The sequence below is a fragment of the Trachinotus anak genome, unplaced genomic scaffold, assembly GCF_046630095.1.
Source record: "Trachinotus anak isolate AG129_WGS33_773 ecotype Australia unplaced genomic scaffold, CSIRO_AGI_Tana_v1 ptg000003l, whole genome shotgun sequence".
Taxonomy (NCBI): domain Eukaryota; kingdom Metazoa; phylum Chordata; class Actinopteri; order Carangiformes; family Carangidae; genus Trachinotus; species Trachinotus anak.
Window position 1 is genome coordinate 23205486 of NW_027273854.1, and position 133163 is coordinate 23338648.

The 133163-nt window shown below is 40.7% G+C and overlaps 9 protein-coding genes and 2 long non-coding RNA genes across 23 annotated transcripts; 6 read left to right on the forward strand and 5 right to left on the reverse strand.

The window, feature by feature from the left end:
* Window positions 1–3824: 3824 nt before the first annotated feature.
* LOC139618605 (uncharacterized) lies at window positions 3825–6264 on the reverse strand. The gene has a single exon (XM_071474689.1). It carries the CDS (start codon window positions 6247–6249, stop codon window positions 4903–4905), a length of 1347 nt encoding a protein of 448 aa, XP_071330790.1. The 5' UTR covers window positions 6250–6264; the 3' UTR covers window positions 3825–4902.
* A 554-nt stretch (window positions 6265–6818) lies between these two features.
* Window positions 6819–37500, reverse strand: LOC139618612 (uncharacterized). The gene is made up of 3 exons (XR_011689758.1): window positions 37375–37500; window positions 36864–36975; window positions 6819–7372 (listed from the first exon to the last, which is right to left on the reverse strand). It is a non-coding gene; the product is annotated as an uncharacterized lncRNA (long non-coding RNA).
* LOC139618608 (CD276 antigen-like) lies at window positions 7653–64008 on the forward strand. 3 transcript variants are annotated; one of them, XR_011689755.1, is made up of 11 exons: window positions 7654–7863; window positions 9631–9972; window positions 10056–10175; window positions 11129–11230; window positions 12178–12276; window positions 14418–14465; window positions 14637–14738; window positions 17922–18260; window positions 18640–18735; window positions 20574–20966; window positions 61704–64008. XR_011689755.1 is itself a non-coding variant. In XM_071474696.1 (10 exons), exons 1-9 carry the CDS (start codon window positions 7827–7829, stop codon window positions 18732–18734), a joined length of 1284 nt encoding a protein of 427 aa, XP_071330797.1. In that variant the 5' UTR covers window positions 7654–7826; the 3' UTR covers window position 18735; window positions 20574–21661. The 3 variants fall into 3 exon arrangements, 2 of the variants coding, with proteins under 2 accessions (XP_071330798.1, XP_071330797.1); XM_071474696.1 differs by lacking the exon at window positions 61704–64008 and having other exon boundaries at window positions 20574–21661; XM_071474697.1 differs by lacking the exons at window positions 11129–11230; window positions 61704–64008 and having other exon boundaries at window positions 7653–7863; window positions 20574–21661.
* On the forward strand, window positions 33002–34301 carry LOC139608998 (uncharacterized). The gene is made up of 2 exons (XM_071463191.1): window positions 33002–33449; window positions 33709–34301. The coding sequence occupies exons 1-2, from the start codon at window positions 33002–33004 to the stop codon at window positions 34035–34037; spliced, it is 777 nt and encodes a 258-aa protein (XP_071319292.1). The 3' UTR covers window positions 34038–34301.
* Window positions 37470–63817, forward strand: LOC139618601 (uncharacterized). Of its 10 annotated transcripts, none has more exons than XM_071474674.1 (12): window positions 37470–37610; window positions 38707–39048; window positions 39135–39254; window positions 40468–40569; window positions 41009–41107; window positions 46284–46340; window positions 46540–46641; window positions 57021–57359; window positions 57834–57949; window positions 59928–60246; window positions 60863–61186; window positions 61288–63817. In XM_071474674.1, exons 1-12 carry the CDS (start codon window positions 37574–37576, stop codon window positions 61353–61355), a joined length of 2025 nt encoding a protein of 674 aa, XP_071330775.1. In that variant the 5' UTR covers window positions 37470–37573; the 3' UTR covers window positions 61356–63817. The 10 variants fall into 10 exon arrangements, with proteins under 10 accessions (XP_071330775.1, XP_071330777.1, XP_071330773.1 ...); XM_071474676.1 differs by having other exon boundaries at window positions 57834–57941; window positions 59914–60246; window positions 60863–61190; window positions 61290–63817; XM_071474672.1 differs by having other exon boundaries at window positions 57834–57941; window positions 59914–60246.
* A 1446-nt stretch (window positions 64009–65454) lies between the features above and the next one.
* LOC139618610 (uncharacterized) lies at window positions 65455–76888 on the reverse strand. Its single transcript, XR_011689756.1, has 5 exons — window positions 75057–76888; window positions 67254–68763; window positions 67105–67175; window positions 66958–67028; window positions 65455–66629 (listed from the first exon to the last, which is right to left on the reverse strand). It is a non-coding gene; the product is annotated as an uncharacterized lncRNA (long non-coding RNA).
* A 28-nt stretch (window positions 76889–76916) lies between these two features.
* On the reverse strand, window positions 76917–83295 carry LOC139618603 (uncharacterized). Its single transcript, XM_071474687.1, has 3 exons — window positions 83158–83295; window positions 82344–82447; window positions 76917–80319 (listed from the first exon to the last, which is right to left on the reverse strand). Coding segments are annotated over exons 2-3 (1617 nt in total). The 5' UTR covers window positions 82346–82447; window positions 83158–83295; the 3' UTR covers window positions 76917–78704.
* An 11864-nt stretch (window positions 83296–95159) lies between these two features.
* Window positions 95160–105310, forward strand: dnase1 (deoxyribonuclease I). 2 transcript variants are annotated; one of them, XM_071474700.1, is made up of 9 exons: window positions 95160–95370; window positions 98973–99111; window positions 99883–99971; window positions 100135–100221; window positions 100659–100774; window positions 103537–103649; window positions 103783–103937; window positions 104022–104115; window positions 105127–105310. In XM_071474700.1, the coding sequence occupies exons 2-9, from the start codon at window positions 98974–98976 to the stop codon at window positions 105181–105183; spliced, it is 849 nt and encodes a 282-aa protein (XP_071330801.1). In that variant the 5' UTR covers window positions 95160–95370; window position 98973; the 3' UTR covers window positions 105184–105310. The 2 variants fall into 2 exon arrangements, with proteins under 2 accessions (XP_071330801.1, XP_071330800.1); XM_071474699.1 differs by lacking the exon at window positions 95160–95370 and adding an exon at window positions 96456–96590.
* A 591-nt stretch (window positions 105311–105901) lies between these two features.
* Window positions 105902–111541, reverse strand: eci1 (enoyl-CoA delta isomerase 1). The gene is made up of 7 exons (XM_071474698.1): window positions 111387–111541; window positions 110618–110740; window positions 109351–109478; window positions 109055–109201; window positions 108812–108933; window positions 108501–108679; window positions 105902–107047 (listed from the first exon to the last, which is right to left on the reverse strand). The coding sequence occupies exons 1-7, from the start codon at window positions 111511–111513 to the stop codon at window positions 106881–106883; spliced, it is 993 nt and encodes a 330-aa protein (XP_071330799.1). The 5' UTR covers window positions 111514–111541; the 3' UTR covers window positions 105902–106880.
* A 1674-nt stretch (window positions 111542–113215) lies between these two features.
* LOC139618617 (uncharacterized) lies at window positions 113216–119196 on the forward strand. The gene is made up of 4 exons (XM_071474703.1): window positions 113216–113626; window positions 114485–114660; window positions 116290–117124; window positions 117974–119196. The coding sequence occupies exons 1-4, from the start codon at window positions 113491–113493 to the stop codon at window positions 118885–118887; spliced, it is 2061 nt and encodes a 686-aa protein (XP_071330804.1). The 5' UTR covers window positions 113216–113490; the 3' UTR covers window positions 118888–119196.
* Window positions 119197–125248: 6052 nt separating this feature from the next.
* On the forward strand, window positions 125249–131612 carry LOC139618616 (NACHT, LRR and PYD domains-containing protein 3-like). Its single transcript, XM_071474701.1, has 9 exons — window positions 125249–125626; window positions 125722–125790; window positions 126436–128305; window positions 128392–128565; window positions 128667–128840; window positions 129992–130165; window positions 130277–130450; window positions 130588–130634; window positions 130805–131612. Exons 1-9 carry the CDS (start codon window positions 125311–125313, stop codon window positions 131362–131364), a joined length of 3558 nt encoding a protein of 1185 aa, XP_071330802.1. The 5' UTR covers window positions 125249–125310; the 3' UTR covers window positions 131365–131612.
* The last annotated feature ends 1551 nt before the right edge of the window (window positions 131613–133163 follow it).

The window sequence follows — 133163 nt, forward strand, 5'->3', positions numbered from 1 at the left end:
TTTTCAAGTGAGGTACAGACATTTGAAAATATGATTAAGTGCAGTACTCAAGTAAATGTACTCTGTTACTGTCCACCCCTGTTAGTTATTAGGATTGAGATATTTTGTGTCTGAAACTGTATTTGGACATGCTGGGCCTCCTGATGCTTATTGAGGTGTCCCATTTTCACCCACAGCTATTATTCTTTTTTGAATGGTACTTTATTCTGATTAGTGTGAAATGAATAAATGAAATGAAAAAAAACTCTATGAATGTAGGGAGATGAAACTCTGCAGATTTACTGTACTTATGTGGAAGACATCAGTGAAACATTAAGTTGTTAATCTGAGAAGCTACAACAAACCACAGTTTATCTGAACAGACTTCTAACACACAAACACCTGATCTACTGTTTATTTAACATCCTGTCAAATCCAAACCTCTTACTGCAGGTTAGTAAAGTTTTCTCAGAGCATGTGTATCCTGACAATTTCTTCATATCTGTCAGCTGGTTCTCTGATTGTGGTTATTCAGAACTGTGCTGCTAGACTTTAAATGAAGGAAGAGAGAGCGTATTACCCTGGTTTTAGCAACACTCCACTGGCTCTGAGTTTCTTTTAGAATAGATTTTAGGGTCCTTTTACTTGTTTTTAAAGCTCTTGGTGGTTTGGGACCAGCCTATATTGCAGATTCTCAGTTGTTTTATAATCCCTTTCTTTTTCTTTTTTAAAGTTATTATTTGGACCTTTTTAGCCTTTATTGTGATAGTTGCAGTGGGAGAGAGCGAGATGGGAAAGTTAGGGAGAGAGAGAGAGGGGATGACATGCAGCAAAGGACGGCTGTGGATAGGACCGGGTTTTTGAGGTCGTGCTATACCAGATGAACCACTGGGGAGCCCCCTCCTTCACAAGCTTCTACTGCCAGGCTTTTAAATACAAACAATTTTATGCACAAGAAAATAGGCAGAGCAGCTGATTTTAACTGCGCTCCGAAACTATGGGAAACCCTACCAAGAGCTTCTTCTTCTTTTTCCTCTTCTTCTTGTTCTCCTTGTTCTTGTTCTTCTTCTTTTATTAGGGCCTGAGCACCAGAAGCAGTCCGAGGACCCTATTGTAACTGTAGTGTTTTTTAGTATTCTTTTTTATTATTTTTACGAATAGTAAATTGGCTTTTTGGGACCTTTCCCATGCTCAAAAATTTTGCACATGCATCAGGCCTGGCGTGAATTTTGATATTTTAGTGGTCTTGCTCATGGGTGTGGTAAATTGGCTCGACAGCGCCACCTAGAAAATTTGAAAAATTTAGCGCCTCGTGTGTGTTTCATCTACATGCATGAGAATTAGTAGGCATATGTAGCATGCCAAGATGCACAAAAAAGTGTCATGGACCCGTGCTCTAAGACCAACAGGAAGTCTGCCATTTTGAATTGAATATGCAGTTTGCCCTGTTTTTGTGATTTGAGGGTTTTATATTTGAGCGAACTCCTCCTAGAGAACTGATCGGATCGACCTCTCCATTGGTGTGTGTCATCTAAAGACCATTGCCGCGTGAAATTGCTGGAGTTTTTGAGTTTTTATCACAGAACCCGCCCACGGGGCTGTAGCAAATTTTGATGATTCGCCATGAAAAATCAACTCCCTCTAGCTCTGGTATGCATTGTCCAATCAGCCTCAAAGTTTCTGTGTTTGATAAGAGTCCCGGCCTAAACAGATCTATATGGTCATATTCAGTCGTACTCATAGCGTTACCTAGCGGTGACAGGAAGTGTCATGCGTGATATTTTGATGTGCACCTCCTAGCAGGATGATCACAAAGACATTAAACCAGGTCACAGTCATGCTTAAGAAGTTGATGAAGCTCATCAAAGACAGCTTTTGAGTTTTCATCAGAGGACCCGCCCTCATTGACATGGCGAATTTCGATGTTTTGCCATGAAAATTAAACTCGATCTAGCTCTGGCATACATTGTTGAAAATGCCTCACAGTTTCTAGGTTTGATAAGAGTCTCGGCACGAACAGATCTATATGCTCATATTCAGTCATACTCATAGCATTCCCTAGTGGCAACAGGAAGTGTCACGCTTGACATTTTATTGTGCTTCTCCTGGCAGGTTGATTAGAAACCTCTTCAAATGTGATGAAAAAATACATCAGATCTTGGCAATGCTTGATTGAGTTTTCGTTTAAGGGCGTGGCTGAGATGGCGTGGCAAATCTGCAACAGGAAGTGACCTCCTGCTCCAACAGACTTTGTGTAATCGTCGCCACCAAAGGTGAGATGATGCTTCACACCTTGAAGAAGCTTCACTGTGAAACTTAGGAGTCTGTGTTGAACGGTACATCCGTGGCCAAGTGCTGCGTTTTTTAAGTGATGCCATCAAACAGAAAGCTATTTTCATAAACTTATGTCTGATCAGTTCTGTAGGATTACCTTTTGTGACTCTCATCTTAAGGCCTTTACGATGTGAAATTGTGAACATTTTCAGATTTATTGGAACCAATTGCCTGTGATGGCGTGCCACATGGAGAAACAGGAAGTTGCCTGTGTGCCCATATAGATCGTCCAATCTGCCCCACAGTTGCTGAGGTGATGCTTTACACCTTGATGAATTGTCCCAGTGAAAATTTTGAGTCTCTGTCTAATGCCATTGCTGCACTGCGACATGACATTTTCACTGTGTGCCCTATGTCAGAGATAATGGAGCAGGTTCTTCAGTTCTCGTCCTCTGTGTCTCCAGTTGCATGGTCTCTGGCTCCATCTATGGACACATTTAAGAACTGTGTGGAAAAATGTATTGCCCTCTCTGTCTTGAACTTTACTCTGTATTGTCCAATCTTCCTCAAATGTCACATGTTTAATGGCAGCCTGACACTGATGACATCTGCCCACTAGTATGAAGTCATAATCACAGCGCTGCCAAGTGAAAACAGGAAGAATCTGGAGTGACAATCACTATTTGATCTACATCAGCTTTTCATTGTGTGTTCTACACCTGATACACACACACATAACATGTTGTTGTCTTTTCTTCAAACTGAAACAGACAAAAGAGTATTGCACTTAATAAAAGCTATTGCTCTTACAATAAAATAATATTCAAAAGCAATAGAATATTGCTTTACTGAGTTATAGTTTACAGGGTATATTAAAATGTAGTGAAAATTAAAATAGAGTGATAATTTAAAGAGGTCAACAGATGACTATCAACAGGTCTTGTCTCCTTCTATTTCTGTGAAGCAACTGCAAAACAAGAGATGTATGACTTACCCTTGTGGCACAGGCAATGTGATAACATGAACACTGACATGAAAACCAAGACATTACGCAGCCACCACACACAAGCACCGCATTCAGTGTGTCTCTGGCTGTACTGCAGCGAGTCAACACGAACGGCAACAAACTAATGTTACTGAAAAGACATTTTACTGTGTAAAATCACTGTATAAATGTGTTGTCTGATAAAAGTGCAAAGTCAGTTAAAATGCACTCTGTGTTTACATGTTTAATTTGTCGTCTGATTATGAAATCTTCTCTTACTATTACGTTAAAGAGCCTCCTTGGCTACCAGGTGTATCGTTTCCCAGATGAGGACAGCACCAAAATCCACTACAGTCGGCTAAAACTGATGTAGTCTAATACAATGTAGTCCTGCAGTCAACTATCCTGCAGGAAGGTTATAGTAAGTTGGTAATAAACGTGTTTCAGACAGTTTTTGAATGGACTCAGACACATAATGTCTGCTTGTTGCGTGGTGTCTGTCTCTAAGCAGTGGCACGATTAAGAACGCAAATAAACAGGCGACGCATCCTGGAGGCCGCCATGCAGTAAATGTAGGGAAACTGTTTCAACTGTGCTATTTAATATTTTTCATTCAAATTTATTTGTATAGCATCAAATCACAACATACATTATCTCAAGGCACTTTGCAGAGTATAAGGTCAAGAACTAACATTATAGAGAGAAACCAATAAGCTCCCACAATGAGCAGCACTTGGCAACATTGGGGAGGAAAAAGTCCCTTTTAATAGAAGAAGAAGAAACCTCCAAGAGAACCAGAGTCAGGATGAGCAGCCATTTGCTCAGCTCTATAAACTGTTGTATTCAAGTACTGTCAGACTGCTGGTTATAAATGTTATAATGAAAATGATAATAAGAATACTGATAGGTATAATAGAATACTAGAATACTAGAAATGCTGAAAAAACTTCAGTCAAAATGATATCAGGTTAGATGTACAGTCTGTGTCACAAACATCAGCATCAGGCAGGTGTATTCTCAGAGTTCCCACCAAGACAAGAGTCTGTGCACCTTAAAGAACCAAGAGGCGAGGACCTCATGTCCTCTCCTGGACTGTCCTGTCAGAGAAACAGTCCACCAGTCTCAACTACATTCAGTGTGGCTCACTTTCTACCTAAACTGAAACTTCTTATAAAATCTTTATTGACAGAGGACCTCACCTTTACTGTCACTGCAGGAATCAGTTTCCAGTTTCAGTTACTTCAAACTTTGAAACTGTTGTCACAGTGCAATGTTTTTCTTTGTCGAAGAGAATTTAATCAGGAAAATCCATGTTTCATGTACTTCACATGTTTCTCTGGTCACTAACTTTTATGCAACTTATTATGAAACATGAATTCCACATTGTTCAGCTGTGAGTGTCAAACTGTCAGAGGTAGTCAGTGGTGCCAGCAGGATTATATTTTTTTTTACATTTTATGTTACTTTATACTTGTATGCTGCTTTGTTCTCCAGTACATTTATCTGACAGTTTTAGTTAATAGTGAATTTAACATAACACATAATGAACTTGAAAACAGTAATAATAATACAGAAATAATAATACAGAAATATGATATATATTATATAGTGTTGACAACTTCAGAATGATGTTGTTCACCTACTTCATTACTTCTTGAACTGCTTTACCAACCTGCTGTTATTTTACCAAACATGTATCTCAGTCCTGCTTTGGTTCCTTCATCCACTCGACTTCTCATCTTGTCCAGTTTCTGGACTTTCTCTGTGTCTCCTTTCTTCTCCAGCTTCTCAATCAGGGAGTCCAAGTGGACATGAGTGGACAGTGAGTTCACATTCAGGGCAATCTCCTCCAGTCTGACAACATGTTGGTAGGCCTCTTCAACCAACTGATTCATCTGTGCTGTCAGGTCTTTCATCTCCTTCTCTAGATTTTCCAAAAGGCTTGATTTCTTCTCACTTTCAGCTTTATTCTTTTCAAATTCCTCTTTCATTTCTGTTGCAGTCCTCTGAACTTTCCATGTCTTGTTCACAAACCTCCAGGTTTCCTTCACATGATCTGATGCAGGACACTTATTGGTACAGACAATACAGTGACCTCTCTTCATGACCTCACAGCCTTCAGGACTCCAGGCCACTGTGCATCCAGGATAGTGACAGTTCTCTTGGCAGACAGTACAGACAACAGCTCCTTCAAAAAAAAACAACCCCCACCTCCCACCAGCAATAGTTTCTTTATCTTTGTAGACCTCATCCACTTCTACAGTGAACCCCTCATTCTTCCTCATCTCCTCTTCATGTTTCTTCAGACCTTCTCGAGTCTGTTGGATTTCTGTCTGTTTTAGTTCAATCAACGTGATTCTCTCTTGCAGGTTTTGGATGCAGGCTGCCAGTCTTACACGTGTCTTCAGCACTTTCACTGTTGTCTTGAGCTTTTGAGGTGAAGATCTCTCCAGGAAGGCAGTAAACTGACTCATTCCCTTCTTTGTTACCCTCCATGCGTTCACCAGTTCAGTACTGGTTTCCTCTGATTTCTGTGTCTTCTGGCAGTTATCAAACAGGAAGTGAACCGGCTGCTGCTTCTCATTTTTGGTACATTTAATGTTTGCAGCTTCAAGAGCTTGTAGAACATTTGTAGGTGTTCCTCCAGTTGAGTGTGTGATGAGAGCTACAATCTTGTTCTCAATGTCTTTTCCAAACAGAGACACCACTGAATCAAAGATGTACTTTAGTCGGTCACTCAGTCGACATTCAGTCGCCCTCAACACCAGACCCACGGCATTAATTTCATGAACTCCATGGTCTGTACTGAACAATTCCAATAATTCTTTACTGACAATGTCATCATGTTCAATCCCTTTGGTGCTTCCATATCCAGGAGTGTCGATGATGGTCAGAGAGTAGGACAGAGTTTTATCTTCAAAGCCAAAAATCTCGTACACAATCACATCTGACGTTTGACTTTCAAACTGGATGCAGAGAGACTCCAAGTGATTCAAAACTCTAATGGACATTGTTCTCAATCAGTGTTGGCAGAGGGATGTACATAAATGTCTGTGCTTCAAGTAAAGTGCAGCTACGTTTCACACAGATGTACGTTATGACTATTTGTGATTATTTCTAAAATTATATATATATATATATATATGTTCATTGATCAGTCAGATCAACTGCAGACCTTGAGACCTTCCAGAAGCATATTCTGATGTATGCCAACAATCACTTTGCTGTCAGTCCCCCAGTTTATGACGTAAGAGTTCTGTTTGCTGCTCTGGACTACAACTTCTCAGGAATCTCTTAGAATTTCTTTCTAACCCTACTTCTCAGGAATGAGCACAGAATGAAAGAGCTGGAGCACAACGATACACTCACAGCTTTCAGTGTTCAAACACACGAATGTGTCAACTGCTTATTATTATATGTTTATATGTATAGAAATGACAATAAATAGAGCATGAATATCTGATGATCATTTTTTATTTATTATTTGCACTTAGAATTCAAACATCAATGAAAAATGGAAGTAATACTGAATATAAACATATAAATAAAAAAATGAAGCAATTGCACAACACATTAAAAAATAAAAACACATATAATTACAGAACATAGTTTGAAGAACAGTAATAAATTAACAATAAAAGTAGAACAAGTAAAACTTGGTTTGATGCCCTGATGATGATACACGTGCAGGTTTGTGAGTACTTGTGGTGCTGTATTTCCATTCCAGAGGGACAGGAAGGAAACTTAGATGCCAGGTATGAAACCTGTGTAATGTGCTTGGGGATCAGGGGCCTTGTCCCTGATGCGCCAAACGCAGCAACTGGGGATGACAAGTCAGTTTCTGAAGAACCATGCTGCCAAAAAATATAATGCCTATAAGCAGCATAACGGTTCTCCTGACTGTCATCCCCAGGCTCCCTCACTTGGGCTCGTACTGTCACGTCCTCCTGGTACTGCCTGTGAAGACGAAAAAACCTTATTTACTAAAGCAGCATTGGGAGAAGTGAGGTAGTCAGTTTACACAGTTCACTGGTTCCTGGCCACAGCATTTCCTCTCTTGGTCCATAGACATCTCCCTACAGTTACCACAAGTTCACCATGGTCCCCCTGACAGTCCAGCAGGAGCTGGAGCACCTTGTGTTTTACCCTCCTTGTTTCCACTCATTGATTGATACAGTTCTGAAAACAGGTGAGTAAACTCTCAGCCTTATTTCAAAGAGGTTGATGAACTGAGTTTACTTGGGTTTACCCCCGACTACATCCCTGTATATAGTTTTTATACAATCACTCAGTAGCGTCTCTGGTGTTTGACAGGTAACAGTGACTCACCTGACACTGCGCTATTCTGTTGGTTGCAATCTGCCTTCTCACCGCTAGATGCCACTAAATCCTTCACACTGGTCCTTTAATGGATCAACCCAGAGCCCTGGACAGAGGGACCGGGATCAACCTGTGGGATCAGCTGATACGTTCCTGGGTGTGTGTCTGCAGACTTCCTGCTGAAAATGAAAGTGAACTTTAGTGGTTGCGTCAGAGGAGATAAAGTCCGACCAGTCCGTGAGAAACCGTCATTCGGTTTTTAAAGAAAATGAAGATGTTTGTGGTGATTGTGATCCTCCTGTACGGTAAGACACACACACACACACACACACACTGAACGACCCGCTCTACTCTCTGGGCCACAGCCGCTCAGTGTGAGCAGCTGCTCGGTCTCTGTTCTGCCTCTGAATTACTTGTGGATTTATTTTCTAAACAAAGTGAAGTTTCCTAAAGTTAGAGAGAAAAGTTTTCATCACAGAAGCTGTCTGGGTAATGAGGTCTATATTTGGGGAAGACTGTAATAACACAAATAATTCAGCAAACACTTGAAGCCTCGAGTTTGTAATTTCTCTTTTGCCATCTTGGTTTTTTGAAACCAGAAGAAATTATATTTGGAGGAGAAGGTGGAGCTGAGGAGGAGTGAGGGGTGGATCTGTCAATCACACGGTAGTCCCGCCCTAATCCATACCCTGCTTTATAATCTATTTTAACGTTTACTGAGGTAAAACATCCAGTAAGACATAGGGTCATTTTCCCACAGACGTCAATACAATGTGACTTCTTTTTACAACCAGTGGAGTCGTCCCCTGATGCTCATTAGACAGCACATCTGCATCGGCTTCACTTTTCAAACAGTCTATGATCTATGGTAATATTCTTTAAAAAGTGAATTATTTATCAGCACCACATCAGTCAGCTTTAGTTTCTACAGGAGGATGAAGTTGTGGTCCTCCTCTGATGTGACTGATCCATCACTGCAGCATTTCATTTCTCTTTAACTGGTCCATGACCAGAGGCGGACGAAGTACACAACTTCCTTACTTGAGTCAAAGTACAGATACTGTGTGTTCAATTTTACTCCAATACAAGTGAAAGTTCTACAGTCAAATTTTTACTTAAGTTAAAGTACTGAAGTACTTGTTTTTAAAAATACTTAAGTATTAAAAGTAAAAGTAAATTTTCTAAATATCGATTATTATTAGCACAATATCCTCACCTATAGAAACCTGCTGGATGGAGTTTTTGTAGAATTTTTTATGTAAATACCTTTGAAGAATGTAACAAAAATGAAACAACTTAATTGAAAAAAGAGGTAAGTCATTTTCATATTTTAAATGTTACTTTATTTAACATGTTTCCTCAGGTGACTTATCCATGTTACACGATTAGCTGAACTCCGTTTTTACATGCTAATCAACGTCAGTCTACAAACAGCAATCTGAAGTTTGCGGGCAGGGAAACCCTGTGGATTTAGTGTTACACTTTAGTGTAACACTTTAGTGTTACACTTTTTTATTAGAAAAAGTAACAAGTACTCGGCTTATGGATAGAAATGTAGTGGAGTGAAAAGTACAAATTTTGCCTTTCAAATGTAGTGAAGTAAAAGTCATAAGTCTCCCCCAAACATGATACTTGAGTAAAGTACAGATCCCTGAAAAATGTACTTAAGTACAGTACTCAAGTAAATGTACTCCAGTACTGTCCGCCTTTGTCCATGACCATGTTTCCTACAAACAAGTGACTGCTGAGCAGATGAGAACATGTTGAAGGCAGCACGTGTTTGTTGGATCATGAATCATGGATGTAGAGGACTCCACAGTCAGACTGTCCTCAGCATTAAGGTCCCGCAGCTGCTTCACTTTCCTACAGCTGATTTTACAGTCGTCATGACGATGCTTTGCTGTGGTGTTTGCTCCAGCAGCAGCAGATGTGGATGTAAACGTTCAGCTTCTTTCAGACAGATGTGTAGTTGAGCTGCACTTGCTACAGGGTCCAGTCACAAACTAGACCAGACTGGTCTCTGGCTCATCTGAGGATGGAGGAGTGATGAGACATTGTGTCTGTGTCCTCAGTTTCCCAGCATGCCTCAGCTGTGGAGCTGTATGACGGGAGAGACTCTGTCCTGCTGGCCTGTCAGTTTCCCACCTTTAACCTGTTGGAGCCCTCAGTGGTGTGGAGCCGCTCCGACCTCCGTCCTTCAACCGTCCACCAGCGTCAGCTGGAAGGTGACCAACTGAAAGACCAGAACCAGCGTTACAGCGGCCGGACGTCGATGAGGACTGGCGCTCTGCGGACTGGAGACCTCAGCCTCACTCTGAGAGAACCCACCATCAGGGACAGCAGCACCTACACCTGCAGCGTCAGAGAGGGGGGGCGAGAAGTGAGCCGTAGAGAAGTACTACTGCAGGTCAAAGGTCAGTAGATACATTATTATTATTATTTATTTATTTTTATTTATTGTAACATTTTAGTCTCATGTTGTTTGTGTTGACTACAGAACCTCCAGACTGGCACTGGATTCTCTTAGCTGTCCTGGATCTTCTGGTTCTTCTGGTTCTCCTGGCTGTTGTTATTGTTCTCTGTGTCATCCTGTATAAAGAGAAGAAGTACAGAAAAGGTATGGTGTATGTGTGTGTGTGTGTGTGTGTGTGTGTGTGTGTGTATGTGTGTGTGAACCCTCCACAGAGAGATGTGAGGAACTTTGACTGACTGATATTAAACTGGTGGAGATCCTGAACACATGGAGGCTGATGTTTCCTCCTGTCCTCCATCAGCATGAACACACCTCAGTCAGACCGGGTATGGGGGGCTCAGGTCTACACCTCTTGTTACTTACAGTCTACTGAGCTGCTCTGGTTTCCAGCTGCTCTGAAGCTGCAGGGAATAAGAAGAGCTTCAATACACTGAGCCTCACCTCCATTACACTCTGTTACAGTAAATAAACTACTGTGAGGCAGAGGAAGAACTGAACACAAGACACACCAAAGAGAGAGAGAGAGAGTGAGAGAGAGAGAGAGAGAGAAAGAGAAACAGAGAGCCTGTAGCACTTTGCTGTGTGTCGTCCTCCCCAGTCCTCTCTGCCCTTCACTGACGTCCTGTGAGTTGTAGATCTGAAGTGAAGCTCTGACAGCTTTTAAAGCCTCCAGTGGTCTGGCTCCTGCCTACATCTACCATCTGATCACTCCTCCTGTTCGCTGCCTGATCTCCTCTGGCAGGGCCCCAGAAATCCTGACTTGTCCCCAAATGTGATCAGGCCTTTGCTGTGTGGGCCCCTTAGCTGGAGGTCTGGAGACCTGGAGGCTCAGACAGGCAAAGTCTGTGTCCTCCTTTAACCCCCTGTTGTGTTGAATAGGGTTTACACCTGTGATGTTTGGCTTCAATAACAAGCTCTGAGAAACACTGATGATCATCCATACTGACCTCATGTCATCACAGGTTGGACTTCCTGTAGAGGTCAGAGGTCAGTGCAGAAGTGGATTCAGTTTGTTGTGAATTGTTGTTTTAAAGTTTCATTTAGTTGTGTTTATTTTGGTTTATTTATTGTCATGTTGTTGTTTGTGTCGACTACAGATCTTTCATTCTGGCCCTGGACTCTTGCTGCCGTCCTGCTTCTCCCGGCTGCTGTAATTGTCTTTGGTGTCAGTGTGTATAAAGGGATGAAGAACACAGAAGGTATTGTTGTGGCAACTTCTGTTAAATAAAGAACAGAATCATCTCTTGTCTTTCTGTAGGTTTAATCCAGGCGTTTGCAAACAGTCTCACACCAAATGAGCAACATGATGAGATGATGTAGGTTTTCATACAGCTTGTGTGAATCACTTTATCTGTCATAGTTACACTCTGTCCTGCCTCCTGTATGTGGACAGAAACAGCATCTTAAAAGGATAACATACAGTGGTTTGGGCCCTCTTATGAGGTGAGGGGCCCTCACATGTCAGCAGACTGAGAGTGAGGCTCCTATAATCTGCCTGTTTGCTAACGTGGTGTTTCATAATACACAATATAATATGATCTTAGAGAACAGTGCTGCTCATGAGAATTTCCATTACAGTATGTTTTATGTGTGTGTGTGTGTGTGTGTATATGTGTGTGTGTGTGTGTAGCAGAGACATCTGCATTCATCATTTTACATCAACCACTGAACCTTCATCAGTTCAGAAACTTCAGAAAACACAACAGTCAGACTGAACCTGAACTAATGTCTGCAGCTGCATCGTCTGCAGTTTGACTGATGTGGTCAGAGCAGTGGACTGAGGTCAGAGGTCAGAGCAGTAGACTGAGGTCAGAGGTCAGAGCAGTAAACTGAGGTCAGAGGTCAGAGCAGTAGACTGAGGTCAGGGTCAGAGCAGTAAACTGAGGTCAGAGGTCAGAGTAATAGACTGAGGTCAGAGGTCAGGGCAGTAGACTGAGGTCAGAGGTCAGAGGAATAGACTGAGGTCAGAGGTCAGGGCAGTAGACTGAGGTCAGAGATCAGAGCAGTAAACTGAGGTCAGAGGTCAGAGCAGTAGACTGAGGTCAGAGGTCAGGGCAGTAGACTGAGGTCAGAGGTCAGAGCAGTAGACTGAGATCAGAGGTCAGAGCAGTAGACTTGACTCTCTTGTTGTTTGTGTCGACTACAGATCTTCCTCCTCTCTGGCCCTGGATTCTCGCTGCCGTCCTGCTTCTCCTGGCTGCTGTTACTGTTGTCACTGTCAGTGTGTATAAACTGATGAAACATGGTACGTATTGTGTGTGTCTTAGTTTGCATGTGTGTGTACATGTTACTCTGTTTTTGTGAGGACATTCTGACTGATCCTTAAAACTTCAAAGGGCTGTTGGAGAGTTAAGACCTGGTTTTAGGGTCAAAATTAGAGTCAGGTTTAGGTTAGTGTTTGGGGCTAGAGAGGCAACATGTCAACGAGTGTCCTCAGAGCAAACACAGGATAAGAATGTGTGTGTGGGGTCAAAGGTCAGAGTATTCATGACTGATAATCACAACAAGACTGAAACACAATGAAATAGAAAAAATAATTTTAATTTTCATTCAGCTTCATGTCATGAATATTATTCAGTTCATTAAATTTTAGAATAGAATAGAATAGAATAACTTTATTGTCATTGTTCAAAAGATACAATGAAATTTGCTGTGCAACAAATAAACATACACACATACACAATCATCCCAAATCAAAGGCAGATAAATAAATAAAACAGATCAAATAAATAAATAGAAACCAGCATTCAAACAGGTTATTGTTCAATTCAGTGATTTGTTCAATTCAGTGATAGCTCTTGGATAAAAACTGTTCTTCAGTCTGGAGGTGTGAGCTTTGAGTGCTCTGTAGCGCCTCCCAGAGGGTAACAGAGAGAACAGGTGATGACAGTGGTGGGTCGCGTCTTTTACAATGTTGTTAACTCTGTGGAGGCAGCGAGTCCTAAAGATGTCCTCTAAGGAGGGCAGGGTAAGACCAGTTCTTTTTCCTGAGGTGTTAATGACCCTCTGGAGACTTCCTCTATCTGCCTCTGTTTGCATACCAAACTGTTAAACAGTTTGTCAGAACACTTTCAATGGTGCAGTGGTGAAAGGCTCTGAGCAGCTCCACAGACAGCTTGTTCTTTTTCAGTGTCTGCAGGAAGTAGAGCTGTTGAGCATTTTTAACCAGGGCAGATAAGCTGAGTGTCCATGAGAGGCCCTCAGTGATATAAGTCCCCAGGAACTTAAAACTGGTGGCTCTCTCCACCTCCTCCCCTCTGATGGTTATGGGAGCATGGTGCTCCCGATGTCTCCTAAAATCAATAATGAGTTCTTTTGTCTTTTCGATGTTTAATGTGAGGTTATTGTCCATGCACCACACTGTCAACCTCTCAACTTCCTCTCTGTGTTGTGTTTTGTTATTGTTTGAGATTAGTCCCACCAACTGTTGTGTCATCTGCAAATGTGATTATTGTGTTTGTGGGGTGTATGGAAATGCAATCATATGTATACAGTGAATACAGCGTGGGAGTCAGAACACAACCCTGTGGCGCCTTGGTGCTGAGGGTCAGACTGGGGGAGAGGTGTGTGCCAATTCTGACCGTCTGTGGGTGGTTGGAGAGGAAGTCTTTAATCCACATGCACAGGGTGCTATTGAGACCCAGGCCCAGTAGTTTGGAGACAAGTCTGTTTGGTAAGATGGTGTTGAATGCTGAGCTGTAGTCTATAAAAAGCATTCTCACGTGTCCCCTGTTGGTCAAGGTGTGTGAGTGCTATGTGAAGGATTCACTGTCAGGGTTCTTTATTATCCCAGAGGGACAAACAGTAGCACAGCCAGCAGTAAAAAATACCATAAACACAGTGAACATACACTCAAACAGTTTACACAAGGAACAAGGAGTCACCTAAGACTATTTAAAAACCAATGGTAGCAGGGACCAGTGTCAGCAAGTTACTCAGGAAGAGTAATAGGTTACTTCTTTACTACTTATTACTCCTTTAAATGTAATCAGATTACTTAGCTTATTACATTATATCAAAAGTAATTAGTTACATTACTCATGATATTACTACTTTACTTTTGCTTTACAAAAATATTAAGCATTGCACATTCATGAAATAATGATTCTTGATTATTAAAGATTCTATATGACAGCAGCTTCTCAAACCTCTGATCAGACCTCCTGAACTAAAAAGCGGCTCCTCAGGTGAGCTGGGTCACCACCAGGTCAGCCAGGACTGACTGAGCCTTTTTATGGCTGTGGCTTTGTACGGTACAGAGAGTTCAGAGGTCAGAGCAGTAGACTGAGGTCAAAGGTCAGAGCAGTAAATCAGACTGAGGAAATTTGTAAAAAAAAAAAAATCAGTAAAATTTTAATCTCAGGTTGTTGTTTGTGTCGACAACAGATCAAACGAGCCACAAGACGCTCCTGTCTCTCTTATGGACCTCAAGAGGTATGTGGTGTGTGTCTTTGTGTGTGTTTGTGTGTTTGTGTGTGTGTGTGTGTGTGTATGTGAGGTCAGAGGTCAGAGTAGAACGGGACTCAGTTTATTGTGAATTGATCAGAAATGTGTTGTTTTAAAGTTTCATTAATATTTGAATCTCATTGTTTGTGTCGACTTCAGATCCTTTCTCAGTTGCAGTCAAGGTTCTCGCAGCTGTCCTGGTTCTTCTGGTGGTTGTTGTTGTCAGTGTCACCATGTACAACGGGATTAAGAACAATGAAGGTATGTAGTGTGTGTGTGAACTGAGATGTGAGGAACTTTGACTGACTGATATTGAACTGGTGGAGATCCTGAACACATGGAGGCTGATGTTTCCTCCTGTCCTCCATCAACATGAACACACCTCAGTCAGATCTCTGTCAGCTCTGGACCCCACTGTGGAGCTTCCACACTGCACTCAGGCAGAAGACTGGAGCTTAGTGGATATATAGAGACATCTTGCCTGACAGCAAGATGGTTCTTGGTTTGAACCCCCGGCCTGGCGTCTTTCTGTGTGGAGTTTAAATGTTGTCCCTGTATCTCTGTGGGTTCCCTCCAGGTACTCCAGCTTCCTCCCACAGTCCAAATTAGGTTAATTGCCTGTAGGTGTGAATATGAGCGTGAATGGTTGTTTGTCTCGATGTGTCAGCCCTGTGACAGACTGGCGACCTGTCCAGGGTGTACCCCGCCCTCACCCAGTGTCAGCTGGGATTGGCTCCAGTAAGTAAGAAAGACAAAACAATTAGCTTTGTGTTATTCTGATCATCCATTAAAGTTCTTGAAAATAAGAAGATATTGTTGATCAAAAATTCATTCCAGCTTGAGGTAGTTAAAATAGACATTGGTAAACTAATAATGTCAAAATTAATTTGTTTCCAAAGGGGAATTATTTAAATTCAAAGTGAGTGGTGTGGTGGTGTGTGGCTCCTTTAAGAGTGGCTGTGTGTGCAGGTGTTGTGTGTGTGTCCAGTTACTATAGTAATCAATATGATTTTGTCGGCAATCAACAACTGCATTTTTGGATTCTCTTAACAATATCATCCAAATTACTCAAGACGGCAGGAAGCTGTGTGATGGAAATGTGACCACAGAAGAAGTCACTTATGTAAGTGAACATCTGAAAACTAACAAATCTCCTGGTGTCGGTGGCTTTTTTCAGGATTTTGCCTACTTGAAGTTTTCTTAGACACTATTAAAAAAGAAACTCTCCCACTTCACTGACACTGGACTTGATTTTTTTTATTCCATCTGGGTCACAGGGGGGCTGGAGCCAATCCCAGCTGACAATGGGTGAAGGCAGGGTACACCCTGGACAGGTCGTCAGTCCATCGCAGGGCTGACATACAGAGACAAACCACACACACACTCACTCACACACCTATATGCAATTTAGAGTCACCAATCAACCTAACACGCATGTCTTTGGATTGTGGGAGGAAGCTGGCGTACCCAGAGGGAACCCACACAGAAAGGCCCCAAGCCTGGGGTTCAAACCCGGAATCTTTTTGTTGTGAGGCGACAGCACTAACCACTGCACTGCCTATTTCTGTCATTCTAAAAAAAAAAAAAAAACATTTGTTTTTATTGATAATTGGCAGCCTGTTTCCTTTTTGAAGAGTTACCACAAAATCTTTGCCTCAGTAATTGTGAAACAAATTTATTCAGCTTTTATGAGAAAAGGCTCATTTCCAATAACATCAGACTTGTTTTAGATGTAACTGATGATTCACTTTTATGCTGTGCTGTTTTATTTTTTCTGAACTTCTATAAAGCCTTGGACACAGTAGAACACAATTTTATATTTCGCTCCATGGAGAATTTTGGATGTGGTGACTTTGTCTGTAGAGCTGTTAAAACAATGTCAGCCGTGGTCATAGCTCCGTCAGAGTGAAAAACAGTACATCACCAAGGTTTGACTTCAAATGTGGCCTCAGCCAGGGCTGCCCAGCTTCCCCATATTTATTCCTTCTTTAGTCCTTTATCTTAAAAAGGATGAGTGTTACTGTTGAAGGCTGGAGGTTTATCCCGTCTCACACCGGCAGCACTCTCTCTGTTTGTCTACAGAAGAGCTCATAATACAGTTGATCAATGACTCTTTGGATAAATCAGTCTCTAAATAAACCAGCATCTATCTGGAGTTTTATACCTACCTACCTTGGATTTGTACTGTTTTTATAATAAAATGGGGAAACTTCTCTTTACCTTAATTCCACGGACAAATGCTTTTAGCTTGGTCATTAATATACAATCACAGTTTTTATTTTGAATGATTCAATTCATTATTCAATTTTAATGGACAGTTATTGAACTATTCTGAAGTTCTGGATACGTCTTGACTTCCTGTTGAAGGAGTTCACCACAGTTATGGATGCTGTTCCTGCCGTCACTGTGATACTAATGTGGAACATGGAGTTTATGTGTGTGTATGCATGGTCTGAGATGTGTTTACATTTACACACATCCTAAAGTATAAGTACACATTGATGAATCCCACACTTTGCCCAGAAATGATGACACAACGTGGTTCACAGACATTTCTGTTGATACTCAGCTCTGAAAAATTAGGGTCCAAAGAGGAACAAGGCAGAACGTGAGGGATGAGATCTTCCTCTGGATGATACTGGTCACCTTGAAGCATCAATAAAGCAATGACATGAGGTGGCTGACACAGATCAGCTGATGTGAGGACGACCTCAGTGCTCTGCATGAACATCAGTGAAGTTTCTAGTTTGACTCTTCTAATGGCAGAAAACACAGATTACACATCAATAAAACCTGCAGGTGGAAGGCCAGACTCCTGGGTGAATACACCAGGTGGTAGGAGAGACTGCACCAGTGGCCATAGGAGCACTGTGGCCCTGAGAGCTCAATACGCTGCAACTTAGAAAACACAAGCAAATAGTCACAAATCAGTGAACAACAACTGTGTCCCAGCAGGTTCATCACTTTTTAAAGTGATTTATACTGACAGCCACAGGAAAGTCAGTGAGAGAGAGGAGGACCTGCAGCAAAGAGACACGGGTTGGACTCGAACCTGTGGCTGCTGCGGTTTGGACCACGCCTTCATGGTACACATTCTACCAAATAAGGCACAGGGACACTGCATCACTTTTTTGTTGTCCACTGGAAACACTTCTGTTGTGTTGTAGTGTTTGTAGTGCTCTGAATGGGTTTGTGTTTTGTCTGTTTGCAGGTGTTTACTTCAGTTGCAGCAGCTCAGTACTTATCGGACCGTTCTCACTGTCTGGTCCGTGACCTGACCTCCAGCTGCTCCAGCCTCTTGCACTGGAACAAACCACTTTTAAATCAGTCCAACTTCTTCACAACGAGACGTCTGTTGTCCCCGGGGGTCATGTGACCTGCAGTTCACACTGTGGACACCAGGATGTCACTGATTACTGTTTGTTACTGTCTCTGTGTCCTCAGTTTCTCAGCATGGAGACACTGTGGAGGTCTACGGGGGGAGGGAGTCGGTCCTGCTGCCCTGTGAGGACTCTCCTGTACCTCAGAGGCCCACAGTGACGTGGAGCCGCAACGATCTCAGTCCATCAACAGTCCACCAGCGACACCAGGAAGGTGACGACCTCAGAGACCAGAACCAGATTTACAGCAGCCGAACATCGATGAAGACTGACGCTCTGACGACTGGAGACCTCAGCCTCACTCTGAGTAAACTCCGCCTCTCTGACAGCGGCAACTACACCTGCACCATCACAGCGTTTGGAAATGAGCGAAGACTGAGAGACATACAGCTGCAGGTCAAAGGTCAGCAACAAACTCTAACACCCACAGTGAGTACAGGTCAGAGGTCAGAGGTGTAGATACAGGTCAGAGGTCAGAGGTCAATCATTTTAGACTTTTTCATGATTCAACAGCTTTTTAAAGAACAAACCTACTGAGCTAATAAAACATTAAACCTTAATAAAACAATAAGAACAAGAACAAGCCCTGATTACACTGGCTCCTGTATGTTGGTTTGCTGTACTATTTACATAAATTGATTGTTTGATTGATTGATTGATTGATTGATCATTCGACTGATTGCTTGATTAATTAAATATAAGATAAAACTTCGATGGGGGGGGGGGGGGGGGGTTGTATTTCTCTCCAACCATGTTGTTGTTGATGTTTTTCTTGTCCACAGAACCGAACTCTGGCCTGGTTGAATTCTGGGTTCTCCTGGTTCTGCTGATTGTTTCATGTGGTATCATTATGGGTCTTGGAGGACTTACTCCTTGAGGTATGTTGAGTGTGTGTGTGTGTGTGTGTGTGTGTGTGTTTGTATGTCTGTCTGTCTGTGTGTGTGTGTGTGTGTGTATGTGTTCTACATAAAAGTAGCCATACAGCACTGACAGTAAAGTCAAATCACAACCCCCTTTCCAAAAAAGTTGGGACACTTTGTAAAATGTAAATTAAAAAAATAAAACTAGAACGTGAAGATGTGCAAATCATGTAAACCCATATTTATCTGAGAATAGATGTTGAAATGCTGAAACTTCATAATTTTATAAAAAATATTTGCTCAATTTGAATTTGATGCCAGCAAGACATTTCAAAAAAGTTGGGACAGGGGTTGGGACTCCTCAGAGCTCAGTGCAGACCTTTCAGACTGAAGCATGTTACCTTTCAGAAGTGGGCAGAGCCTTGGTGAAGACTCTGGTTGATCCTGTTACTGTGTCACATGGACCTGAAGGTGTAGTCTACGTGATACACAGATATACGCCATATTCCCACTGAGAAAGCTCCAGAATTCCTGTATAACTACTTAAAAATGCCCAAGGAAACATGACAACAAAGTTTGTGACAGTCACTCTTCCTCGGGCACTCTGAGGAAGAGTGACTGATTTTTTTTTAGGCTTCACTGCAGGCGGTTGTGGGCAGATGGTGTGGAGCTGAGATAATGCTCTGATTAACTTTAGACAGGCCTAACTGTAGAGAGACTGGTGCTGATCACCGACTCTAAAACTGTCAACAATCTTTATAAACTGACAATTTCAAAGGTTATAAAAATATTCTGAGGCCCTTCTACTGCTTGGTTCACTTGGTTTTGACTTGGCCTATAAAAATAAAAGATCACACATGTAGACTAAGAAAAGTTACTTTGACCATGTGGCAGAAGAAAGAACAAAGAACACACAGAGAAAATTATAAAGGAGAAGTTCAGTTCAAATGCTGGACTGACATGGAGCCAAAAAGGAAGAGTGAGGAGTCCATAACGCCACATGTCCTCACTGTGAACTTCTGAATGACTTGTGACTAATGCCAGACCAGGCTGATTCCTTCTGCTGACTCCAAACCAGGTCCTGATGACACTGATCATCAATGAGACATGTGATTTTTAAACATATCTGCTACAGATATTAGAAAATTGACCTCAAGCATCACTCACTGCCAGAGCACCTGAGACCAGACAAACAGAGCTTTTACTGTGAAAATCTTGAGCCACACCTCAACCTTTAAAAAAAAAGGAAAAAGGGACAAGATGATGTCAAAGACAAAATTCAACTTTATTAAGTAAAAATTTTATTTAAATTATTGGGTGAATTATAATTATACAGTAAATAAAAGCAAAAATATAGGTTTAAGTTGTTTGGGTTTTTTTTCCTGTTTTAAAGTAAAAATTAGAAAATGAAGATGTTTTTTTTTCCTGATGTCTTATCTTGAAATAGATTTGAGTTGAACTGGATGTTCACAAATTATTTAAGATTTTCTTCCATTTCAGGATCTTAAATTTCATGTTTCATCTTCAACATCCAACTAACATTAGAAATGGTCAGATAATCTGAAGAACCAAAATATCATAATTTACATGGTTCAGTTTCATTTTATTTGTATAGCACCAAATCATAAGAGTCATAATCTGAAGGCTCTTTCCAGAGTCAGGTCCAGACCTGACAGACAGAAACCATCAGCTCCACCATGAGCAGCAGAGACAGCAGCTTCAACAGTCTGCTCTCAGTCTGTCTGCTGTGTGTCCTGTTCACAGTGAGGACTTTCTGTCCAGCACTCAAACATTCAGCTTGTTACACTGAAGACTGTCCCCTGTTCCTTCTGGTCTGATCTGGTTCTGTCCTTCAGGTTTCTCTACAACTTTGTGATCCTTCATTGATACGATCTGACTTTGGACCAGGGAGAAAATAGAAGTGAAGGAGCTGATGGATGATGGAAGAAGACAGGAGGACACTCTGAGTCCTGCTGACTTGGTCACAGTCTGCAGACTCACTATTGATCAGTTTTGTTTAGTATTGATCAGTGTTCTGCCACATATTGATCAAACATGTTGTTGTAGTTGTTTGGAGACTCTCAGGTCCAGATGTTCTCAGGTGTTTGTGCTGCATCTATCAGTCACTGTTTGTGTGTCTGCAGTGTGCGTCTCACTCCTCGTTGTGTTGACATTTAATCACAGATAATAGATGAGCTGTGTTAACAGAGGATGATGATGATGATGATGATGACAAGGATGATGATGATGTTTTGTACCGAATTTACTATAATATATATATATATATATATATATATATATATGTGTGTGTGTGTGTGTATATACAGTTTATAAATAACTATATATATATACACCACCAACACCACCTCCACCTGCTCCATCTCTTCCTCTGTCTGCAGCACTGTGTGGACCTTGTGTTTATTTTGCGCTTCTGTGATTTGTCTCATTCTCATTCATTGTTATTTTTGCATATTTCCTCTTTTTTTGTAATTTTCTATTTTATTGACATTCAGCATCAATCAGATATTTCCATGCAATATGTAACAATGTGTAGATTTTAAACTGAATGTATATGATATATTCATGTTTGTCACAGATCTCAAAATGCTTATATACATATAGAAAAGAAAGAAAAAAATGAAAGCGAGAATGATGAAAAAGAACCATGAACAAATGGGAAGTGATCTTTTCTTTTGAACTGAATTAGTGATTTGTGAAAATAAAATCAGTCTTTGTAGTGTTACATACTTAATTCATTTTTCCCAGTGTGCTATAAATTGCTCCAATTTATGACAAAAGCTGTTATCTTGTCCATTTTATAAATGTCCATTTTAATTTCCACTCATGCATTTAAAGTTGGGCTCTCCTGTGATAACCATTTCCTGGTGAGATTCTTTTTACCAGCCACCAGCAGGATATTCATTAAATATCTGTCTCTTTTTGATCAGTCTTGAGATATTTGTCCAAAGTAAATAGTCTTAATGTCCAGACACATTTAAAAATGTCTTGCAGGGTCTCATGTATCTCTCTCCAACAGTCTCTGATGACAGGGCAGTCCCAGAAAACATGGTAATGCTTTGCATTTTGATTTCCACAGTTTCTCCAGCAGACAGGAAGACTATTATATATTATATTAAAAAGCTTGAGAAGATGCTATGATGCAAGCCTCAAAGACTGAGCAGGTCCAGCAGCCTAAGCAGGATGTTAGCAGGGGCCTTGAGAACATCAATCAATCCATGATCCTTGGTGAACTAAAACTTTGGTGCCATAGTTTGGCCTGCTACCCCAACTGATGTGGCCACTAACTGTAACTGACATTCCCCTAACAAGAGTTGAGAACTTGGATAAAATAATCACTTTCTAGGTGAGAAAATCGTTAGGAGTCCCAAAATGTCTGTGTAACATCGGCTTGTATGGACACGGCATCCTCAAGCTGCCTATCTCAAGTCTTGTAGAGGAGTTTAAAAGCGCCAAGACAAGGCTAGAGATGACCCTCTCAGAGTGCTGAGATACAACTGTTTGGGCTGTTGGACCATCCCTAACAACTGGACAGAAATGGACACCAAAAGAAGCAATCCAACAGGCAAAGGGAGCACTCCAGCATGCTGACAATGTGGGCCAAGTTTAACGAGGAAGAGGAGGTTTGCGGTGATTCAGAGTAGAGTCTTGTGAAACAAGGCAATCCTACCAGAGTGATAAAAGTTGATAGCCCTGTAAGACTGGCATCAGAGTGAGGCAGCAAGATGTGCTAAGTCTGTCACACAAGGAAGACAGGTTCAGTGGATGAAATGGGGAGAGCAGAGACAAAAGGAGGTTCAGCTGGAAGGACTTGTGGGAGACAGAGGAAAGCAGAATCAGCTTCCTGCTTAGAGCGACCTATAACATCCTTCCTTCATGAAGAACCATCCTGCTCTCTATGCTCAACTCCAGCTACCCCCAGACACATCCTCACTGGGTGTAAAGTGAGTCTCTCCAATGGCAGGTACACATAGAGGCACAACCCAGTACTGAAATACCTTCTAGCAACAACTAAAGCTAAGAGGCGTACACCTTTGGCATGGAAAGTAAAATATAATAAGGACCTCAGACATTAAATTTTGTCTTTTCAACTCAACAGCAGATGGTCAGGTCTGTGCAGTGCTGTTTAAGTGTCTGTAAAAACTGAGCTTATATTTATATTATTTATAATATTTGTTCAGTATGGTCAGTCCACACACCATCATCTCTGAGTAAGTAAGCAAGATTAGAAATGTAGTCTTAACTCACGGTAGTGGTCACTACAGAAATCATCAGTAACAAAGTTTATCACATATTCTTGATGATACTTTGAGTGTCAGTTGTAATGGTGTTTTCTCTGTTGACCTGCTGCTCAGAATAAAGTGAGACTGGTTCAATAACAACGAGAAACAGACTGAAAAAGCAGCTGATGATCCATTTAAGACTCAATTTTATTCATGATTCATAGAAAACTGCACCAATCAGGACATGATTTAATGTAACATAACAAATCATATTGAATTCACAGACATGAATTGTTCCTTGGCCTGTGTCATCTGAAATATCTGAACTAGTCATTTCAAGCATGAAGACGCATGAAGAAACCAAAGTCAAAATCAAACTGAAGGACATTAGATTTCATGACTCCACTCTTCAAAAAATGTGAAAGTTTAATTCTGCTCCAACAGCAGAATAGTTTTACATTCTGTCTGAGTTCAGCATCTGTTACATTGTCTGTACAAAGTGATTATAATGAGAAAAAAAACATGTTCCAACATGAGAGCAACACCAGAATAAACCACAGCCTTGTATGGACTGAAAACATTGGAAAAACATCCAACTAACACTCAGAAAACAAATAGTAACCAATGTACAACACAGTCCAACTTTGTACTGAACATTGAACACCAGGGGGCGTCCTCACTCCATTTAAAAGCAGAGCTGTTAGCTGGGTCTCTGTTGCATTTAACACAGCACAGGCTACACTTATACACAGCAGCTTTACTGTTAGATACTAGTTGTACTTTTAGATACCAGCTTTACTTTATGGTTCATCCTTCACCCCAGAAAGAGCAGCTGACAAAAACAAGGTCAACTTCAAGTCCACTTATCCCCTTGTTCTGGAGCCTTTAAGCAGACTGTCGTTACAGCACATGGATGTTGAAAGATTAATCAGCTGGATCCATGTGTACTAAACATTTACATGTTAAACTCAGACACTGGCATTAGGCTGCTGTGAGATTCTGATGTTATGAGACAGTGATCTGTGTGTCCATCAGTCAGTGTGTTTACATGATCTTAGAAAACCATGTTTGTTTTACATGAAGCAGATCAGTGATCAGATTTCTACCTTATCCCTGATCTTATTCTGGGAACATAATTTTCTAAAATATAAGCCCTGGAAACTGACTTATTCAGACTTGTTGATGCAATTTTACATAAGTTTCATTTTTAGTCTGATTTTGGATTTAAATTGGGATTGCCCTGTGTAATCTTTCTGTGTTTGAAATCTTTGTCCTGCGCGTGTGTCCATGTTAAAAGCTTATTATAAAGGTAATTGTCCTTATATTTATAGTAAACCTTGTTCTGCAAGAGAAATGTAGCTGGGAAAGCAGGTTCCTCATTTACATGTTAACTAACAAATCAGATTACGCAACAGAAAGCCAACTGTAACCAGATTACTGAGGTTCATGTAAACACACTGATGGAACAGCAACAGTCATTATAAAGAGGAGAAGTTTCACAGACTTACACATTTGAAATTTATAAGCTGATCACATTTTCAGTAGAGGACAGAACCTAAGTACATTTACTGAAGTACAAATTGTAGGTACGTTTTACATTTCATGCTACTTTATACTTGTATGCTGCTTTGTTCTCCACTACATTTATCTGACGGCTTTAGTTACTAGAAAATTTAACATAACACATAATGAACTTATAAAATATGATGCATTTTCTGTTACTTAACTGTATAAAATAGTTCAGATCAGTTCCATCTCAACCAGCTACAACAGTAAAATGCTGCTTACACATGAGGAAAACAGTAATAATAATACAGAAATATGATATATATTATATAGTGTTGACAACTTCAGAGTGATGATGTTCACCTACTTCATTACTTCTTGAACTGCTTTACCAACCTGCTGTTACTTTACCAAACATGTATCTCAGTCCTGCTTTGGTTCCTTCATCCACTCGACTTCTCATCTTGTCCAGTTTCTGGACTTTCTCTGTGTCTCCTTTCTTCTCCATCTTCTCAATCAGGGAGTCCAAGTGGACATGAGTGGACAGTGAGTTCACATTCAGGGCAATCTCGTCCAGTCTGACAACATGTTGGTAGGCCTCTTCAACCAACTGATTCATCTGTGCTGTCAGGTATTTCATTTCCTTCTCTAGATTTTCTAAAAGGCTTGATTTCTTCTCACTTTCAGCTTTATTCTTTTCAAATTCCTCTTTCATTTCTGTTGCAGTCCTCTGAACTTTCCTTGTCTTGTTCACAAACCTCCAGGTTTCCTTCACATGATCTGATGCAGGACACTTATTGGTACAGACAATACAGTGACCTCTCTTCATGACCTCACAGTCTTCAGGACTCCAGGCCACTGTGCATCCAGGATAGTGACAGTTCTCTTGGCAGACAGTACAGACAACAGCTCCTTCAAAAAAAACAACCCCCACCTCCCACCAGCAATAGTTTCTTTATCTTTGTAGACCTCATCCACTTCTACAGTGAACCCCTCATTCTTCCTCATCTCCTCTTCATGTTTCTTCAGACCTTCTCGAGTCTCTCTTACAGGTTTTGGAGGAGTATCGATGATGGTCAGAGAGTAGGGCAGAGTTTTATCTACAAAGCCAAAAATCTCGTACACAATCACATCTGACGTTTGACTTTCGCTTTCAGTCCCCCAGTTTATGAGGCAGGAGTTCTGCTTGCTGCTCTGGACTACAACTTCCACCAGAACCAACCAACAATGAAAACAGCAGATGGCAAAGAGATGTGAGTTTAATATTTGAAATATTCCTCCTTAGAGCAGAGGCAGAGACATGTTTTCACAATCAATGTTTTGTATACAAGTGATCATGTTTCTTCTGTGTGCTCTCAGTCTCTTGGTGAAATAGCATTATTTTGACCAAACTCTATAAAACAATAAAAATAATATACTAACTAAATGTGTAATGACACTGTTTTCAACATGACATGCACTGTAAAAAATGTCTGTAAAATTAACAGTAACGTTCTGTAAAAGCATGACATAAAAAAAACTGTAAATGGAAAAACAGTGCAGCAGTGTGTGATTTACATTAATATTTTGTAAAATGCTGAATCAAATACAACTGTTGATTTTAAAGTAGGAATATGTCAAAAGAATCGTATTTCTTTGTATTTACAAATGACTGTAATTTAAACACATAAAAACTGTAATAGGAAAAGCAATATACAGTTAGGCCCAGAAATATTTCATGTGTGGCGTTTGCATTTGGAAGCTGTTGCTGTGAACACACAACATGCGGTCAAAGAAGCTCTCAATGGAGGTGAAACAGACCATCCTGAGGCTGAAATAAGAAGAAATCCATCAGAGAGATAGCAGAAATGTTAGGAGTGGCCAAATCAACAGTTTGGTACATTCTGAGAAAAAAGAGTGCACTGGTGAGCTTGGGAACTCAAAAAGGCCTGGACGTCCACAGAAGACAACAGTGGTGGATAATCGCAGAATCCTTTCCATGGTGAAGAAAAACCCCTTCACAACATCCACTCAAGTGAAGAACACTCTCCAGGAAGTAGGTGTATCAGTATCTAAGTCTACCATAAAGAGAAGACTTCATGAGAGTAAATACAAAGGATTCACCACAAGGTGCAAACCATTAATCAGCCTCAAAAATAGAAAGGCCAGAATTGACTTTGCCGCTTCACAGTACAGATGGACAATGATCCAAAACATACTGCAAAAGCAATCCAGGAGTTTTTTAAAGCAAAGAAGTGGAATATTCTGCAATGGCCGAGTCAATCACCGGATCTCAACCCAATCGAGCATGCATTTCACTTGCTCAAGACAAAACTTAAGGCAGAAAGACCCACAAACAAGCAACAACTGAAGACAGCTGCAGTAAAGGCCTGGCTGAGCATCACAAAGGAGGAAACCCAGCGTTTGGTGATGTCCATGGGTTCCAGACTTCAGGCAGTCATTGCCTGCAAAGGATTCTCAACAAAATATTGAAAAGTAACATTTTACTAGGGTTATGTTTATTTGTCCAATTACTTTTGAGCCCCTGAAATGAGGAGCGTTTGTATAAAAATAGCTACAATTCCTACATGTTTAATCATATATTTTGTTCAACCCCTTGAATTAAACCTTAAAGTCTGCACTTCAATTCCGTTGTAGTTGTTTCATTTCAAATCCAATGTGGTGGCATGCTGAGCCCAAATCATGAAGATTGTGTCACCGTCCAAATATTTCTGGGCCTAACTGTATTACAGTTAAAATTACAACATAACAGTGGTACATGTCAGGTACATGTTGTTTATACAGAAAGAAAGTGTATTACATTTTACAAATTCATATGCTATATTTTACCAACAAGAAAATGTACAAATACAGTAAAATTATGTTAATATGAAGGGTTAAAAACATGTCTGTTTAGAGTTGAGTAGGTCTATATTTAACAATATATCAGTGGACTAGTAGTTAAATGTATTACCTATTTTATAGACTAAATCATGCAGTTTCTTTACAGTAACTTCTGGGTAGAAAACCACTCCTTCACTTTGGGCCACAACTCATGAATTCATATACATGCCGAATAGGATAAAATGATGATGATTAAATGTGATAATGATTTAAGCATTGTACTAAGTGTCATGAAAAAAGTTAAACTTATTCTACAACCCCAATCCATGAACATGAATTTGTAATTCAAGGGCACAGATTATGAATCCGGAGCACAGTTTAGAAATTGTACACAAAGATTTCTAAACCAATAGCACAGATTTACCCTAACCCCCCTTTTTTGCCCAGAAGTGTAAACATGGAGTATTTTTTTGTGGACAGATGCATGACAGATTTATAGTTATGTTCATAAATATTAGACAAAAAGGCTTCATCTGCCTGTAACAGCATATTGGAATTGATAGAAAACCCATTATTATAATTTTCTAATGTGTTGCCTCGATTTTCAAATTTCAATTGTAATTTGAGGGTAATTCCACATAAGGTGACAGGTAATTTAAGTGCAGCTATCTGTTCCATAACTATTCATCAGATCTTTATTTTGAATAAACACTATTAATCAGTTGTAAATAATTAAATGTGAAGTTTTAGTTTCTCCTTTTCCTGCTCTATTACAGAAATTTTACATTCCCGTGAAAATGACTGTTTGAATTTTGAACTTGATGAGCTCAAGCCTCCTCCACTCACTGAGCAGCAGAGTTTGTTTCTGTTCTTTAATTGGCCAACTCTATATTCATTCGTAACACTTAACGCTGCAACCAGCAGCTCTACATATAGCTTTCTCTGTCGGTTGGTTTGGTCAATCCACAAAAAATGTCTCCTCGCTTTGATAGCCACAGCTGTCGACCGGAGGGACTGAAATTTGAGATAAGGTTGAAGTGTGTGCACATAGTAGCCGCAACTTTGAATTCGTGCCTGTTTATTGCTGTTGTTAAGCTGTGTTTGTTCTACTTATGCAGCTTTTAAAGCTCATTTCTATCGTGTTCACAATGTGCCTAAACCCTGTGTTACTTCCGGAGCAGATTTTAAGTGTGCCATTTCTCTGTGTGGGCGTCAGTTTCACACAGTGAAAGATCTTATATCCCACTTAAAAGAGCATTTAGTGGAGGGTCGACCTGTGGCATGTCCAGTAACAGGTTGTAAAAATACGTTCACTGTGAAATCATCATTTAGTGCTCATATGTCTAGGAAACACAGAGCATGTTGGGTGGATGTTCAGAGAAACTGTTTCTCAGCCTTCTGCTGTCAATGCATGTGAAGATGCTCCCCAGAGCACAAATGATGCAACAACAAATGAAAGCCATGAATTTCCACAGGATTACAGTCAGACTTTTCTTAGGAATGTATGTTTATTCTACTTAAAACTGCAAGGGCAGCTTCTGCTTCCAGCTTCAACAATACAGATAACTGTCAAAGAGATGCAAAATATGCATGAGTTGGGACAGGATTACACTATAAGTAAACTATGTTCACTTTTAAAAAATGACCTGTGTCTAACAGATGATGCTTGCTAAAATCTGTGATTGTGTGAGGGATTCAGATCTGTTCTCTGTCTGTCACCAGGGACCACTGAGAACAACATATTTGAGAACTCAGACTTTCAAAAGGATGTTCAAATACATACAGCCTAAAAAAGTGAAATTAGGAAATAATGAAAATATGGCACAAAGGTTTGCTTACTATATACCTGTAAAACAAACTGTGATTAGCTTACTCGAATCAGATTTATGGAAGAAGTCTATGTCACAGCAGTCTTACAAAACACTCTCAGATGATTTTTGTGACATAAGTGATGGTCAAAACTTTAAGTCCAACTAGTTCTTCATTGACAATCCAGGATGCCTGAAGTTAATTCTGTATCAAGATGCTTTCGAAATTGTCAATCCCCTTGGCTCTGCTAAGAAAAAGCAAAAGTCTATTTTTCTGTGGCAAATTTGCCTGCTCATGTGCGGTTCAATACTTATCACATGTCCCTTGTTTTATTGTGTGGAGAAAATGACCTAAAATAATTTGAAATGGAATAACTTGGTTGAAGATGGTGAAACAATTAAAGGGGCTCTGTATTGTATTGCTGGTGATAATTTGGGGTCACCCAGCATTGGTGGGTTTACTGAAAACTTTAGTCATTCTGAGTACTTTTGCAGATACTGTGAAATCACATGAAGTGAGTTTCAGAGTGATGATCCAAATGAATGTGGTCCACAGCGCACCCCTGAAAGGTATGATTCTGCTATGAATCTGTGGTCTCTCACCTTGCTTAGGCCATGACATATTTGAGGGTGTGTTATCATATGATGATGCACTGTACTTGAAGTATTTCATTAAGAAAGAAAAAAGGTTGACATATTCACTTTTGAACTAGCGCATTAAGCAGTTTAAGTACAAAGGAGCTGTTGCTCTCACAAAGCCATGTGCTGTCAACTCTGAGGGGTTCAAGCTTTCGGGTCAAGCGCTTAAGGCTGCTGTCTGTATTAATTGGTGACAAAGTGCAAAATCCAGAAGATGATGTGTGGCAGTTAACTCTGCAGCTTAAAGATATTGTTGATATGATTTGTGCGCAAAAGATTTCGTTGTCCCAGGTAGCCTATCTTGACATTATAATCCAAGAATATTTGGAATCCAGAAGGTGTTTATTTCCTGAGACTCCACTAAAATCAAAACACCATTTCATGCGGCACTACCCAGCATTAATTTTGAAATTTGGACCCTTAATCAGAGTATGGACAATGTGTTTTGAAGGTAAACACAGCTACTTCAAGAGATGTGCTAGGCATTTGAAAAACTTTAAAAACATCTGCCTAACTTTATATGAAAGACATCAGATGTTTCAGGCATATCTCTCAGCTGACCCAGGCTGCAGTCAGCTTCTGCAAGTCAAAGACAGTTGTGCTTTTTACCCCAACCTTTACAGTGACACAATTAAACATGCAGTGAGAGGGTTTGGCTTTTCAGAACACAATACTAGTGTTTCCACAGACATACAGTTTAAAGGTACCTCATATAAAAAAGGGCATTTCCTTGTGTCAAAAAATGATGAGTCCATGGAGTTTGGAGAACTTCTCATGATTTTAATTCAGAATGATGCAGCTGTGTATTTTGTGATGGATGTACATAAAGCTGACTGTCATTCTGAATACCATCTGTACTCAGTGATCAGAATCAGAATCAGAATCAGAATCAGTTTTATTGCCAAGTATGTTTTCACATACAAGGAATTTTTTCTGGTGATTGGTGCAATTGATCAGCAACAGTGGGGCTCTCTAGCCTTGTTGATGAGGCTAATAGCAGATGGGAAGAAGCTATTTTTGTGGCGAGAGGTTTTGGTCCTGAAGGACCGCAGCCTCCTGCCAGAGGGGAGTGTCACAAAGAGTTTGTGTCCAGGGTGGGAGGAGTCAGCTGCAATCTTCCCTGCACGCCTCAGAGTCATTGAGGTGTACAGGTCCTGGAGGGACGGAAGATTGCAGCCAATCACCTTCTCAGCAGAGTGGATGATACGCTGCAGTCTGTTATTGTCCCTCTCCGTGGCAGCAGCATACCAGATGGTGATGGAGGAGGTGAGGATGGACTCAATGATGGAGGTGTAGAAGTTCACCATCATAGTCCTTGGCAGGTTGAACTTCTTCAATTGCCTCAGGAAATACATCCTCTGCTGAGCTTTTTTGATGAGGGAGCTGATGTTTAGCTCCCATTTGAGATCCTGTGTGATGGTGGTTCCCAAGAAGCGGAAATGCTCCACGGTAGCCACGGGGGAGTCACACAGGGTGATGGGGGTGGGTGGGGCTGGGCTCTTCCTGAAGTCCACTATCATTTCCACTGTCTTCAGAGCATTTAGCTCTAGGTTGTTCTGCCTGCACCAGGTCACCAGACGGTCAGTCTCCCACCTGTAGGCAGACTCATCGCCATCAGAGATGAGTCCAATGAGAGTGGTGTCGTCTGCAAACTTCAGGAGCTTGACAGACTGATGGCTGGAGGTGCAGGTGTTGGTGTACAGGGAGAAGAGCAGAGGAGAAAGAACGCAGCCTTGCGGGGATCCAGTGCTGATGGTCTGGGAGTCAGACACGTGCTTTCCTAGCTTCACGTGCTGCCTCCTGTCAGACAGGAAGTCGGTGATCCACCTGCAGGTGGAGTCAGGCACGCTCAGCTGGGAGAGCTTGTCCTGCAGCAGAGCCGGGATGATGGTGTTGAAGGCAGAGCTGAAGTCCACAAACAGGATCCTGGCATAGGTCCCTGAGGAGTCCAGGTGCTGGAGGATGAAGTGGAGAGCCATGTTGACGGCGTCATCTACAGACCTGTTGGCTCTGTAGGCGAACTGCAGGGGGTCCAGGAGTGGGTCAGTGATGGATTTGAGGTGGGACAGGACAAGGCGCTCAAATGATGACGAAAACATGAAAAGATGAAACAGAGTACAAGGTTGCAGTGTCTTAGCATTAACGACTTGGTAGATTTTTATCCGTTTCCATCATACATTGTTAACGGGCACCAAGTCATTCCACTGAAACACAGTGTGTTGTCAAAATAAACATGATCTTGGCCTTTTGTGGATTAAAAAAATGAAAACTACACAAAAAATGCAAATGTATGCATAGTAAAAGATAAAATACTATTTGAAGAATATGACAGTGACAGCAGTTTTTCCCTTTTAAATGTACAGGAATAAAAAGTATAAATCCTCACTGACATTATATATTCAATCTGTAACAATATATTGTCCAAATAAAGGTGATCTTGGTCACTGGTAGAGAAAGTATACTAAAATGCACATGTATAATTAGTAAAAATGCAAATATTTTATTTGAGAAATATAAAAGGAACAGTTTTTTCTTTACAAGTACAGAAATAAAGTGTTAATCTTTTCTCAATTATATACTATAGAATATATAGAATTGGTTCTTATCTCTTATCTGTATATTTACATTGTTGCTTGGCTAAGAGTCTCATTACTTCTTGCTTCTTGAAAACAAATGTCATTCTTCCTAAATTCCAGAAAGTACTGACATGGAGCAAACATTTCTACAGACCGCCATCACTGAGGTTTTGCCTAACCTTCCAGAGATGGCAAAGGATATTCTAGAAGAGCATATAATGTCCCTTGGGGTTGAGACATATGATGATTTTCAGTTTATTGAAGAGGCGGATCTGCTGTCAGTGTTGATGCCAATTCAAACCTGTAAAGTCATTGCTGCTTGGAGATGCAAGTCAAGTTTTGCAGTACAGAATGCAACCAGTGCCCAAAGTAGCATGCATAAAAGATCAATTGGAAATATAGAAGTGTTCATATTGTGGTCCTGATAACACTGTGTGTGGTGTTTATTTGTTTATTTGTTTGCAGGCCAGACTCCGGAAACCATGAACTCATCTGTTGTTGATTCACCAGGACCTCCAGCATCTTTGGAGTCTATTTCACACAGAAGTTCATCTTCAGTCTCTTCCAACAGCCACCAAAGTCCTGATGTAGACTGGGTGGACACCTTTATGATACCATGGGATAAGTTCCCAAAAGAACTGATGCAGTCATTGGAGAGAGGAAATGGCCAAGTCCACAAATGAGAAGGGAGATGGTCTATATCGTTGTGTATGAGATGATGCGAAAAAGTTCTTGCCTAAGTAAAAGGGACTCCACTGAAGTTGCCAAAAAGATGGTGGCAAAATATCCAAAATCTCTCCAAGACATAATAGAGGGGGACGTGATTGGGCCCGGGTATCACTCTCTAGTCAAACACCTGCAAAATAGGGTAGAGAATGTGAGGCAATCTACAACCCCAAAAATAAGAAAACGAAAGCATTGCACTGATGAGTCTGATACAGACGAAGTCCCTCCAGAACAGAGAGCAGCAATCCAGGACACCTATGGGTGCATTAACTGGGATTTAAAAGTCCTGCCCCTTGGAGAAACCCCAGAGAGCCAGGAGGAAAAGAAAGAAAAACTGAAGATGATGAATCAGCAAACTGAAGCAAATCCAGAGGAGGTCAAACTTCTAATGAAATTGACTTTCTACACACAGCGTAAACAAGTCAACCAGGGGGAAAATATTAAATACCTTCTGGAAGAGTGGCCGTTTTTGTTTGACAAGCTTGGCATGGCAGTCCACTTCAAGGAACTTACTTGAATTGGGCTCAAACAAACTTTCACACAGAATGTGGATCTAAAGGGGAAATGGCTCCTTAACTACATGAACACTGTTTGTGTGAACAAGAGCAGAAAGTTCCTACAGTGTAACAAAGTTGTAAGTGATGAGGGGAGAGCTGAGTGGTGTCTCTGAAGATGTCAAAGAGATGGTGCTGCTTCTGCTGTCCTACTTTGACGAGAAGGAAGAGGCGATGTTCTGTTATGTGGAGGACACATGCCTGGCTGGGGAAGTACAGATGGACCAAGTTCACTTGACTCCCACCATTGTTGTGTGTGGTAAGTTAACATTTTTGTCTTGGTCTTTCTTTCATTCTCTCTGTATTTCTCTATTCCTTTTCTTTCTTTCTTCTGTGTATTTGGACACAATTCAGGTTGTGGAATGTTTTTTGTTACTGTATGCTCTTGAGGTCATTTCTCTCCCAACCTGCAAATACACTTTTCTCTGTTTTGACGTTAGGCAATGAAACTTTAAACAACATACTGCTGAAATAGTTTGTGAAATGTTTCAGGAACTCAAGTCTTGTTTTAAATTTGTTTGAATTATGTTTGGTTGTTTGTGTTGTCCCACACCCACAATTCTTTTTTTTAGGACGATCCTGCTGTTCTGCAGGGCGGTTCATGCTGAGTGTGGATGGAAACATTGTACAGGAAAACATCCTCTCCTTCATTTGTGCCTGTGTATGATGTTTGGGAGCTACCATTGCTTCAACATCCATTACCCATCACAGCTGGCATCAACCCTAGAGTTTCTGTAGAGGTGTGTCTATTTGGCTTTGATTGGCTTTATCCAACGTTTTCACTTTATTGAACTCAAACAAATCAAAAGTAGCTGCTGCAGTGACTTGGGGATTAGGGGCCTTATCATTTTACCCTTTTCTCTTTTAAGTGCCTTTACAGCTTGAAGAAAAAATGATTGATGTGAATCTTTTTGTCGTTAATGAAGCCATCATTATTAATACAGTGGTCTGTTTTTCATCTATCTCCACAGGTGTTTTTTCTCCATCAACCCGGAGAAGGGCACTAAAGTGGAGAAGACAAATACATCCCGCCTTCACGTGAACCCGAGAGTCCTTGCCCTGATTCAGGAACTTTCCGATCATGAGTGGCGAGATGTCTGAATATGGACTTAACTCAGTAAGCGTCATGGCTCAGCTCATTATCAGCTCAGTTCTTTAAGCATAACAAGCATCAGTTTCTGATAAAATTGTTAGTTTGTATTCAGTAGTTAGTGAGTTTTATTGTATTTGTTTCTTTCATGTAAAACCCAAAGGTCACACACATATTGGTTGTGGTATGTCTTGTTCTGTTTTGTACTGAGCAGTTCATTTTACACTCTGTCTACATGAACATACTGTGAGTCAGTGGTTTTTTGCAAAAAAGGGGGAAAAAGCTATGAAAGATTTTTGTTGGTACTTTATATTTTTGGTTAAAGTTATGCACTTGCAGTTGCACAAAATGCCATCACACATACATACATGATGGGAAAGTAAGCAGCTGCACATAAAGGTGCAGAGAAATCACACACACACTCTTTTAGCAGAGAGTTAGGATTATGGAGGGCCTGGGGTTCTCAGCCCTGTCACTCCTTTTCAGAGGAGAGAGGCTGTTACTAAATCGTGTTTTCTATTTGAATGTTTGTAAAGTACATATGAGTAAAATGTATGTTGGAAATGACAGAGGTTTTTGTTCACTGCTGTTAGGTTAATACATTCTTGGAAAGGAAAGTTATTGGATTTTAAAAAAAGTTTTAGTAAAGTTGTTCTTGAGATATCAAGCTTTGCTTTTCAATTTTTAAACGCTTAATCTGTGTACACTGGGTTACTTTTTTCACATTTTTGGTAAAAGTCAAACATCTATAAGAAGGCAGTGCAGTTTAAATGAAATCTAATCATCCAATAGTCTTACAGTATTGTAGAGAAACAATTTCTATTTTTCACAGAGTAATAATCCTAGCAGCTGATTAAAATACATTTTTACAGTTAAATTTTAGATTAATATTAGATAGGAGTCATTGAACAGGGTTTTATGCCTTTAAATTGTAATTTACATTTTACAGAAAATTAAATGTTAGTATTTAGATGTAAAAACTGTAAAAACTTGTAATTAATTCTGCAAAATCTGTTGTTTTTATGGAAAGAAACTGGCAGCTGTGGTTGCCAGAATAATTTTTTTTTAAATATGGTAAAAATGTAAACACCTTTACAAAACAACTTGTAAATTTTACATCTTAAAACTGTAGTAATTCACAAAAAATACATTATAAATTTGTAGATTTAACAGCCCCTTTCTACTAATTTAACAGTATCATGCTGCTTTTATACTAATTATTTCAGGAAAATGTACATGCAGTTATCGCTTATTGTACATTGAATCCCAGTAAAATTTACAAGTTGTTCTGTAGAGTTGTTTACAATTGTACTGTATTTTTAACAGAATGAATCTGGCAACCACAGCTGCCAGTTTTTTTCAGTAAAAACAACGGGATTTTTTTACATGATGTTTTCACAGCAGCTGCTGATTTGGAATGAGCCAGACAGGAATTCACCATCCTTATTCCAAAGCTGAACCATTGTACTTCTCAGGAACGAGCACAGAATGAAAGAGCTGGAGCACAACAATACACTCACAGCTTTCAGCGTTCAAATACACGAATGTGTCAACTGCTTATTATTATATGTTCATATGTATAGAAATTACAATAAATACGAATAGCACGAATATCTGATGATCATTTTTTATTTATTATTTGCAGAATTCAAACTTCAATGAAAAATGGAAGTAATACTGAATATAAGAATAAAAATAGAACAAGTAAAACTTGGTTTGATGCCCTGATGATGATGCACGTGCAGGTTTGTGAGTACTTGTGGTGCTGTATTTCCATTCCAGAGGGCCAGGAAGGAAACTTAGATGCCAGGTATGAAACCTGTGTAATGCGCTTGGGGATCAGGGGCCTTGTCCCTGATGCGCCAAACGAAGCAACTGGGGATGACAAGTCAGTTTCCCTGCTCTAAAGAACCATGCTGCCAAAAAATATAATGTCTATAAGCAGCATAACGGTTCTCCCGACTGTCATCCCCAGGCTCCCTAACTTGGCCTCGTACTGTCACGTCCTCCTGGTACTGCCTGTGAAGACGAAAAAACCTTCTTCAAGGCAGCATTGGGAGAAGTGAGGTAGTCAGCTTACATAGTTCACTGGTTCCTGACCACAGCATTTCCTCTCCTGGTCCATAGACATCTCCCTACAGTTACCACAAGTTCACCATGTCCAGCAGACAGAGCTGGAGCACCTTGCCTGCGCTGATGCATCATCAAGTCTTCAAAAAGTAGCCCTGGCTGCCTCTCCAGGAGCTGGGAGGTGAGCTCCCTGTGCTCCTCCACAGTCATCTCTTGAAGAAGTCTCTAAAGAAACAACAAACAAGGAAAGTACAGGTTAGGCTTTGTAAACTGCAGGATATTATGTTGGCAATATGATAATACCACTGCAGATTATAGTTTGTAGGTTGTTCAGCGTTTCCTAAACTTGTCTAAAACAACAACATGTGCATATATTGCATGATACTGTTCCTTGGGCTGTAGTGGTAAAGGTGGGTCAACTGTGGGAAAAGTGTGTTTTACCCTCCTTGTTTCCACTCATCGATTGATACAGTTCTGAAAACAGGTGAGTAAACTCTCAGCCTCATTTCAAAGAGGTTGATGAACTGAGTTCACTTGGGTTTACCCCCGACTACATCCCTGTATATAGTTTTTATACAATCACTCAGTAGCGTCTCTGGTGTTTGACAGGTGACAGTGACTCACCTGACACTGCGCTGTTCTGTTGGTTGCAATCTGCCTTCTCACCGCTAGATGCTGTGGGATCAACCTGTGGGATCAGCTGATACGTTCCTGGGTGTGTGTCTGCAGACTTCCTGCTGAAAATGAAAGTGAACTTTAGTGCAGATAAAGTCCGACCAGTCCGTGAGAAACCGCCATTCGGTCGTTGTAGTTTTTAAAGAAGATGAAAATGTTTGTGATGATTGTGATCCTCCTGTACGGTAAGACACACACACACACACACACACACACACACACACACACACACACACACACACACACACACACTGAACGACCCGCTCTACTCTCTGGGCCACAGCCGCTCAGTGTGAGCAGCTGCTCGGTCTCTGTTCTGCCTCTGAATTACTTGTGGATTTAGTTTCTAAACAAAGTGAAGTTTCCTAAAGTTAGAGAGAAAAGTTTTCATCACAGAAGCTGTCTGGGTAATGAGGTCTATATTTGGGGAAGACTGTAATAACACAAATAATTCAGCAAACACTTGAAGCCTCGAGTTTGTAATTTCTCTTTTGCCATCTTGGTTTTTTGAAACCAGAAGAAATTATATTTGGAGGAGAAGGTGGAGCTGAGGAGGAGTGAGGGGTGGACCTGTCAATCACACGGTAGTCCCGCCCTAATCCATACCCTACTTTATCATCTATTTTAACGTTTACTGAGGTAAAACATCCAGTAAGACATAGGGTCATTTTCCCACAGACTTCAATACAATCTGACTTCTTTTTACAACCAGTGGAGTCGTCCCCTGATGCTCATTAGGCAGCACATCTGCATCGGCTTCACTTTTCAAACAGTCTATGATCTATGGTAATATTCTTTAAAAAGTGAATTATTTATCAGCACCACATCAGTCAGCTTTAGTTTCTACAGGAGGATGAAGTTGTGGTCCTCCTCTGATGTGACTGATCCATCACTGCAGCATTTCATTTCTCTTTAACTGGTCCATGACCATGTTTCCTACAAACAAGTGACTGCTGAGCAGATGAGAACATGTTGAAGGCAGCACGTGTTTGTTGGACCATGAATCATGGATGTAGAGGACTCCACAGTCAGACTGTCCTCAGCATTAAGGTCCTGCAGCTGCTTCACTTTCCTACAGCTGATTTTACAGTCGTCATGACGATGCCTTGCTGTGGTGTTTGCTCCAGCAGCAGCAGATGTGGATGTAAACGTTCAGCTTCTTTCAGACAGATGTGTAGTTGAGCTGCACTTGCTACAGGGTCCAGTCACAAACTGGACCAGACTGGTCTCTGGCTCATCTGAGGATGGAGGAGTGATGACACATTGTGTCTGTGTCCTCAGTTTCCCAGCATGCCTCAGCTGTGGAGCTGTATGAGGGGAGAGACTTTGTCCTGCTCGCCTGTCAGTTTTCCACCTTTAACCTGTTGGAGCCCTCAGTGGTGTGGAGCCGCTCCGACCTCCGTCCTTCAACCGTCCACCAGCATCAGCTGGAAGGTGACCAACTCAAAGAGCAGAACCAGCGTTACAGCGGCCGGACGTCGATGAGGACTGACGCTCTGCGGACTGGAGACCTCAGCCTCACTCTGAGAGAACCCACCATCAGGGACAGCAGCACCTACACCTGCAGCGTCAGAGAGGGGGGGCGAGAAGTGAGCCGTAGAGAAGTACTACTGCAGGTCAAAGGTCAGTAGATACATTATTATTATTATTTATTAATTTTTATTTATTGTAACATTTTAGTCTCATGTTGTTGTTTGTGTTGACTATAGAATATTCAGACTGGCGCTGGATTCTCTTCGCTGTCCTGGATCTTCTGGTTCTTCTGGTTCTCCTGGCTGTTGTTAGTGTTGTTTGTGTCTTCCTGTATAAAGAGAAGAAGTATAGAAAAGGTATGGTGTATGCGTCTGTGTCTGTGTCTGTGTGTGTGTGTGTGTGTGTGTGTGTGTGTGTGTGTGTGAACCCTCCACAGAGAGATATGAGGAACTTTGACTGACTGATATTAAACTGGTGGAGATCCTGAACACATGGAGGCTGATGTTTCCTCCTGTCCTCCATCAGCATGAACACACCTCAGTCAGATCTCTGTCAGCTCTGGACCCCACTGTGGAGCTTCCACACTGCACTCCCACTGGGTTTTTAACAGCTGCTTTTCAGTCCTGGTCCTGATATTTCACCCAGAGTTCACTGCTCTCTGTGTGTCTGGTGTTTTCCCTCCATCTGGGGCTGGACCACAACAACAAGGTCAGCCCTGTAACCTGGAACGTCCCTGACTCACTGATCATATTTCCATCATTGGTCAGGTTCTATCAGGGGCCTTGTATTGATCCCGACCAGGGGCTCAGGTCTACACCTCTTGTTACTGACAGTCTACTGAACCACTCTGGTTTCCAGCTCTTCTGAAGCTGCAGGGAATAAGAAGAGCTTCAATACACTGAGCCTCACCTCCATTACACTCTGTTACAGTAAATAAACTACTGTGAGGCAGAGGAAGAACTGAACACAAGGCAGAGACAGAGAGAGAGAGAGAGAGACACAGAGAGAGAGAGAGAGAGAGAGGGAGAGAGAGAGTCTGTAGCACTTTGCTGTGTGTAATCCTCCCCAGCCCTCTCTGCCCTTCACTGACGTCCTGTGAGTTGTAGATCTGAAGTGAAGCTCTGACAGCTTTTAAAGCCTCCAGTGGTCTGGCTCCTGCCTACATCTACCATCTGATCACTCCTCCTGTTCGCTGCCTGAGCTCCTCTGGCAGGGCCCCAGAAATCCTGACTTGTCCCCAAATGTGATCAGGCCTTTGCTGTGTGGGCCCCTAAGCTGGAGGTCTGGAGACCTGGAGGCTCAGACAGGCAAAGTCTGTGTCCTCCTTTAACCCCCCTGTTGTGTTGAATAGGGTTTACACCTGTGATGTTTGGCTTCAATAACAAGCTCTGAGAAACACTGATTATCATTTATACTGACCTCATGTCATCACAGGCTGGACTTCCTGTAGAGGTCAGAGGTCAGAGCAGAAGTGGATTCAGTTTGTTGTGAATTGTTGTTTTAAAGTTTCATTTAGTTGTGTTTATTTTGGTTTATTTATTGTCATGTTGTTGTTTGTGTCGACTACAGATCTTTCACTCTGGCCCTGGACTCTTGCTGCCGTCCTGCTTCTCCCGGCTGCTGTAATTGTCTTTGGTGTCAGTGTGTATAAAGGGATGAAGAACACAGAAGGTATTGTTGTGGCAACTTCTGTTAAATAAAGAACAGAATCAGCTCTTGTCTTTCTGTAGGTTTAATCCAGGCGTTTGCAAACAGTCTCACACCAAATGAGCAACATGATGAGATGATGTAGGTTTTCATACAGCTTGTGTGAATCACTTTATCTGTCATAGTTACACTCTGTCCTGCCTCCTGTATGTGGACAGAAACAGCATCTTAAAAGGATAACATGCAGTGGTTTGGGCCCTCTTATGAGGTGAGGGGCCCACACATGTCAGCAGACTGAGAGTGAGGCTCCTATAATCTGCCTGTTTGCTAACGTGGTGTTTCATAATACACAATATAATATGATCTTAGAGAACAGTGCTGCTCATGAGAATTTCCATTACAGTATTGGGGTCAAGGGTCAGAGCAGTAGACTTGACTCTCTTGTTGTTTGTGTCGACTACAGATCTTCCTCCTCTCTGGCCCTGGATTCTCACTACCGTCCTGCTTCTCCTGGCTGCTGTAATTGTCTTTGGTGTCAGTGTGAATAAACGGATTAAACATGGTACGTATTGTGTGTCTTAGTTTGCATGTGTGTGTACATGTCTTTCTGTTGTTGTGAGGACATTCCAGCTGATCCAAAAACTTCAAAGGGCTCTTTGAGAGTTAAGACCTGGTTTTAGGGTCAAAGTTAGAGTCAGGTTTAGGTTAATGTTTGGGGGTAGAGGCAACATGTCAACGAGTGTCCTCAGAGCAAACACAGGATAAGAATGTGTGTGTGGGGTCAAAGGTCAGAGTAGTCCAGACTGATAATCACAACAAAAGACTGAAACACAATGAAATACAAAAGGAATTTTAATTTTAATTCATCTTCATGTCATGAATAGTATTCAGTTCATCACATTTTAGAATAGAATAGAATAGAATAGAATAACTTTATTGTCATTGCACAAAATTTGCTGTGCAACAAATGAACATACACACATACACAGTCATCCCAAATCAAAGGCAGATAAATAAATAAAACAGATCAAATAAATGAATAGAAACCAGCATTCAAACAGGTTATTGTTCAATTCAGTGATTTGTTCAATTCAGTGATAGCTCTTGGATAAAAACTGTTCTTCAGTCTGGAGGTGTGAGCTTTGAGAGCTCCCCCAGAGGGTAACAGAGAGAACAGGTGATGACAGTGGTGGGTCGGGTCTTTTACAATGTTGTTAACTCTGTGGAGGCAGCGAGTCCTAAAGATGTCCTCTAAGGAGGGCAGGGTAAGACTAGTTCTTTTAAGCTGTAGTCTATGAAAAGCGTTCTCACATATGTCCCCTGTTGGTCAAGGTGTGTGAGTGCTATGTGAAGGGCTGTGGCAATGGCATCCTCTGTGGATCGGTGCGCTCTGTAGGCATATTGGTGGTGGTGGAGGATGGTGGGGAGGCTGGATTTAATGTATTTTAGGACCAGTCTCTCAAAACATTTGGTGATTATGGGGGTGAGTGCCACCGGTCTGTAGTCAAACAGCTGATGTCACTCCGGGATAATTGTGGCTGACTTGAGGCAGGTGGGTACAGTGGCTTGGGACAGTGACAGATTAAAAATGTGTGTAAATACCTCTGCAAGTTGGACGGTGCAGTCTCTGATCACTCTCCCTGGAATTCCATCTCCAACCTTCCTGACATTCACAGAGGATCCTCCTCACCTCATGTGTCTGTGGGGTCAGAGGGGGGTCAGCAGCATCCAGTTGGAGCGTTGCTCCATTATCACTCCCTGCAGTTTCAAAACGTGCAAAGAAGTGGTTGAGCTCCTCTGCAGGGTGGGGGTGGTTGTCTGGAGATGGTTGCTGGTTCCCCTTGTAGTTTGGGATGTGCTGGAGGCCTTGCCTCATGCGTGCTGGTTCCCTGTTGGAGAAGTGATCCTCAATCTTCCCCCTGTACGCAGCTTTAGCCCACCTGATGCCCTTCTTAAGCTTGTGTCTGGCTTTGCTGTACCGCTCTCTGTCCCCCGATCTGAATGCTGTATTTCACATCCTCAGAAGAGCCTGGACCTCCTTGGTCATCCAAGGTTTCCTGTTTGGGAAAACCCTGATGCATTTGTTGGTGGTTATGTTTTTAATACAGGTTCTGATGTAGCAGAGAACAGTGGTGGTATAGGTCTCTACATCTGGGTCATCTGGGTTAGTTTCCAGAGAGATATTATGTAGTTTATTGACAGTGACTCTGCTGCTATAGAAACTAATTGAGTTTATTCTCATCCTGTTGTAAATGAAATCAGTAAAGAAACAGATAATCTGTACTATACTGACAAGATAAGAAGAGAGAACCTCCACTGTCTCACTGCATTCACACTGGGTGAACATTAGACTTGTCAGATGAGCTGGATACATGGGCCATACATTCACTGGGTTTGGCCAATCAGATGAATCCAGCCAGCTGCCAGCGAGCCTCAGATGACTTGGTGGCAATTTGGTGATGAGTGTGAGGTCAGCTGACACGATGGCTGAGGAAAACCAAGGAGCTGTATACGTACACTTCAGTATTTGTTTATTTCAAGGGTGAGGGTTCTTTATTATCCCAGAGGGTAGGGCTGCACGATTCTGGATAAAATGTGAATCATGATTTGTTTTTGCTTGGAATTGAGATCACAATTCTCTGGCACGATATTTTTTTTCAAATTTAAATGTTTATTGCGCTCATTAACCTGCAAAAGTAAGCACAACAACATATGATTGTGCCAAACATATGATTGATCCAGGACTGTTATAGCAGCTTCTGAAAACAGAAAAGAAACATTCAATTAACAATTCAATTAGGGCAATCTTTTTAGAAGACCTTGAACTTGGTCTTTTTTAACACAGCTGCTTAAAGTTTCTTTACCAAGAACACAAGTCTATCAACACTTTGAGGCTTCAGAGAGGAACAGAGACATGTTACAATGTTCCCCCCTGTACTGAACACCCTTTCAGAAGGGGAGCTTGTAGCTTTTGCTGCTTTAAAGAAGCTCCATAAGGTCTTTCAGCTCTTCTTCATGGGGGGCGGTGAGGGGGCAGTTGACGAGGGACTTTGCTGTAAAAGAAAGATCATTAACAAATCTAATCTTAACCAGTGTAATTTCACCAATGTAATATCACAACAGTTTAAGGCTAAAGTACACTATCACATTTTTACAACCATTTTTTAAACATATGCGTAAATATCATTGTGAACATGACCTAATTTAAATCTACTTACCATAACTGAAGTTATGCCAGTCATCTCATCTATCAGTCTGGCTTTGACAGCGGTTTTGTTGTCCTCACTGACATAGTTCATTTTGAACCTTGGATCGAGAGTTGTGTCAATGTCTAGCAGCTCCTGTATGTTTGGATCCTGAACGTATCCCAGGATCTTTGACTTCAATGATCCCCTGAGATCTGTGTCGTCTTCCTGCACTGCCACAGCAGAAGTTTCAAAAAGGTGGAGAACCGGCTTCACAGAGGAGGTGCTTACATATTGCTCTCCTGAGCGGGCATCAGTGAAGTCTGTCAGTGGGCTGAGGGTATTGTTGATTGCCTCGAGGACTTCAACATCCTGCCATGTGGGAATCAGGTGTCTAGCCTTCTGATCAGAGGAGAGCACATGTGAAATAGCAGGTAGCTGTTCAAGTACCCTCTGGACCATAGCTTGTCTGGATCCCCATCTTGTTGGGCACTCAGTTTTAAGCTGGTGTTCAGGTAGTTTGAGCTCCTTTTGGGCCTCACAAAGCTCCCTCTTCCTTCTCCAACTGTAACTGAAGGAACTCACAAGCTTTTTGCACAGACCTACAGCGCGATCAACTCGTGAATCTTTTATTGCATTCTCTAGAAGGAAAAATACCTTTTAATCAATACACCGTCAACTATTTTATTAATATTATTATTAGCTTCCGTTACTATTACTGTCGTTGTTATTGCTGTTTTTAACATTATCATACTAATTAGCTAAATAACATGACTAAAAAAAGTAGCAGCTCACCGATTGTCCACTTGTTAATGGAGGCTGCTTTTACAATGTTGGGTCCATTGTCTGTAGTAATGCTCACCATTTTTTCCTCTTCCAAACTTCAAGATGTAAGAGAATTCTTTAGTCCCTGTGCTAGAGCCTCACCTGTGTGATCCTCAGGGAAGAAACCAGTCTGTAGGCACTGGTTTTTCATGGTGAAGTCACTTTCTATGAAATGGACAGACTCATACATGGTTCCATAGTTCGGCTTGACCATATATCTGTTGTTGCTGAAAAATGATGCACGTTTGTAATTCTGTCTCTACTATTGCTCGTCGCTGAGTGCACAGAGCAGGTAGTGAGTAACGCTTGTCTAAGGTGTTGATCATTTTCCTAAATCCCTCATTTTGTATGGTGGTAACTGGGACCATATCTTTGGCTATGTGATAAGTGATCGCCACTGTTATTTCCTTATGCCTGTGGGAGCTTGATGGGTATGGTGATGCCTTGTACAAGGTTCCTGTTATAGATGTCTGTGCTGTTGGGCGACAATTATTTTCATTTGTTTTCTTGCCCTTTACAGCTTCGTCATATTGTGCTTTGTGGTTATGTTTAAGGTGATTGTATAGATTTGTGGTGTTTCCCTTTGGTGCTGCTATTATGGCAAAACACTGCTTGCACTATACTTGAGACTGACTTTCATTGTCTTTCCTGAATCCAAAATACTTCCACATCACTGAATGGGAACCTTTTTTCGGTATGAGCACGGTGGGGTCGGTTAGCTGGTTTCCACCACTATCACCTGGGTTTTCCTCTGGATTCATTTTGTATTTTTTCATTTTATTTCTTCTTACCACAAACTTTTCTCTGCTTATCTCATACTCATTCACAGCTGTCTCTCTCATTCGGTCTACTCCTCTACTGCCGGCTTTCTGTGACAGTCTTTGGTTTAGAAAGAAAAGACAATGCAGGTTCATGGGGGCACTTGAGATTCTCTCTGGGGTAAAGTAGGAGCGCTTGTTTTGATGCAGCTGATGTAATTAAATGCAGAAGAACCGTTGTCATTTAGAAATGAGATCGCATCGTAGTGTGAATCCAGATCGGGATTTTATCATGATTAATGGTGCAGCCCTACCAGAGGGACAAACAGTAGCACAGCCAACAGTAAAAAATACCAAAGACACAGTGAACACACACTCAAACAGTTTACACGAGGACCAAGGAGTCACCTAAGACTATTTAAAAACCAATGGTAGCAGGGACCAGTGTCAGCAAGTTACTCAGAAAGAGTAATAGGTTACTTCTTTACTACTTATTACTCCTTTAAAAGTAATCAGATTACTTTACTAATTACATTATATCAAAAGTAATTAGTTACATTACTCATGATATTACTACATTACTTTTGCTTTACAAAAATATTAAACATTGCGCATTCAGGGTGATACTGTAGCTTCCTGTTTTATCTCAGCCCTGAGATATTAAACCAGGTCAGGATGTTCAGAGGTGAAATAATGATTCTTGATTATTAAAGATTCTATATGACAGCAGCTTCTCAAACCTCTGATCAGACCTCCTGAACTAAAAAGCGGCTCCTCAGGTGAGCTGGGTCACCACCAGGTCAGCCAGGACTGACTGAGCCTTTTTATGGCTGTGGCTTTGTACAGTACAGAGAGTTCAGAGGTCAGAGCAGTAGACTGAGGTCAAAGGTCATAGGAGTAAAGCAGACTAAGGAAATGTGTTGTTATATAGTTTCACTAAAATTTTAATATCAGTTTCTTGTTTGTACAGTTTTTACAGGTCGCATGAGCCACAAGACGCTCCTGTCTCTCTTATGGACTTCAAGAGGTATGTGGTGTGTGTCTTTGTGTGTGTGTGTGTGTGTGTGTGTGTGTGTGTGTGTGTGTGTGTGTGTGTGTGTGTGTGTGTGTGTGCGTGAGGTCAGAGGTCAGAGTAGACCTGGACTCAGTTTATTGTGAATTGATCAGAAATGTGTTGTTTTAAAGTTTCATTAATATTTTAATCTCATTGTTTGTGTTGACTACAGATCCTTTCTCAGTTGCAGTCAAGGTTCTCGCAGCTGTCCTGGTTCTTCTGGTGGTTGTTGTTTTCTGTGTCGTCATGTATAATGGGATTAAGAACAAAGAAGGTATGTAGTGTGTGCGTCTGTTTGTGTGTGTGTGTGTGTGTGTGAACTGAGATGTGAGGAACTTTGACTGACTGATATTAAACTGGTGGAGATCCTGAACACATGGAGGCTGATGTTTCCTCCTGTCCTCCATCAACATGAACACACCTCAGTCAGATCTCTGTCAGCTCTGGACCCCACTGTGGAGCTTCCACACTGCACTCCCACTGGGTTTTTAACAGCTGGTTTTCAGTCCTGGTCCTGATATTTCAGCCAGAGTTCAATGCTCTCTGTGTGTCTGGTGTTTTACTTCCATTTGTATGCCTTTTCATAACATATACCTCACTATTAGCCCTTACATGAATATCATATGTTAAAAGTAAAGTATTATTACCAAGAAGTGGGAGCTCAAAAGGAGAGGTAGAGCAATAAGTATCAGACATAGAGGATATGAGCGCTTGGACGGGGAAAGGCAGTGAGAAATGCAACAAGAGACTGGAGACACTGGACGTGAGTGGAGGACCTCGAAACCCGAAGTAAGAGGAATAATGCCAAATGGTGGGACTGAAAGAAAGAAAGGAGGAGACGGTCAAAATGAGTCAGGATGTGGAGAAGATTCTCTCTCGAGGACTTGGTCTTACTGGAAACAAATTTGAAATAGAACGTTCCATCGTTCTTTAGCCCCCATGCCTGAAATAAATGAGCCACCTCCAACAGTCATGATACACTTCCTACACTCATCAGCCCGGGAGAAGGTGCTACAGGTGGATGAGGAGAAACGTGGACTCACAGTCAATCACAATCACAATCACAATGTACTTATCAGTCTGGAAATGACAGTTAATGGATATGTTGATATAATAGTGTGGAACATGAATGAATGAGTGAACCACATTAAAAGGAGGAAGGTTTTGACATATTTGAAATCAAAAATACAGATACAGCATTTATTCAAGAGTCACATATAATGAGGGATGAGGAGGCAGTAAAGTTTAAAAGAGGATGGGTAGGGAAAGTTTTTCATAGCTCCTCTTCAAGCAAATGAAATGGGATGATGATTCTTATCAATAAAAATGTAAGTTTTGTCATGCTGAACAATACAATGACAAAGAAGGTCGACTTACTTGTATTGAAGCCTTTATCAATGGAACTGGGACCATGGGATTCTGTTGCCATGGCGCCGCGGATGGCTGCCTCGGTGTGTTGGTGCGCACTTTTTTGCCTTATTTTCTTTGTAAATCCAGTTTTCTGCTTTGGTTTCCGGAGCTCTTTCACCAGAGAAGAGCTCATTAACATCAGAGAAACAACTCCAGTGGATTTTTTTCCACCTTTCTCGACTCACCTGTGGAATTATTGGACATTTTGGTCAGAGGTCACTGACCGTTGCTCTCGCGGTGAAACGCCGGAGAGGAAAACGTGCTGGTGCGCATGCGCGTCTCCGCCGGCGCGGACTCCGCACACCTCTCCCAGGTATCTTTCTCTCCAAGGTGCGTTCACTGCCCAACAAGCTGGATGAACTTCAGCTACTGGTGCAGAAGAACAGAGACTTTTCTTCATCTGCCGTCCTGTGCTTCACGGAGACGTGGCTGTGTGGATCGATCCGGACTCTGCGCTGGAGCTGGCCGGCTTCCAGCTCTTCAGAGCGGATCGCGACACAGAGCTGTCCGGCAAAACCAAAGGTGGAGGAATCTGTTTTTATGCAAACAGTGGCTGGTGCAGAGACGTGACAGTGATCCTGCAGCACTGTTCTCCTGACCTGGAGACTTTCATCATAAACTGCAGGCCCTTCTACTCCCCCCGTGAGTTCACCTCAATCATCCTGGTCGGTGTTTACATCCCACCACAGGCCACAGCAGATACTGTGTGTGGAGCGGACCAACCCGGACTCCGTAGTTATTGTCCTTGGTGACTTTAACAAAGGTAACCTCAGCCACGAACTGCCCAAATACAGACAGTTTGTTAATTGCCCGACCAGAGAGGGGAACACTCTGGACCACTGTTACACCACAATCAGTGGTGCTTATCACGCCGTCCCCCGGGCTGCACTGGGCCACTCTGACCATGTCATGGTCCACCTGATTCCCACATACAGGCAGAAACTAAAACTGTGTAAACCTGTTGTGAAGACATCGAAGCAGTGGAGCAGTGAAGCCATAGAGGATCTGCGGGCATGTTTGGACTGCACTGACTGGGAGGTGTTCAGGACTGCTTCCAACAGTCTGGATGAGTTCACAGAGGCTGTGACGTCATACATCAGCTTCTGTGAGGACTGCTGCATCCTATCATGCACCAGGGTGAGTTATAACAATGACAAACCCTGGTTCACAGCTAAGCTCAGTCAGCTCAGGAGGCAAAAGGAGGAAGCTTTCAGGAGTGGGGACAGGGACAGGTTTAAAGAGTCCAAGCACAGGTTTAGCAAAGCGGTGAGAGAAGCTAAACAACTGTACTCTGAGAAACTTCAGCTCCAGTTCTCAGCCAATGACTCTGCTTCTGTCTGGAAAGGGCTCAGACAGATCACTAACTACAAACCTAAACCCCCCCACTCCATTAACGACTTCCGTCTGGCCAATGATCTGAATGAGTTCTACTGAAAGACAATGGGACAAGCCTGACACTAACCTCCACATCAGAGCCACATCAGAACCCCCCTCCTCCTCCCCTACCAAAGGAACGTCTCTCTCTATCCTGGAGAGAGATGTCAACAGGCTTTTTAAGAAGCAGAACCCCCGCAAAGCAGCCGGTCCTGACTCTGTCTCTCCATCATCCCTGAAGCACTGTGCTGATCAGCTGTCTCCGGTGTTCACGGACATCTTCAACACCTCACTGGAGACCTGCCACGTGCCAGCCTGCTTCAAATCCTCCACCATCATCCCTGTCCCCAAAAAACCAAGGCCCACAGGTCTAAATGACTACAGACCCATTGCCCTGACCTCTGTGGTCATGAAATCATTTGAGCACCTTGTCCTGTCCCACCTCAAATCCATCACTGACCCACTCCTGGACCCCCTGCAGTTCGCCTACAGAGCCAACAGGTCTGTAGACGACGCCGTCAACATGGCTCTCCACTTCATCCTCCAGCACCTGGACTCCTCAGGGACCTATGCCAGGATCCTGTTTGTGGACTTCAGCTCTGCCTTCAACACCATCATCCCGGCTCTGCTGCAGGACAAGCTCTCCCAGCTGAGCGTGCCTGACTCCACCTGCAGGTGGATCACCGACTTCCTGTCTGACAGGAGGCAGCACGTGAAGCTAGGAAAGCATGTGTCTGACTCCCAGACCATCAGCACTGGATCCCCACAAGGCTGCGTTCTTTCTCCTCTGCTCTTCTCCCTGTACACCAACGCCTGCACCTCCAGCCATCAGTCTGTCAAGCTCCTGAAGTTTGCAGACGACACCACTCTCATTGGACTCATCTCTGATGGCGATGAGTCTGCCTACAGGTGGGAGACTGACCGTCTGGTGGCCTGGTGCAGGCAGAACAACCTAGAGCTTAACGCTCTGAAGACAGTGGAAATGATAGTGGACTTCAGGAAGAGCCCAGCCCCACCCACCCCCATCACCCTGTGTGACTCCCCCGTGGCTACCGTGGAGCATTTCCGCTTCCTGGGTACCACCATCACAGAGGATCTCAAATGGGAGCTAAACATCAGCTCCCTCATCAAAAAAGCTCAGCAGAGGATGTATTTCCTGAGGCAATTGAAGAAGTTCAACCTGCCAAGGACTATGATGGTGAACTTCTACACCTCCATCATTGAGTCCATCCTCACCTCCTCCATCACCATCTGGTACGCTGCTGCCACAGAGAGGGACAATAACAGACTGCAGCGTATCATCCACTCTGCTGAGAAGGTGATTGGCTGCAATCTTCCGTCCCTCCAGGACCTGTACGCCTCAAGGACTCTGAGGCGTGCAGGGAAGATTGTAGCTGACTCCTCCCACCCTGGACACAAACTCTTTGAGTCACTCCCCTCTGGCAGGAGGCTGCGGTCCTTCAGGACCAAAACCTCTCGCCACAAAAACAGCTTCTTCCCATCTGCTATTAGCCTCATCAACAAGGCCAGAGAGCCCCACTGTTGCTGATCCCCCTGATCCCCAATTGCACCAATCACCAGAAAAAATTCCTCGTATGTGAAAACATACTTGGCAATAAAACTGATTCTGATTCTGATTCTGATTCTGATTATACAATATTTATGCACCTAACGAGGAAGAGCCTGATTTCTGTCATGAAATTAATAGAGTGACAGGTAGATCACATAGATATGGAAGGCCAAGTTATACTGGCAGGTGATTTCAACCAGGTAATGGATGGGTTGATTGACAAAAGCAAATCCAGTGGTGAATTATCAACCAAGGATAGAGCTGCAGTCCAGACGCTGGCAGAAGACTTGGGCTTAGTGGATATATAGAGATTAGTGAATCCACGTGAGAGAGAGTTTACCTTTTATTCTTACAGCCACAAATCACATTCAAGGATTGTTTTGTTCTTAAAATCTAATACCTTGGTAGATGTAGACTCTGTTGTGGGCTGAGAGAAAGGTGCCATCACCTTCAGTGACCATGGCACAGTGGAGCTACATGTTGACCTGAATACAGACAAGCTCAATATGATGCTTTTGCAAAATGAATCATTTAGCAACACATTTTCAGAGGAGCTTAAATCCTTCTTTGAAATTAATATTGGCTCTACAGGAAAAATATCCTCTGTTTGGGAAGCATCTAAGGCATAAATAAGAGGGAAAATCATCACTCACTCTTCAAAAGTGAAAAAAGAGAAAACTGAGAAAAGGGAAAGATTAGATATAGAGATACGTAATCATCTTACCTATATTAATCGTTCTAGTCCGGTACTGGTCTTCTCGCTTGATGCTGAGAAGGCTTTTGACTTAGTGGAGTGGAAGTTCCTTATGTTAGCTCTTTCAAAATTTGGCTTCAGTAAGTGGGTGACGGTGCTCTATTCCAGACAGAAAGCAGTGGTTCTCACCAATGGTTGGATATCAAGTTTTTTCTACCTTTCCAGGGGGACTAGACAGGGTTGGGCTCTATCTCCATTACTCTTTACAACAGTTCTAGAACCTTTGGCCATAGCAACCAGAGCTGATGGAAGAGTTAAGGGGGTGCATGCAGGGGGAAAGGAGCATAAGTTGTTTATGTATGCTGACGATATTTTAGCAGTGACAGCAGATCACTGACAATCTGAGAAAAACTCGTCTTCACTTGACTATTTTTTTTTCTTCTTATGACTAACAATGAAATCTGAAACAATGAAATTTGAAAAGTTTCAGTGAGGTTTCTGCTCTGTAAACTGCACTGTAGGCGTTGTTAGGTCTGGGTGTGATTAGCCCTTGGCGGCACAGTTTTGCAGTGGTTTGCGCTGTTGCCTCACAGTAAGAAGGTTCTTGGTTTGAACCCTGGCCTGGGGCCTTTCTGTGTGGAGTTTACATGTTCTCCCCGTGTTTGCGTGGGTTCCCTCCAGGTGCTCCAGCTTCCTCCCAGAGTCCAAAGACATGCACATTAAGTTAATTGCCCATATGTGTGAATCGTTGTTTGTCTCTACAGTATATGTCAGCCTTGTGATGGACTGGTGACCTGTCCAGGGTGTACCCCGCCCTCCCCCAATGTCAGCTAGGATTGGCTCCATAGGCAAACACGCAACTGGTAATTGTATGCACTGTATTCATCCCAAATCAGTCCCACATATGTTGACTGATTGCAGGGCATATGAAGGAAAGAGAAAATACCTAAGAGCAGCACTGAGGAGAGCTGGACTTAGTTTCACTCTGGGGAGTCTACTTGGAGGAGGAGCAATTTACAATTTACTTTCACTTAATTAAGTACCTTAAAGAAACAGGGTTCATAGAGAGAATTTAGTTTCTCTCTCTTTTTTTATTGTTGTTGTTGTCAATCTACTGATCCACACTCCAGTCCAGTAGGTGGCGGTAATGCTCCTATAAGTTGGTTGCCAGCCGCCAATCAAACCAGAAGAAGAAGAAGAAGAAGAAGAAGAAGAAGAAGAAGAAGGACGAGGAGGAGGTGTGAGTGGTGGAGCGAAGGAGAGTGAGTGTTGTTGTTGTTGAAGGACAGTTGATGGTAACGGGCGAATGGACAGTACGTGAGAAAATGTGTCTCAGCAAAAAGTGTTAGTTTAGATTATTGGTTTCTAAAATCATTTCTTTGTCACAGAAGAGCCCTGCTATTAGAGGTAACTTGAGAACAGGTTCATCTGAATCTGAATATGTTCAAACAAAACAAACTGTAGCTCCCTTCAGGAAAACACAGACATAGGTTGGTTCTTTGGATCGGGTGTCTATTACTTCGACATGTCTTGTTTCTCTCTGATGTCGCCACTCTGTCATTATGCCTCCATAACACTGTCAGAACTATGGTTATGAGTGAACATAATGTGAAATTACACCAAAATGTTCTACAATATATAGCATGAAAACACAAGCAGCACATGGCACGAACATCTTGTTAGTTCCGCCACATATGACGACACATTCTCACGAGACAGAGAGTGGCGGCTGACATTCTTGAGTTGCCAGTGACATCTAAAGGTAACAGATATGTATTGGTAGTAGAGGACTACTTTACCAAGTTTGTAAATCTATATGCTCTGCCTAATCAAAAAAGCCCAATCTGTAGCACAGTGTTCGTTTGAAGACTATGTGCTGGTACATGGTATTCCAGAGGTGGTCCACAGGGATCAGGGCTGGCAGTTTGAGGCCGAGATTGTTCAGAGACTGTGTCAACTCCTAAGGATTAAGAAAACACATACCACCCCCTACAATCCCAAGTCAGATGGCATGGTTGAGCGCTTTAATCAGACTCTCATTGACCAGCTGGCCAAGTCACTGCTGGCCTGCGGGGCCTATAACACATGTGTTCATGCCTGCACCAACTCACCTCTCGTATTGGCAGTCCTTTGAACTCCGAAGGACCGGAGTAGGTTGTTCATTACGACAGACTGAAACCCTACACACTGCCAATGCCTGCAGGCTCTCCAAGTAGCCTCCCTGCTTCTCCTCTCTATGCTCCCTCACACTGCAACATATTCCTCATTCTATAACATATTTTCTTACTGTAATTGCACCTTGTTGCAATGTATATGGTATGTGTACACACTGGTGTATCAGTTCTAGCTGGTGTATAAGTGGCATTGGTATGGCATACTGTGTTGTGACTGTGCACTTAGTGGGACAGGCATAATGTTTCTTGCCGTTGGAATGTTTAAGTTCAGCTAGAATTTTGCTTGTGTTGACGAATTTGTTGTGCTGTATACTGTTTACTTTGTATACACTTGATACTGTTTTGAAACGGGGACGTTTCATTTTGGGGTATGGGAGGTATGTAACCTACTTTATTAAGTTTATGTTGAAAGGATGCCCTGGTTTGTTTTATTTCTGATAAAGAAGAAGTTATGCTGCATATGTATAGGGCTTTTATTTTGATGGTGAAAAAACCCGGAAGGGTGGGTTGCTCTCCACGCTGTGTTGTTCGTATAAAAAGGAGAGGTATTAAAAAGGAGAGGTATTAAAAAGAAAAGGTGAAGCATGTTCTCCTCATAACGAAGCCTCCGTATGTTTTTATTTTATAAATGATAATAAGTATAGGCGAAGTCAAGACCCTTGGTTACAATCATAACAAATGAATTTACTAAGTATCAATCAACTCAGATTTATATTCTAACCTTAGATGAAATACATTGTTTACTCATTAATTCTCTTATTTATTTACTGCATGAAATTATGAACACTTACACAAACAATCAAAAACAATTCAGCAACTTAATGTGAATGGCAACTTCCAAAAAATTATTGCTCCAATTACTATAGTAATCAATATGATTTAAAGTTTTGTCACCAATCAACAACTGCATTTTTGGATTCCTGTAACTGTCATGAGAGACAGATTTCATTGGAGTATTTATTTATGTGGGTTCTGGTATAAATTCATGTTGATGAGTCCATATGGTCATGAAAATTGATTTAAATACAATAAATTAAATGTTAAAAAGGTTAGCATTAATAAATGGTTCTTTATGAGTATTCCAGTTTAAATACTTGGTTAGATGTCCTTAATGCAAGGTTTCATTTTATTTTGAAAGGTAATGAGTCATGTGACAAGAGTTTAGTAGAGGTCATGACCATGGAATTGTGGGTCAGAACCATAGACTGTCCATAAAAAGGTCAGAACAAGTGGTACAATCAGCTCGGTTGTCGAAGAAAGAGATGCGGTTCTAGTATAATATTCTGCATATGGTGCAAGAGGCGCATATGGTAGCTGTATTTGATTGTTATTTGTGTATAATGCTTTTGTGCCTTTTTGTGGATATTGTGCTGAGTTTCTGTATTCTAGCTGAGTACATTTTCTTTGTGCTAGCATGGTTGAGCTTGACTGTCGATGGACACTAGCACGCCATGATAAAACTTGCCTACATGGACACAGAGACACTTTAAGGCAAGAGAGACGTATGTTTCAACTTGTTTTATTTATTTTTTCTTATGATGTCGTCTTCGGACGAGAGAGCCAGAGAGAGACAGAAATAAATCTTCTGTATGAAGTGTGGCCATTATTTGAACCAGTGTAGCTACAATTCCCTTAACAATATCACCCAAATTACTCAAGAAGGCAGGAAGCTGTGTGATGGAAATGTAACCATAGAAGAAGTCACTTATGTAAGTGAACATCTGAAAACTAACAAATCTCCTGGTGTCGATGGCTTTTTTCAGGATTTTGCTGACTTGAAGTTTTCTTAGACACTATTAAAAAAGAAACTCTCCCACTTCACTGACACTGGACTTGATTTCTTTCATTCCATCCATTTTCTATACTGTTTATCAGAAACCAGGTTACAGGGGGGCTGGAGCCAATCCCAGCTGACAATGGGTGAAGGCAGGGTACGCCCTGGACAGGTCGTCAGTCCATTGACATACAGGGTTGACATACAGAGACAAACAACCACACACACACTCACTCACACACCTATGTGCAACTTAGAGTCACCAATCAACCTAACATGCATGTCTTTGGATTGTGGGAGGAAGCTGGAGTACCTTCTTTATCCCTTTATCTTAAAAAGGAGTCTTAAAAAGCACTCTCTCTGTTTGTCTACAGAAGAGCTCATAATACAGTTGATCAATGACTCTTTTGATAAATCAGTCTCTAAATAAACCAGCATCTATCTGGAATTTTATACCTACCTACCTTGGATTTGTACTGTTGTGATGATGAAATGGGGAAACTTCTCTTTACCTTAATTCCACAGACAAATGCTTTTAGCATGGTCATTAATATACAATAATTGTTTTTTTGTTTTTTTAAAGAATGATTCAATTCATTATTCAATATTAATGGACAGTTATTGAACTATTCTGAAGTTCTGGATACGTCTTGACTTCCTGTTGAAGGAGTTCACCACAGTTATGGATGCTGTTCCTGCCGTCACTGTGATACTAATGTGGAACATGGAGTTTATGTGTGTGTATGCATGGTCTGAGATGTGTTTACATTTACACACATCCTAAAGTATAAGTACACATGGATGAATCCCACACTTTGCTCAGAAATGATGACACAACGTGGTTCACAGACATTTCTGTTGATACTCAGCTCTGAAAAATGAGGGTCCAAAGAGGAACAAGGCAGAACGTGAGGGACGAGATCTTCCTCTGGATGATACTGGTCACCTTGAAGCATCAATAAAGCAATGACATGAGGTGGCTGACACAGATCAGCTGATGTGAGGACGACCTCAGTGCTCTGCATGAACATCAGTGAAGTTTCTAGTTTGACTCTTCTAATGGCAGAAAACACAGATTACACATCAATAAAACCTGCAGGTGGAAGGCCAGACTCCTGGGTGAATACACCAGGTGGTAGGAGAGACTGCACCAGTGGCCATAGGAGCACTGTGGCCCTGAGAGCTCACCACACTGCAACTTAGAAAAGGAAGGAGAAAGTCAGTGAGAGAGAGGATGACCTGCAGCAAAGAGACACGGGTTGGACTCGAACCTGTGGCTGCTGCGGTTTGGACCACGCCTTCATGGTACACATTCTACCAAATAAGGCACAGGGACACTGCATCACTTTTTTGTTGTCCACTGGAAACACTTCTGTTGTGTTGTAGTGTTTGTTGTGCTCTGAATGGGTTTGTGTTTTGTCTGTTTGCAGGTGTTTACTTCAGTTGCAGCAGCTCAGTACTTATCGGACCGTTCTCACTGTCTGGTCCGTGACCTGACCTCCAGCTGCTCCAGCCTCTTGCACTGGAACAAACCACTTTTAAACCAGTCAAACTTCTTCACAACGAAACGTTGTTGTCCCTGGGGGTCATGTGACCTGCAGTTCACACTGTGGACACCAGGACGTCACTGATCATGTCACTGTCTCTGTGTCCTCAGTTTCTCAGCATGGAGACACTGTGGAGGTCTACAGGGGGAGGGAGTCGGTCCTGCTGCCCTGTGAGGTCTCTCGTGTACCTCTGAGGCCCACAGTGACGTGGAGCCGCAACGATCTCAGTCCATCAACCGTCCACCAGCGACACCAGGAAGGTGACGACCTCAGAGACCAGAACCAGATTTACAGCAGCCGAACATCGATGAAGACTGACGCTCTGACGACTGGAGACCTCAGCCTCACTCTGAGTAAACTCCGCCTCTCTGACAGCGGCAACTACACCTGCACCATCACAGCGTTTGGAAATGAGCGAAGACTGAGAGACATACAGCTGCAGGTCAAAGGTCAGCAACAAACTCTAACACCCACAGTGAGTACAGGTCAGAGGTCAGAGCTGTACATATGGGTCAGAGGTCAGAGGTCAATCATTTTAGACTTTTTCATGATTTAACAGCTTTTTAAAGAAATAACCTACTGAGCTAATAAAATATTAAACATTTATAAAACAATAAGAACTAGAACAAGCCCTGATTACACTGGCTCCTGTATGTTGGTTTGCTGCACTAGTCACATAATGGATTGACTGACTGACTGACTGATTCATTGATTATTGATTGACTGATTGGTTAATTATTGATTGACTGATTATTTGACTGATTTCTCTCCAACCAATCAGCAGTGACTGTCGTATCCATCCTGATGACATCATCAATTAAACAGGGAAACACCTGTGAATGAGCACCAGACAGTGGTTCAGGACCAGGGTCACAGGGGTCATGTAAAGGTCATGTTGTTGTTGATGTTTTTCTTGTCCACAGAACCGAACTCTGGCCTGGTTGAATTCTGGGTTCTCCTGGTTCTGCTGATTGTTGCCTTTGGTATCATTATGGGTCTTGGAGGATTTATGAGGCGATTCATCATCAGAGGTTTGTGTGTGTGTGTGTGTGTGTGTGTGTTCTACATAAAAGTAGCCATACAGCACTGACAGTAAAGTCAAATTACAACCCTGTTTCCAAAAAAGTTGGGACACTGTGTCAAATGTAAATAAAAACAGAATATGATGATGTGCAAATCATTTAAACCCATATTTATCTGAAAATAGAACAAAGACAAACATATCAAATGTTGAAATGCTGAAACTTCATTGTTTTATAAAAAATATTTGCTCAATTTGAATTTGATGCCAGCAAGACATTTCAAAAAAGTTGGGACAGGGGTTGGGACTCCTCAGAGCTCAGTGCAGACCTTTCAGACTGAAGCATGTTCCCTTCCAGAGGTGGGCGGAGCCTTGGTGAAGACTCTGGATGATCCTGTTACTGTGCCACATGGACCTGAAGGTGTAGTCTACGTGATACACAGATATACGCCGTATACCCACTGAGAAAGCTCCAGAATTCCTGTATAACTACTTAAAAATGCCCGAGGAAATGATGTGGGACAGACGCCCCACTCATGGACCAGATTCTAAGTCTTGAGTCTTATCAGTTTTTCAAAAATCTTCAAAGTCTTCAAAAGTCACCGGGAGGCAGAGTTCAGTGCAGCAGAATTCAATTATCAATTATTATTGATATAATTATGCTCATAAGTCTTATCTATTTTCTTTTAGTTGCTCAGTAGACACCATTATATTCTAATTCTCTTCTATTACATAAAAAAAAAACATGTTCTCATCCAGGAATTCACCATTATGTTCTTTTTTTAAATAATATATTTGCTTGAGTTTAACACACGTGCACATAATCAGTGATACACACAGTTTACAGATATTGTGACATTACTCTTCGCACTTCAATCATGTTTGTGATGAGTATAGTAATCATAGTAGTCATTATTGTAGACATAGTACATTTTAACAGATAGACAAAGTACATTAGCCCTTAATATTACACCACAGAAACATAACAACAAAGTTTAGTGACAGTCACTCTTCCTCAGACACTCTGAGGAAGAGTGGCTGATTTTTTTTTAGGCTTCACTGCAGGCGGTTGTGGGCAGATGGTGTTGAGGTGAGATAATGCTCTGATTAACTTTAGACAGGCCTAACTGTTGAGAGACTGGTGCTGATCACCGACTCTAAAACTGTCAACAATCTTCATAAACTGACAATTTCAAGGTTATAAAAATATTCTGAGGCCCTTCTGCTGTTCAGTTCACTTGGTTCTCACTTGGCCTAAAAAAAAATAAAGGATCGCACATGTAGACGAAAAAAAGTTACTTTGACCATGTGGCAGAAGAAAGAACAAAGAACACACAGAGAAAATTATAAAGGAGAAGTTCAGTTCAAATGCTGGACTGACATGGAGCCAAAAAGGAAGAGTGAGGAGTCCATAACTCCACATGTCCTCACTGTGAACTTCAAGAAAAATCTTTAAATTATTGGTTTATAATTATACATAATATTGTTTTAAGTTGTTTGGGGTTTTTTCTGTTTTAAAGAGAAAATTAGAAAATGAAGATGTTTTTTGTTTCATCTTCAACATCCAACTAACATTAGAAATGGTCAGATAATCTGAAGAACCAAAATATCATAATTTATACGGTTCAGTTTCATTTTATTTGTATAGCACAGAATCATAAGAGTCATAATCTGAAGGCTCTTTCCAGAGTCAGGTCCAGACCTGACAGACAGAAACCATCAGCTCCACCATGAGCAGCAGAGACAGCAGCTTCAACAGTCTGCTCTCAGTCTGTCTGCTGTGTGTCCTGTTCACAGTGAGGACTTTCTGTCCAACACTCAAACATTGAGCTTGTTACACTGAAGACTGTCCCCTGTTCCCTTCTGGTCTGATCTGGTTCTGTCCTTCAGGTTTCTCTACAACTTTGTGATCCTTCAATAAAGAGATTAAAACCTGCTGCTGCTCTCTGAACAGCTGATCATGTGGTTTGTTGTCCTCTCAGGCCGAAAGGTGGAGGTGAAGGTGGAGGAGGGGGTGGAGTCTGTCCAGCTGCCCTTCAAGACCACACCTCACCTGTCTGAAGACAACAGAGTGGAGTGGACAAAGAGTTCCATGAAGGTCCATGTGTATCAGAACAGTTCTGACAGACCTGAAGAACAGGCCCAGGTTTACAGAGACCGAACAGAGATGAAGGAAGACCTGCTGAGAACTGGAGACCTCAGTCTGACCCTGAAGTACCCAACAGTCAGAGACACAGGAGAGTACACCTGCAGAGTCTACAAGGACGGACACTTACTGAGAGAGAAACCAGTGACTCTCAAGGTCAAAGGTCAGTGTTGTTTGTTTGTCTCTGTTTATTTATCTCTGGTTGTTTGTCTTTATTTGTTCGCTTGTCTTTGGTTGTTTGTTTGTCTCTGGTTATTTGTTTGTTTGTGTTTGTTTTTCTGTAGTTGTTTGTTTGTCTCTTTTTATTTGTTTGTCTCTGGTTGTTTTTGTCTGGTTTTGTTTGTCGCTGGTTGTTTTTTTGTCTCTGGTTGTTTGTTTGTGTCTGGTTGTTTATTAGTCTCTCGTTGTTTATTTTTCTCTGCTTGTTCATTTGTCTATGCTTTTTTGTTTGTCTGTGGTTGTTTATTTGACTTTGGTTGTTTGTTTGTCAACAAACATGTTTGGATTTGAAATCTTCTTCTCTTCAGTTTTCATCCTTAAATGTAAATGTGACAAACAGCAGGTCCAGACTGAGAGGAGACAATCACACCACCATCAAGACTCTGATCCTCTCCAACACCTTCAACACCTGGTTTTAGTTTGTAGATTTCTGTCCCCTCTTCCCTTCTGGTCTGATCTGGTTCTGTCCTTCAGGTTTCTCTACAACTTTGTGATCCTTCAATAAAGAGATTAAAACCTGCTGCTGCTCTCTGAACAGCTGATCATGTGGTTTGTTGTCCTCTCAGGCCGACAGGTGGAGGTGGAGGAGGGGGAGGAGTCTGTCCAGCTGCCCTTCAAGACCACACCTCACCTGTCTGAAGACGTCAGAGTGGAGTGGAGGGACAGATACAACAGGAAGGTCCATGTGTATCAGAACAGTTCTGACAGACCTGAAGAACAGGCCCAGGTTTACAGAGACCGAACAGAGATGAAGGAAGACCTGCTGAGAACTGGAGACCTCAGTCTGACCCTGAAGTACCCAACAGTCAGAGACAGAGGAGTGTACACCTGCAGAGTCTACAAGGACGGAAACTTACTGAGAAAGACAACAGTGACTCTCAAGGTCAAAGGTCAGTGTTGTTTATTCATCTCTGGTTGTTTATTTGTCTCTGGTTGTACATTTGTCTCTGGTTGTTTGTCTGTCTCACTGTCTTCTGTCTCCCCTGCACAGAGACATCAGACAGAAACAGAAGCTTCTCCACTGATCCAACCCCACTGATGGCTGATCAATCAGTTTGATTGGTCTGTTGATCTTTGATCATTGATACGATCTGACTTTGGACCAGGGAGAAAATAGAAGTGAAGGAGCTGATGAATGATGGAAGAAGACAGGAGGACACTCTGAGTCCTGCTGACTTGGTCACAGTCTGCAGACTCACTATTGATCAGTTTTGTTTAGTATTGATCAGTGTTCTGCCACATATTGATCAAACATGTTGTTGTAGTTGTTTGGAGACTCTCAGGTCCAGATGTTCTCAGGTGTTTGTGCTGCATCTATCAGTCACTGTTTGTGTGTCTGCAGTGTGCGTCTCACTCCTCGTTGTGTTGACATTTAATCACAGATAATAGATGAGCTGTATTGATGAGTATGATGATAATGATGATGAGGATGATGATGATGATGTTTTCTATTGAATTTACTGAGGCCTCACAGAGCAGGCTCCACAGGTCAGGATGTAGTGGTGGAAATCAACCTGCATGAAGTCCAGGCTCATGTATCACTACAGACACATGAAGCCATCAGACTGTTAATAATGGTAAAGATAAACTGATGACCAGCCTCCAGGTGGCTCTCTGAGACACAGCTCTCCATGTCAAACAGTGGTTGTTCTTAGAAAAACAGGTGGACCTTCCACCCAGAGGCTGATATAAAGAAGAGGTTTGGGCACTGTGTTGTTAGTTCGGCCCCGGGGCCAGCTCGGGTCTATCTCTTGTTTCTAGAATAATCTCTATTGTATTGAACTCTGTCCATTTCCAGTGGATTTTTTTTTTTTACACTTTGGGATCCAATAGATTTGCATTAGTGCTGAAAATGAATAGTTGGAGAAGAGGTTCAGTCTTAGTCTCTGGCCTACATCTGAGCTTCTACTCACCAACACTTCATCACACTGGAGTTTAAACTGATCCCTGATGTAAAATCACAACAGACTGAAGCTGAAGTTTTCTTTGGCAGCAGCTCAGTGTTAACACCAACACCACCTCCACCTGCTCCATCTCTTCCTCTGTCTGCAGCACTGTGTGGACCTTGTGTTTGTTTTGTGCATCTGTGATTTGTCTCATTCTTCATCTCCTCTCTGTTGACCATGTTTCTTATATTTCTCATATTTCTTTTTTCTTTTTTTGTAATTTTCTTTTTTATTGATGTAACCCACTTGAAAAATGGGTTAAGACAAATAAAAAAAAAAGGAATTAATAAAGTTATAAATGTTTGAATTTGTGAGTGTGTGAATGAGAGAGGGGAGGGGCCGTGATGAGACGAGGGAGACGAGTCACTCCGAGTCACTCCGAGTACCTCCGAGCTGTCGACTTTCTCCAAGCCTTCAAGTTGCCGCGTCGAGCTGGACGTCGCTCCGTGCTCCCAGGTTGAGGTTTGGAAACGAGTGAGAATGAAGTCAGAAGTGAACCAGAAGTCGGTCACTGTCAGAACAGTTGCAGCGGTTGCACTGCGGGAGCCGCTCTGGAGCCGCTGTGCTCGTCTGCTATATCTTAGCACTGAAATGATTCACATGAGGAGTCAGCTGTCATCGCGTTGTGATCAGTGAATGAATAAATGTTAAAAAGAGACATAATTCATGCTTAATATTTAAGTCCTGTATAAAATCCATCATTTTATCAAACAAGGAAAAAATCGGAAATGTTGAAAAGAGATCCTAGGTTCTGTTTTCCATGTAGCTGGGGACATTGATATGCTGTCAAGCAGTGATGCTGAATTAAAAAGCAGTATGCTGTAAGATTCATTTCATGTTTATTATCAAGAGTTTTTGTTAAAAACGTGATTAACTTGATTGGTGAAACAGATTCTGTTTTGAAAAGGAAATACATATTTTACTGGAAAAGTAAGGTTTCTCAGTGTTACTGTGAAATGTGGTTATTTTTTATTTGTATACTGTTTAAGCTGAAGCAGTTTATTCATAGCTTTATGTTGATATTTGTATGTGGGTTGAACTGAAGCCGTTCATTCATATTTCCATGTTGATATCACTGTATTTTGTTGATGTTGAGCATATATTCTATTGGAACAAAATCATTCTGATATTATGCAAGATTTAATTTAGAAATTGACATAGAAAATAGCAAATTCATCATAATGTTGAGTAATTACACTGAACTATTTTGATGATGTGATTTAAAAGTAATAATGTTGTACAACTTAACATAGAATAACACAGAGATTACCTGAGGCGTCACCTTCAGTACCAGGAGGGGTAGAATGATGACTAGTGTGCCTGTGTTGTAAATGCAGGTCGGGTTTTTTGTGTGGGTGAAGAACCACAGAGGAGCAGTCCAGCAGTTCAGTGGATGGCGAGCCACCAACGACACCAGACACCCAGATCAACATTTTCCACTGGATCAACGGAGTTATCTTCTTCTGGGCGGTAGGACTGTGTCAGTCCCTGAGACTGGTACAGCTCAATTCACACAAGGCATAGAGTGCACTCTGACTTTAAAGACTCTGATAAATCAGACTTTCATCTGATTTAGACCATCACTTGACTCTGAGAAGACTTTGATATTGCCTCTGATCAGGCATTGACTGAGAGCTGATCTCACAACAAGGACAATTTATTTTATTTTATTTAAAAAAAAAGGGCCCAGTTTGTTACTTTCAGTAATTGTGTAATTGTGTTGTTGTTTGAAATTTAAAGCCAACTAAAAGTTGCAGTTAACTACACTTAGTTGTTGTGTGTTTATGGTCATTCCACCCTGCACTCAGCTCCTCCCGAATCTAGAGTATTGCGCCCCAAGAGTGGGTTACATTGACATTCAGCACCAGTCAGATATTCCCATGCAATATGTTTCAGATTTTAAACTGAATGTATTTGATATATTTATGTTTGTCACTGATCTCAAAATGCTTATATACATATAGAAAAGAAAGAACAATGAAAAAGAACCATGAACAAATAGGAAGTGATCTTTTCTTTTTAACAGAATTAGTGATTTGTGAAAATTAAATCAGGTCTTTGTGGTGTTACATAGTTCATTCATTTTTACCAGTATGCTATAAATTTTTATAAGTGTCCATTGTAGTTTCCACTCATGCATTTAAAGTTGGGCTCTCCTGTGATAACCACTTCCTGGTGAGATTCTTTTTACCAGCCACCAGCAGGATATTCATTAATTATCTGTCTCTTTTTGACCAGTCTTGAGATATTTGTCCAAAGTATATAGTTTTAATAACCAGAGGGATTACACATTTAAAAATGTCTTGCAGGGTCTCATGTATCTCTCTCCAGTAGTCTCTGATGACAGGGCAGTCCCAGTAAACGTGGTAATAATTGGAATTTGATTTCCACAGTTTCTCCAGCAGACAGGAAGACTATTATCATACTGGGCTTTCTGAGAGGCTGCAATAAAATACCTGATCAAGTTCTTCCAACCAAACTCCCTCCATTTCTGTGAGCTAGTACACTTCCATTGCTACTTCCATGTTGTTGTCCATTCTTCCTCCAACATATGTATCCCCCCTTCCTTCTCCCATTTCGTCTTAATGTATGATATATACATGAGATCATTCTACTACCAATATCTGAATTGTATGCTTTTTCCAAACAGTTCTACCAGACGTGAACTTGGTTACATTTATCACTTTCATATTAAAATAGTGTCACATTTGCAGATATCAATAGAAGTCTTGCTTTTCTATTGGGGGGGGGGGGGTATCCTCTCCTCAATATTTTTCCATTGAGCAGTGTTTGATGAGTTGCACCAGCATATCATCGCTCTCATCTGTGTTGCAAAATAATAATATCTAAGATAAGGCAAGCCCCACCCCCCTTCTCTTTGCAATGTTTCGAGGTGGACTCTAGGTCCATCACCTTACCATATATATTTTGATAACATTTTCTCCTATTCATTAACTTGGTTATTGGTTAACCTTGATTGGCATAGAGTCTGGAATAGATATAATAATCTGGATAATATATTCATTTTAATAGATTCAATCCTTGAGCTGAGGCTAAAGAAAGGAATTAGGTTCCATCTCACTATATCTTCCTTAATTTTTTTATGGATAGGCAAATAATTGCACTTGCCTATGTTGATCTTGTGTCTGATCATTATGTATCACTGTGGGCAGGAACTCTTCTAATTGTTTGGCCATGATGGCAGTAAACAGTCTATAGTCTACATTGAGAACAGATAGTGGTCTAAAGGATCCTCATTCCATTTAATCCTTGACTTCTTTTGGTGTGGCTGAGATTATCACTTCTCTCCAGCTGGGAGGCATCTGTGCTTTCTGTAAAGCCCAGCTCAGTGTAGGGAATACAATGGGAATTAACTCATCTTTAAATTCTTTATACCATTCTGCTGTATAACCATCTGATCCTGGTGATTTATTCAATTTGAGCCTACTAAATCCACCTTCAGTTAAGTTAGTAGTCATCTTTCTATTTTGTTCTTCATTTAAGGTTGATAACTTTAGGGAATTTAAATGGGTGTCAATTTGGGTTACACTTCCGCCAGGAACTGTTGAATTTAGAGTTAAAAAAAAAAACAAAAAAACTTCTGAAGCTTCCTGGATGTCACTAAGCTTTTTTTTTTTTTTTTTCCTTTTTTTTTTTTAAAATCCACTTTTGACTTCGATACCTAATTCTATGGATTGTGTTCTCTGCAGTTTTTTTTTTCAGTTTCAATGCAAGCGTTTTCAGAGACTTAATTCCACTTTCATAATGTCTCTGAGGAACATTGCATTTTTCTCAATTTCCTGTGTTGCTAAACTATTAATTTAATTCCTTATTCTCTTAATTTCCTGTACCATGCTTAATTTGTGTGTTTGTTTTAACATTCCTTTGGCTTGTTTTGTAATTCCTGTAATGTCTTATTCCTTACTTTTTTCTTATATGAATGTGGCGTGGCGAGGGAGGTCGGGTTATTTGTTCGGTTGCGACAACGCCACCCGGGGGAATTTCACCCCCAGGAAATTCTAATATAAGTGTTTTTCTTTTATTAAAGGAGTAAGGTCACACAGGTTCTCAATATACCACGCGGCAAGAGACGGTTTTCAATTAAGGAAAATAAATTTTATTTTACAAAAGGAATCTATCAAAAACATAGACACAAAATTAAAGTGTCACACCAGCCCAACACAATAATTCGATAAAATTAGCACATAGGCAGGGAATGAGGATGAGGACAGGGCTGGGGTTTACCATGCGGCAAGAGGAAACCAAAAAGGGGGACAGGGTCCTGAAACAAACCACCCGCGACACTGCACACCCACACACAGCAAAAGGAAATCGTGAAGAAGACACTGCCACCAGGGATTGGACTGCCGCCTTCGGCCCACACCACCTGACCAATGACAAAGAGGAGCATTAATAAAAACATGCCATGTGCCACACAGACTGGTGTGGACAAACAAATATTTAAATGAAATAACAAAACAAAAGAAACCAAATCCAAAGAAATACAAATAACTAAATGAATTCCTAACAAACAAAATATAACCTAAATAAATGTTGCCCTTGGCACACATTAAGGCAACCAATGAAGACAAATTTATACAAAATTGTTTAAAACAGGTGTCGCCACAGTTGTCCAAAAGACGGGAGCCAAAACAGCAGCGAAAATCCAGGGAGTGGTGGCCAATAGCGGGCCAAACAAATTACCTCCACCTCACCTTGCAATGTAACAATGAGGCCCCAGGGGAGAGTGAGAGCCTAACAGGCCGCGGCTCAATTACACGGCAGCCTACAAGTACACATGACAATAATCAGCTGGGAACTGAGTGACAGACTCGATGGACAGGCAGACAACATCGACCTACCAAACGGACGAGCTACCGGACCCAGAGGGCTTCCAGTGGAGCAAACCGTCTCCAGTCGGCCATGCTACACGCTACAAAGAGCGGAGATTGCATCACCAATATGCCCGTTACGCACACATGTAAAAAGGAGAAATGGCAGAGCGCTTTACCTGTATAGAGGATATTGTGCGCCTCGATGGCGGCCACGCCAAACAAACGGGCTCTGCCACGCCAGACCACAGCCACCACAGGAGATTGGAGCAGAAAAGAGAGTCAGGTATACCCACACACCTGTATATAACAGTGTGCACGGCGCCGCCCAGTGATCAGGGTGCCCGGCGAGTTGACACAGTGCCATGTAGTGGCCGGGAGGGAAACAACCTCCGGCTACATGAAGTTATTGCTATAATTTTCCCTCTCAGGACAGCCTTCAGGGCATCCCATAAAGTGGGAGGTGAGACCTCTCCATTGTTGTTGTAGAGTCTAATTTCTGTATATATGTACATATATACACAAAAACTGTGTCTGATCCATGAAACGACCACTGAATGTCCTGGTTCAATGACATTTTGTATTTAAACAGTCCTCTTCGTCATGCTGTTCACATTTTGACATCATGAGACCAAGACAACACCTAACAATCAATCAACAGTACCTGGCCATTGCAAGGCTTCAAACAGGATGTTCTCAGAGGGAAGTTGCCACTGAGCTAAGAGTGTGGCAGAGTGTCATCAGCAGGTTGCAACAGAGGCACAGAGAGACTGGAAGAGTCACAGAAAGGCATAGAAGTGGACGTCCTTTGGCCACATCCCATGCTGATGACTGCTTCATTGTGAACAGTGCCCTGCGGAACTGGATGATGAATGCCACTCCAGGCACGTTTAAGGGAGGTGAGAGGCACCCAAGTGTCACATCAGACCATTTGAAACCACTTACATCAGCACGGTCTGCGTGCTAGACAACCTGCAAGGGTACCTGACCACACCACCAGGCACAGGCATCATCATCTTGCATGGGTCAGGGAGCATTTGCGCTGGATGAGGAACCAGTGGGCGTCAGTGCCATTCTCTGATGAAAGTTGATTCACACTGAGCAGGAATGATGGGAACGCTGTTGGAGACGTCAAGGAGAACACTATGCATCAGCCACTGTTGTCATCAGACGAGCCTTTGGAGGTGGTGGTGTTACAGTCTGGGCAGGTGTGTCTAGTCAATACAGAACTGCCCTACACCTTGTGAATGGTACTGTGACAAGCTGATACTACCTGAATAACATCATTAATCCAGTCATTGTGCCTCTGCATGAGCAACACAGGCCTGATCTCATCGTCATGGATGACAATGCCCCAGCTCATCAAGGTCGCATCATCAGGAAACGGCTGCTGGAGGCTGGGGTACCTCAAATGGAGTGGCCTGCTCTTTCTCCAGACCTGAATCCCATAGAAAACCCATGGGATCAGCTGAGTTGTCGTGTAGAGGGTCGTCACCCTGCACCCCAGAACCTCAATGACCCGAGGGCAGCCCTTCAAGAGTGGAATGCCATGCCTCAGCAGACAATAAGTCAACTTGTGAAAAGCATGAGATGTCGTTGTCAAGCTGTAATTGATGCTCAAGGACACATGACAAGTTATTGAGACACTGACATTTTTTGTTGTGGTATGCATGTTTCTACTCAAATGCCCTATCTTGTCTCTCTTTCTTCGAAATCCTGTTCGTGACGCCAAATTCTTGTTGTTTCTTAAACAGCGATGATGTGATGATGATGAAGAAAACTCCGCTGACACCGTCTTGCTTGTATATAAAGAGGTTTATTACAAAGAAGTCCAGCATCAAATCAAGCACCCTGGGTTGCCTGAGAGAGGAGTCGAAGCCAATGTGAATCTCCTCTGAATAACTGCTCTAACTCCCCATCTATATGAGTTGGTTGTCTTCCTAAACCTAAGACAACGTATGTAATCCATACCATAAAAGGCCTCAGTCAGAAGGACAGTCATCTTCCAAAACCCCTAGACCTAAGACCAAAAAAGGCCACATTCTCCTAAACAGAGAAGCACCCATCTCCTAGTGCATCCTCTGACTTGGGGCCCCTATCTAAACATACCAAACCCATAAAGTTACACATCCTATAGAGCCCCAGACACTACATATTTCCCCCCTTCGAGACTACGCAGAGTCTCGAAAAATAAATGAATAACACATACATGCTTGCAGTTGTGACAAAAATAACAGTTCCTCCTACAGCATAACCTTAGCAAGTCAACAACTTTGTGGAGTGTGAGAGTGAAAAACCTGTCAGGCAGCTATCTGTCCTGAAATGTCCATCAAACAATCTAGACAGGAAAATTCTCTCACGGCCCCTCTGCCTTAGGCGACCACATATAGTACTCCAGACCAATTAAAAAGGAAGAATTTTAACAATATGTATAGGGATATGACTTAAGCAAATACATATGGAAACCTCAGAAAATAAAATCAAAACAATGTCCAAATTCAGGCTGGTCGACCCATCGCACCTTCCAATGGACCTTTCCCTGCCTAGCACCAATATCCCTAAGCATCCCCGAAAAAAAAAGAAAACATCTGAGATTCCAGTATATTTACTCAATAACAGAAAACATCATTCTTCAATCAATTAAAACAAAAACTTTATAAAATATAATAAAAAGTATTACTCATGTAATAAAGAAACTCAAAACTAAGCAAGACATAATAGTTTGGCTAAATTATCACTACTATATAAACATCCTCTATTACTATCACAGATTACAATAAACAGAACAAAATCCAATATTATGAAAATATATGTAAGAGAAAACAGAAAAATGCATCACACTGCAGCTCCTCAGCAGCGTCGACTCTCAGTGTAGTGTCGATGGTGTTTTTAAATCTGGCCAGTCCTTTTTATTGTCCATGTCTGAATGTCTTCAGAATGTCAGAATTCCTGAAGAACCAACCACCCTCGCAGTGGTCTTCCCTCAATATCGTTCTAGGAGGAAAAAAGAAAACACCAAACAGTATCTTTGCAGAAACAACAGATGCAAATTGAAACATCAAATGCAGATTAGCACCTTATAAGTAGATGTGAAATTCACAATATCGTACTTTTACATTATTCCTAGTTATAAATCACCTTTTCCATTTCCCCCCTTTAATCATACCACTCTATAATAAGAAACTACTAAAAAATAATAACAGAAAATATATGTTAAAGATTCAGATATTCAAAATGGATATTGCTCTACTAGTTTGCCTTCTATCACCACTTCCTTCTAAACACCCTCACGAACACCTTGTCTCCAGGTTGCACTGTGCTCCTCTTTTGCTCATTGAGCCTCTCCTGCACCTCCTCTTGTCTTTGCCTGTCAGAAACATATGTGGATATTCTTTTATGCAAAGTAGCCATATATGTAACATACGCTCGCATTTCATCTTTCAAAAGGGCCAGGCTTGGACCCTTTCCACTTGTACGCAAACAAGACGTTGGCATCCGTCTTCCCGTGACCAACTCATGAGGTGTCATATGCAAATCACGCAGCTCACTTGAGCGACACACCATTAGCGCCAGCGGAAGTGCCGCTATCCAATTTAGGCCCGTGTGTTGACAGATTTTAACAATGCGATTTTTCAAAACACCATTCATTTTTTTTCACAAATCCCTTGACTTTGCGGATGATAGACTGCTTCAAGATGCTGTTTAATTCCCAGTTTTTGCAAAATCAATTTCACTGTTTTATTCACAAACTCCTTCCCATTGTCTGAGGATATCCTATCTGGAAGTCCCCACCTGCTTATGACCTCTCTACACAAAAACTTGGCAACCGACTGAGCATCCTTCCGCTTGGTTGGACAAGCCTCAGGCCATCGCGAAAATCTGTCCACGACAACTAGCATATATCTCTTACCTTCAACTGGTTTTATCATGTCCACAAAGTCCACAACTAACTCACGCATAGGACCCCTCGGAGTTGGAATGTGACCAGGGGGAACCATCACACCCCTCCGAACATTATTTTTCAGACAGATAGTACATCTACCTATGACATAATCAATTTGTTCAAGCAAATATGGTGCCCAAAACCCATACTCCTTTGTAATCTTTCTCCTAACTTCCCCCCTTGCAACATGAGCTAACCCATGCGCTTCCTGAATCATCAGGCCTAACAGGTCTGGAGGTGCTACTATCAGCCCCTCATGATTTCTCCAAAGACCAATAGAATCTTGGGTGGCACCTCGGTCTAGCCACAACTGTTTATCCATTGCAGGAGCAGCTTCCTGCATTGAAATCACATCCCTAAGTGTAATTTTATCTTCCAAATTCACTTCATGAGTTACCAGAAGAACTTTACCCAATTTGTCTGCTCCTGTTACTGCTTTTGCAGCTTCATCAGCCGCTTTATTCCCTTGTGTGACCTTTGACACATCCACTTTATGTGCTGCACATTTAGCTATTGCTATTTCTTTAGGCTTCATCATAGCATGCAACAGTTTCATTATCTGAGCGTGATGCTGTATTGGAGAACCATCTGTTTTCTTAAACCCTCGGTTTTTCCACACTGATCCAAACAAGTGATACACATTATGTGCATATGCAGAGTCTGTATATATTGTCACTCGCTTACCTTCCGCCAACAAACACGCTTCAGTTAGCCCTACAAGTTCAGCAAGCTGTGCAGATGCAGGCTGTGGTACTACTTCAGCCTTCTCAACAACAAATTCAGTTCCTTGGGCTTTTACTACTGCGTAGCCAGCACTCAATTTATCTCCTACACGATAACAGGACCCATCAGTCCGTTGCCAAGCTTTTCTTCTAAATGACTACAACATGTATTATCTTTTGCATATGTAGAGAGATGGATGTATTCTATTAACCCCAAATTAAAAAAATGTTCTTATTATGAGTTTGTGGATAAAACCACACTAGCCTTGATCAGCCTGGATTCAGGAGCTGCACACTCTGTCGTCAGCAAGCCTCAATCCATGTGACGCACTGGCCAGCTGCCTTCTCGTCTGCACTTTGGAAGATCCCAATTCAGACGCACTTCGTCTCCTTTCTCTCCTCCTCCCACTCTCACACACCATAGGTGGATAAAGGAGGAAAAAGAGAAAACAGACAAAAATTCAGTATCTTATGAACTCACTAGGTCCTTATAAACAACACAATAAACTACTCAGTGTGATTTACGCATATTATCTACCAACACTTAGGTCATTTTTATCTACATCAGATGTTTTCCTTCTTTTAAACTACAACCATTAATGAACACCAAGTTATCATTTCATACAATACATTATCAATTTAGATGTTTTAGTTTGTTTCACTCTAATAGCATCTTAAATCTTCCAATAGTATATTATTATCCACAAGCTGTACTTCCTAGTATTCTTTTTACTCTACAATGATTCCAATATCCTACAAACTGCCAAATCATAATGACCTAACATCTTTCTCCATTACACTACCTTACAAGGAGAGAAGGGAGGGAGCACCCTCACCACTCCTCCTATTAGAAAGAGCCATCTTATTTGCATTCTATGTGGGGTATCCCCCTTTGCTCCACCTCTTAAAATTAGCAAGAACTTCCAGTATATTCTAACTCTCAAAGAGTGAACATCTAGCCCAATTTCCATATATCTCCCCAAGATCAGATAGACTCCACATGACAAAGCATAGAGTCAGAAACAAAGAACACACACACAAACCAGAGCAGAATCTCAGTCAACCACCAAAAATACAAAACCTCCATTAACAGCCAAATCTATCTTCTCCCCTATTTTGAATAAGACTGTATGTTCTTTAAACAGACAAATCCACTACATACAATCACACACACAGACTCACTGAGAAACTCACAGACAACAAGAAAGATGGACAGAGAAGGACCACACATTGCACTCATCGCTAACTCACATTCCAAATTCAATAAACTTAATCAAAAAATTTAACTTTATTTCCCTTTCTAATACTTATTAAATCTTTTTACCCATACTTATGCACACAAAATATCCTCACTAATTTTTACAGTTCTCTTCAAAATCTTATACGTCCTTTTTGGGGCTCATATGTTCTTACAAATTGAAAATGTCCCCTCGAAAGAGGCTCATAGATCTTATCAAAGTCCCCCTCAAAGGCTCATAAGTTTTTAGTCACATACATATAAAGTCCTCTTATTTTTGAGGCTCATGTTGTTTTATTCACGTGTATAATGTCCTCTTATTTTTGAGGCTCATAAGTTTTTAACACTAAATGACAAAATATCTTCCCTTATAGATTACTAAATCTCCTGTTCTCAACCACAACCTATATATGCCTATTCAATATGAAATCTATCACATTAACATAAACCACATTAACCAACCCATACCTTTCACACACAGCTGAAACACAGCTGAGACAGCGCTCCACACACACACAGACACACAGGCAGAGACCAATCATCCAACAAACAAAGGCACAGAGCAAACTCACAAAATAAAAGCACACAGCAAATTCAACATCATCCCAAAAAACACAAGCAGCATTTAATCCCAAATTCTCAAAGCCAACTCATTCATACTTTTCCTATAGCATGCTTTTCACCGCTTCTTTTCTCTCTTTTTCCTTCTAAATTTATGCTACCTTATGAGGTGTAGATATTCAATGAGAGGCTGCTTCAGACACTGTTCGTCAACTAGTGTTCGAGTGGGAACTTACAATTGAATTTTCCTTTCTACACCTCCAGTTCCTAGAACTGACCCGAAATTCACCTAGTGATGTTCCAGGATTTTTGGCCCGTCTAAAACCGCCTCCCAGAGGTCTTCTATCCAAATCTGCGGCTTCTTTCTTTAACTCTTATTTTCTCATTTCTTTCTATTCCTCTATTGTCTCTTTACTTTTACCTTTATCTTCTCTTTTACCTTGTCTCTTTTTCATGTTTCCAATTTCCCCTGGGCCCAGGGTTGTTACTTTCCTCTTTTTCTTTCAGCCAAATCTGACTATTCCTCAAAGCCAACTTTCACGCAGTGACTAATATACACATGTCTTACCGTTAAGAAGCTGAGGGCCCAATCTTCATTAATCTTGCACGATGTTGTTTAGCTCACCTTATCGTTACTAATTAGGCTATTCTACACTTTTTACTTCAACTTCTTATTTTCTCTACTTCCTTTACTTCAACTTTTATTCTTCTTCCTTTCTTAAACTTTTATTCTCTATCTTCTCTATTATACTCCCCCCTATTGCGTTGTTCACAACGCAATAAAACCCAATTTAGAACGGAGCATCACTCCACACATCAACACATCATGGCACACACACACATGATTCTTTACGGTGTGATCTGACAGCAAACACACAACAGCCTCAACGAACAGACCAGCGCCCAATCATGTGAGAAATGCTCACCGTATCCGCGGCTTGGAGCGGGAGTAGGTGCGCTGAAGTTGTTGGAGACGCCGCAGGTCACAACACGTCCGGACTTCGTGACGCCAAATTCTTGTCTCTCTTTCTTCGAAATCCTGTTCGTGACGCCAAATTCTTGTCTCTCTTTCTTCGAAATCCTGTTCGTGACGCCAAATTCTTGTTGTTTCTTAAACAGCGATGATGTGATGATGATGAAGAAAACTCCGCTGACACCGTCTTGCTTGTATATAAAGAGGTTTATTACAAAGAAGTCCAGCATCAAATCAAGCACCCTGGGTTGCCTGAGAGAGGAGTCGAAGCCAATGTGAATCTCCTCTGAATAACTGCTCTAACTCCCCATCTATATGAGTTGGTTGTCTTCCTAAACCTAAGACAACGTATGTAATCCATACCATAAAAGGCCTCAGTCAGAAGGACAGTCATCTTCCAAAACCCCTAGACCTAAGACCAAAAAAGGCCACATTCTCCTAAACAGAGAAACACCCATCTCCTAGTGCATCCTCTGACTTGGGGCCCCTATCTAAACATACCAAACCCATAAAGTTACACATCCTATAGAGCCCCAGACACTACACCTACTTTCATGATATAATATCACTGTAGCATGAAATTTTTAAATTTTCCATAAATTTCACCCGAAAGTTAAATATCCCTAACTTTTTGTGAGTCGTGTATGTATACTTTTGACTTCTTCAAAGTGCCCATCACAAGGTTAAGGTCTACTTCCTACTTCCTTCTTGCAGGCCTTCATCACCACACCAGATTTTACCACCATATAGCAGGATTGAAATAGGCATCATGGCTGACTGCACTATCTCCCCATTAGCATTCTCTATGGCAATGGAAGTGATGCACCAGACAGCCGCTAAGTGTAGCAGAATAAAGACTTGTTGTAGCGGCTTTTGGCCTAAGAGGATCTTTGTGCTAGATTGCTTGGTGATCATTGGCCAATCACCACAAGGGGACACACTATAAAAGCGGGTCACTCTCGCGCTCTCTGCTGTTCATGCTGAGAGCGTTTCTGGTTCACCTTGCTTCAGCTCTGCCACAGGTAGGAGACAGTCTCCATTATTGTTTGCAGTTTGGCATGTCCTTGTTGTGAAGCTGCTTATATCGGCTGCTTGTGACTCTGTAGATCTCCTGGCTGTTGCCATCAAAGGAAAACTGTCAGATCAAAGGTTCTTCATCAAAGAGAAACCCATTCCAACAGTATCTGAGAAACCTATAAAAAGCTTGAGAAGATGCTATGATGTAAGCCTCAAAGACTGTGACAGGTCCAGCAGCTGAAGCAGGATGTTAGCAGGGGCCTTGAGAACATCAATCAATCCATGATCCTTTGTGAACTAAACTAAACTTTGGTACCATAGTTTCTTCTGCTACCCCAACTGATGTGGCCACTAACTGTAACTAACATTCCCCTAACAAGAGTTGAGAACTCTGACAAAATAATCACCTCCTATGTGAGAAAGTGGTTCAGAGTCCCAAAATGTCTGAGTAACCTCGGCCTGTATGGACACGGCACCTTGAGCTGCCTATCAAGTCTTGTAGAGGAGTTTAAAGGCACCAAGACAAGGCTAGAGCTGTTGGATCGTCCCTAACAACTGGACAGAAATGGACACCAAAAGAAGCAATCCAACAGGCAAAGGCAGAGCTCCAGCATGGTGACAATGTGGGCCAAGTTCAACAAGGAAGAGGAGGTTTGGGGTGATTCAGAGTAGAGTCTTGTGAAACAAGGCAATCCTACCAGAGCAATAAAAGTTGGTAGTGCTGGAAGTCTGGCATCAGAGGGAGGCAGCAAGATGTGCTAAGTCTGTCACACAAGGAAGACAGGTTCAGTGGATGAAATGGGGAGAGCAGAGACAAAAGGAGGTTCAGCTGGAAAGACTTGTGGGAGATAGAGGCAAGCAGGATCAGCTTCCTGCTTAGAGCGACCTATAACATCCTTCCTTCATGAAGAACCATCCTGATCTCCATGCTCAACTCCAGCTACCCCCAGACACATCCTCACTGGTTGTAAAGTGAGTCTCTCCCAAGGCAGGTACACATGGAGGCACAACCCAGTACTGAAATACCTTCTAGCAAAAACTGAAGCTAATAGGCCTACACCTTTGGCATGGAAAGTAAAATATGTATAAGGACCTCAGACATCAAATTTCGTCATTTCAACTCAACAGCAGATGGTCAGGTCTGTGCAGTGCTGTTTAAGTGTCTGTAAAAACTGAACATAACGTTAGTTCAGTATGGTCAGTCCACACAGCTTCATCTCAACTCATGGTATTGATCACTACAGAAATCATCAGTAACAAAGTTTATCACATATTCTTGATGACACTTTAAGTGGTCTTTAATAGTGTTTTCTCTGTTGACCTGCTGCTCAGAATAAAGTGAGACTGGTTCAATAACAACGAGAAACAGATTGAAAAAGCACCTGATGATCCAGCGAAGACTCCATTTTATTCATGATTCATAGAAAACTGCACCAATCAGGACATGATTTAATGTAGCATAACAAATTATATTGAATTCACAGACATGAATTGTTCAAAAATAAAGTCAAACATAAAAGGAATCATGTTCCACACGGCCTGTGTCAACTGAAATATCAGAACTAGTCATTTCAAGCATGAAGACACATGAAGAAACCAAAGTAAAAATCGAACTGAAGGACATTAGATTTCATGACTCCACTCTTCAAAAACACTCAAGTGTGAAAGTTGAATTCTGCTCCAACAGCAGAATAGTTTTACATTCTGTCTGAGTTCAGCATCTGTTTCATTGTCTGTACAAAGTGATTATAATGAGGAAAAAAACATGTTTAACTCTTCTCTAGCTCTAAGTCTAACTATATCATGTCAGTGACATGTTACTGGCTCACAACCTGGTTACTGAGACTGTGCCAACATGAGAGCAACACCAGAATAAACCACAGCCTTGTATGGACTGAAAACATTAGAAAAACATTCAACTAACACTAAGAAAACAAACAGAAACCAATGTACAACACAGTCCAACTTTGTACTGAACATTGAACACCAGGGGGTGTCCTCACTCAATTTAAAAGCAGAGCTGTTAGCTGGGTCTCTGTTGCATTTAACACAGCACAGGCTACACTTATACTCACCAGCTTTACTGTTAGATACTAGTTGTACTTTTAGATACCAACTTTATTTTATGGTTCATCCTTCACCCCAGAAAGAGCAGCTGACAAAAACAAGGTCAACTTCAAGTCCACTTATCCCCTTGTTCTGGAGCCTTTAAGCAGACTGTCCTTACAGCACATGGATGTTGAAGGATTAATCAGCTGGATCCATGTGTACTAAACATTTACATGTTAAACTCAGACACTGGCATTAGGCTGCTGTGAGAGTCTGATGTTATGAGACAGTGATCTGTGTGTCCATCAGTCAGTGTGTTTACATGATCTTAGAAAACCATGTTTGTTTTACATGAAGCAGATCAGTGACCAGATTTCTGTGTTATCCCCGATCTCATTCTGGGAACATAATAATATATCAAATATAAGCCCTGGAGACTGACTTATTCAGACTTGTTGATGCAATTTTACATTAGCTTCATGTTTAGTTTGATTTTGGATTTAAATACAAGGCTTGCCCTGTCTATCTTGTTAAAAGCTTATTATAAAGGTAATTATCCTTATATTCATAGTAAACCTTGTTCTGCAAGAGAAATGTAGCTGGGAAAGCAGGTTCCTCATTTACATGTTAACTAACAAATCAGATTACGCAACAGAAAGCCAACTGTAACCAGATTACTGAGGTTCATGTAAACACACTGATGGAACAGCAACAGTCATTATAAAGAGGAGAAGTTTCACAGACTTACACATTTGAAATTTATAAGCTGATCACATTTTCAGTAGAAGACAGAACCTAAGTACATTTACTGAAGTACAAATTGTAGGTACGTTTTACATTTTATGCTAATTTATACTTGTATGCTGCTTTGTTCTCCACTACATTTATCTGACAACTTTAGTTACTAGTGAATTTAACATAACACATAATGAACTTATAAAATATGATGCAGTTACTTAACTGTATAAAATAGTTCAGATCAGTTCCATCTCAACCAGCTACAACAGTAAAATGCTGCTTACACATGAGGAAAACAGTAATAATAATACAGAAATATGATATATATTATATGGTATTGACAACTTCACAGTGATGTTGTTCACCTACTTCATTACTTCTTGAACTGCTTTACCAACCTGCTGTTACTTTACCAAACATGTATCTCAGTCCTGCTTTGGTTCCTTCATCCACTCGACTTCTCATCTTGTCCAGTTTCTGGACTTTCTCTGTGTCTCCTTTCTTCTCCAGCTTCTCAATCAGGGAGTCCAAGTGGACATGAGTGGACAGTGAGTTCACATTCAGGGCAATCTCGTCCAGTCTGACAACATGTTCGTAGGCCTCCTCAACCAACTGATTCATCTGTGCTGTCAGGTCTTTCATCTCCTTCTCTAGATTTTCCAAAAGGCTTGATTTCCTCTCACTTTCAGCTTTATTCTTTTCAAATTCCTCTTTCATTTCTGTTGCAGTCCTCTGAACTTTCCTTGTCTTGTTCACAAACCTCCAGGTTTCCTTCACATGATCTGATGCAGGACACTTATTGGTACAGACAATACAGTGACCTCTCTTTATGACCTCACAGCCTTCAGGACTCCAGGCCACTGTGCATCCAGGATAGTGACAGTTCTCTTGGCAGACAGTACAGACAACAGCTCCTTCAAAAAAAAACAACCCCCACCTCCCACCAGCAATAGTTTCTTTATCTTTGTAGACCTCATCCACTTCTACAGTGAACCCCTCATTCTTCCTCATCTCCTCTTCATGTTTCTTCAGACCTTCTCGAGTCTGTTGGATTTCTGTCTGTTTTAGTTCAATCAACATGATTCTCTCTTGCAGGTTTTGGATGCAGGCTGCCAGTCTTACACGTGTCTTCAGCACTTTCACTGTTGTCTTGAGCTTTTGAGGTGAAGATCTCTCCAGGAAGGCAGTAAACTGACTCATTCCCTTCTTTGTTACCCTCCATGCGTTCACCAGTTCAGTACTGGTTTCCTCTGATTTCTGTGTCTTCTGGCAGTTATCAAACAGGAAGTGAACCGCCTGCTGCTTCTCATTTTTGGCACATTTAATGTTTGCAGCTTCAAGAGCTTGTAGAACATTTGTAGGTGTTCCTCCAGTTGAGTGTGTGATGAGAGCTACAATCTTGTTCTCAATGTCTTTTCCAAACAGAGACACCACTGAATCAAAGATGTACTTTAGTCGGTCACTCAGTCGACATTCAGTCGCCCTCAACACCAGACCCACGGCATTAATTTCATGAAGTCCATGGTCTGAACTGAACAGTTCCAATAATTCTTTACTGACAATGTCATCATGTTCAATCCCTTTGGTGCTTCCATATCCAGGAGTATCGATGATGGTCAGAGAGTAGGACAGAGTTTTATCTTCAAAGCCAAAAATCTCGTACACAATCACATCTGATGTTCGACTTTCTGACTGACCTTCCTTCTCCTTCTCCTCTTCCATCATAAACCAGATGTTGTCTTCACACTTCACTCCCATGGTGTAGTTGAGCAGAGCATTAACCAGAGTGGATTTTCCTGTTCCTATTTCACCCACGAGTAAGATAGTTTTGTTGATTTTGTTTGGATTTTTTTTCCCAATAGTCATTCTGGTCAGATTTCCAACCTGCTCTTTCTCTGGTCTGAGCTGATAGAGAGCTGGAGATCCTGAATGGATCAGAGTACTTTTGGAGATGATGTCCTTGTATTTTTCGGAGGAGTGTTTGCTCTTGTTGAATAAGGTGATCCTGCAGAAAAGCAGTGAATCATCGAGAAAAGAGAAATTACACATGGATCACTTTGATGGGGAGTTTTGTTGTCACCACAACATAATACTGTTAGACCTACACAATGTGAATAATTTTCAGTTTGCCATGAACGTCTTGATGCAGTGAGCTATCACAAAGTCATGTTGTGAATCCTGAGTCACAATCACTCTACCCCCTGTTATATTGGCAGAATGATCTTTGTTCTGTCCTAATGTTGTAGTTTTGCCAGTTTATGACTTTGTGCATGCATGTGGGTGTGTGTGGGTGTGTATGTTAATGCTTCTCTACTCGTATCTACTCCTTATGCTCAGCCCCTCTCTCTTCTCCTTTGTTTTTCTCCCTTACACCCCGATATACTTGACATATTGATGCACTTGTGTATATTTTATTTCCTTATTGTTGTCTCAGCTTAACACTGCAAAGGGTCTCCATGTTATTCACCTGAATATTAGGAGCCTACTGACTAAAACTGATTTATGTACAACTTAGTTTGCTTATAATAAGCCTAGTGTAATGGCACTGTCTGAGACATGGTTACATAGCAACATTCCTGATAATGACATCAACATTGATAACTATGTTTTGTACAGAGCTGATAGGGGAAGAGAGAAGTTGCCAAATATGTTTCCATAAACCTGTCCTCTGAGCTTGTTAGACCAAAAGAGAAACCTTTGTATTTTGAATGTATTTTTGTTTGAATAACTTTTCATGAAAATTAATTAGAATTAAATTAATTAACTATAGGAAATATCTACAATTGATACCTATCAAATCTACCAGAGTTGATTTTACAGCTACCTTGGTTGGATTCTTGTCACTGATCCTGATATTAAATCTGGAGAAGTATCCAACGTTCATCTTCCACCAAGATGCATTAAGGCAATATAAAAATATTAATACTGAACTTTTTATTTATGATGTAATTGCTATAAACTGGGACAGATATAAGTTAATATTTTTTGTCAATGATGCATGGAACTTCTTTTACACTGAATTTATTAAAGTTGTAGACAACATGCTCTGGGGACAACAATTAAGGCTAAAGGTAGACATTTGCCTTGGATTAATGGTGATCTTATAAGCCTCTGTAAACAGAAAGATAAAGCCCAGAAAAATATAGTTTAACAAAAAATACGATGACAGCGCATAGTTTGTGTTGAGGACACAAACAACTTGAAAAGGAGATGGTGAAGAGTTAATAGTTACTTCACATGAAACTTTTGTTGATTTGAAAAGTAATTTGGTCCAAAATGTGGCAGCTTATTGGAGCTGAAATGACAAAGTTCAGTGGTTGGTTAGAAACACTGACACACTCAGTTTGACCTATGGTATGTATTTTTTGAGTTCTGTACTTACATTAACCCAAATGTTTCTCACAATTTCCAAACCAGAGAAATTATTTTAATCATGGTAACAGTCCGTTTCATTAGGTCACCCATCAATGACATCATATCCCCTATATTCATGCGTCAGTGTTGTGGTTGCTTGCCAGAAGCTAAAATTGGATTTCTATCCAGTTTTAAGCCACATTTGTTAGATAAACTTCTGATACCTCGGTCATTTTTAACTATACATTTTATTGTAAAAATATTTATAGGATTTTAGTCATCGGATGTCTGAATCTTAAATTATCAGACCAAAAATAGAATGATGTTATTCTATTATAAACTGATGACATTTAAAAAAAAACAAAACAAAAACAAATTAAGGTTCGGGATTCAAAAGATTTATCATTTAAATAACACAAATTCCAGCTTGGAATACATTACATTTTACTGCCATTGTGTCATTAACTTAGTGGAACTGCATTTCCATGTATTGTTACTTTATAATTATTACCTTAGATTCTGTTATATATTATAAAATATTAAACAGCAACTTCAATTTCTCTGTAATCATTGCATCATTTATACCTCATGACTTGTATAATTATTATAATTTATAATTGTATAATGATTATATAATCATGTATAATTATTATATAATTATAATTGGCTACTCACATGATGATGCTGGGTAGTGAGCGTTGTGGGGATAAACAGGTGTTTGGTCTCTGGATGAGATGCTTATAAAATATCAATGAAACACAAACCACAGATTCATTCACCTGTAATGAAGGAAATTTTAAATTAATATACAAAATCATGATTAAATCTCAAACAGACTGGTGAAAAGTTTTATTGTGTTTCATATTTTAATTACATTCCCGATAAGAAGTAATTCCTGGAGAACAGGAAATGTGCAGTTATTATTGTAAATAAGTGATATATTCATGGTCACCTGGTCCAAGGAACAAAAACCACTCTCTTGTTCTTTGGCTTTTTTTTATGTAATTACATGTGTCCAACAGAAGATGTGATGTTGGATCAAATATCGCTATTAATAGAACATACTGCAGTATGTTGTCTATTTGTTATTTTGCACAGGCACACAAACAGTAAAGATGATGATACTGATAAACACAGTTGGCAGCAAACAGTTCAGTTACTGTAAGATTTAGTCAGTTGTTTGGGTGTCCTGTCAGAACTTCCTGATGCCCCTTTAATGCATTTTGTCCTGTATTGCTCTGCCTGTCAATCTCTGAAAGCCGATTTTCAACAAACAAAACAAACTGAAACCAAGAGCTGTGTGAAAGGAAGGGCGGGGAATTAAAAATGGAGGATGTGATCAGCAGGAAAAAAAACAAAAAAACTGTGTCTTTGGATTTTTCATGATAAAAAAAATTTCAGTTTCTCTCATGCTTTCAGTATCATTAAATAATTATTAAATTCTGTTATTTTAAAGTATTTCATTGTCTGTTTATCAAAATGATCTTACCTGTTTTGTTGGCTTCAGGACGCTCTGTGAGCTCTGCTGAGGAGGAGTCAGTGTTCAGAGGTTTTACAGGACATCAGCTGGAGGGACAGACTCTCTGTGGTCACATGATTTCACAGAAACTTCCATTGCAATTGACCTTCCCTCACATACATACAAGACTAGAAAAAAAAGCATCTCATAAAGTGTAAGAAACGTGAACTTAAATGTAAGAGTTGTAGTGCGGTTTACAGAGGTCCACAGGTCTGGACTGAGCTGATAACACTATAAAAATGTCACAATCTCCTGTTTTTAAAAAGAACTTAAAGCAGCAGTTGCTACTAAAATATATTTCAAACTTGTATGCCCTAAAAGTATTTACTCTACTGTCCTGTTATTTTTATTTACCATTTATTTCTGATTGTGTATCTTGCCTGTTGGTTTAATGTTTGGACTGATGGGATAAATGTTTGGGACCATTTAGTTTTTCTTTTTAGGGTTCTAGGTATTAGTTTTCAGAGGTGGACAAAGTACACAGCTCTGCTACTTGAGTCAAAGTGTAGAGCCCTCTGGTCAAATATTACTCCAACACACAAGAAAGTTGTATAGCCAAATTTACTTGAGTTAAAGTTCTGAAATACTTTACTTTAAAAATACTTAATTATTCAAAAGTTCATTGTTCCACATTTACAGAACCTAATGACAACAACTGAATAAACTAGTAGAAACTGTAGAATAAGAAGTTTGTAGAACATGATACAAATCTGAGAGAAAGGGCCATGAAAACACAACCGAATCAATAACAGGAGCCACTGTCATGTTCATATGTCTTTTTCTTGAGGCAGTGATGAAGGTTGGTTGTGGTAAACACAGCAAACTTTTAAAACGAAAGGAAACTTTCTTTGTTTCTAAAACCTCAAACGTAGACTGAAGATAAGGCCGTGGTGCTCCAGTGAATCTGGTGAGGAATCTTCTGACTCATCTTTATCTATCATAGCCATCATCACGCCAATGCAAAGCTGAAACTGAGCTGTGAAAAAATGCAGCAGCACAACATGACTGACAGTATAGGAGCTGGCTGTGGTTTGGTCCTGAGATGAACACAGTGTATGATCTGTCACATTTTTAAAAATAAAAGAAAATTCCCTCCAAAGAGTAAAAGCTAGTTTCCAAAAAAATAATACTCAAGTAAAATACAGATACTGGGAAAATATACATAAGTACTCAAGTAAATGTACTTTGTTACTGGTATTAGTGGTGACGTAGTGTACTTTTCTTCAGTGGGTATACTGTGGTCAAAGTGAATGGATTGAATATTAGCATGATCAATTTGCTGATTGTTGACTTGTTACCTATATTGGTTATTGTGTAATATAGACTAACACAGACTATAATATAGGCTACATAGGCTAATATACAATTAATAAAACAATAGGCTGTACCATATCCACCTTGGAGGAAGCCTGTGGCATGAAGAATTGAACATTTCCACTCTCACTGTGCAGTCTGTTCTTTAGCTGCTATGGGTACACAGGTAACACCTGCAGCTGCTGTTTCAGATCAGACGTCCCTTCCATGGGCGACTGAAAAAGCTGCATGTGTCGCCAGGGACAGAGCCGAGTCACCCATACTCTGTCTTCCATTCAGCCCTTTATCTCCACAGCCTGTTTCTTTATTCTGACGGCCACAGTGAGAGAGAGACAGGACAGTCAGGGAGATCCACTTGTAGACTATGACTGGTTTGGTTTTACTTGACATTACATTATTCACAGCACCCATTTTTACAAAAACAAGTTGCCAAAGTGCAAATTATGTCACAAAACTATGTTATTACCATTATCATTGTGCATTTTTAAATGGTTATACGGAAATTCTGGAGCTTTCTTAGTGGGTATATAGCATATACTGTATTTGTCAGATAGATTCCAGTTTGTTCATCTTAATAATGACTCTTCTATCATCACTAAAGTCAGTCATGGAGTTCCACAAGGTTCTGTGCTAGGACCAATACTTTTCACTCTATATATGCTTCCCCTAGGAAACATTATTAGGAGGCACCAGATAAATTTCCATTGTTACGCAGATGACACCCAGCTGTACTTATCCATGAAGCCAGGTGAGACTAACCAGGTAGCCAAGCTTCAGGTATGTCTTAGGGATAAAAATCTGGATGACCAGTAATTTCTTACTCTTAAATTCAGACAAAACTGAAGTTATTGTAATTGGCCTAAAACACCTCAGAGATACAATATGTGTGTGATAATATACTGACTCTAGATGACATTACCTTGGCCTCCAGTGCTACAGTCAGAAACCTTGGTGTCATTGTTGACCAGGACTTGTCCTTTACTTCACATATAAAGCAAGTCTCTAGGACAGCCTTCTTCCACCTGCGCAACATTGCAAAAATCAGACCCATCCTGTCTCTAAAGGACGCTGAAAAGCTAGTTCATGCATTTGTTACCTCAAGACTGGACTACTGTAATTCTTTATTGTCAGGATGTCCCAAAAATTCAGTAAAAAGCCTCCAATTGATCCAGAATGCGGCAGCACGAGTACTGACAGGAACGAGGAAACGAGATCACATCTCTCCTGTGTTAGCTTCTCTGCATTGGCTCCCTGTAAAATCCAGAATCGAATTTAAAATCCTCCGCCTCACCTACAAAGCCATTAATGGTCAGGCACCATCGTACCTTGGAGAGCTTATAGTTCCCTATTTTCCCAATAGGACACTTCGCTCTCTAAATGCAGGTCAACTTGTGGTTCCCAGAGTTTGTAAGAGTAGAATGGGGGGCAGAGCCTTCAGCTATCAGGCTCCTCTCCTGTGGAACCAGCTCCCAGTGTGGGTTCGGGAGGCAGACCCCCTCTCTACCTTTAAGATCAGGCTTAAAACTGTCCTGTTTAGTAAAGCTTATAGTTAGGGCTGGCTTGGGCATGTCCTGACCCATCCCTTAGTTATGCTGCCATAGAGCTAGACTGCTGGGGGATTCCCATGATGCACTGGGCTCTCTCTCTCTCTCTCTCTCTCTCTCACGATTACTTCATGCCATTAACTTTGTATTTTTTTTCTCTCCCGTAGTTTGTGCTTCTCCTCTCTCTCCCTTTCTCTGTTCTCATTCTGCAGGTATCTCTGCCCCGGGAGCAGCAGGACCCAGATCCACCACTACTCATCTTTACTATTAACCACTGTTACCTGTCATTATTATTGATAACACCATTACCCATACAGCTGTTCCTGGTCTCTCTCTCTCTCTCTCTCTCTTTTCTCCACTCTCCTCCCCCACACCCCCTTTCTCCTCCTAAACCCAACCGGTCAAGGCAGACCCCCCCACCCTGAGCCCGGTTCTGTTGGAGGTTTCTTCCTGTTAAAAGAGAGTTTTTCCTCCGCCCTGTCGCCAAGTGCTTGCTCTTTGTGGGAACTGTTGGGTTTTTCTCTGTTACAAAGTAAGGTCTTGACCTTGCCCTGTAAAGTGCCTTGAGATAATGTATATTATGATTTGGCGCTATACAAATAAAATTGAATTGAATACTGTTGAAATTTTCCTGTAAATTTACAGCAATTTGTTGCAGTGTAGACTACACCACTGGGTATTAGGATTTAGATGTTTTTTGGCTGAAATTGCATTGATACATGCAGTGACTGGGCCTCTATTCACGAGCTCCTGAAGCTTATTGGGAAATTAGGCCATTTTCACCATTGCTATTATCTTTTTTTTATGCTTTTTAACACACAAACACCTGATCTACTGTTTATTGAAAAACCCACCAAATCCAAACCTCTTACTACAGGTTAGTAAAGTTTTGTGTATGTGTATCCTGACAAAACCTCAAACGTAGACTGAAGATAAGGCCGTGGTGCTCCAGTGAATCTGGTGAGGAATCTTCTGACTCATCTTTATCTATCATAGCCATCATCACGCCAATGCAAAGCTGAAACTGAGCTGTGAAAAAATGCAGCAGCACAACATGACTGACAGTATAGGAGCTGGCTGTGGTTTGGTCCTGAGATGAACACAGTGTATGATCTGTCACATTTTTCAAAATAAAAGAAAATTCCCTCCAAAGAGTAAAAGCTAGTTTCCAAAAAAAATAATACTCAAGTAAAATACAGATACTGGGAAAATATACATAAGTACTCAAGTAAATGTACTTTGTTACTGGTATTAGTGGTGACGTAGTGTACTTTTCTTCAGTGGGTATACTGTGGTAAATTGACAGCTGTCTCCGTTGTCACCGTGGATGTTTTTCTTTGCTTAAGAGAATTTAATGATGAAAATCCATGATCGCATTTTTTACGTGCTTCACGTGTTTCATGTGTTTCTCTGTTCACTGACTTCGACGGAACTTATTATATAACATGAAGTCTGTTGTTCAACAGGTAATTCCACATTGTTCAGAGGTAGTCAGTGGTGCCAGCAGAATTATATTTCATAGTGAGCACAAGAACTGTCTGTAGGCTACTTTTCGGTTTCCCACACACGCATAAATATGTTCTCATCAAATGAGTGAGATTCATGTTTTGAGCTCTAAAGTTATGACACAACATCACCATAAAACTCTGATTAGCCTACCGCATGCATTTCAAGGACCAAACAACAGGCCTGAAAAACACCAACAGCCAGCTGAATAACAGGCTACAGTATACTATTATATACCTGCGGTAAATGTCAGCAATAATCAGGCAACTTATTCCCTCACTTAGCTAAATAAACAAACAAAAAATTTACACACAGCGCGTATAGAATGACAGCTGCCAGCGCCTCTGGCGCTACTAACAATTATCAGCACCGCACATTATGAAATTAAATCAACATAAAATGGAAGATATTTACTAAACCTTCTGCAAATTATCACCAAGGCTAAAAAAGTTTTGATTTTGAAGAATCTGATTTACTGTATTCTTTGAATTAATTGTATCTATTGTGCTATCACAATAAATGTTTCCTGTGGCATTTTGTAAACAAGCTGTGAAACTGACATATCGCCCTTGAGTCCAATACTTCCTCTTTTAGCTGTGATTTTGGTCTCTACCATCACCCGAGGGAAATATCTGTCTCTTTAGCTGCTAAAAGCTCCACTGTGTCCATCTTCTGGTCTCTAACTAAGCAAACAGCAGACAGTTCCATTTCATTTCTTTTTATTAGCTCTCTTCATGTCACACCCTTAAGTAATGATCAGAGCTTAATGCTCTGAAATGTATATCTAAATTTCAACCGGATGATGTGGACTGTGCAAATATATTTTCTCATCACTTGGAGAAAAAAAGTGTTGGAGCGTCTGGTGGTTTTAAGGGAGAGAGGGATCCGGTCCAGGCAGTTTTAAGTAATCAAGGACACAACCATTAGACAAGGAACTGTTAAAAACAGAGAGCAAACTGGGCCCGACAGATTCCGTCACTGGGGTAAATGCCATCTCTGTTAAAAAATGATACACCATCCCAGAAAAGATTAAAATTGTCCACTGAAAGTTGTGGGAGGAACATTCAGATTGTAGTCATGGGTTGAGACTGAGCAAACCTCCTCCACCTTGATGGTGAGAGGGGATCGGCCCATGTGGCAGGAGTGGGGGACGAGCCACAAAAGGTTGATGATCCTCTCATGATGGGCTGAGGGCAGACTGGATGCTACAGTGACTCACTATCGCCTCTGGAGGTACAAAGTGTTATTACACATACCAACTCCTGAGGGAAATATCTGGCTCTTTGGCTGCTAAAAGCTTCACTATGTTCACCTACTGGTCTCTAACTGTTTGCTGTCTGCTGCTGAGCAGGTAGTGGACAGTGTTGTTGGGGCCCAGGTCATCAGGCATCCTCCTGGTTTTTAAGCCCTGATCAACTGATGCTGAACCACCTCAGCTGACTCTTGTCAACAAGAGAAGTCGTTCTCTGAACTGAGCCTCTGAGCTGAGTTTGCCCCCCCCCCCCCCCCCCCCCCCACCCCCCCCCCCCACCCCACACCCTCCAACCCCCCCACACCCACCCCCCCTTCCAGTGCATCCCACTTCAGCTGCTTAGATTCATCATCTCATTGTTTAGAAATCAGGACTTGATTCAATACAGTAGATAACCTTCCTAAACCTGCCTAAAGCAGGACTTGATCTGCTGTGGGACCTCAGCCAGACCCAACCTGAAAAGATCCTGAATGTGTTTGACCTGAACAGACTCCAACACCTTCAGCAGCATGACGATCTAGGAAAAGAGCAACAATAGAAGAAAAATGACCAAACAATGAAAACAAAGCTCTAGAAACCAATTCTTAAAAAATGTGTTGATGTGCTTCAAAGTCTAATTGACAGAAATAATGTAACGTCCTTGTTTAACTAATTGCACCAAGAATAAAACATTTTGAAGCCAACTGGGTGACAAACCAATAAAAAGACCATAATAGTTTAAACAATCTATCAGATAGAAAATAATTGTCATTAAATAGTAAAAATTTTAAATAGACTGCTATTCTCCTAAATTATTTTCTCCCGTGTTGATTACGATGTGCCATATGGAGCTGATACTGAACACACTCAGATCCATTCAGAGCCACTGGGGTCAGAACCACAGCAGTAAAATCAACCTGTCAAGACCTCCGGCCCACAGTGGAGGACTGAGACAAAGATGGAGCGGTCAGTCCGGTGCTTCAGCTTCAGGCTGGGCTCCCTCTGAACCACCACAGTCCACTACATCACCTGTATTATTAGGATGGAGTTCAAATATCTTTGAGGTCTTTTTCATGAGCTCACGTTTTTAATGAGAATGTGAAGTGAGATTTATGTTGGTCAGAAGATTTTACTTATCTGGAAGCCAAAGACCTTTAGTTGCACAGAGGAGAACTGGTATTCATGACCTGGCTCATTGAAACATGGTGGGTTCAAAAACATTCAAGAGGAAAACAGATTGACAACCAGTCCCGTTTCCTTTTGTACTCTACAAAGGAAGCTACTTTCCATGACATGGTATTTCAGTTTGACAACTAAAGAAGACAAGACGGACTATTTGATTAATATTCATTCAGATTTCTCTGGTATTGTATGGTAATTTTTTTTTGTGATCAGTGAATTTTGTGTTAGATGCTGCTGTGAAGGTTAATTTTCTAATTCTCATTCTCAATTTAAGTATTTCATTAAAAATGGAAAGACTGCATTCTCAATCTAGCTTCAATAAACTTGTAGAGCCCATGAAGGATAGCTGTAGTGCTAAAAACTTTTTTTTATTTCACCAGTTGGTCACAGAATATTTTAATATAACGTGTGGCCACGTGTTCTCCTCTTTTTATTCTTTGATTACACAATAAGAAAAAAGGTTGTGAAACAATTTTTTCTCCAGTATTTTTCCCTGTAGGTGAGCAGTAATTAATTCTTCCTTTCTTTTAAAATGTCCAGTTATTAATCCTTTGTTCCCCACAGTGTTGTTTTTTCCACTGTACCTACACTTAAGAACCAGTAAGAACCGGTAAGTGTTTTGTTTAGACCTGATTCACGCAGCCCATTATTACTATAACACTGTAAATCACAGGTTGTATTCTGACGTGTTAACTGGGTGTTGCTGAAAGAGAACATGACGTGCTCAGCCAACCTGCCTCGGACAAAAAACATTAAATAAAATCTGATACATCCTGTTCAACAACATATTAGCATGCAAACTTTGTGCAGGGTATTCTCAGAACTTGACTGAAACTTTTCAAAGAGGCTGTTTTCCAGGGCAGAAGTGAAGAAGTTGCTTGGACACAATTATTTTTAAAACATTTTGAGATAAATAGCAACTTGGAAATTGATCTTAAGTTTTAAGCAGAGGTGGAGTGCTACTTGTTGACCTTGTTGACACACATGCACGTACACAGTTAAGTGCTGGCTCCTTTCAAAGGTTATGTAACCCCTGTTGGCAAGTTGACATACACCAGTCAACTACGCTCACATGATCAGATGTTAGACAGACTTCATGAACAGTTTCATGTTCATGCATAAGACAAGCATCAGATGTGCATGATCGGTTATATCAGACGATACCGTGATGTAGTAGATTGTGATCAGCGCGGTGTTCAGCAGCAGGTGAATGAACACAAGTAGTTTGTGTTTTGAATGATTTCATTTACTGACTTGTGTCAGGTAAATAAACCACATTAGAAACTTCCCTTCAGAGGAGAAGCTGCAGTGCAAGCAGAGGTCAAGCTAAGCTACCAGGCTAGGCTATGAAAACACAAAGGAAGCTACACCTGTGGTTTTAAGGGAGAGAGGGATCCAGTCCAGGTTGATGGAAAAGTTGTGAGAGGAACATTCAGACTGTAGTCATGGGTTGAGACATAGCCTGCTAAAACGCCCTACACCTCAACGGAGAGTGGGGATTGGCCCATGAAGTGGCGGGAGTAGGCTGATGAATCTCGCTGCACCACAGGTTTATAGCCTATTACAGTTACTGCTTCCCCATCCTCTCATGATGGACTGAGGCCAGACTGGACGCTACAGTGATTCACTATCGCCTCTGGAGGTACAAAGAGGTATTACAAGATGGGATCTAGCGCGTGAACTTAACACAATACATAGATGTCTTTCACATGAAAACTGTCATTTCTTCACATGCTGTTCATAATCTTAGATCATTTTTGAATGTTTTAAATTAAAATATGTTGTTATTTCCCCTTTAAGAGAAAGCCAAAGAAAACAGCTGTTTCAAGATATAATGCTTTTTCAGAGTTGGGAACCAACAACAGCAATAAAACTGTCACCTTTAGCTTTCAGCCAGAAGGACCCAGAGGTCAGAGGTCAGCAGCTCCTTTAAACAGAGACAGACCATGTGATGTCTTTTTATGTAAGAGTAAAATTTTACAAATCAATCCTAAAAGTGACAGAGCTATGTGTCATTTTTGTGGATTTCTTTATTGTTTATTTATATTTTTTTTGCAGAGTAGCATGGCTTGAAAAAAAATCAATTTTCAGGTTCAAATCAATCTTCATTTCATTCATAAATTCCCCAAATCGGTCTTTTAACATAGTCTTTGCCTTTTACAGTCTCCTGTGGATGTGTGAAGCTGTAACCCCGTTGGTCTCATGTGATCAGCCACATCAAATTAAAAAGTGCATCAATGGAACTGCTCTGGGGTCCGTTCTTACTGTAAACATGTATTTTTAATAATGCACCTGAATAGAGATACAATACACAGCATTAGTTTTCTGATATCCTTTTCCCACCAAAATTAGTGGGTATAAGCAAGTTTTTTAAATGCAGGTAAACCTGCTAATTATGTGGTAATGTGAAGAAATTACATAACAGCCAAATCAAACCAGTAAAATGAAAAGTTGTAGTATAATCATTACTATGGTTTAAATCCCTTAACTCATCTATTTCAAAATTCTACTAGAAAAATAAAAATCCAATTTTGAATTTCATCACCTGGCCAGTCATCTGAAATATCTAACAACATGGCACAATCCCACCAAACCTGACTGGTTAGAAACGGAGTGCATTATGCAACGACACCTATAGCCTCTGCTCGCAACCTGCAGCTTCCTCCAGGCGAAAGCAGGAAGCTGAGACCCAAAGCTTCACCTACAGCCTCTGTCAGCAACACAGATAGCTTCAGTCCCACCACCTCCACCATACTCTGTCATCTAGCTAAAGAGCCACAGACTTCCACTGCCTGCAGCTTCTTCCAACCTTCCACAGATTCAACATCTTCCTGCAGCCTTCACCAGTAACCTGTAGCTCCGGCCTCCACCTACAGCTGGTGGTGGGCAACAGTCCCATTATTGTTCTGCAAGCTGCAGCATCAGGATCCACCTGCCTCCACCTGCATCTCCTGCCAACTACGTACAGCCTTAGTCTCCTCATCCACCTGCAGCCCCCGTCAGCTTTCCTCTGCCATCTCTGTTAGCCAGATGCATCCCACCTTCAGCATCCACCACCTAGTTCCACCCTCACTTACTACTTCTAGTTTCAAACAGACATTTGCTGCTCCAACCACCATCGGCTAGATGCAAGCTCCACTTTCAGCCTAAAGTCTGCTTGCATCCAACCTCACACAGCTATAGCCACAGAATAAAGTATAAATTACAATATTCAATTAAGACTACCACCAGGTGTCTTTACTCTGCATTCTTCTTTAGTTTCCCATATTACAATGTCCAAAGGTCCTCTGGCACAAGTTTGTTAGTTGTTCAGCAATAGTGCAGCACTTTGGTGGGGCAGCTGGAGGACCTGAGAGGAGCGGAAGTGTTGAAATTTTTAAATGTAAACTCAAAATGTACCTCTTCAGCTTGGCTTTTAATTGAATATAGTTTTTATGTCATAGGTACCTTTATTTTATTCACTTATTATGTTGTAAATTAGATTGTATTCTATTTTATCTATTATTTTCTTTTAACTGTTCTTTTTAATATTAATTATTAATTTCCTTATGCTTGTTTTTGTTTGCTGATGTTATTATATCTTTTTTTTTTTTTATCTATATCGTATCTCAATGTCAGCTTACTTACTGATTGTCCTTTTCTTTCTAGTTTATCAGTCATCTGTGGAGCACTTTGAGCTGCACTAACCTTTATACAAATGAAGTTTGATTGGATCTAAACTGCACGAGTGGAATGGAGTGGAGGCAAACATCAGGTGGTCATCAGGTGATCCCAGAAGCATCAACAAACAGACTCTGTGTTGAGTGACAATTGTGATGAAGTCCAGGCTGTGTAACTTGCATGACATGTCCCCTGAAGAGCTGCTACAGCACAATGAAGAAGCAGAGGTATATCACAAATAAATCATGTTTAATGCTTAGCAGCTGAGCGCCGGTTCGACTCCAGACCGGCCCGACTCTTTCCTGCATGTCATTCCCCCTCTCTCTCTGCTCCTTTCCTGTCACTCTCTACTGTCCTGTCAATAAAGGCAAAAAATGCCCAAAAATATCTTTTAAAAAAAATTCATGTTTCATGCATTTTAACAAATGAAATAACCCTTTAATATATTTTAGAAATGATCAAGCCTAGTTTCAGGCACATTAATGTGCAGCAGCAGTGACCAACTCAAAGTCTAAACATGTCCCAAGTATTATTGGATTATTCTTTAAAATAATTCAGCTGAGAATGGTTTGATGCTTTATTTATAATTATAATCATCCATATTTGCATGGAGGCATGTAGTACAAGCTGTCCTCAAACAAGCTCCCACAGCATCTTTTGTCCCAGACTCTGTTTTTTAAGAACTGTCCACATGTTTAATTTCTGATTTGTTAAAGCAAGACTGTGATTGTAAAGTGCTGTTAGTGATTGTGTGTATGACATGAACTGTTGAAAAAAAGTGTGAATTGTATAAAGTGTGTTTTGATCATGAAAAGACTTTAAACAAACCATGAAATGTAACTGATTTGACACCATGAGACACTATTTGTTTATAAAAGCCTAAAGATGATGAAGTTTACTGATGTATTACTGATTTATTACCAGTAATAAATTACCCGATACCAATGTGGAATCTGGAAATATAGAAATGTTTTTACCCTCACTGTTCAGCAGTAATTTGAAGAAGCCTGTGATTGAGATATTTATGTCAAGAGATTTTGCTTTTCTCCACAGCCTAAACCAGGTAAACACCATTAGATTAATGTTACACACACAAGTCCAAATATCATTTCAATATATATTATACACTTAATAATCAAAAATAGTATTAAAATACACATTAGAAATTTCAGACAAAACTTTGGCCTCTTTTAATGTATGTATAGTATTAAAAAAAAGTTCCTCATCGAACAAATCGTAAAATAAAAAACGACAAAAACATATTTATTTGACTTGCTCTGCTGGTTTCCGTGAACATATACAATTCACTGCCTCTTTTGTCTGGGAATTTGCGTAGGCACATTCATACATGGATTAACATCCACCCTGTTAACACTCCTTACTGATCCTCTGTCTGCAGACTCTACTGTATGACTGGTCCTATGTACAGTATATCTACAACCCGGTGCACAGTCTCATTCCAAGCATCTTTGTCTGGTGTTTTCCCCTCAGTATAATTGTCTGCCCCGCCCGACTGTGTTTCACCTGTATTCAAATAGCCTCTGTGCTCCCGCTCGTCTCTGTTGGTTCGTCTGTTATGTTGCAGCACGGATTACCTGTTGTTTGGTTTGATTTCCAGTGCTTCTGTTTAGTTTCTCTCGTGATTCCTTGTCTATTATTTTAAACCTTTTGTGTTCCTGAGTTTTTGCCTTAGTTTTGGTCCTTGGTTTCCCTGCTGCCAGATTGGATTTTTGTTTCCTCTGTAAAGTAAGTAAGTAAATATAAATAAATAAAATAAGTAAATATTCAAACATATGTAAAATAATAATATTCATACCAGCACTGCTCAGTGCAACCATTTGGGTCTTGATGCCCTAAACCGTAACAGAGTTAAGATTTTTTCATTTTCACTGTTCTAAAATTACTTTGTAAACTTTGTAAACATATCTTTTTTGAATATCTATTACCTGCACATACAACCAACTGTGATGCCCCCATTTTGGCTTGAGACCATGTAAACGTGGTTCTGAAGAGCAGGAAGTTTCCATCACCTGAAATCAACTCTCTTTATCATGTGTTTATATCACCTGTTGCCTTCTCACTGCTGCTGTGACCACAGCAGTTAAAAATAGCTTCAAGAGTTGTGTCCTCTATAATTAGCTGAGTTGGCTAATATTGTGACTGCATGGTAAATTTAAGTATTTACTGTTCCCAAATGGTTTCAATATTTGTTTCATTTCTTTTTTATCATTGCTTTTGAATTAGTATAAATTGGATTTAATACAGTTTTTTGTAAAATATTCAAAGTCAGCGTCATGTAGCCTTAATGCTAGAACAACAACAATAAGAAATATGCTGCATATCTTAGTTCTTAATGCATTACAAATATGTATTTTAATAGATGAGTTTCTTCAATGGTCAGTTTGTAAAATACCTTTCCAAAAGCAAAACCAAAACCAAAAACAATCAAAAAAAAAATCTTTTGTTGTATCTTGAAAATAATGTCAGGTGAAATGTTTTATATGTAAATATGTCACTTTCTACAGAATGGGACCTTTAAAAGGTTAATGTTTGTTAGCTGAGCTGTTAGCTGAGCCATAACCGTGCCTACACATGTTCTGGGGGGTTTTCTGTCTTGGGAAACCAAGATACTGCAAAGTCATTTATAAGTAACTGGTCTGAATGCAAAAAGTTTAAAAAGATTTGAGAGATGAAATGAAATGAGTGGTAAAATCATTCACTAAAACTCAGTCGTGGAGGAGACAGCCACACTGTTACCTACAAATTCTGTAATATCTCCGCAACACACCTCCTCTCCTCACTCCTCCCCAGTCTGACCCAGTCACATGAACCTGCAGGTAAATAAAAACCTTCAGGGACGCTATCAGTGGTTCTGCTCATGAATTGTAGTGGAGCCTTCTGGGATTGACACAAAAAAGCCTCTGTGCTCTACTCACAACAGGTCTACTTCTCTCCCACAGACACAGGTAGCTATGCACCTCTGTCTCTTCTTTTAATGCAAAAAACCTGACACTGTGGTTGATGTTAAGTATGTTTGTAGACTTTTTGCTGCAGTTACAGTCATGTAGATGAATTGTTCAGTACAATACCTTAAACTGTTTGCTGTTGAAAATCATCCTTCCTGTAATCTTTAATCCAGGTTGTAATTCCAGTTCTGATGTATTGCCAGAAATGATACTTAAAGGTAAAATGATGCTACACTAACACTGGATATGGTTTTGCTCTGGCTGATAAAATGTAACACACTGGAACAGAGTGGGCAGGATTAACCACAAGTCACCACGCCACGACCGCAACTTTTTTCCATGTTTTACAACCTTTACCCAAGAATTTCTGGCACACCAGCTCCAATAGCACAGTGTAGCCATGGTAACTGGCTAATATATTCTCTGACTGAATAATATTTTACCCACCATACCAGCATGAATCATGCCTCTGCCAAAAGCATCATGTCAAACACTATTTGCAGTTAGATAAACTGCCAGGAACTGAGATCGTGTTTGTCACGTGTCCAGGCGTGCAGGTGTAACATCTGTCTCTCTCTCCCACAATACGGTGAAGGTAAGGAGAGGCTTCCATGGTCATGTGACTGATCATACAACTGCACCTTTACTTACACGCATTTCCCACAACTGATTACATTTGGAATAGTCTGCTGATCCTCATCACCATCAACAGCATTTATGTTCCTGTTTTACTCAGACATAGCTGTTTATTGCTCATTTTGTTGGATCCCCATTACTTATAAACAATATCAGTAAATCAGAGGAGGGAGACATAAGTCACATGACTTGACTCAAGTCACAGTAAGACACAATTTTGAGGACTTCAGACTGGCTTGACTAAGACTAATAAAAGACTTGACTTGACTTTGACTTGGTTTTTATGACTTGAGACTTGACTTAGACTTGAGACAGATGACATGAATAGACTTGACTTTTTTATTATTAACAATAATAACTGTAGCAGTGGGTGTTTGCAGTCATACATCTGGACTCTAGATTGTCAAATATCAGTAAGATTTATAAGGTGAAAGCAATTTTTGTTAATGTTGAAAGTAAAACTAAACTTTTCATTACCACTGTCTTTGAACTGACTTAAACAATTTTCTATAACTTGACTTATGACCTGCTCAACCTGAGCAGGGACTTGACTTGTCTTACAGCAGGGACTTGATCTGATCTGCTTGAGTCTCACAACAGCAATTTGGGACTTAAGACTTCAAAATACCAAAAAAGTTAAAGACTCTGCCAAACAAGCAAAGCCCGATAACAACTAATAATCTCAACAATCCTACCAAAACTACATTTAATTAATAATCTTTCATAAAAGATGATGATAACATCAGATGAAGATGGAAGATGTGTATATAGGTCATACAGTCTGGTTTATGCACAGCTCTTTTTTTTTTTTTTTTTAGTGTAATCTCTAATACAGATGATTAGTTTCATTCTATAGAAACCCTTAGAGTTTGGTATAAGGATAAATAGTTGTCCACACTCTAAGTGGGTCATGTATGCGTTTGGCCAGAGAATCTTAATAAAGCTGAGAAAGACACAGTTAGACCTAAAGTGTAGTTTTCCTCATAAAACTAAACAGACTGGGATGTTATCTGGCTTTAACTGAGAACCATGACAGTTTGTTTTCTATATCAATAATAATATGAACAGTGAATAAGTTTACAGTGCATTCAGAAAGTGTTCAGACTCCTTCAGTTTTTTTTTTTCACATTTTGTTACGTTGCAGCCTCATGCTCCCATTTCTCTAAAATTCAGTTTTTACTTTGTCCTTATGAGGTTTTGAGTGTAGATTGATGAAAGAAAAATATATATACAACATCACATAACGTGAAAAAATTGAAGGGTTCTGAACACAAAATACAATGTAGTTGCCATCTTCCCCTAATTAATAAAGATATTCTCATTAGCAGAAGAATGTGTGACTGAACAATATGTGTTGACAAGGAAACATTTTGGTATCGCTTAGTAAGTTGATCTGATAACCTTGATCCAGCTTGGAGCTTAAAGAGGCAGAGCTATCATCTAATCTGTTTCTGTTTCCAATTCTATATTATATATTGCTTTCTATACTATATTATACATAGAATACTATATTATATATATATCATAATATAGTATATTCTATACTATATTATATATTGATTTTAATTTACATTGGTTTAAAATGATACATGTTTTTTCAATTGAACCAGTCATATACAACTTTCAGTTCTACTCCTAATAGACTGGTTAAATCATGACAATGATGGACTTTGTAGATATGAACAGGAGATTTGTTTAAAACAAGGGGAAAATCACTTACATACATGTCTGACCTCTTTGGCCCAGGATGCGCTTGGTGTGTGCTTTGGGTCTCTGTCTGACCCTGCTGCATCTGTCTACCTCTCTGCTGCTGGGAGCCTTCAACATCAAGTCATTTGGAGACAAGAAAGCCTCCAACACCACTCTGATGAACATCATCAGCACGGTCTGAAACCCCCCTGTTTTATATTTTGTATCCAGTATTCATTTTATTCCTTTTCTTAGACTGTATCTCATCATACTTATAATACCCACATTTGAAATATGAAGATGATATATTTTGAAGGCTGCTGGGTAACTAAATACCACAGAGTTTAGCCTACATTTGACCTCCTTTCCACTGTAATAAGTCGGCATCATGTTATGAATATAGACATTTCTTAAATTCAGTGAGAATACTATGTTGTTCAGAGGAATTTGGTAATTAAAGGGACACTTCAGCAATTTTAGGATTCAGCATCTATAAAGTTAGGGGACCTACAATAGATAGATTATTTTAAAAAAATGCAGATAGAAGTTTGGAGATTTAAAATTTTAGGCCTTGAGTATGGGTCAAGCTTCAAACTCTGGATCCTACATTTCCCATAATGCAACCAGTAGCATCTTTTCTTTAGACTGTCTTTAACTGGTAAATGACAGTTTTCAAATTCTCTGTCCCAAGTTTCCCGAGCACAGATTGTGTAAGAAATGTGTATTGTGTTAGCCCACGCTCATATAACCCTGATGACATCACTATGACATCATCAGGGTTATTTTCTCCCTGAGTCACAGGAGACATTAAAGATTATAACTGTTCTCCCATGCTGAGTAGTACTCCTCAGGACCAGAGAGCTGCATTTTAAGTGTAAAATGAGTGTGTTGTTTCATAATGTGACACAAAATAGACACTAACCTTCATCAGATATGTGATGTCGTGTGTTTTCTGGGTGTGTTACAGATTGTCTACCGCTATGACATCATTCTGATCCAGGAAGTCAGAGACAGCGATCTGTCAGCGACCAAAAAACTCATGGACCATGTCAACAAGTTAGACACACTTTATAAATACATCACATATATTATTCCACACTTGTGTAAGAGCTAAATATGGTGAGCTTTTGTAGAAACCTGTAAAAAGCCCCTAAACTCACACCATGACATAAACAGAATGATGCTTCATCTATATTTGTGTGTGTGTTTATTTTCCCAGGAATTCTCCTCAGTTCATGTACAGCTACATCGTAAGTGAGCCTCTGGGCCGCAGCACCTACAAGGAGAGATATCTCTTCCTCTACAGGTACACAAAGAGACAAAAAAACAAACAAAAAAAACAGTAAAATTTTCCAACAAACAGAAATATTTCAGCTTTAAAGTTTTAACTACTGCACAGTGTCTTTGTCTCTGACAACTAGAGGATCCTGCACTTATGTAAAAGTTGTCCTACAGTAATGTCAACACACTCCATAAGTATATGCATCCTGTATTCAAAATATCACTTAAGTACAAGCACAAAAGTATTAACAAAATCTACTTTACATACAGTATAGTGTGGCGGAAGGTCCTCTGTTGGAGTGATATTGATAAATATGACATTTTATTATTGCTGATGTAGAAACATGTAAGAAGCATGTTGATGCAGTTACCTGGTCTGGGTGGAGCTAAGTTTAGCTGCTTCAACTGAGTTTTTAACCGCAATGAAACAGATGTGATGAAGCGGTGTCTTTTTTTCTCCAGGGAACAAACGGTATCCGTGGTTAAAAACTACACCTACAACGACGGCAATGAGCAATGTGGGACAGACGCCTTCAACAGAGAGCCTTTTGTGGTCATGTTCTCCTCCAAATATACGGGTAGGCTGTGGAAGAGTAACACTGCTGCCTCACTGTCCAGACTATACAGATGTATAAGATGATGAGATTCAGAGGTCAATACTTCCCCTGTAAAGACTAACATAACTTCCTTTAGTTTAATTCTACACCATCCACCACTGGTGGATTAGCTTATCTGACATAAGCAAAAGTTCAGATACAAAAATGTAAAATACTCTATAACAACTAAAAGTCCTGTATTCAAACTCTCACTCAAATAAAAGTACAGAAGTTTTCTCAACAAAAATATACTAGATTCTAAAGAAAAATGTCCCGTTGTAACTTTATTTAGTTGTAGATTAGATTGTACATGTTGATACTGTATATCTACACTCAACAATCCATAATGACGAAGTGACGAATTGATAATTTATTAAAGTCTGAAGGATGAAGTGACATCTACTGGTGAGGGTGGAGATTGCAACCAACTGAATACCTCTCCCCTTACCCCTCCCTTTTCAAGCATGTAGGTGAACCTTGGGTGGCCCTCAGGCACATGATGGGACATCTCTTGAACCAGTGTCTGGTTTGGCTGTTCTGGGCTACCGTAGAAGCATAGTGGTGCAACATGGTGACTCCCTATGGTATATAATGTGAAAGGCTCATTTTAAGCTTATAAAAACATGACAATTCTAAATTTCAAGTAATTTACACAGATTAAAAAAATAATTATGAATATTATTATACCATTCCTACCACTAGGCTCTCTTATATGCTGCATACTGGTCCTGAAATCTCTGATTTATAAAAACATTCTTTGTAGATACCCCTTTTACAGTAATAGTAGCTTCAGTTCTTCTTGGGTACGTGACCACAAGCTTCTTCCTGGTGGTACTTCTTCCATTTCACAGGTACTGAGGCCTCTGTGCTCCTGGAAACACTCAAAGCTTTAGAAATAGTTGTGTACACTCAGCTATTGTATGTCTCTTCATAATTTCATCATGGAGGTGTACAGAGCGTTCCTTTAACTTCATGCCTTGGTTTGGTCCTCACATGCAGTGTAAATTTGGGAGGGCTTATATACTCAGGTGTGTGCATTTCTATTCAATTCAATTCTATTCTATTCACTCAATTCAGTTTGCTGCATGTTGACTCCAGTCAAGTTCTAGACACATCTCAGGATAATGAGAGCAAACGGGATGCACCCATCTGATCACGATGTGGAGCCACAGCAAAGGGTCTGAATACGTCTGTAAATGGGAGATTTCAGTTTTTGATTTTAAATATCTATATTTTTTTTAATTCTAAAAGCTTGTTTACACTTTGTCATTATGGATTATTGGGTGCAGACTGAAGGGCAAAACATGTCAATTTTATAAATGTTTGAATTAAATCCACAACACAGAGAAATGTGCAGAAAGCGAAGGGTCTGAATACTTTCTTTAGATGCTGTATTAACGATCTTTTAAATGCCAGATTCTGTCTGAAATTTTACGATCGTTAATACCGCTGCACCACCTTTTACTGTTTAAGGTGGAGCTAGTTTTAACTACTTTACAGTATATGCAATTAGCTAGTTTAGTCCAGCAGGTACTAACCTCAAGGTCAGGCCTCTTCAAAATGGTTAAGGACAAATCTGAGGGGTTGTAAGATGACTAATCTGAGAGAAGAGATGAACAAACTTCTGTTACACAAACTTATATTGGGTTTGTGTTTCTATTTTCTAGCTCTTTTGTAAAATGTTTAAATATAACATTGAAATATAATACATCTTTACAGCCTTTAGGCTTGAGCAGTGTATTGAAATAAAACCACATGAGACCGGAGGTGGAATGTGTCTTTGGCGGAACTGCTTACATCTCAGGGACAACGCAAATGTGACAAGTAAACACAAGCACACACATTTTTTTCCTGTAAGCTCTCACAATCTAAAACCATTAGGAACCATCATTTTTTTCCTACATAAGTTTAAAAAACATAGTTGCCATATACCATAGAATTTCTGAGCATCCACCCTCTCATAGTATAGCCAGTTTTCTCTAATGACAAATGGTGGATAAATTCTTTAATCCATAATCCAAAAGCTGGAGGAGATTCATCCTTCTATTTAAGTAGAATAAATCATCTAGCTAAAACAGATCCAAAAGCTCTCACAAGATAGTGTATATCTATCTTGGAGTTACTCCAAATCCTGCAGTAATAGCAGAGGGGTCAATGGGAACATCCAAAACAACAGAGAAGGTTTTAAACATTGAGTGCCAGAAATGGGTTAGTTTTGGTCTGAACCAAAACACATGTGAAAGAGTGTCTGGTGTTTGCTGCATCCGTCACACACAGGATTGACAGCCACCATCTTTAATGACGCATGGCATTTTGTAAGTTTGTGTTTATGTTTTTTAGTTAAAGTCTTAATCAGGAAAATAACCTGTAACCAAAGCTGTCAGATACATGTAATGCAGAGCAAGTAACAACAAAACCGACTGTAGAGGTGTTGAAATATGAAGTCGCAGAAAATGGAAATACCAAAGTGAAGTACAAGTAGGCCTACCTCAAAACTGTACTTAGTCACTCAATTGATGTACTTCAATGTACTTTGTTACATTCCACCACTTCCCACTGTGCATACTGTGAAGTTAGAACATTAGGATTAATATTAGAAAAATAGGATAAAATGCCTAATTAATGAGGAAGTAAACTCAGTGTGAAATCACTGATTCACCTCTGACATATCCAGTACTCCTGTCCTCCTCCTTCCAACATCCCTCTCTCCATTCACTCCTCCCTCCCTCCCTCTTGTTTTGTAGGTGTGAAGAACTTTGTTCTGATCCCTCAGCACACCTCTCCAGACTTAGCAGTGGAGGAAGTGAACGCTCTCTATGATGTGGTGGTTGATGTCCGCACTCGCTGGAACACCAACGTGATTACTCTCTGAAGTCTACTAATACCCACACACACACACACACACACAATCAATTATTTAGTGTTAATGTGTTAAAAAGGTGAAAATTGCAAAGATATGGAATGAGACCGATCACAGACTCTCTCTGCAGGACATCATTCTGCTGGGTGACTTCAACGCAGGCTGCAATTATGTGTCAGGATCCGACTGGGAGCGGATCCGCCTCTTCACAGATAAGAGTTTCCACTGGCTGATCACTGACGAGGCTGACACCACAGTGTCACACACTGAATGTCCTTACGACAGGTACACGTACACACACACACACCGACAGTTGCATGCACACACAGACACTCACTTGTGATTACTTCTCTGATTGTACATTTGCAGGATTGTGGTCACTAGTGACATGATGAAGAGAGTGGTGCAGGGCAGTGCTGAGGTGTACGACTTCATGGTGCACCTGAATCTCAGCAGCAATCTGGTAAAAACAACCCTAACTTTAATCTTCCCTTATAGTATAATTCATGTCAGCTGCAAAGTACAAATCTTTACTCTGAAGAGTAAATTAACACTAGCTGTACAGCATCTCTATAGCTTATTTTCACTCAAGTTAGCACGCTAACCAGCTAGCCTTGGCCCATCTCGTCACTTTCTGATAGCGACTCACTGTAGCCTCCAATCTGCCCTGAAGATGTAGCGCTGCTCAGAGGGCGTTTTATAACCTCCTGTCTTGTAAATGCATTGATGGCCGAAGTCAAGTTGTCAAGCAGCAATCGCCACCACCTGCTCCTGGCAAGAAACTTACAAATAGCCTTTAAAGGAATCGTTCAGCACTTTGGGAAATGCACAAATTGCTCCGTTGGTGAACAGTTAGATGATACCACTCTGCTTCTATTGTAAACATGAAGCTGCTGCAAGAAGCCTGTCAGCTTAGCTTAGCATAAAGACTGGAAACAGGTCACTAATTAGAAACTTTAATTAATACAAACATTTTTGTGTAAAACAACAATCAGCTGTTTTGCAGTTACCAGGCAACCAGAGAAGCCTCAAGAAAGTCACTGGTCCCAGTCTAGAAATGGTCCCACACATAACAGCAAATAGTCAGTTTTACAGAACCAATACTGGGAGTTTTTCATGTTTCAATCCTTTAACTCAAATATGCTTAGAAAAATTTAAATATACTTTAATATACTAAAAATAATAATACTTACGATACTACAATATAAACATTTTTATGGTATATGGTTGGAAAATGGTCAACAATGATACTAATTATACAAGATTTATATTTGATGGGCTAAAACAATAAAATCATCAGTATATTGTATACAGTCCTTGAGTGACGCTTTTGAAAAAGGTATTTTATTTTTTGCCTGTTGAGTTTAACAGCACATAAATATATTCATTTTTGGTCCACTCTGTGTGATCTATACTAATCTGAACCAAAAACTAATTGTGCTACAAAGAAACAATGTTTTCTCATCTCACTCAGACACTGGCCGTCAGTGACCATTTCCCTGTGGAGGTGAAGCTGGCTCCTGCTGCCTGAGTCCCGACAACAACAACCGCTCCACAGGATTCAGGCTGAATCTGCAAACTGATTAATCAGTGGAGGAACTCCCGCCAACCACAGCGCCACGAAATACACGACCAAAATAAACAAATCTCCCAAATGATGTCATTGCAAACTTGCTTCTTGGAACAGGCATATGAAAAAAATCAAGTCTCTTATTATAGTGGAAAAAAGCCTCCTCAGAAGTTTTAAGTACTAAGAATTATTTATCCTCAACATAACCAAAAAGTTTGACACTAAATTTTAATTTCTTGATGTTACTTTTTTACTAAACTATTTATAAAGTTGAATAGAAAAATACTACTTATCAATGAGTCATTCACATAAATCCTGGGTATGTCTCCCTGAGCGAGCTGAGTCACTGCCTGGAGTCAGAGGATCACAGCGTTTAATTGGGAAACTGATTTCTACTGAAGAAACAATTTTTTTTATCCTCAGTAACTGGGACAATGAGTCTGAAAAGACAAACTGCTGTTGTCATTTTTCAGTCATGTTCAAGAAGGGTGAACAAAAGTCCATTCAGTTTTATTATATTGTGACAAATTTCAGTGATGGAAACTCTGAAGCTGTGTGGATTATTAGTAAAAGTGAGATTTTATTTTCTTTTTAAGGATGTTACCCCTGAGATTAAATACTGCCAAAAATGAAAGTGTAAATATGACCATTAAATAACACTAATCAGTCCACTGACCACTTGAATCCACCTATTTATTCACAGTAAACAGAAAAAATGAATGCAGACAAATCTGTTGAAGAGATGACAAAGGCTTCGCCCACTGTGGGCCAATTAAATGCATTGTTATGGTTCTTGAAGGTACAGTAGGTTTAGGCACTTTGAAGAGTGAACAATAATTAAACCCGTCGCCCAAACAGTGACAATCCAAGCAAAGCCTAATGACTGTAGCAAGGCACGGCAGGCCAGAGGTCCACTTTCCTATTCTAGTAAATGGGAAAGTGGTATCAGACTAACCTGCAAGGGTCAGGTTAGAAGGAATAAGATTTTAGTTACATGTTTAATTATAATGCTGTACCATAACAAAGGAACAAAGTACCTCTACACTTCAAATCAAGAACAATGCTGTTCGGGGTGAAGATGCTGACTTTCTGCATGAGGTATGCAGCTTTAGCTTGGAACTGGATTATTTATTTAGAGACCAGGTGTATATTTAAGACCCAATCAAAATGAGTCATGAATCAGCCACTGTTATAGTGAACTGCATATGTGCTGTGCTAGACAGGGAGCATGTCAGGAGTAGTAGTGGAGGGCAGGGTTTAACCTACAGTCAGTTCACAGTATTATTTATTTTCCTCAACATAACCGAAAAGTTGGACACTACATTTTAATTTCTTGATGTTAACTAAACTATTTATAAGGTTGAACAGAAAAATTCTACTTGTCACTGAGTCATTAGCGTCAATCGTGGGTATGTCTGCCCTGAGTGAGCGGGGTCACTGCCTGGAGTCAGAGGATCACAGTGTTGTGGTTCACATGGTTCTCTGCTGGTCGAACACTGTTATGCAGATGAGCTGTGTTAGAGGATCTCAGTATAATTGACACCAATGAACAGATGACACTGAAGGCAGATGTGTTTTCAACTAGTGTTATGTGTGTGTGTGTGTGTGTGTGTGTGTGTGTGTGTGTGTGTCTCTTTTTAAATGCCCCCCTCTCTCCTCTAGCTTCTTCTCTTCTTCAGCATCTCCAGATACATGCGCAGCGACTTCTGAATGGAGTCTTTGGTGATAAAGCTGACAAAGTTTTGGATGTCAGCCTCTCTGTTGGACGTTAGCTTGTCGATGGTCGGCTTCCTCATCATGGACTTGGTGATCTGTCTGGCGTGGTCTGTTAAGTGAACAGATAACTGACAGTTAGCTCACTGACCCATAAGTGGAGTCAAGTCTCCATTGGCTTTTATTCTGGATGAGTCTCAGTGACATGACTCAGTAGAATAATTACTAATATTTGCAATTAATTACTTTGTCTGCATTTCACGCAGTGACAGAGTTAATAAAATATGTCAGGGGGATTTTTAGGGACAAAGTTTTTGAAAGAGACGTCCGTTGTTCTCCAAGTTTAAAGTTTGTTGCACAACTGGTGGGTGCTCTGTTTCACCTGACTGACACCCAACAGTGATGTTATGGTGTACTGACACCCTGGAGTACACTTCTACACTTCTGCTACTTCAAGAAAGGATGCAGGCAGCTTTGGGTCAGTCAATACCATGATACATCATCTCTGTGTAACCAAAATCAGAAAGCTCTTTTGTGCAAGTATATATATCTTTAGTGTGCGTTTTGACTTAATGCTGATTTATTCAGAATTGTACTTATGCTCATATCTGCCCCTTATCTTTTGGTTTCCAACCAGCAATGTTAAAGATGATTCTATGCAGTTGTGAGTATGTGATATGAACCTTAACCATTAGGCAAACAGGTTGGCGCTGTCATTTTATTGGTCCGATATCTATGCGGGGTTACAAAAATGTATAAGTTTAGTTGTAACGGAGGAACACAGGCAGTTTGGAGGGCTAACGTTACGCAATAGACCCTCTATCCACCAATGTACAATGTGGGTCTAGCACAACACTGAGTGTGTGGGAGCTGCTGATTACTAGGTTCTGGGAATCAGTAGTACACCACAGAAGTTGACAGCACGTCTCTAAATAACGCTGGCTCTAACATGTCAGTCAACCGCTGCCATGAGAAACACCCTCACAGAGCCTTGACACTTACTAGTGTCATGTTTCCACTGGTAAGTTAAAAATGTTAAAAGGTTCTTTTTTTATTTGGAAAAGTGGAGAAGTGTGTGAGTACAACAGCTGCAGGGCCATTATGTCTTATGTTCCCTTACACAAAAAGTGAGGAGAATTAATTCAACTTAGAGTTACAAGAGTTTCAGCTGTGTTTTCTAGTCATCCATCTCATTAGTTACATTCCTATTTTAACCCAGCCAGATGTTTACACAGGCAGAGTAACAGCTTGTGTTTCACTCATGTCTAATATTTACAACCTCAAAGCCTTTAATTTGTAGAATTAGACATTTTCTGACTTTGGTGACTCCTTGTGCTCATACCAACCTGTGTCTGACATGTTACTGTCAGACTGACATAGGACAAACTGTAAGACACTTAATGACAATGTCAGAGTCAAAATTCAGCTACAGCTGGACCGGCCTGTGCTGCCATCTGCCTGCCTTATAACAATTAACATTTAGGATGTTTCTTAATGTGGTAATGCTGTGGTATGTTATGACATAAACCTCCTGTTTTTGTGGCGCTATATGATATGTATCATACCTGGAATAGCCAACCACTTGGTCATGGTCTGTGTGGCTGTGGTGAGGACCTGGTCTTCAGGTACCAGCTGGTCCACCAGTCCGATCTTGAGGGCCTCTGACGGGTTGTAGAGCAGTCCCAACTCCAGGGCTATCTCTGTGGTGCGATGTCCCACTGTGTTTATCATGGTGTCCTTAAACCTGCAGGCGGCAGCAGTAACTGTTAACCACACTGACACAACGCTGCAGGGCATGAGCACAAACATCCTTATTTACTCTACAGATTAATATCATGTTCAAGGGTCACAGGTGTTGTCATGTATAACTCCTCACCAGAAAGGCGCCACGATGCCAAGCTGTGTCTCATTAAGGCCAATGCTGTAACGAGGGTTGTCTGCCATTATCCTGTAGTCACATGTCATAGACATCAGACAGCCTCCTGCAGGACTGGAACCCTGTGGAGGGAGTGAGGAGAGGCAGTGCAGTGTTTCTGCCCTGCGCCTGTGTCCCTGTGTGATACAGGGACAGGATGGAGGTGAGGGTGGGGGCAGTTGGGGTTGTGTTTTATATACGTACATTGATTGCAGCGATGGTGACCATGTTGGAGCTATAAAGCTTCAGCCACATCTCCTGAACAGCTCTCCAGAACTCTCCACAGCGCTCCGGGCTCTTCCCGTACATCTCCATAATGTCCAGCCCGGCTGAGAACACCTTGGGCTGGCTCTGGATTGAAGACACACACAAGCTTATTAATCATACATACAAGGTGTCTGCACTTTAACTATCTTGTAATACAAACACAACAGTAAAAGACACATCTGAAACCTCCCAGACGAGGCTCTGCGGCCACAGCGGACGAGGTTAAACTGTACCGAGGTGATGATGAGGCCTCGGCAGCTCTTGTCCATCTCCAGCTTCTCCAGGCTGATGCAGAACTCTGTGAGGAAATCTAAACTGAGGCTGTTGACAGGAGGACTCTGCATGTGCATCATCGCCACACCTACAGAGAGACATAGACACTGATCTGTTACCTGAAGAGACTGACATTAATTCTCCTTTAGATTCGTCCCCAGATGAAAATGAATCACATGTGAAGGGTAAAAATGATTAGGTTAAGACATCATGTTACACTGGAACCACGATGCGGAGAGAAGACGCGAGATGCTCTGAATCCAACAGTCATTCAGTGTCTCTTGGGTGGATCAGAGAGGTGTCCAGTCTCAAAAAAGTTAAGTTTAAATGCATCCAAAAAGCATGAAAGACGGAGCGACGTATGATTGTTCAAACAACCTCCCGAGGTGAGACACATTCTAGACAATCATCAATTTCCAATTTCCTCATAGAGGGAAAAACTGCAGCTCAGGCTGTTTCAACCCATATGATCACACAGAAGATGCACCGAGTGCTTTAGTTGTTTATCTTCTTGTGTTTTTGGTTGTTGCCAAACAGCTTTAGGTGCAGATTTGTGACCTGGCTAATGAATATGTGTGATCTGAAAATCATCTGGATATGGGACACTAGAGAGGACAAGTGTGAATGGGGACTTTGTTCTTAGCCAACTCTTCCTGGCATTAATAGTGAACTAGCTAAGCTGTTGGGTTTGACAAGCACACAAGGACAAATTCAGATCTTCAGTGATGTCACAGCTCTTAGACCACAACAAAACAACGGGAGACACACGGGTATATTACAGTGATGTACTCAAACAAACACAAAGGTTCAGCTCAATTAAAAGAGAGTCAACCCAGACAGCTCTTTGGACAAAATGGCAGATACACGTACTGATTCACATCCAGGGTGACCAATGGGAAGCAGTTTCAATAGATCCCTGTTAGCTGATTGTTCTATTATAAACCACGAGTGGGGTTCTGTGAGATCTTGCCCAGACAGGTGTGGTCTTCAAGCTGATTTTATTTTATTTTTTTTAGTTTCAGAATTATATTTAAAAGTCCACATGAAAGCTAAAAGAGCAGATTCAAATCTCTGCTGAAATCCATTCATTTATCTGAATAATAGAACAAAGCAATTTTTGGGGTTTTATGTGTGAAAGAGTGATTTAAATAAAAGAGAGCAGCAAATAAATAACAGGAAGAGGGAGAGAGGGGGTGAGGATGTTGACAATGACTGGAAAATCTTTACCAGTGCTTTGGTCAAAATCCACTTTGATCTTGGGTGAAGTGGAGTTGTTCCTCTGCTGAGTGACAAGGGTGGGAGAGACACACACTCTGACATGACTGCTGCTGGAGGACAGGGAGAGAAGACCTGCACAGACACAGACACAGACACACACACACACACACACACACACACACACACACACACACACACACAGTCGGTGAGAAAATCACAAATCTTATTATTATGATACTAAAGATGTTTCTGATGCTTTAGATTATTTTTAAACTATCAATATGTTGTCTGTTTTTTCCTTGTCCTGTATTTATCAAACTAAGAATTAATTTTAAGAATAAGTAAAAATACTGATTTTTGCTATGAATATGAAAAATAAAACACAATAATAAAACTGATACATACAACTTGACATGTAACACATTAATGACACGCACAGCTCCTCTGAATGATTTTAATATGTTCATTTTGATATGAAATCAGCTTTAACCTGACATGATAATGGATGGTAAGTCTAGCTGCACAATCTGACATCAGCTTGCTGTGTGACCCCTCGTAGCTAAACCCCAGCAGCGACCTGTCAGTGACCTTTGCTCCAGTTTCTGTGCAGCTCCGACACAGCTCAGCTAACACAGCTAACATGCTAACATGCTAACAGCCGCCGCTCAGCTAGCTCTTCTTTTTAAAGAAATTCAGTGACAACAACTGTCAATAAAATCCATACATCCTATCAAAGAGCCTTTCTACAATGAGCCTACATTTATACCTGCAGACATACCTGACAGACCGCCCTTGTTTCTCAACGCAGCTCTCAGAGCCATGTTGTCCTCTGAGCTCCTCAGCCCGTGGATGGAGACAGAGCTGATACTTCCGCTGTGGAAGAAAAAAATCACATACAGCGCCATCAGCTTCTTCTTCGTCTTTCTTTTGGTAACTGAGCATCACCGCCACCCCCTGCCTCGAGGGTGAAGCAGGCTTGATCACAATCCTGTTTACCTAATAAATAAAAAAAAAAGATTAAACTTTATAAGAAGATGCCAATGTGATTTAAGATATGTTTATTAGGTGTGTATTTTTATTTATTTTTTAAATAGGTATTGTACAACAAAATATGGCAAGTGATACATCATCATTTGTAGGCTATTTAGAAAACGGGGCACATACTATAAACAGAATTATAACCTTATAACAGAGTTAAAACCAGCCCCTAAAACCCTGTTTAATGTGCTCTGCTGAGCTGTAGCTCCCAGTGCCTTTAAACCTGCTGCTGTGAGAAAGAGAAAGAGAAAGAGAATCCTCAGCACAATCACTGTGGAAAGACTGCACTAAAAATCACGTGTGTTTATGAATGTCTTTATTTGATAAAAAGAGACAGGACTAGAAAAAAAAAAAATCTCAAATACAAACATACAAATTTCTATAGCAGAGCTTCGCTTTTCTTTCTTGTCCCATTAAGGCCTTGACACAGGATTTAATTTCACCACCCACTCCAACAGTATCAGCATGATTAGAGGATCCACTCGAGGAGGTAAACGTTCTGCATGTTCAGGTTTGGTTGACATTAACTTTGTGCTGTTGACTAGTTAACAAGCCGTCTTGACAGTGCTGACATTTGAGAGCCTAAAAAAGTGGAAGATGGCACCATAATGTACGGCTATTTAACCTCCTCTGTCAGACAGTTTGTCTCTGACAGCTATGAGTCAGGAGCTGACGAAACAAATACATCTTTTGTATAAACTTAGAAACATAAGCTAACAAGCTAAACTAACAAGCTTGTTAACTGATTATGAGCGAGAAGCTCTGAGAGTTTTATTTTCCCTCTTCAATGACTTTTTGTTGAATAAAATGATGTGTCATGGTAAAGCTATTGTCACTGAATTGTGCTCGCCAGTTAAAGCAGTTCACCACAGTCCTACAGCAGGTACGGTCACTTTGTCACAAAGCTTCCAGTTCCGCCCGGTTTACATGGATGAGTGAACGTCACTTTGTGGTGTGACCGCTGCTTTAATCATCTCACCACCCCTCAGATTTATCATATGACTCTGGAAGAGGACTGACCTCCGGGATGGGAGCCACTGGAGTGAGAGAGAGAGGGAGAGAGAGAGAGAGAGAGAGAGGGAGGGAGGGAGAGAGAGATCATACTGTAGGTGTGTAAGTTAAAGCACAAGTGTGTGTCCGCAGCTGAGATACACCAGACACTGAAGCTCCTCTGAATCAGTGAGTATATTATTTTACCTTAAGTTAAAACATCTTTTGTGTGTGTGAGTCATTTTTTGTCATCATTAACACAGACCTTATGTTCCAGGTGTTGTTGTCTTGTGGAAGAAAAAATATTAAGATTACTTTTTAATTTGTCATCAGTGGTATTGATGCTGTCAGTGATAAAATAATAATAATGATAACATTAGAATAAAATTGAATGATAATAATTAGGAAGACTTGAGTAAACCTTTGATAGATGGACCTGGGTATGCATGTCCTCATATGTGTACAGCAGTTTTTCTCTGTCTTAATAAAGATGGATCTTTTGTGGATTTGGATCTAATAAATGCAGGGTGGACAGACATAAACATTAGTACATAATATTGATTTTAATTATGAGTTTAACTGGTTCAAAGAACACATCATCTATGCATGTGTAAATGCATGTGGACTTACTGTCTATTACAGTCTTTTTGTATATGATTCCTTGCAAATGTGTTCGTATGTGCTTTTTATCTTTTGTTCAGCACTTTTCCACCCTGACCATCCTCTTCAGTGTTAGCTGTGATCGAACATCATAGGAAATCCATCAGTGTGCGTCACCTCTGCGCCCTGTAACCTGGGACACACACACCTCTCCCCCGCTGCTTTCACTGTGTCCCACCCCACCCTGCGCCATCATGGATCTCATGGAGATGGGAGACATGGGCAGTGGCTGTGAAGATAAAAACTGTGGCCTTGCATCAGGCTTCGCGGAGGACTGCTCCAACCAAGACTGCCAGTGGGAGGAACCTATGTTTGGACTGATTGAGTTAGGTGGGTGGAAAAACAACTATAGTTATGCTGCTAATGCAAGATGTTTTAAAATTTGAAAATTTGAAGCTGCAGTAGGCAGGTTTTTTGGAAAAATGAAACAACAAGACAACAATAACAACAACACAGACAAAAAAATGACATTAAATTTGACATTATTTGATGTTAAACACTTAGTTAAACAATTTGGGAATAAATAGAACAATTTCCTGCAGAGTTTAATGAGAGAATCAATCACTTTCATATCTGTACAGTAAAAACAAAGCTAATGCCAACAGCTTGTTAGCTTAGCTTAGAATAAAGACTGTTAACAGTGGAAAACATCTAGCCTAGCTCTGTCCAAAGGTAACAAAGTCTGTCTTCCAGTGCCTTTAAAGCGCAGTAACACATGTAACACATTACTCGTAAAATCAGGACATCCAAAGGAATAATTTTGTCACCTCTTGACAGAGACAGGGTAGTTGTTCACAGTCTTCATCCTAAACTCACTGGCTGCTGGTTGTAATTTATTGACAAGAAAATAAGAACTGTCGAGGTCTGTGCTGAACAATATTTTAGAAACTGAAAAAGGTAAAAAAAAAAAAAAAAAAAAAAACGAGAAAAACACTACAGACAAAGTGATAGCTTTTAAAATAGATTTTTGTCTTTTTTCAATTCATCATACTGTATACACAGTAGTATCGATCTTATTATCTAACTCTTGGTAATAAACTATTCCTTTAAGATTTTACAAACTGATTGTGCTCATAAAAATTCAAAAATGTTCATCCTTGATTTTCCGTTGTTGGCTGACACTGCACATGTCTCTGAAATACATACAAGGTGGTTGTAATAAAAACATATCAATATTTGGTTTTCCAGTGTGTGTGACTGTGATTTACATCCCACTGATGCTCTTTGGCCTTCTTGGAAATATACTAACTATTCTGGTGGTCTGGCTGCGTCCTCACATGAGAAGCTCTACCTACCTGTACCTGAGCAGCATGGCTGTCAGTGATCTGCTCATACTCCTACTGCTGCCTCTGGATCTGTACAAGGTACGCTCACACACTCACATACAGAAGGTTCACGTTTTATTTTATGTATTTTGTTGCAATACTCTGTCTGATTTGAGCAGATTCTGATGTTTTGGCTCAAGGTGCAGTCACATCCGAAATTATATGAAGAAGGGGACATGATGCTTTTGCTTCCTGTGGAGAATAGTGCTTTAAACCAGCCCCCGTGTCCTTCCCCTCAGGGGAATCCCTGCTGCAAAATTAAGTTTTCTTCTCTTACACGCAGAAGTCATGTCATACCCAGAGTGCTCTTATATCACCCTTCTCATTTCCTCTGCACAGCAGCAATGGAAGATCAAATTATATTTAAGTGCAAGTAAATAACAATAACAATACTTTATTTTATTGTTCAGAATCATTTTTTAAGTATGTAATTCTTCATTTCTCTGGTGTTATTGTGACCTCACTAACAGTAGTGACTAACACATCAGTCCTGTCTCAGTAGCTTGTTGCCATTTTTATAGCAATTCCCTGATGCCCCCATTCTCAAAAAACAGCTATCACAATACCAGGCTTATTTTAATCACTGAAAACAGGTGCAGGGGGGTCAGAGTCAGGGATTGCCACTAGGGCCACATTGAATTCGACCATGTATCACTTCACTCTATCTGATTTCTGACCTTAGAATTAACACAACTCATCAAATCTGTCGTTGTGTTAGAATCCTTGTTTGTGTATCTGCTTGGTGTAAGGCTGACCTGGGGCCTGTAGCATGAAGCAAGACTAGTGGGTTATCCAGCTATCTTTTGGCCTAACTCAAGTTTACTGGTGTCACAGAGTTGACCCACTTTTAACTGAGGTGGATGACCACAGTAACCAGTGCTGCATGGCTCATATGCTGAAGAGCAGGTTAACGTCAGAAAAGCAGATGAGCCTGTTAACAGCCCAAACACTGACCAATCAGATCACTGGAGTCATCCTTCCTCCAGGATCCCAACACAGACAAAGGAGTTTAGAATAAAGTGACTAAATGGAGAGGTTTGTTTATAGATCAGTAGAATTATTTTACTACTCCAGACTTTCCTTGCGTCAACTCTGGTTTTAAAATAGTTTTTTAACAAATGTACAGACAGTTTTTAAATAAATATTCATAAGGACGATTCTGGCTGCGACAGGATTCCTGTCAATGTTTTCAAATTCTTATTAACACTCTTATTAAGGATTGTGATGATCATTAGAAATATAAGCCTCTCTATATATATATGTATATGTATATGTATGTATGTATATGTGTATAAATGTATATGTCCTCTGCTTTTTGTGCTCGTAGCCGGGGAGGAAAAGCCAGAGTAAACTGAATCAGACAGATGTTAACCCGCTTCATGATTAAATTGAACTTGCTTTGCTGTACAGAGCCCAGTGAGATATGGGGTTTAGACTATAAAGTGTTTGATTAACAAGTCAAGAAAAGGTTTTTGGCTAAATCCATTTTCTTATTGTAAAATATCACAATTCTTGTCTGAAATATACTGTTACTCAAACGGAATCAACATTAGTTTGTAATTATGTTCTTTAAACAAAGTCCATGCACACCTGACTGTGACAGTTGTGTTGCCATGAGGTAGAATAAAGGTGAAATTTAAGATTTCGTCATTGTTGTGTCTCTCCCAGCTCTGGAGGCCCAGACCCTGGCCCTTAGGAGACCTTGCCTGTAAGCTGACCATGTTCCTCTCAGAGTGCTGCACCTTCTGTACCATCCTCCACATCACCTTCCTTTCCCTCGAGAGGTACCTGGCGGTCTGCTGGCCAATCACAGCCAAGACTCTGGTTACACGGCGCAGAACCAGGGTTCTTATTGGCTGTCTCTGGCTGGGTGCGGCTGTCAGTGCAGCACCAGTGTTGGTCATGGTTGGAGTGGAGGAAGTTGGGGGAGAAGAAGTAGGGCTCAGTGGATGGAGGGAGGATGGAGGGTGGACAGGCAGGCAAGGGGAACAGGGAAGATTTATGGTAAGTGGAGGGGACAGAGGAAGTGGACACATGAACTTGATGGATGGAGAATTAGAGGGAATGAATTGGGAAGAAGAAGAGACAAAGGGATGGGGTGAAAAAGTTGGGGAGAGAAAACTGGGAATAAGGGAAACAGATGAGAGGAAACAAGGAGAAATGAAAGATGAAAAACAAACAGATGAGGGTGGAGGCAAAGAAGAAGGAAAGATGGAAGTTGATGGAAAGCAGCAAAATAAAATGAGAGAAGATGAAGGAGGAGGAAGTGAAGAAGGTGTTGATGGAGGCTATGGAGGAGAGCTTGACAAGAGAGAGTGCCGCTGCACGCACTACGCCGTCTCCTCTGGCCTGCTGTCGGCCATGACAATTCTCTCCAATTTGTACTTCCTGGTACCACTCTGCATCCTGGCACTGGTCTACAGCCTGATTGGACGGACACTGTGGCTCCGACCAAAAAGCAGCCGCAAAGACCAGAGTCACCGGCACACTGTCAAGATGCTGGGTGAGAAACACACACTCGTCAACACACACCTTCAGGTACCAGGTGTGTCCTATGAGGCCACCATACCTCAGCTAGTTGTAAACAAAAAGAAGTCAAAAGAAGCCAGAACTCACCAGCACAGCCTACACCCTCCTACTGATAACACAAATACTATACCAAATTTAATACTCAATTTTTTAAAAGGTGGAATAAAGCAACTAATAGTCTCTGCTTCTCTAACAATAGGACACAATTATTGGTAGTGTGAGAAACACACTACAGGCAGCAGCCTCTGTGTGAGGTCTGCTCAGACAACCACTCATAAAATCTCATGTTTTATTCGTCCTTAGGAGCAAGTTCTGAGCATGTGCGCTCTAGCTAATGTTAGCATGCTAATGTAGGACGTGTTTGAATTAAAGAGTGAAACAGGAATGTGTTTCATAGAACATGGAATATGAACGAGATTCATATTCTCACACACACACACACACACACATATATATGCAAGTTTATTAAAACGAAATGCATAGAAACATTTTATATTATTATATATGTTTTCTTATTCATTTCTGATTATTTTTTAAAGACTTTTTGACCCTACTGTATTTAATATCAGCATATATAGACAGGCTCTGAGATGGATATATATTTACATAACAAATGTCTACAATATAAACTTACATATTTGTGTATGAATTTGTGTAATTTTGTTTTATATATATCATTTTTACATATATGCTTTTATTTTCAAAGAACAGATATTTGGAAATTCAATATATGTACATATATTACATTTGTGTATGGGTTGATTCTGATGTCTTGTTTTTTTTCTCTCTCCACCGTCTCCCTCTGTCTCTTCACCTCCTCCAGGAGTGATTGTCTTGGCGTTTGTCCTGTGCTGGCTGCCCTTCCATGTTGGTCGGACCATATTCTCTCTTTCTCTGGGCACCAGTACTGACAGACAGGAAACATACATGGACACAAACTCACACTTAGACATTGACACACCTTCTGATAGCACATACACTGATGGCCACATACGCACTGCTGCCACACCCACTGGCTGCTCAGACTCAGACGCACACTTAAAGACTCTCTCTAAGACTGGAAAAATGACCACACACGCTCATAAAGAGGAAGATGAAATATTCTGTGACAAATGTGCAACGACCGAAGTCCAAATCAACACACACAGTGATGTAGACGCACACTTGGCAGACACAAACACTGAAACGCGCCCTGACACGGACGCACATTCAGACAAACACGTATATGCTCATTTTATATCACGTACCGGAGGGCAACGCAGGAACACTGGCACAAGTGCACATAATAGTATTGAATCAGACACACGCACAACTACACCCACTGAAATGCACAATGATCCGGCACATGTTAGTCGAGACACAAACAATGACGTGCAAAACAGGACATCCATTTGCATACACTCACAAAAAGACACACACGGTCACACACCTCCTGCTGCAGGCACAGGCACACATGCTGTGACACCCACCGACCCATATGATGACAACACACACTTCAACAACACATATGCATACTCTGACACACACTTGTATTTTTTATACTATCTGTCTCAGTACTTCAACCTGGTGTCCTCAGTGCTCTTCTACCTCAGTGCTGCTGTCAATCCTTTACTGTACAACCTGATGTCTGCCAGGTACAGACACGCCGTGCACAGCCTCATACACACACACTCTCCCACACAGTCTCACCAGCTGCGCACGACACTCACGGCACGACACTCCACCACCACTATGTAAGGGCAAATACTGTGCGCACACAGATGGATGCACACACAGCATGCAAAAAAGGGAAATTTAACACGCTGTGGAAAAAAAATATTTTAATGGTAAAAAAAAAGTCACAGTGGTCATTAGTGGTACTGCAAAGACCACGGCCATGTTTAATTAGAGCTTAATGTATAGATCAAAAAGGGCATTTTTGAGTTTTTAATTGATGCTTTTCTGCTGCTGTTACCAACATCAGGCTACAGAGCATCAGAAAATATCAAGAACAATTTCTACTGTTATTCAATCTGCTATATTTGGTGGTAGGGCTACCCTGTATTTTTGTTTGGGCCATGGATTGTTCCTCAAAGCACAGCAGCCATCAAGACTTGTCAAACTCAAAAAACATTAACAATGGCTGGATCGGAGTCTGACAATCTCGCTTACTGGTTCCAATAAATGGAACATTTCTAATGTATTAAGTTATTACATATTTCTGTGTTATGGCTTGTCAAAATGTCAAAATGTAAATAAAAGTCTAGTATATTGTAGAGGATAAGTTCATATTTTTAAGAGTCTGTTTTAATGTTTCTGTAATTATTCTTAGGATCGATACTGGGTTTAAAGCTACAGGCATTTTCATATAAGATATTTTGACATGTGGGAGCAGGAGCAGCACGGGTGTAAATAATGAATTACATTTAGCTGCTTGAGTTTCAGGGGGTGTGTTTTGTGTGTGCTGGTTTGCTGTCACACTCCTGTGTCATGATTCCTGTATCAGTCGTTCACGTTGGCCATTCTGCTTCTGTCTCCACACACCCCCCCTGCCCGTCATATGATTTTTCTTCTCATTCCCAAACACTGGAACTTCCCTGCCTATTTACACGCCTGTTCCTCATCCAAGGGCGACATATGGGGGCGAAGCAACAAAAAAAGTAGTGGAGCAGCAGATCTGGGTGATAACTCTCTGTAGCTCCATCACAATGTGCGACACTGCCAGTGTTTTCTGGCTGAGCCATAGGCAGAAGGAAACATCTTAGGGATAGCTGCTTGTAGGTTTATTGTACAAGCTGAAGTCTAAATGCATTTTTGCAGAACAAGGATTGTGTGATTTGTTCCTCATTTCCTACATTTTAGATGCAGCAGAAACAGAAATGAAAAACAGAAATTTGCATAAACAAACAAACAGTGTCACACATTGCGAAGTTATTGTAGCTCAGTGAAAATCCTTTAACTCGATATTTTTTGAAGTAGGGCTATGTCACTTTGAGGAAGTGTGTTTTAACGGTATATTTATATACAAGGTATTATTTTAACTACCAGCAGAGCAGGTTGGTAAATGAAGCTCTAGAGAAAAGCCTTCAGTGCCATTCTTTGCTCTTCTTTCAATGAGGAAATTCTCTTTACGTCTGATGTAACAGATGCTAAAGCTGCATCTGCACTGACCTCTGCAGGAGCCGTCGTGTTGTTAATGAACTGTCTCTTCTCACAGTAACACATAAGACACACCTTCAGCTGCCAGCGGCTCCTCCCTGGCTGGTCTGAACCACAAGCGAATAACTTAAAGCCTGGTAAAGTGAACCAGCCGCCTCATGAGGTTAAACTTTTTGTATATATAAGTTAAATTACGGTATCAGCAGCCTGCTCAAAATATGTGCACACACCCACACACACACACAGCACAGGGCTATTATTTTGATTCATGCAGTTTCATACAGGCTGACCTGATCTGATGTAATATATATATATTACATTACATGTACTGACGTGTCAGATACTGATATAAATGCCTATATTTGATTCACACTTGAGGTTCACGCCTGCGAAGGAGGTTGTTTTTATCCACGTTAGTCTCTGTGTGTGTCAGCAGGAAACACTTCAGAATGGATTTCCTGAAGTTTGGTGGACACACTGGCCTCAGGCTGAGGGACAATTGATTTGATTGTGTCAGACATCATGTCCACCATGAGATCAGGTCTTTTTTGTAAAGCGCTGTATATATGTTATAGGGACTTGATTCCAAATCACAAATGATGTGATGAAGATTTAAAATTTTACAAATATAGCTGTAGTTTACATTAGACTGTGTAATATCATAGATCTATATCCCCCTTTGTTTTAGTAATTATGCTGGTTGATTGACAATGACCCATATTCTAGTGACTGTACGACTGGTATTACTGCACACTTTCAAAAATACAATTATTGTGACTAGAAGATCAGCCCGACAGCATCTAATATCAGATATAAAACTGTCTCTGTGCAGTTTTGGCTTCTATGTTTATTTATTATCTTATAGGCTTTGCTTGCTGTGTATTTATATGAAACGGTGGCAGACTTAGAAAATGCTTTGCCTCATGTCTTCTGTTAAACGTTACATTTGAACTCACTGCATGAACTACAGCTGTGTACACATCAGGAGAGAGAGATTAGAGCATCGCAGCATTTTATGGTTACAGGGTGTAGACGGACTTCTAACTTTATTCTTCCTAACAGATCCTAAACTGCATTTTCTGTATTCGACCAACACAACACACATCTGTAACCATTAACATGCAGTTTAGGATGAGACCCTGCTTAATTCAACACAACTATATTTGACTGGAGAGTGAATGAACTGGTGAAACTCATACTTCTACTCTGTATGTAAATGTCCGTTCCTTCCTTTTTAATTTATGTTCATATGTATGTATTGATTTCTGTAATATCACATCAAACTTGACAGAACTGAAACAAAACAAATTGAAAAAAGGATCACCTACTGTATGCACTGGCAAATAAAGAAATGAATGTGGGCTAAATCTTGAGAAAAAACTCTTAAATCTTTAAAACTAGTAGCTGAGGCTGAATGCAAACCTATGGAGGAAAGAAAACATTACAGCATCTTGAGGCAGAATCTCATGTTACACAATATTGTGTGGAGAAATACATTTCGACATAAATTTACGTGCAGGTGATCAGAAACAACAGACCTGTAGCATACCCTTCGAAAGATGGTGGACCCAAACTGATGGTTTTCACAATGTTTTATTTTTCATGCAAGCTCCGTAATCAACTTCATGAAATCCTTGTATCAATGTGAGACCAACGTGAGAACTGTACAGAAAATGAAGAAAACACAATTACATTCTGTTCCCACTGCTATATACACAAAGCAATACACAACAACAGCAGGTACGCAAAGTTAGCTTAGCATAGCTTCCCAATACAAAAATAAACATGACCACAAACACTAAAAACTCTACCTTGTGCCTCCTCAAGGGGTTGCTATTACCGTCAGCCTTCGCCGTTTTATTCTTATGTTACCGTCACGGCTTTATTTTTCCTTGCTGCCTTTGTTTACTTTGCTTTTACGTCAACTCGTATCGTCGTCAATTTCCGTTGTTGTTACAGGGAGACAGAAAACCGCCAGGAAGTAGGAGGAGATTTAGCGATGCTTCAAAATAAAAGCTCAATACTATCTTAAACTCCAAAACGAGCAATAAACATATAAAACAAACAAATGAATTACATTTTTACCATAAACTTAAATCATCAATAATATATTTATACCCAAATCGTGTTGGAATATACACACCTTTTATGACCTTTTTAAGATTTAACTCATATAACAAACATAAGCTGCCCTCTAGTGGACGAAATGAGAAACAGCATTTCACAAAACCAAAAGGTGGTCTGCTACAAGACCTCTACCTGAGACATTGTTCCCACTAAGTAAGAAATGAACTGAAAATGAAAACATCTGCTGGCGATTTCTCATCTGTTTCATTTTATATACAAAATAAGAAAATGTAATGTATTCTAAAATGTATATTTTTTGTACGTAGAAACCACAAAGATCAAGAGAAACACAATGGAGTGAGGGTCACACTTTCTGACCAGGGAATGAAAACAAATAAATGAGATGATGTGTCCATGGCCCTGCAGCCAGCTGACTTCTTTTTAATTGATTATTGGAAATTCTGTTTGATCGATTTTGTTTAATATCCAGCTACAGACACATATTTTGCCTGCCCTGCCCATCTAACAGCTTAAGATTTTTACAGTGTAGTGCTGTAAACTTTTTAACAAACACCCACTGTTGCGAAATGAATGGTGTATGAGGCAAGAACAGATTGGCTGATTTCTTATTTCTTCTTATGTAATTTAACTATGTTTTACAGTAACTTTGGATCTGAAGTTTAAATATTGGTCTAATAGTCATTTATGAGTGAGTTTAATTGAATATGGCTATTTGTTCATCTTTTCTGTCTAGCCAGGTCTATTTCAGTTAAGTTTAATGCTGGCGGTACTGTAGCTTTAAGAGGCAGCAGCCTCGCGCGCTGGCAAGTGAGGTCATTGACCTGAGTAGTGAACGCCAGACCAGCAGTGGAGACACACGGTTTTTTACCGTGTCCCGTCCTGTATTGTTTCGAAAGCCAGGTTTGTGGATACTTGAGTGACACTTGTGGAATAAATTTCTATATTTTTCCAACATTACCTGGACTTCGAGTGGATTTTTAAGGACAACAGTGTAAGCCAGGAACACCTGCTAGTCAACGTTTGCCATTACAAATGGTCTCTGAGAAGAGAACAGTATTTGTAACACAGATGTTACCATCATGACCATCATCAGGAGTCTTTGCGACAAAAGCTCTGTCACCAGGGTATGTGCCTTTTCATTTTCACCTGTAATATGTTGTGCTGAGTAAATGTTTTTGAAAATCTGCAGTCTTATCGAGGATTTTCAGCAGCAGGACAAAGTTTCAAAGCTCTTGATTTGTGATCCAGTTTCTAAATCCTTGTTCTGTTGTTGACCTCTACATCCCGATCTTCCACTTAATGAAGGTAACAGCAAAGACAAGAAGAAATTAGCTATGTCACTGTTTTTATTCTAGGCTTCTTCTGGCGACTGGAGTCCACTATTGGACTTTGCCCATGCATGAATCCTTGTTGAGATAAGAAACCAAATAAAACAATAAATAAATATTACGGTAAAATGAAATATTTATTGCAGCCCCTTTTACACTATTTTATAGGAATGTACTGCGTGCATTCTTCATAGCTTCTCAATACAGGATTCATAATGTTTTTAATTCACTTTTCATATACTCTGTATCTTAGCCAGTATTTACTGTACATGAATGGCATTTAGAAAGCCTTTATTGTAAGCATTATAAGATATGCATGCAACAAAATTAGGCTGCTTTTGGATTAGTGCTGCACCTCATTGGAGGATGGGAAAAAATGACAAAATAAAAAACACTAAAATATGAAGTTGAGTGTATTATATTGCACAATAATAAAGGTTAATATGGTATTGCACATGAATAAATAGCAGTGTGAGATGAATAACAGTTTGATTTGGTGATTATTACAACAGTGGCAGCATTGCACAAAAAGTCTCTCACTGCTTATTTGAGTTTAGTCTGATAATGGCCCGTCTGGTAATTATACTAAAACACTAATCTTTAAATTGAAGATAAGGTTGAGCTGGAGTTAAGGTGCCATATGTGTGTTCTTCACACTGATGCATTATGCAGTTACATTTTAAAGTAGCTGTAGGTTTACTCTAAAATGCTGCACAGTAATTTGAGTCTAAAGATGTTTCATGGTAGAAGCACTTCTTCTTGGCTTCTCTTGAGATTTCTTCTCATAATTATTTTTACTGTAGGAGGAAATCACCTCTGAGCAAAATACAACAACAGCACAAACGCACCATCTCTTTGGTACACTGCAAAAACAGCTCAACTAAAAAGAAGCCAGATATTGCTAATTAATTGTCTTGTATTGAGCAAAAAATCTGCCAGTGTGGTAAGTCAGCTTTGTTGACTAGAATTCTTAAAAAGGGCAAATAGATCGACAAACTTGTTGTTTCATAGGATTCTTAAATTGAAAAGTTGTACAAGTGTTTTTATTCTTAAAATATGGAAAACAATCTTGTTCCTCTGCTGGGATATTTTATAAAACACTGTTATAGCTGGGATATCTTATTAAGACAAAGTTAGATGTATTTTCTTAAAATGAGATTACTTTTCTATTGCAAAACAAACATGCTTGATAAGATTTTTATTTTTTATTTTTTAGACCAAAAATAAGCTTTCAAACTTGAAATTCCTTTTTTGCAGTATAATCTTAACTCTCCAAATTATTGTAACCTACGGAATTGATTTAGGTTGTAGATGTTACCTGAGTTTGGAAAGTAGATGCCACTGTTAAACAGCAAGAACAATGCTCGTGGCCAATGTTCGGTCACTCTTGAGTTAATGACAACACAGTGCAGCCAAAAAGGGAACAATAATGACTCACTGTTGCTCTTACGTTACTGAGGAAATGTGGAAATTAGGAAGGATATAATGTGTGTTTTCTAAGGGGTTGACATAAAATACACTGTAAAAATAGATTTACTTATCTTGAATCTTTAAAATGGAAAGTGAATAAATGTCTTTTAGGTAAAAAAAAAAAAAAAAGAAAGCCATGTCGTCAGCTGTGATGACCTCGCTGAAGGAGATGCTGTGGGTAACTCTGGAGGATTTGAGGGAGGAGGAATTCAAGCAGCTGAAATGGCTCCTTCAGCAAGTGGACATTATGCACACAGTTATCCCACATCTTAAACCTTACCCTGCCATCCCCGTGACCAAGCTGGAGAAGGCAGACCGGCAAGACACCGTGGCTGAGATGGTGCAGATCTATGGCCTGCATGGAGCTGTGGAGGTGACCAGGAAGGTTTTAGTAAAAATCAACAGAAATGATCTGGTGCAGCGATTACTTAACATCTCCTCAGCATCAAAAGGTACACTGCAGGAAGATACACATAAGATGTGTAATAACTGTTAACTGATTTACTTGTGCTGAATCCAAACATTGCTTTCTTTCTCTCTGTTGCAGCAGATGTAAGTGATGTGGGGACTAGCTCAGAAAACAGACGCCTCGTCACTACAGAGAGTCAGATCGCAGGTAAAGCTTTTGCTTGATGTCATGTTGACAGTTTCCTTTTGTCCATGCAGGATATCTACTAAAATCACTAAGGATCTGTGATTGTTTTACTTGATTAAATGTAAAGGCCGCTGTCATACATGTATTTATGTTGATTCATTGACCTCGAAACAAGGCAAACGTTTGAGGCTTTGTCTGAGACGAAACTGTCAGGTCCTAGTAATTTTTCTGTATGTCTCATAGTGAAGCTTCACTTTTTGTTTTTGGTAGTGTGCACTTAGGTCAGTGGTCAAAGAGACTGAGGTATGTTCTGTGGGTTACAAGTGTTTGATTTTGTCTATTTTGTCTGGATTAATAAATTAATTAATTTCAGTTTTTTATGTCCATTAGATATCAATTAATGAAATGTAATATCTGGTATTATATACAAAAATATCATACAGACATGTTAACAAGTTTAAACACTTGATTTTCATCGGAGGGGGTCTTTAAAAAAAGTGGACACTATATTTTGAATATTTTCATTGCTTTATCTTGCCATCAAACAGCCCTTTCCTTTGTGAACCGCTGAACAACTGATTAAGTAGCCTATGCATCTGACACATCTGACTATCCGCTGATTATCCGTTGTCTGCTGTGTCTCTTGTCTTACTTTGTTCTTCACAGATTTGATGGTGCCGGTACCAAAGCCTCCACAGCCAATCACATCATACCAGCAAATGCTCCAGTCTAATCTTCAGAACCGGTTTATGTGTGTAAAAGAAGGACTGTCATGTATGGAGGACAAAAAACTTCTGGATGACATCTATACAGAGCTCTACATCACAGATGGAGGTGACATGCAAATTAACAGGCAGCATGAGGTCCGGCAGATTGAGACGGCGTCGAGAAAGCCAGCTGGAGCAGAGATATCGGTCAAACCCAGCGATATCTTCAAACACCCCTCCGGAAAATACAGACCCGTCAGGACAGTGCTGACCAATGGGATTGCAGGAATTGGGAAAACATTTCTTGTGCACAAGTTCATCCTTGACTGGGCTGAAGGAAGAACCAATCATGATGTGCATCTCATATTCCCCTTCACCTTCCGCCAGCTTAATTTACTGAGGGGGAAAAGGTTCTGCCTCACAAAACTCATTCACAAATGTATTAGGGAAACCAAAGACATCAAAGAGGAGGCTCTTAATTGTATTTTCACAGAGTTACAGATGTCAGGAAACACCAACTACGACAAGAGTAAATTTAAACTTCTCTTTGTCTTGGATGGACTAGATGAGAGCCGTCTGCAACTAGACTTCACTGCCAAAGACGAAAAGGCAGTTGATGTGACCAAGTCAGCGAAGGTAGAAGGACTGATGGTGAACCTCATTAAGGGGACTCTTCTTCCCTCTTCTCGCCTCTGGATAACCACGCGACCTGCAGCAGCCAATCAGATCTCTCTAGAGTTTGTTGACATGGTGTCAGAGGTGAGAGGGTTCACTGACCCGCAGAAGGACGAGTATTTCACCAAGAGGTTCAGTCATGACAAGCATGCCGGCAACATCATCTCCCACATCAGGGCATCACGAAGCCTCCACATCATGTGCTACATCCCCGTCTTCTGCTGGATCACAGCTACAGTTCTGGAGGACGTGTTGAAAACCAAAGAGAGAGCGGAGCTGCCCAAAACTCTGACTGAGATGTACACCGAATTCCTGGCTTTTCAGATGAGACAGACAAAAGAGAAGTATGGCACAAAAAAGAGCACTCAGTACATTCAGTCACTCGCAAAGCTGGCTTTCTACCAGCTGGAGAAAGGAAACATAATCTTCTATGAGGAAGACCTAAAAGCTAGTGGAATTGACCTCAGTGAAGCCTCTGTGTACTCTGGAGTGTTCACACAGATCTTTAAAAAGGAGTGCTGGAGGAAGAAGAACAAGCATAAGGGCAGGATGTTCAGTTTTGTCCATCTGAGCATTCAGGAGTTTCTGGCTGCTTTATTCGTGGAGCTGTCGCTCATTAACAGCAGCAAGAATGTGATGGCTGATTCCCATCCAAATTCCAAAATTCTGGGGATGCTTTTCTGCAAAACATCTGCAGCAGAGGTCCATAGGATTGCTATTGACAAGGCCTTAGAGAGTCCAGAGGGACACCTAGACTTGTTCCTCCGCTTCCTGTTGGGCCTCTCGTTAGAGACCAATAAAGACTGTCTGGCAGAGCTACTCAAGCAGAAAAAAACAAGCTCAACCAGCAACCAGGAAACAATCCAGTATATCCAAAAAAAGATCAAGGAGAATCTGTCTCCGGAGAGAAGCATCAACCTGTTTCACTGTCTGAATGAGCTGAATGATCATTCTCTCATGGAGGAGATTCAGGAGTACCTGAATTCAGGGAGCATCGCTAAAAGATATCTATCTTCTGCTCAGTGGTCCGCTCTGGTCTTCATCTTACTGTCATCAGAAAAACAGCATGATGTGTTTGACCTGAAGAAGTACTGTGTCTCAGAGGGGGGTTTTCTGAGGCTGCTGCCAGTGTTTCACACCTCCGTTACTTACCTGTAGGTGGATGAATAACAACGATAATATCAAATGTTGTATTTTTATTTTGTTCTAATATCTTGTCTTCCTCTGTAATCTCCATCAGGCTGAGTGGATGTGATCTGACAGAGAGAAGCTGTGAAGCTCTGGCCTCAGTTCTCACCTCCAAACAGTCTAATCTGAGAGAGCTTGACCTGAGCAGCAACAACCCTGATGATTCAGGAGTAACACTGCTCTCTGTTGGACTGGAGGATCCACACTGTAGACTGGAGTCACTCAGGTCAGCTCTCTTTATTTAACTGTGGTCAGTCATTATGGAAAAAATACTTGTTACTAAAGCACTTATGTATTTGTAGTTATATTTGTGATCACTTTCTTCAGGTTGAGTGATTGTAACCTCTGGGAGAGGAACTGTGAAGCTCTCGCCTCAGTTCTCAGCTCCAGGTCCTCGAAGCTGCGAGTGCTGGACCTCAGTAACAACAACTTGCAGGATTCAGGAGTAAAGTTGCTCTCTGCTGGACTTGGCAGTCCGCATTGTGCATTGGAATCTCTCAGGTCAGAGTTCAGTGCTGTGAGCAACACAAACAAGGACTGTCTACGGTGGCCCTGAGAGCTCAATGTGCTGTAACTTACGAAAACACATGCAAAAAGACACAAGCAAATTCAGATCTTCATCAGTTTAACAACACATGCGATCCAAATACTGACAACAGAACCAAATATACAAACGCACAATAAATACTCACTACACAATGGAAGTGTTTCCAAGGGACACATAAAATAGTGATGAACCTGCTGGGACTCACTTGTTGTTCAGTGATTTGTGACTTTTGAAGTTAAATGCATTGAAAGTATAAAAAGAGAAGTTCAAACGAATAAATTAATACATAACTCGCTCTAATTAACCCAACCCAACTACACTAGACTTAAACTACATTGTAGGACAAATGTAGCTGTGTTCATTCGCAGAGCCTGTGCTGCCTCTTCGTCCACAGCCTGAGTAATGTTACTGTACAGAAGTTGCATTTAAAATGTCAGCAAACAGCCTTCCTATGCAAGATTGTTTTCATCTATGGTGGTTTGATATCATCATTAACATGTCTTGGTAGCTTCCTCCATTTTGTGTTAACAAACAGCCTAGTAACTGAGTCAAAAGAGGTCTATGAGCATTTTATTTATTATTTATTAGCATTTTATGAATACCCCCGTTGGAGTATAAGGCATGATCCTTATGTTTATACACTTAAATTCTGCTAAGTTTCAATTTATACTCAAAAGTGACACACCTCGGTGGCTCCCCTGGTAGAGTGCGTCCTAACCGCAGCAGCCCAGGGTTCAAGTCTGACCCACGGCCCTTTGCTACATGTCATCCCCTCTCTCTCTCCCCAACTTTCCTGTCTCTCTGTCACTGCAGCTATAATAAAGGCATAAAAAGCCCCAGAAAAAAAAGTGACACACCTACCACCAATATATTCCCCCATCCCCACATAGAATTTCTTCTTCCATTTGGGTCAACTGACCATTAATATCAATCAGGAATCAATCAGCAGACACAGCACCACAGCAAAGTATAAACACAATTAATTGTATGTTTATGCTATAATTAATGATAATAGTTTTAACAGCTACAAGAAATTGACACATAAAAGATAACATAAATACAGAGGTTAGGAATAAACTTTTCATCTTCATCCATGTTCTTTAAGGCTGAATTTGTGCAAGCTGTCATGGATGAGCTGTGAAGCACTGGCCCCCGTTCTCAGCTCACAGTCATCTAGTCTGAAGCAGCTGGACCTGAGTAACAATGACCTGCAGGAGTCAGGGGTAAAGCTCCTCTCTGCTGGACTTGAGAGTCAACAATGTAGACTGGAAACCCTCAGGTTAGAGTTCCTGAATTTGTTTAATAAATGATGAAAACATTGTGGTAAAAACTGGCAAAGGCAAATTCACAATTTTGTATGGTGTGTGCGTTCGTGTGTGTGTGTGTGTAGGTTGTCAGGTTGTCTGGTCACAGAGAAAGGCTGTGCTTCTCTGGCCTCAGCTCTGAGCTCCAACCCCTCCCATCTGAGAGAGCTGGACCTGAGCTACAATCATCCTGGACACTCAGGAGTGAAGCTCCTGTCTGCTGGACTGGAGGATCCACAGTGGAGACTGGAAACTCTCAGGTATGGGAAGCTAACAGATCACACACATTGTTCCTGTCATGGTGTCAGGTTAAGGAATCTTGTTTAAAATTTGTAAATTTGTGGAGAAACTCTGAAGGGAAAAGTAATAAATTGTTTCTATCCTGATCTTTTTGGAGGCTGGACCCCGGTGGAGTGCAGTGGTTGAAATCTGGTCTGAAGAAGTGTAAGTGTTTATTCATCTTCTAAGATTAAATTAATTGTTTCATGCTTCATTGTTCATAATGTGACATATGTTCATTCAAATCCATGGTCATGTGGGAACAGTCAGAGGAAAATGTGTCACACAGTATGTGCAGCATAGGTGTATTGTGACTTGTTTTTTTTCTCCACCAGATGCCTGTGAACTCACACTGGATCCAAACACAGCAGACAGAGACCTCGTCCTGTTAGACAAAAACAGGAGAGTGACTCGGGGGAGAGAGGAGCAACCGTATCCAGACCACCCTGAGAGATTTGCTGGCTGGTTTCAGTTGCTGTGCAGAGAGGGTCTAACCGGTCGCTGTTACTGGGAAGTGGAGTGGCACGGAAGTATTTGGGTTGCAGTGACTTACAGAGGAATCAGCAGGAGTGGAGAAGCTGTCGACTGCTATCTTGGATGGAATGAAAAGTCCTGGTGTCTGGAGTGCACCGAGGATGGGTACTCGGCTCGGCATAATAAAACTATAACAAACATACGGTTCCACCCCCTTGACACAACCAGAGTAGCTGTGTATCTGGACTGGCCTGGGGGCACGCTCTCCTTCTACAGAGTGTGCACTGATACACTGACACACCTCCACACTTTCTACTCCACATTCAATGAACCCCTCTATCCTGGGTTCTGGATTGGGTTGAACTGCTCAATGACTCTGTGTCAGATGGAGGAAGAAGAGCTGTTGCCTGTTGCTGACTAAAGACAGTTGCTCAAAGGCAGAGTCGTGGCAAAATGTGCTTAAAATAAATGCACATATTTGCATTCTTGCCAAGGGTTAGATGGGAATATCAATACCACTCTTATGTCTGTATGATACATACAAAGCTACAACTAGCAGCCAGTTAACATAGCTTAGCTGGAAACGGCTAGCGTGGCTATAGATGTGTCCCAATTCAGGGGCCACACCCTCTGGAGGCTGAATTTGAAGACAGATTGCATCACAACAGTGTGACTGGCTGAGAAATATGGTTGTCTTTTCCTGGGCATCAAACCTACCGTAAGATTCGCTGAGCACCGGTAATGAAAATAAAATGGCATGACTTTTAAATGTAAGTATTGGGTTCAGCTCATTGAACAGCTAATGGTACGGCTGAGAAAAACCAAGGACCTTAACACCTCAAAAAAGAACCTCCAGAGCAAAAAAAGTTACATGTGGTCAAGCTGGCTTTGCGATGCAACAGTAAGGGCGGCCACAGCTGGTGATGCAATGCAAAATTACACCCGGCATCACTGTGGTACAGTCCAAAACCACCACCTCTACAGAATAATGTTCCTATCTGGTTTTCATGCTGCACAGGAGATTTAGTACCGAGGGGCTCTCTCTCCTGTCCTGTCCCATCTTTTGCAATCCCATCAGCTCTTACCCCTTCAACAACTTAAGAATCAGTTTGGCCTGTAGGATTCTTCTTTTTTTTAAGATATGCTAAAATATCATCAGTTATTAAAAACATCCAAATAAATACATCCAGCTGGCACAGGACTATGACCTAAATATACCCTTCTCAGTGGAATAATGTGGAGATCAGCTTTGAGCTGTGTAAGATTCAGGTTTATACAATACAAGATTCTGAATAGAGCATATACTGTATTACACCTGTTAGATTAGATCCTGTTAGATCCAAGATAGATGACAAACACCAAGATTTTTGTGTTATTGTCCGTTGAAAGACTCTGATATGAGTCACTAGGACCCTGTTCACAAGCTCCTTGATCAATCATGTAGACTGTGGGTTCTGGGTGTCATCCTTGCACTTTTGTTATATAGTGCTTTCTTTTGATTTTCCTTGATAATTGTGTTTGCGTAATTATGTTAACAAGGCCAGTAACAATTTTCTATAGCAAAAAAGAAAATTTAACATTTACCCAGTTTAACAGGGTTATGAGTAATGATGCGTTATGAATGCATTTGAGAAAGCCTGGACAGCCTAAAATCAGCATACTATAATTACTGTGTGAAGAGATTTTACATGATTTCTGTCACAGTTTTTCAGGGTCTGTATTAAACCTGAGCATAAGATAAAGGTGGACAGTCATCTAACTCTGGCCCCACACTGAGAAGGGATCAGTGTTTTACTGTGGTGTGTAATAAAACACAATCTAATATGACCTCATTGACATAATGCACTATTAGCAGAATTACAATGAATTAGTTTCCAACAAGTGCTGGCCCAGTCTGTTGCAACATAAAGGTAACAAAAGTATCTTAAAATAATGTAATGTAATGTATAATATTGTACAATACTAAAATTTATGAGCTCAGCTTGTCTGACATCCTCAATAACATGTGACATGATGGAGCTAAATATGATTTTAACTAGCTAGAGGTGTTACAAACAAATATTAAACCATTCTGAAACACTGCTAGCAAGCTGTTATTTTGTCGTCTTCTTATTCTTAACTATTTTCTAAGCACAAAGAAATTAAGTCAGTTTAAATTGTAGTTCCAGCATCTTCTCCCTCCAGGTTAACCAAATAGTTCTCTCCCAGTCTGATAAATAT

Excerpts from the sequence above, each read along its gene's own strand:
- LOC139618601 (XM_071474672.1), top strand. The coding sequence starts at position 37,574 with ATGAAAATGTTTGTGATGATTGTGATCCTCCTGTACG. Across the intron at positions 46,642-57,020 it reads TGGGATTAAGAACAAAGAAG|TTTCTCAGCATGGAGACACT; the intron begins GTATGTAGTGTG and ends CTGTGTCCTCAG. Across the intron at positions 57,942-59,913 it reads GAGGCGATTCATCATCAGAG|GCCGAAAGGTGGAGGTGAAG; the intron begins GTTTGTGTGTGT and ends TTGTCCTCTCAG.
- LOC139618608 (XM_071474696.1), top strand. The coding sequence starts at position 7,827 with ATGAAGATGTTTGTGGTGATTGTGATCCTCCTGTACG. Across the intron at positions 12,277-14,417 it reads GTATAAACTGATGAAACATG|ATCAAACGAGCCACAAGACG; the intron begins GTACGTATTGTG and ends TGTCGACAACAG. Across the intron at positions 18,261-18,639 it reads CATACAGCTGCAGGTCAAAG|AACCGAACTCTGGCCTGGTT; the intron begins GTCAGCAACAAA and ends TCTTGTCCACAG.
- eci1 (XM_071474698.1), bottom strand. The coding sequence starts at position 111,513 with ATGGCGCTGTATGTGATTTTTTTCTTCCACAGCGGAAGTATCAGCTCT. Across the intron at positions 109,479-110,617 it reads GGATTTTGACCAAAGCACTG|GTGTGGCGATGATGCACATG; the intron begins GTAAAGATTTTC and ends GTCTCTCTGTAG. Across the intron at positions 108,934-109,054 it reads TCACCATCGCTGCAATCAAT|GGTTCCAGTCCTGCAGGAGG; the intron begins GTACGTATATAA and ends CTCCCTCCACAG.
- LOC139608998 (XM_071463191.1), top strand. The coding sequence starts at position 33,002 with ATGGTCTATATCGTTGTGTATGAGATGATGCGAAAAAGTTCTTGCCTA. Across the intron at positions 33,450-33,708 it reads ATTGACTTTCTACACACAGC|ATGTCAAAGAGATGGTGCTG; the intron begins GTAAACAAGTCA and ends GTGTCTCTGAAG.
- LOC139618616 (XM_071474701.1), top strand. The coding sequence starts at position 125,311 with ATGTCGTCAGCTGTGATGACCTCGCTGAAGGAGATGCTGTGGGTAACT. Across the intron at positions 130,451-130,587 it reads TGGAGACTGGAAACTCTCAG|GCTGGACCCCGGTGGAGTGC; the intron begins GTATGGGAAGCT and ends ATCTTTTTGGAG. Across the intron at positions 130,635-130,804 it reads GAAATCTGGTCTGAAGAAGT|ATGCCTGTGAACTCACACTG; the intron begins GTAAGTGTTTAT and ends TTTCTCCACCAG.
- LOC139618617 (XM_071474703.1), top strand. The coding sequence starts at position 113,491 with ATGGATCTCATGGAGATGGGAGACATGGGCAGTGGCTGTGAAGATAAA. Across the intron at positions 113,627-114,484 it reads GTTTGGACTGATTGAGTTAG|TGTGTGTGACTGTGATTTAC; the intron begins GTGGGTGGAAAA and ends TTGGTTTTCCAG. Across the intron at positions 114,661-116,289 it reads TGCCTCTGGATCTGTACAAG|CTCTGGAGGCCCAGACCCTG; the intron begins GTACGCTCACAC and ends TGTCTCTCCCAG.
- dnase1 (XM_071474700.1), top strand. The coding sequence starts at position 98,974 with ATGCGCTTGGTGTGTGCTTTGGGTCTCTGTCTGACCCTGCTGCATCTG. Across the intron at positions 99,112-99,882 it reads TGATGAACATCATCAGCACG|ATTGTCTACCGCTATGACAT; the intron begins GTCTGAAACCCC and ends GGTGTGTTACAG. Across the intron at positions 104,116-105,126 it reads TGAATCTCAGCAGCAATCTG|ACACTGGCCGTCAGTGACCA; the intron begins GTAAAAACAACC and ends CATCTCACTCAG.
- LOC139618605 (XM_071474689.1), bottom strand. The coding sequence starts at position 6,249 with ATGTCCATTAGAGTTTTGAATCACTTGGAGTCTCTCTGCATCCAGTTT.